At 38.5% G+C, this 140162-nt stretch overlaps 15 protein-coding genes across 24 annotated transcripts; 7 read left to right on the top strand and 8 right to left on the bottom strand.

The window, feature by feature from the left end:
* The first annotated feature begins 3296 nt into the window (after positions 1–3296).
* LOC116253432 (VAN3-binding protein-like) lies at positions 3297–9284 on the top strand. 3 transcript variants are annotated; one of them, XM_031628240.1, is made up of 8 exons: positions 3297–3867; positions 3993–4064; positions 4167–4235; positions 4616–5024; positions 5793–6011; positions 6219–6268; positions 7269–7326; positions 8905–9284. In XM_031628240.1, exons 1-8 carry the CDS (start codon positions 3685–3687, stop codon positions 9093–9095), a joined length of 1251 nt encoding a protein of 416 aa, XP_031484100.1. In that variant the 5' UTR covers positions 3297–3684; the 3' UTR covers positions 9096–9284. The 3 variants fall into 3 exon arrangements, with proteins under 3 accessions (XP_031484100.1, XP_031484099.1, XP_031484098.1); XM_031628239.1 differs by having other exon boundaries at positions 3990–4064; XM_031628238.1 differs by having other exon boundaries at positions 3297–3882.
* A 403-nt stretch (positions 9285–9687) lies between these two features.
* On the bottom strand, positions 9688–13681 carry LOC116252130 (uncharacterized). Its single transcript, XM_031626208.2, has 5 exons — positions 13282–13681; positions 12556–12711; positions 11823–11918; positions 10937–11057; positions 9688–10142 (listed from the first exon to the last, which is right to left on the bottom strand). The coding sequence occupies exons 1-5, from the start codon at positions 13648–13650 to the stop codon at positions 9979–9981; spliced, it is 906 nt and encodes a 301-aa protein (XP_031482068.1). The 5' UTR covers positions 13651–13681; the 3' UTR covers positions 9688–9978.
* Positions 13682–15512: 1831 nt separating this feature from the next.
* On the bottom strand, positions 15513–24133 carry LOC116252928 (probable E3 ubiquitin-protein ligase XBOS32). The gene is made up of 10 exons (XM_031627553.2): positions 23201–24133; positions 23044–23103; positions 22502–22573; positions 22215–22390; positions 21043–21203; positions 18802–18860; positions 18658–18704; positions 18342–18482; positions 16762–16853; positions 15513–16257 (listed from the first exon to the last, which is right to left on the bottom strand). The coding sequence occupies exons 1-10, from the start codon at positions 23393–23395 to the stop codon at positions 15761–15763; spliced, it is 1500 nt and encodes a 499-aa protein (XP_031483413.1). The 5' UTR covers positions 23396–24133; the 3' UTR covers positions 15513–15760.
* Positions 24134–41586: 17453 nt separating this feature from the next.
* Positions 41587–43651, top strand: LOC116252296 (putative RING-H2 finger protein ATL49). The gene has a single exon (XM_031626456.2). It carries the CDS (start codon positions 42042–42044, stop codon positions 43500–43502), a length of 1461 nt encoding a protein of 486 aa, XP_031482316.1. The 5' UTR covers positions 41587–42041; the 3' UTR covers positions 43503–43651.
* Positions 43652–61498: 17847 nt separating this feature from the next.
* Positions 61499–62641, bottom strand: LOC116253515 (EG45-like domain containing protein). Its single transcript, XM_031628352.2, has 3 exons — positions 62464–62641; positions 61828–62098; positions 61499–61715 (listed from the first exon to the last, which is right to left on the bottom strand). Exons 1-3 carry the CDS (start codon positions 62579–62581, stop codon positions 61709–61711), a joined length of 396 nt encoding a protein of 131 aa, XP_031484212.1. The 5' UTR covers positions 62582–62641; the 3' UTR covers positions 61499–61708.
* A 3058-nt stretch (positions 62642–65699) lies between these two features.
* Positions 65700–71494, bottom strand: LOC116253213 (EG45-like domain containing protein). Of its 5 annotated transcripts, XM_050077580.1 has the most exons (5): positions 71244–71494; positions 70901–71171; positions 66755–67154; positions 66042–66312; positions 65700–65820 (listed from the first exon to the last, which is right to left on the bottom strand). In XM_050077580.1, the coding sequence occupies exons 3-5, from the start codon at positions 66873–66875 to the stop codon at positions 65811–65813; spliced, it is 402 nt and encodes a 133-aa protein (XP_049933537.1). In that variant the 5' UTR covers positions 66876–67154; positions 70901–71171; positions 71244–71494; the 3' UTR covers positions 65700–65810. The 5 variants fall into 5 exon arrangements, with proteins under 5 accessions (XP_049933537.1, XP_049933538.1, XP_049933535.1 ...); XM_050077581.1 differs by lacking the exon at positions 66755–67154 and having other exon boundaries at positions 71244–71480; XM_050077578.1 differs by lacking the exons at positions 65700–65820; positions 66042–66312 and having other exon boundaries at positions 67028–67154; positions 71244–71476.
* Positions 71495–76786: 5292 nt separating this feature from the next.
* LOC116252423 (beta-fructofuranosidase, insoluble isoenzyme CWINV1-like) lies at positions 76787–81438 on the bottom strand. Its single transcript, XM_031626671.2, has 8 exons — positions 81347–81438; positions 79984–80172; positions 79858–79866; positions 78906–79768; positions 78401–78559; positions 78036–78277; positions 77509–77599; positions 76787–77118 (listed from the first exon to the last, which is right to left on the bottom strand). Exons 2-8 carry the CDS (start codon positions 80159–80161, stop codon positions 76936–76938), a joined length of 1725 nt encoding a protein of 574 aa, XP_031482531.1. The 5' UTR covers positions 80162–80172; positions 81347–81438; the 3' UTR covers positions 76787–76935.
* Positions 81439–82806: 1368 nt separating this feature from the next.
* On the bottom strand, positions 82807–91529 carry LOC116252422 (cyclic nucleotide-gated ion channel 17-like). Its single transcript, XM_031626668.2, has 7 exons — positions 90887–91529; positions 89984–90503; positions 88287–88499; positions 87875–88170; positions 86858–86969; positions 84717–84953; positions 82807–83804 (listed from the first exon to the last, which is right to left on the bottom strand). Exons 1-7 carry the CDS (start codon positions 90913–90915, stop codon positions 83052–83054), a joined length of 2160 nt encoding a protein of 719 aa, XP_031482528.1. The 5' UTR covers positions 90916–91529; the 3' UTR covers positions 82807–83051.
* An 8558-nt stretch (positions 91530–100087) lies between these two features.
* LOC116252379 (uncharacterized) lies at positions 100088–106870 on the top strand. Of its 3 annotated transcripts, none has more exons than XM_031626589.2 (8): positions 100088–100241; positions 100330–100564; positions 100752–100814; positions 100961–101100; positions 101412–101449; positions 101590–101638; positions 102427–102591; positions 106542–106870. In XM_031626589.2, exons 1-8 carry the CDS (start codon positions 100097–100099, stop codon positions 106715–106717), a joined length of 1011 nt encoding a protein of 336 aa, XP_031482449.1. In that variant the 5' UTR covers positions 100088–100096; the 3' UTR covers positions 106718–106870. The 3 variants fall into 3 exon arrangements, with proteins under 3 accessions (XP_031482449.1, XP_049933216.1, XP_049933217.1); XM_050077259.1 differs by having other exon boundaries at positions 100752–100826; XM_050077260.1 differs by having other exon boundaries at positions 100089–100241; positions 100375–100564; positions 100752–100826.
* A 673-nt stretch (positions 106871–107543) lies between these two features.
* On the top strand, positions 107544–112191 carry LOC116253681 (glutamyl-tRNA reductase-binding protein, chloroplastic). 2 transcript variants are annotated; one of them, XM_031628619.2, is made up of 5 exons: positions 107544–108161; positions 108409–108480; positions 109573–109677; positions 110372–110521; positions 111586–112191. In XM_031628619.2, exons 1-5 carry the CDS (start codon positions 107742–107744, stop codon positions 111814–111816), a joined length of 978 nt encoding a protein of 325 aa, XP_031484479.1. In that variant the 5' UTR covers positions 107544–107741; the 3' UTR covers positions 111817–112191. The 2 variants fall into 2 exon arrangements, with proteins under 2 accessions (XP_031484479.1, XP_031484478.1); XM_031628618.2 differs by having other exon boundaries at positions 107547–108161; positions 108400–108480.
* A 1690-nt stretch (positions 112192–113881) lies between these two features.
* LOC116252966 (light-harvesting complex-like protein OHP2, chloroplastic) lies at positions 113882–115508 on the top strand. Its single transcript, XM_031627628.2, has 2 exons — positions 113882–114531; positions 115167–115508. Exons 1-2 carry the CDS (start codon positions 114098–114100, stop codon positions 115279–115281), a joined length of 549 nt encoding a protein of 182 aa, XP_031483488.1. The 5' UTR covers positions 113882–114097; the 3' UTR covers positions 115282–115508.
* A 2510-nt stretch (positions 115509–118018) lies between these two features.
* Positions 118019–119267, bottom strand: LOC116253467 (uncharacterized). The gene is made up of 2 exons (XM_031628290.2): positions 118400–119267; positions 118019–118298 (listed from the first exon to the last, which is right to left on the bottom strand). Exons 1-2 carry the CDS (start codon positions 119118–119120, stop codon positions 118195–118197), a joined length of 825 nt encoding a protein of 274 aa, XP_031484150.2. The 5' UTR covers positions 119121–119267; the 3' UTR covers positions 118019–118194.
* Positions 119268–125279: 6012 nt separating this feature from the next.
* LOC116253642 (uncharacterized) lies at positions 125280–127739 on the bottom strand. The gene is made up of 2 exons (XM_031628575.2): positions 127387–127739; positions 125280–126762 (listed from the first exon to the last, which is right to left on the bottom strand). Exon 2 carries the CDS (start codon positions 126709–126711, stop codon positions 125764–125766), a length of 948 nt encoding a protein of 315 aa, XP_031484435.1. The 5' UTR covers positions 126712–126762; positions 127387–127739; the 3' UTR covers positions 125280–125763.
* A 2150-nt stretch (positions 127740–129889) lies between these two features.
* LOC116252093 (vacuolar protein sorting-associated protein 22 homolog 1) lies at positions 129890–133789 on the top strand. Its single transcript, XM_031626150.2, has 7 exons — positions 129890–130262; positions 130365–130475; positions 131281–131416; positions 131618–131772; positions 131954–132061; positions 133263–133352; positions 133444–133789. Exons 1-7 carry the CDS (start codon positions 130212–130214, stop codon positions 133555–133557), a joined length of 765 nt encoding a protein of 254 aa, XP_031482010.1. The 5' UTR covers positions 129890–130211; the 3' UTR covers positions 133558–133789.
* A 4481-nt stretch (positions 133790–138270) lies between these two features.
* On the top strand, positions 138271–139181 carry LOC116252355 (RING-H2 finger protein ATL56-like). Its single transcript, XM_031626553.2, has one exon. It carries the CDS (start codon positions 138365–138367, stop codon positions 138848–138850), a length of 486 nt encoding a protein of 161 aa, XP_031482413.1. The 5' UTR covers positions 138271–138364; the 3' UTR covers positions 138851–139181.
* Positions 139182–140162: the final 981 nt, after the last annotated feature.

Below are 140162 nucleotides of genomic sequence, written 5' to 3'. Positions count from 1 at the left end.
GCCCTATCAGATGAATCATCATTTTACCGGAAGATGAAAAAAAAAAAACTTTTGAATTGCTTTAAAAACCATTCATTCATGGGCGCATTAACAATTTTAAGTATAGTTTTCTCTTTATTAGATCGTTGCTAAAAATCATATAAATAGTTGTACCTTATTAAACCTGAAAAGGAAAGGACAATTTATATGATTTTATTGTACCTAATTCATGTGGAAATCAGCTCATGTTTGGCATGTTTTCCATTAGATTGTACCTGATTTCCTCACATCTTAGATGAGAGATAATCTAGCATTTTAGATTCTACTTTTTTTTAATACAATTTAGGCTAAAGGGTTTTGGATTATTAATTTATAACAAATATTTGAAATTTTATGCTTCTGGGCGAGTGAGAAGCTATAAAAGAAAAAGAGGTTTGAAGGCTCTCGACATCAAGACAAAACAATGCACCCTTCAGCTTAGGTATTGTGCCACACTATTAACACTAATAGAATCAAACTACAGGTATACTAAGGGTAGAGCCAAGGGGAAGCCCACATTTGCTCTAGCCCTATCTCAAAAAAAAAAAATTACATGTAAATTTTTGAAAATTTCACTTGTCCTATATAAAAATTTTAAAAAATGATATTTTGGCACTTGTCAAAATTTAGAAACTTTAATTCGGCCCCCTCATGAAAATTTTTTGACTATGCCCCTACCATTGCACACACTCCTAAACCCATCAATGTTATGCCCCTTAAGCATTTGAAACTTTATGTTTGAAAGATGACAAAATTACACCGCATTCGCAGCTTGTATGTTTAAGTAAAGAAATGGATATTCGTGATTTTTTTTTCAAGGATGAGTGGTTCATTCCACCACCCTTAAGAAAGGCCATAGACATGTTCACAAAGCATGCTTGGAGCCCTTTATGGGCTAGAGGTAAAGCGCTTCCTGGAATGAGCAAGTGACGCCCTAAGGACTCGACCCGAGCTCTTAGCGGAGACGGAGCACTTGTCTGCCCAGTGCGCTATCACCCCTCGGAGTATATTCGTGATCTTAAAACTACGATTATTAAAGTTCATAGAACCATAGATTCAAGACGAATTTCTTGTAAAATCAAACCCATCCGAATAATCAAGTGCTTGCTGATTTCATTAAGTCAAATATATAACTTTCTCCTACTTTAATTGCAAGATACAATATGCCTCTTCTTCCATGTTCCAGCAAACGTAATACGGGGACCATTGGGTAGGAATCAAGAACATTGATACCCAGTGGTTAGGTCGAACCTCACGAACATTGAACTTATGGAATCCAGGTTAATTTGTTGGTAAAGGAAAGGCTGATTAATTGATACGTAGGTCAGACTTCCAAGATCCAAGTACTCTTTTGGAGCTGGGCTAACGCGACTTCTTGTATAAAACTCATAGTCTGTATGATCTCATAAGTTGGCCTGTGTCAACTATTAGAAGGCTAAACTATATTGTTCTGCATCGCCTCTTACTTATTTATCATCGTTAAAGTAATTTTTTATTATTCTTGCTTTAAATTTTGTTTTTCTTTTAATCATTAAAAAAATCGGTTGTAATATTGCTCGATGTAACAACCCACTTTTGAGAAATTTAGCCCCATATAGAGAATTATAAGAAACCTTCAAGAATTTATAAAAGATGGTAAATGGTTGGTTGTTTTGGTTGTTAGCCTTTTTAGGACCGAAATTCAAACTGTTAGAGGTAGATTGAGATCTGAGCTTAATGTGAGAGTGGGTCAGGTTGGTATGAGATACATGGTTGGGCTCGTCTTACTTTGGAGTAGTTTTGATTAGAACCAATACCAATTGCATAATAACCCTTTTTATAAGCTCTTGAAATTTTTTTACAATTTTGACTGTGAGACTGAATTTCTCAAAGTAGAGCATCCCACTCAATGTTAGTGTGGCATTTATCAGGTCTATATTCCTTGTCTTTTTCTTCGTTTTAACTTTGGTCATATTAATGAAAAATCGAAAACCACATTATAATAAAAAATTCAAATTGGAAACATATATCGAAATATGTTGATATTTGTTGCTACAATTAATATGAAAATTCCTATTTTATTTGGTTATGCACAAATATATATCTTTCACCTTATACATACATTTTTTCCAAAGAATATAGGAACCGTATCTTTTATTCTGAATCCAATATCCTACTTCAAAAGATATTTTCTATTTTGTGTTATTGCAAGTTCGGTCTACCGTGGTTTAAATTTCTGATTCTGCCACTAGTTCATATAAAAACTATATTCTAATGTCTAAACAGACTTCACGAATGTTTAAATCCGATAGTCTTAACACATATTCACACACATATATAAACATTGCATCCTGATTTCTAACCATTCCAATAACCCCACCAGCAAATTGTACTTCTTTTATTGAATGATAAACAGTAGCACTACATTAAAAATCTGCTAGAGAGAGTTGTTAGATTTGTTTTACACACACACACATATATATATATATAGCAGTTGTCAGGATTTATTTTTAATATATTAAAAACCTATAAATTGATTATGTATTTTCGTATGTTCTCTATTTTTTTCAAAAAAACTAGAACATTTTTTATTTGTTTTCAGCCATTATTTTTTGCATAGCTGAAAAACATTGATTCGGGCCAGGTTTGGTTCTAGCAGTTCAAATGCTACTCTACTAAACCAACCTGTATATACATCTATCAGCAAGAAGATCATAACATAACGAGAAGGTAGGTGATTTAAGATGATAAATAGTATTGAACCTATTATGATTTTATTGAGCACATATAATTAGATTTATTCATCATTAATTATAAGGCTAACGCTACTTGTATGACCTAGCAACAGAGAAAATTGTGGACAACAATAATAAACCAACCAAACCAAGGACGTATAGAGTAAAAGAACAGAGACCTGTGAAACTGATTACTTGCAGGATTCAAACGAATGGAAAAACAGATAGGCTTTATCAGTAGACATAATCTTCAGACCGTGGGCGAGTGGGTCCGTAACATAGCAGCCATGGCCAACCACCATGAATAATCTAAACCTTGCTGAATATATGCCTTTCCTTTTTGGGCACTAAACAAATGCCTATATTGGTCTGCTTCACAGTGAGCCATTATGATCCCCAGCCTCCAATTCACACAAACAATCATTCTGTTCCTCTTTTTCTCTGTGGCTCCAAGAAGAGTTAGTGTTCTCAACAAAACCTCAACTAAAAGTGTTTCACCGGCTCTTATATCAAACATACAGACTGATAGCAGTTTTTTCTCCATTAGTTTTAGCTTCAAAGTAAGGTTAGTGAAAAGCCGGAGGCCGCCTTCCTCAGCACCTTCCTTTAAGATTATATAATGAACATGTCACCTTTTCCTGAATCATGGTCTACATGTGTATAGTTTAGTTTTACCTTGAAAGTTAGTGAAAAGCAGAGAGGCTGATTAACAATTGACGCCTTTACTTGAGATCAATAGTTAGCATCGATTCTATTGATGAGACACCATGATTCCTTCTCATCCTTAAGCAGTTCTTAACCTCACTTTCCAGCTACAAATCCTCCATTAACTAGTGATTTCCATGATCAAGATCAGCTGGCAAATTCCTAGCTACCCACCTGGATTTTTATTTAAGTCTTTCTGCTGCTGTTGTTGCCTGAATGCCAAAGCTTCAACTGGCTGCTTGTTCTCATGGATTCCAGTGCTAGAGTTGATGGGTCGGCGCTTGTTCCTGTCCCCTTCGAGTCAATGGACTTCCTTTCTCGAAATTACGCGATTCAAGTTTTCCGGGAGATGCCGCCGGCAAGTTCTCATGAATTGCAAAAGCCAACGGCGCCGTTCGAAGAAAACATGCTCAAGAAGTTCGGCCTTCAGGTAAGAGCGACATATGTAAGAGCGACATACATATTAAGTAACCTTGTTTGCAGGAAAAATATATGTTTTAACTGCTGACTCCCCTTTATAATACGTAAGAAATTTTAAAATGTGATCAATAGCAGAAAGAGAGAATGGGAAGCGTAGGACAAGTAGACCGCAATTCTGTTCCCCCGTGGAAAGCTGAAGATCTGAAGGTAGCTCTTTCACAGACTTGTTTGCTTCAATCTTGGCGGTTATGATGACAAGACTAAACTTACAGATATTTTCATGTTTCCTTTTTGTTTTGCCATTCAAAGTCATGGATATCGCTACAGCAGATGATCCATCCAGAACTGAACCTCCACCGATGTTTCACCAAGAAATGGGTAATGTAAAGTTTATATTAAATAACTCCTGTCTTTTTTCTGTTTTAGATAACTTGTTTTGCCGTAATTTTCGCCAATTTTTAAGCATAAGAACAAGCAGAAGCATGCTTTACGTTTGAATTCAATAGCAACAAATCTCATCCATCATAAACAAATTATATGTAACGAATTTAAGAGCAGCTAGTTGATATGGCCTGGTTTTGTTAATGGAGCTACAGCTGGAACCATAACAAAGTGGACCCATCAATTTCATGAAACTTCATATGAATAATTGCAATCAAGAGGCTATCAAACTTTTCTGAATCTATTTCTCATGAAATCCAGGCGCCGTTGATACAGTTTAACAATAATTTCCATTTGTGATCTTGCAAATAACACAGAAGCTTCCAAGAATACTTCATGGACAGTCAATAAAGGCGTGGCTGGCAGAGATAAAGAGGAACAAAAAGGAAGAAAGCAGGCTAGAGAAAGCAGAACTGCATGCAGCCATATCAGTTGCAGGCGTCGCAGCTGCTCTTGCAGCCGTGGCAGCAGAAAATGTCAGAAACAAGAGCAACTATGAACCCCAACGAAGGAAATTACATGAAGAGAAAGAAGATGGAGATCAAGATGGAGGCAGGGCCAGGGATGCAGTTATGGCTTCTGCTGCCGCTCTGGTTGCAACTCAATGTGTGGAAGTGGCTCGGTCAATGGGTGCCAATAAAGACCAACTGGGCTCGATGATAGAATCAGCCTTAGCGGTTAAAGATGCTGGAGACCTCATTACCCTGACTGCAGCAGCGGCTACATGTAAGCAAACCCAAAAGCTACTTGCATCATTTTTTGGCAACTGAGATGAAACCAGCTAGACCCAGCTCAAGGTCATGACTTAACAGTAACAGACTGTAATTTTCTCGTTAATCTACCACACAAAATGGGGTAGATTCATGAAACACTTGTTAGAATGTTCCATGAATCTATCCTATAGCTTAGGACATATTCATGAAACAGTATTAATGTATTAGTATTACCAAATGGCCTTCGAGGCATAAACTGACTCGGCCAACACTGCTGAGGCGAAATACACAACATAGCTCTCGAGTAGTGCTGTTCAGCTGGCTCGTCGATCCCCACAATGTAATCGGAATATATTCATATCGCCTGAATTGGTCAGAACTATTACTTCACGTTTACATAAGTTTCTACAGATCATGATTTGAATTTTTAAATTGTTTTTATTATTTTTATATTTTTGGGTGTTTTTTTTATATCCAATCCCTTCTTGAAAGCTGTCACATGTTGATAACTGATCTTCATATTCGCTGTCATGATGTCAAAACTCGCATTTCTTGAATGTTTTAAATGTTTAATTTTCGCTTTGTAAATCTTTTTATTCGCTGTCATTGAATCTTCTTTAACTAAATTAAATAAACAATAAGATTTTGTTGCTACGGTTTGTATGCTCAATTAATCTTGAGCCTTGGGCAACATTTCCTGCCTGCAACTGAATTAATGACGAGATTAATGTCCAGAAAACACATCTAACCCAAGAACAATTGTCTGCGCGTGCATGCTTAGCTTTGAGGGGGGCAGCTACACTGCGAGCAAGAGCAAAGGCAAACACGGCGAGTGGAAAATGTGGTGGAAAGGAGATGATTCAACTTCTTCATCACGGTAATGCTCAAGGAATCAACAGTGATGAAGCAGCAAGGCAGCAAGATATCATAGGCTTTGATTTCCTGAGGGGTAGAGACCTTCTTGCTCGTGGGTCTCTCCTCACTGTCATCACAGAGAAGAGTAAGAATGCTCTCACCTTTTGTGTAGATATGTAATAAGATCAACATATAGTTTCAAGAGTTGCAGAAAAACTTGAAAAATGAGAATATACTGCTAGTCTGTCTATGATCGATAAACTGAATTTGGTTCCTTTTTTCACACAAGTAAATTTTGATATTTCAGGTTTCGATTCTAATTATTGTTCTTATTCTGTCGATGCATGGACAGGAAACTGCAAACTGAGGCTTGTATCAATTATACTGGACAGGGAAACTAAGGTCAGTAAACTAATGTTTCCAGTAGGATTCAAACACTTGTGATAATTGAAATATGATATGTGACATAAATATTGATAAACTTGAACTACGTTTATTTGATTGAAAATCAATGATCATTGGGGTATGAAAGCAAAACGTTCGACTGTAATTTCTAAAGTTTACATGAGTCTGCAGCCTATGTAATCCACAAGCACGAATTAAGCATGCAGTCCGCCTCTTTTGGCAGTTCATCCTGCTTTGATGTTTTGGATGCCATTAGTTGAAGGCTGCAGGGATGAACAAAAACAATGACAAATTATGGGGTGCGTGGCACCAACAAATGGTACATTCAGAGAACCTTTCCTAAGAACAACAAAAGATAAAAGCATTTCATTATAGCCATATAAACTAGAGACAACCTTTTCAAAAGTTCCTTGAAAAACCAAAAGCATAAAGGGGAAGTCAGGCTAGCACTATTTTTTTTCCAAGATCAACAGCTTTTGGTGATGCCAACCCCGCAACCACCATGGTCCATAAAAGTAATACATAAGATAATCATTAGCTAAAAAGAACAGAAACCTATCTAGATATAATTTTCGTCAGAAATTTAATTTGATACGTAAAAAAATAAAAGTATTCAAATGGTACCTGATTCCTTATATTCATATGAACACCTGCATCGGCTACTAGATCTCCTCTTTACGTACTCAGTTTTTGTTTAATTTTTAATTAACCACAGCAGAAAATTTTTATGAGTATACAACCTAAGATTACGTTAGTTAGAAGGAGAGTGTCAGTATACATGTATATGAATTTAGCCTTCTCTAGGTTTGCTTTTGTAAGCTGTAAAAATAATTATGGTTACGTCAATCCGAAATTGTGAGGAATGGAAACTGTTGGGTGCATGAGAGCAACAAGCACACACGAGCAGTAGTGTAGACCATGCACTTCCTTCTTGGTAACATGTAATGTATAACTCCTTTGAGGCCGAACTTGTGCCTTGTGGATTTGTGTCTGACAGGTTTTACTCAGAACTCGAAGGACCAGCAAGCTCAACCCCTTTGCAATCACCAAAGAAAGTAAGCTCGTATTCCTTTCAAATAAGTATCATCGCAAAATATGTATGTGCATTTATATATCTACGTATATAGATGAACTGAAATCCTGTGGCCATCGATCCGTCCATCCGGACACGCAGTCGTGCTGCGTCTGTGAGAGGCTGGAGGCATTCGGATGGCTCGAAAAATCCATGTTTTGCACACACACACACACACACACACACACACATATATATATATATATATAACACATCGTTGTTGTCGTTACAGAGTAAATGGAGAAACGGTTCTAAATTGAGTTGGTAGAATTGTCTCTCGTTAAATCCTCACTGTTGAGTACAGGGAGAAAGTTGTTTCCAATCGAATTGTTAATAAGTAAGACGACGGGATTTTGGTCGGGTACTGACACAGAAAGCTTATTTGGGGGCGGCTCAGAGTTGGATGCTGAAAACTTTACATGCTGTCTTCTTCAATAGAATAAATAAAAGTGTGTGGTGGGTGTGGCTGGAGGAGGGGTGGCGAGGGAGAGATTTTAGGAATCTATTCGATCAATTTTAAAGTATTTTACATTAAAGAAGTCAGAAGAATATTCTCAAAAGGTAATAGCGCACGTCTCATTCGTTTAATTTTTAACTTGGTAGGATTGAGGCTGAAGAAGGGACCTGTTGACTACAGATGTAAAATGGTTCTGATTTTGTTGGATCCAATCTTTTTAGAGAATTCAACTAATCTAGTTTTGCATAACTATATGCCAACTTGGATTGAGACCCCATTTTTGAAAATTAAATTTTAATTCGACTCGCATAGCATCTAAAATATATATGTAACTAGGTCAGAATTTTTACCAGATCTTTAGTTGAATAAATCTAAAATTCAGTCATGAAACAGTTTACCAAATTAGAATACGATTAGTAATAGGATATTGGTTCGTATATGTTTAGTAATAGGTTTCAAGATTTCTTTACTAAACATGGACAAACAAATACAAAATCATATCGATAAGCATATACATTTGTTCCATTTATTGTTACTGTTGCCAAACAGCCCTTAGGTGGATTGATTATTGATCAAATGGCCCCTTAGATCCCTATTTTTGTTAGTAGTGATGTGCCAGGTGCCATTAACACCTAAAAAAGAGATGCCGATGGCCTGGGACGGGTACCAGTAAATCGAGCAGTGGGAAAGAACCTGGTGCCACACCAGATTTGACCCATTTGCATCTCTTGGATCCCACTCATTTGCATCCCATCTCAGAGAGATAGAGAGGGATAGACATTTGTTGTTCACTGATGTAATATTAAAAAGGAAAGGGAGTGAGTGTGATTTGTGAATAGCCCAAAAAACGGATTATGGTGTCTTGTAGATCAGGAAATGGGAAGCCGGAACAGACCCACAATTATTGGTGCCATGAAAATGGTCCCGTTTACATGGTAGTTACTACTTGTGAGTTGTGACTCTTACTGTAAACAAGATAGTAAAAGGTATTCCAAGACTGGCAGTATATTGGGGAGAGTCTGTCAATTATCTGATTTTCATGGCACACTACATTATGAATTTATGCTGTGAAGATTGCTGACTCTGATTTGATGTACTTTTCAGGGATCATAGTTGACTTACATTCCTGGCCGCAGGAAGAATGGGTCAAAGAGGAGGATTCCCCTTCTCTGATAGTCCTCGAAACAGAGGAAGGAATAATCAAGCTTGAAATGAATGATGATGCCAGCTACAAGCTGTGGTCAATGACGATTAATCATATGCTGATGCTTTCCAGTAGCTATGGCGGATATTGAACTTGTTTCCTTATCTCTGCATCACAATGCCAAATAGTATACTTTGTATAGCAAAATTACCCTTCTATTGTCATTTATTTGCTACATGATTAGCAAAAAGCTTATCTCATCTTATGTATGATTGTTCATGGACTCCGTGTGTTCTACAAAAGTCCACCTTCTGGTTTAGAAGATCATGTACAAAAATGTTCACGTCAATTTGCTTTGCAATACTAGTTTCTGATTTTGAAGTGTTCCATTCCAATATAGAAAGAATGTAGCCAAAAGGAAACAATTTTGTTTCATGACCATATCAAGAACCTCCTATTACATACCATGGAGGAGGTTGCTGAGCAAAACATCACAAAGAATTTGGTTATGGACCCACGGTAATGCATTCTGTTTCGTAGGATTTCTGTTACTAGGCAGACATCCACTAGATTAACTCTTGGTTTCCTTCAATTTGAAGGTCTGAAGCCAGTTCTCAGGACAAGCAACTACAAGAATCAGAAGGTTCCAAGCTTTTGGAAGCAGGAAAAGGATCTTTTTGGTGGATAAGGTTTCACTACTCAAAAGGATTTTAATTTTGACCGGCACAGAATGCAATCAGCACTGAATGCAAGATGAATAATATAAATTAATAGCAACCTTGTGCTGTCGACGTACAGTACAGACAATTAGCTAAAAAATGACTTTCTTTTAATAGCCATTTATAGAGAAGAAGGTAGAAGGCCCCCTAAACAACAGAAATGGCTACAAAAAATATGAGAATATAATACAGTGGCTTGAAAACCTACCAGTAGAATATAGTATGGAACACCAATAGACACTCTCAGGTGTAGAGGTGACTTGTGCTTCATCTTTAACATACACAACCATGTTATTTTCCTCGATCAATCGGGAGTCAGGTGTTTGATAGGCCAAACCATAGAAGAATTCGCCGAGGGCGTCCTAGAAATCTTGCTTGCCATGCTGGCTCATCACTTTCATAGACAAAACCACTTTTGCCGTATAACTTCTTTGCTGCTTCATTATCCGCAGCTACATGGACATAAAGATCAGAAATTCCTGAAAAAAAATTCAAAGTTCAGCTTTTAGAGTTTAATAGAAATCTAATGAGTTCAAGACACAGTCTTACTTAGCAAATTTAAAAATTTCAAAGAAAATATCTTCCACGGCTCATGCTTTGACAACATTATTGATCCATTAAGGAGTCATGTTTTGTATATTCCAGGGTCCAATCAGATGTAACACTAGCAGTCAACTAGGGAACTAGAAATAATTCCTTATAAACTGCATGATATACAGTTCTCAGCAATCAATAGAAGGTTGGTTGAACAAAAAGAAAATTATTACACTTGATCAACCTTCATTATTTCTGGACTTGCCTGTGCACGCCCAAGATGACTGGTACTTTGGATGGAAAATGTAAGCAATAATGCACAGAAGCCCTAATCCTACATATGATAATAATTACTTCTCAAGCTCTGAAGTTTATTCGGACATTTCCACTTCCGTGAGCAACTGTGCATTCAGTGTTGAAGATTGCAGTAGCAAAATTAGAAAGAAGCATCTATCATTGATTTCGAATGTGAAGTAAAGCAGAATAAAACCACAACCATGAAGATGGTGTCTTCATCACCCTTTTGGAAGGTTATATAAATACCCTAGATCGTGCCTCATGTAACATTTATTCTCCAGCTCGGTTACTGGAATATGTTCATGTCTGCCTGTTTGCACGTGTCCATTGTATGGTTATTCAGCAAATTAATTGGGCATGAATCAGCGCATAAGGACATAACCATGATGATGATAGTGGTGGTGTTTACAGAAATCTCTGGAAAAGGTACTCGGAGATTTACCCCATTCTCTGGCAATTTTCTTGGACCTGTCCATGAGGGCATAAGCAATACCCTTCCTCTGTAGCTCCTTGGCTACACATACATTGCTCAAGTACGCCCTAGCAAAATCAGCTCCAATTCCCTGCCGCAGAAAAAGTCCCTATTATCTGATTATAGGATGAATAATAAACATATTCCAACCAAGAGAACCTTACAAGGCACAGCTTATACAAAAACTTGAAGCAAAAACAACCAACAACAACCACGCCCTTCTCATATTTAATGTCCAACTAGATGAAGTATTTATCTATAACATCCTTGGGATACTACTTCTGGAAGTAATTGGAACTTCATCAAAAACCTGTTCGAGTAAGTACAAGGTAGAAGTCACTTTTCCAAACAGGATCTTTGGATACCATGCAGCTCCAGGCCACAATTTTTTATAAAAAATTGCCGAAAATAATGTCAGATAGAAAAGAAATCCAGAATTGTGCCAGACAAGTCTGTCTCCAGAGCTTGAAGCTATCCATCATAAGTTGATGCAGGGATTGTTACGTAAAAAAGCAAGCCCCCAACTAGATTGATACTCCATACAAAAAATTTTAGTGCATATTGCAGAAGGTAATTTTGCTTGGCCGTTCCATGAAATTAACTCACTGTTGGAAAGGATTTAGTCATTGCATTGCAAGCATGTGAAAATTGTTTTCATGAACCACATACAAAATTTTTTTATTTCAATGAGATTTCCACATCAATCGTTGTGAACCTCATTTGGCATTGAGAGATGAAAGCACCATGGTTGTGCTAGAAACTAGGCCTGATTTTTGCCTGCAGGGAGGTAGGAGTTGATTGCTGTTTCCTGCCATGTAGGAAATATTCTGGATGCTGTACTGGAGAATGAACATACCTCAGGCCTCCTTCCTACTAACTCATCTGCCAGCCTCATGGTCTGGTTAAGGTCTAGTGTGCCAATAACGACTCGATCTTCTCCACCACTAGAGAACTACAGCAAATAAAAAATTAATGAATAACAACAACTAGACGATACTTCCCTGAACCAGATAAAATAAAGGCAAACTCCAGATTATGCATCTGACAAATTGCTACCACGTAAAAGGCATCAAGTTATTAATATTACTTACACGAGCATTAACCTACTCACATTGTCAATAGCAGTATAGAAGAGTCAAAGACCACAAATTAAAGTCAGACAATCAGCTAGTGGTGATGGAACTATTTAGGGCAAGTGGAACTTTTTTCGTGCATGAAAATGTTCGGGGCATTCCGACAACTAACGAAGGCTCGCATTCTGCCATCGAACTATCATTTTCTCATTTAGCAATGCAGCTGTGTAAAAGTGTTATGGTAAATGCGCGTATGCCTGAATATAGGAACCAAGAAAATTTTCTTTCTTAATTCTGTTTCTCTTCTTCCCATCTTCCCATCCCGCCCTAAGTTTACAATATTAGTGTCCAAACACAAAATATTGGTAACAAAGAAAGAGAAACATTTAGAATTGAGACAAAGGAAGGTCATAAAAACAAGGATTCTTATTTAAGACCACTAGAAAAAATCGTCAAAAGAAATATTTGCCCACATGAGTGGTTGTCTGATTACTTCCTCCTATTGCTTGATATTACCTTGCATTTCGAACGCAAATCATGAAATGACTTTGGAAGCTCTGACAATGGAATAGTTGCATTTATGCATGCAACTCTGTTAGATCCTGCCCTGCTTGCAGCTGCACGTTCTTTGAGCGCTTCAAATTCTCTCTCTGACAAGTACCGTCTTTGATCCTAACATAACTTGACAAATCATAAACATCATCAATCCCCAAGCAAATCACAACGAAATGTCAATGTCTTCAAAGACGGCAGAACTATGTAGTGAGAAAACTTGAGAATGAGTTCTTTGTAAGACAATCTTCGTTACATATATGAGCAATATTGGGTGGAAAGATCAAGATTTCAGAGAGGAAGGTGAATCAACCTATAAGGGTCGCGGAAACGAAGAAAAAGAGTTCGTAAATACTTACCAAGCAGGAGGTGCGAATTTAATAAGACGCAACAAGAAAAAAAAGGAAAAGAACAGTTTCTTTAGAATTGCAGACATTTTCAGAAATTATAAATAATATAAAGTTATTATTCACTGTAACTGAAATGAACTACAATCTATTAAATTTGCACAAAATGTATTATTCGTTATAGAAATTTCAGCTGTGTTAGTAACCAATCTCCTTGGAAGTGTATTCTACATCCAAATCAACAATCGGTAAGCTCCCAAAATTGTCTCAAAAAAGAAATAAGGTGAGACCAGCAACCAAGGCAACTCAGGGTATTAGTAAGGAGCAGATGGGAGATGGTCACCTCCACAGCGAAGACTGTCGGATCGAGGGGGTAGAAGCACTCGACGCGAAGGCGGGCAGTGGCCCACAATTCGGAGTCGGACACGGCATCAGCGATGACGACGGAATCAAAGGCATGGTGGGGAATTTCCTCTTGTTGGAGCTGGGTGGTGGTTCTGCAGGTAGACGAGGAACTACGGGAAAAGGCGGCAAGGACGCAGCGAGAACGATGGGCGTGAGCGTCTGTTACTTCTGCGACATGGCCGAGGGCGTTGGTGGTCTCTGTGAAGAAGGGGTGGCGGGAGAACCTCAGTAGGTGGGAAGGAGGCGAAGGAGATCGAGCGACAGGAGAGGGGAGCAGAGATGGCGGGGAGTAACAGAGAGATGCCATCCACCCACCCAACGTCTCTCTGTTTCTCTCCTCTCGTGCTTTTGGGTTTAGTTTGAATTTTTTTTTATATATTTTTCCAAATGAATTACGGAATGGATAAATCACGTGTGATTGGAAGAAAGGGGCAACTGCACAAAACAACGGCCACAATAATAAAGTTTTGACGAGAAAAAAAAGGAACAGAGAGAAATTGTTATTCGCCTTCAGAACTTGAATTTGCTGACATAAGTCGGCTTTTTCGGTAACTACCAAACAGGCGTCGAAGTGAAGCATGACATTCAAAGAAAGTAGCAGATGTTTCATCAGATCTTTCCTTTCCTATCATCCCTTGCAACTGAAAGTTCACTCGCGGCCATTGTCTCTGTTGACAATCAATTTGACTGGAATTTGAATCTAAAGTAAGTACTAACTATGAAGTTCCTATTTCTCAGTTTCAGCAAGTTTTGTCCACAAATTTAGAATGCAAACATCTTCGGAAGCTTAAAAATATTAGGGGCTAAATGACTTGTTTTTGTTTTCCGTTTCAAGGTGGTTGCTCTATGTAACACGATGATTGACTGTGACTGAACTGAGTACGAATTGATCTCTGTTTTTCTGTTCTCTTACAAGAGGGTCCTTCAAGCTAAGAGTCTTCCACTTAGGTTGTTGCTCGTTGCCATTTATTGGTTCACGTAAAACACCTACCGAATCACCACCTGCATGCACAACTCGTTCTCTTTCACTAGATGAGCGCAGTTAAGGGCTATAATTTGATTTCTGTAAGTACTATATCATGGTGAAGCATACCACCTAAGTTAAATGTTACACTACTGTCATCATGTCGATGCAGCCCACCACCCTGAAGACAGGGCTCCACACAAGCCGAGTCAAGCCCAAGTTTGGCCTGCTCGAACTCAACTCAGCTGAAAAAACTCGTGCTTGAGCTCGGCTCGAACTCAAGTAGAGCTCTTTATGGCAAGCTTGAACTCAACTCAACTACACAAAATCGAGCTCAAACTCGACTTGTTTAACCTATTTAACTCGTTTAGGCGTCAACTCGTGTAAGCGTTAACTCGTGTAACTTGTAAAAATTTGTATTTACCCTAAAAGTTAAAACTGGTGTTTCGGTGAACCAGTTTTGGCAATATTATCTAGACTACCGGTTTGCAAGTCAAGTCGAATTCCTGAAACTCGAACTTAACTCGTTTATCATTTTGAGTAACTTTGTAAGCTTAGGTTCAACTCATTTATGAATGAGTCAAGCACGAGCCGAGTTCTTTCGAGCGAGTTCAAGTCGAGCCCGAGTTGGCTCGGCTCTTGTGCAGTGCTAACTAAAAATAGGGAGAAGGGGGGCCCATTGGGCCTCAATTCTAGATGGTGGATTGTTAACCTTAATGAAAAAGTCACCTAATGACTGGTAGTGTAGTTTAGCTATGTATTGACCCTAAGGCCGGTTGTTTCCTAGTTAGAGCTCTATCGTCGGTTCAGCGGCGAACCGAAGAGTTCCATCATCAGTTTACAAAAGACGCGCGAGGAGGTTAATGAGGGCATATGTGTGGGATCCGGTGCACGTTACATGAAATACCAGGTCACCTCATCTTATATTCGGTACGAGATCCTGATATGTTCATCTCTAAGATCCATACGCCCAATAAAGTTTACGAATTCTCATGTTCACAATTTCCTGAAACCGTGGAAAATTCTCCAAATACTTGTCACGCCATTCGATTTTCAGCTTCTTTCTTTGCTCTGCTTGCTTTCGTATATTTGGTGACGTCTTTTTGTTGATAAATTCCAATTTCACCCGTGGGCTCTCTCTCTCTCTCTCACACACACACACACACGTCTCTGAATGGGAACGCATATGAATGCAAACAACTATCTAAATCTGGAAGTTTCACGACTTTCTAAACAAATATCTCATTAGATGTAAAAACAATCGGACCCACAAATTAAAAGGAAACTTTTCATACAAGACGCTTTGGATACACGGGTAGTTACATCGAGTGGTTTTCTGAATGAGTGCACATGGCCGTATTTACATCGAAAAGACATTGGAGGAACCGAAATCAATAGCACATCCGGCAAGAAAGTACACAAGCAAACTTCAGCGACTGCCACTGGCAACATACTAGTTCAGTGGTAGCCAATCACCTGATCTTCTATTCTCTATGTGGGAAGCAGATCGCTGCAACACTGTACGCAAACCCATTTGGTTCTGTACTCTTCTATCACTGCAAGGAACCAAGGATGGACAAGTTTCCGAACCACCCATGCAAAAGCTGGTATTCAGCTTCATAGACCCAAACCTCTGACCGCTCAGTGAACGGAAAGATGAGGATGAAAATGGTGAAATTCTGGTGCAGGTGAAGTCAGATCTGTATGGTTTTGACTGCAGCGGACCAGGTTCAGCTGGTTCGCCTGAAAACGTTGTGCAGAGAGAGAGTGACAGGCTTGGTCGACCAGCTTCCTTGATTCTATATGTTCCTCGTAGCTTGGTGAATGACACTATTCCTTGCCGGCAAAAAGGGCATGAAATTGAACCTGGGGAGCCAGATGATGCTGTCGGCGTACTGTTTGTACAACAAAGGTACAGGGCACATTGCGTGCATAGTTCATGCCCACAGCCTACAAAGACATTGAATAGGAAGGTCAGAGATTTGGCAAGTAAAGCAGGAATATAATACACAAGCCAACAAAATACTACATTCTAGTACTGCAGTAACACTGCATGTTACGTACAGCAGCAAAGTGAAGCAATTTTAGTTCTTTATAAACAGTTCAAAGAAGAAAACTATGCCATTCTTGGGTTGTTAACAGTCTAAAGTAAACTCTGGAATCTGAAACATGGGTGGGTACCATGATCAGTTCACTTCTTGCTTAATTTAAGATCTCATTCCTCATAGGCCACATTTCCCAGCCAAATTCAACCAAACACTTTCCAGCGAGATACTAAATCCTCACTTTAAACAAATTAACTTTCAATGAGTAGCTCCAGATTCCAACTTATCCATATGACCAGATGGATGGAACTACATGACTGTCAACTTGGAGGAGACCGAAATAATTTGTACTAAGCATCTCACTTTCATTCAAATATCAAGAAATTGAACATGACTCGCCAACTTGTACCTTCTGCTGACACTGAACAATTCCTTTCCAAACAAACAGAGCAAGGATCACCACATGTGGGTAGTGCATCAGAAGTCCTCCATCCACATTCCCTGCAAGATTGAAAATTTTTCAGTCAGGGGAGATTAGCCTTGACAATGTCAGATATTAATTAGTATATAGACAGAAGGCTAACTGAAAATATTTGGAGGACTATGAACAACCATTAGAATTTTTATCAATCAAAATCTGACAGACCAGATGTTAAATACAACAATCCAAAAGAACAGCAGACCAAACATCTCCCAGTTAATTGTTGTCTTTCATGAGTTTCCACAATTCTTGTGGTTCAGTGAATATATAGTTTTATCCATAATTGAAGTCATTGTTATGTGAGACACACTCAGTGCCTTGGATTTTATTGTTGACGAGAAATTGTCAGTTTGTCACTATTGCACTAACCATGATAAACTCCTACCACTCCAGTTGAAATATTGAAATCTTTATGACCAAGTGGATTTCACTTAAGTATGGGTAACAAAAAGAAAAAGATGAGCTAGATGAAAATCTAGCAACGTTTAGCATCACACATATACTCAACCTGGAACAATAGTGTGTCACAATGTTCCCACCTCTTTTGGTCAACATTGAATTTACTAAGATTTATTGGTGCAGGATAAAGCCTAGTGTTTCAATATGAAAAATTAAATGGTCTCATATATCACATTTTCATTGCAGCAACCAGTGATTTGGCTGTGATAACAATGCACTTAACCAAGAAAACCCTTTACAGTTTACACCCAAGAAATGATCTGCAGCGATTTCTCTTTCTATGACCAACTACACTTTTTGCTCCTTAAAATGTAGTTTTTGAGAGTTGAAATCATCCCCTAATTTGAAAAATTGGCAATAAAATGCTGAGGATAAAGTAGCAAAATACGTCAACCTTTTGAACAGGGGGACACAGATATTGTAGAGGAGCAGCTTATTCTACTCAATAAAAAGAAAGAAACGAAAGAGGTACCTAATAGCTGAAGACAGTGCTACAATAGAAAATCAAGATGTAACTTCCAATATAAAAATAACTAAATAAGTTAATAGGTTGCATCCAGGGGCAGAGGCAAGGGTTGGGGGGGGGGGGGGGGGGTGGTGGTCAGGGGCCACAGCCTCCCCTCAGATTTTTAGAAAATAAAATTTTACTTGTATTTTAACCTGAATACAACATTTGAAAAATTATATTTCAGCCCATATTGAAGTTTTGAAACTATACCCCTGAAATCAATTTAAAAACACCTGATTGAGCAGCATTACAGAATGCCATGTTCCATGATGCAGCATTTTGCTCCTCTGTCTATCAAATGAACTCTAACAAAGCCTGCATTGGATGACAACAAGATCTAGAAAAGCAACAAATAAATTTAAGGACACTCAAGAAAGCTTTATTTTATACTTACAAATACCAAGAAGAAAGCACTAATCTAACAAAAATAGTTAAAAGATTATAGTCATGATACTGTAATTCACGTAAGAATTTACAAAATTATAGAATGATGATGCTAATCACGCAAAGAGGAAGTGGGAATGAGAGAATTGAGAGGTACCTAGCAATTTTTATGATGCTCATAAGTGGAATCGATAAATATGGTGAAGGAGTAGTGGACTGCCTACTTTCTGGATGCTTACTTAGAACTCCTTCAAGCCAATGCCTATTCCACAAGCGTGCAACAAGCAATGGTGTCCAGCTTTTGATGTAAAACACAAAAGAAGAAAAGATCAAGCAGCGTAAGGGTTTAATCTCATATCATGTCCTCAAAGGTGAAATTTGAAGTTCATGTAACTTAAAAACTGAAGTGATGAGGATATCATCAAACACTAGCAAACTAAACATTTCTTAGTATGTGAAAATTAAGAACATACCCATTCGCATTCTCAGCAGTCAGGCTGGCACCTCTAGAAACCAATACCTGTGTCCATGTCAGGTGGAGAAATACGAAGATATCAACATAATGCATGAAACAAAGTGCTAACATACTTATCCAAATAAAACCAAAATAAATATACCTGACAACACTGTGCATTTCCTCCACAAGCAGCATAATGAAGAGGTGTGCTTCCAGCGCCTGCCACAAAAAATTGTAAAATATAGAATACATATATAATTGTAAGGAAATAAAAATAATATTATGCAAAAAAAATTCTGGAAACAAAAAATTTAAGTTTACAAATTAGAATGCAATGCAACTTCAAGGTGCAGTACTACTATCTGTTCAACACATGCATAACATATACCAAAGAGAAATTGAGACCGTGCACAAAATTTACTTCCAAAATTCCAACACAAGAAAGGACACTATCCTCCACTGTTATGCATTGTATGACATGGAGGCATATCGTAAGATACATGTCAGATAGGCCAGCAAAACCTATATGACACACCTATGATGCACATTTTTTGTGTCTACCATAGGTGTATCGGATATATTTTACAATAAAATGCAATTTAAAAAAAAAGGGCACGATTCCCCTTTTGACTGGTTTTTTTTTTTAATCTTCCTCTTCCTCTCCATTTCTGGCACTTGTAAGTTCTGCGAGCTCTAGGAAAGAGAATTTTTGCTGGTTTTGGAGAAAATTTGCCAAATAAATCATCCATTTGAGGGAGAAATCACTGGTTTGAAGAGATATTTGCTCATTGGAAACCCATTTGTGTTTAGAAAAAAGAGGGCTTTTGTGCTTCTTCTTCTACAAAAGGTATTCAATCTCTCAATTTCAAGTTTTATATACATTTCTCCTGTTTTCTAAAGTTTATCACAGGTTTCTATTTATTTTATGAAGATATTTGTTTTATTTTTTAATGTGTTGTGAACATATTATGGCTTATAAATGATGAATCATGAATGCTAATTACATGCATGATGAGTTTTTCAGATAGAACACATTTTTCATGATTTTTTAATTTTTTTCTATTTTTCTGATTTTTCTTATTTTTTATGAATTAAGAAAATAATTTTGTGATATGTTTATGATACATTACGTTATGTTACAAGACTGCGTATAGGTCAGCCTGACCGGTAGGCATTATGATTCACCTGTTACAACATTGCGGTCTTCTTTTCTACAAATCAGAAAATGTTAGGAACCTACAGGTCACATTAGATATAAGAAGCACATTTTGTAGGTTGAATTTCCGGAACAACATCATTTATCTACAATTTCCTAAAAGTGCAGGAAATTAATTAGCAAACCATTGGTAGTCTGAAAATTGGAATTGGTACAAAAGAAACTTCTAAATGATCAGATTGGTTACGTAGAAGGACCAAAACTAAAGGAAAAAATATTGATGCACAAGAATTGCTTGACTTGGACATTCTAGTCCAGATTGTGAAGTACAAGGGGTCAAGAGATTCAAGACCCAGAAACCTTGATTCAGCATGTGGACACATAGAGCTGGAAGGAGGTTGAGACAAGTAGCATTTTGCTCATGCCACTGAGACATCTTCCTATTCTGAAGTTGCTTGGAAAATTACATTACGGTAATTAGGGAAATAAAGTGTCGATGTGCACAGAGAGAAAGCTAACTAATGCAGCTAGTGCGTAGTTGAAGATATTCGGGTTTAAGCTGGTTGAATCTGCAACAGCACATTGATGCTCAAAAATGAACTACAAGCGCATCATCAAACTCTATGAATGATTGAAGATGTTTCCTGTTTTTCAAGGAAAATGACAAATTAAAACATGAAAGCTGCCAGATAACTAATCAGAAACCTCACTTTTCCCACCTTATGAAGATATATTTACACCTCGTATCAGAAGATTTTACTAGATAGGACACTTAACACACATTTTTAGCAATACGAAGACAAAGGGCTGAAAGAAAAAGCATAACAAGTTTATGTGCCACCAGACTGCACAACAAAACTGAAAAAATGGAAGAAGATGTAGGATACTTGGAAAGAAAATCAATTACTTATCTGAAAGAAGGTGTAGTACACTATGATTACTGAAGGTTACAACTTATATGATTTAAAAGTCTTATAATATCTGCTATATCAAAGGTATATTGCCAGTTCCTAACCTACCAACACCCACGTAGTAAAAAAGCCAAAAACTGTCAGAATGTTTCGAAATTATTGTTCACCTACAGGCTACAACAAAATACAGAAAATATAACTTCATTCAGTTTAAAGGTTGATCCTTTGAATCGCTTGTTCGTAGGCTTATGTGGACGAACTGAAAACAGAAGGAAGTAGGACAAATAGGAGCTTCATAAAGATCAACAATGCATTTTAAGAATAAGATAGTTACCGATCAAGTCAATTGTTGTCCCATCTTCTACAGTCACCTTAGAAACAGAGGCTCCCAGATCCAAAAGAAACTGCACACACTCAACATGTCCATGTAATGCGGCCATATGAAGTGCAGTTATTCCACCATCTGCGGCTTTATTAATGATTCTGGATAGTTCGCTGATAAGAGTAAATAGAAAAAAGGAAACACCATCAGCCTTTATGCCCACCAAGAGATATTGAAGAGAAATCATTAAGTATATAACCAATGTTTTAAAAAGCATATTGTAAGCCGTGTCTGTCCGGCCAATAGATACGCTGTATCGTAAAGTATCATAATGCATCATATGTGTATCGTAAATTTATTTTTTCAATTCAAAAAATAGAAAAAATTAGAGAAAAATCAGATAAATCAAGAAAATAAAAAATTATGTTTTTTTTAATGAAAAAACATGTTATACATATTGACAGGCTTATTATAGGTATAAAGTTACTTCACAAACATTAATAAGTGGTCATAATATCATATAGTAACACAACATAAATTAAGACATCAAGAAACACAATTTATAAGATGATCCACATAATAACTCATAAGTCATTAAGATCCATAACACATCAAAAACCAATTTTTACGTACACTATACATCACATCACAAGACAAAGTTGTTCAACATTAATGCAAATAACAAATGAAAACAGCTTCATTCATAATCTTTATCATCTCATTCTCATTTTCATCTTTCATAGAAGATATAAACCTCTCTATCTGAACAAGAATCAACCATCTATGCATAAATCTGCTCTCAAATCGTCGACGATTACATGGTGAAACTGATTATTCTTTTCGAAAATTTTCACAATCTCCCCCTCCTTCAACTATTATATATGTTTAGAAATGAAGAGGGAGGCAAGTTTTAAAAATTAGTTTGAAAAAGTGTGGTTTTAACTTTTAACCTCATAATTTTCAAAGTAGACATGTATCGTGCGATACGGGGTGTATTGCCTTGTATCGTACGATACAAGCTGTGTATTGCACGATACATGCATACACATACAATACACCACCTATTTGCGTTACAGGTGGTGTATCGTATCGTAAATTTAAAAAGCAACGGTATGTATTGTATGATATAGCCCCATATCGTACGATACGTACAATGCTAGATATAACAGGTACAACCGATATACCTCTCTTCCAATGCCACATTAGATGCATCTGTTGATGAATTTGTCTTTATAACATCCCAAGTTCCTGCCACACTAGGAATATAGTCGGCAAGGAGGAGCCTGATACAACGGGGATGCCCATTCACTGCAGCAAAATGAAGGGCAGTGAATCCGTTGAGACAATCTGTTTTATGAATCTGCAAAAAGAAACAGGAGTGTGTTCAAAAGAATCTCTGTTCTTCTAAGCAAATCATATACAAGACAGAGTAGAGTCACAAGCAAATTCACATAAAAAGCAGGAACCTTACATTGGCTTTGTAAAGGATGAGGGTCAGAACGACTTTCCAGTGACCATGGTGACACGCCTGCATTAGTGCTGTCTGTTCAAAGAAACCAAGCAGATCAAGGGTCAACCTTCTCTATGTATGACAGTTATTTGTAACTTTCCAACAGTTAATCATTTAATTCCTGAATACTGGGTCTAAACAACGTTACAGATCATAAATAATTGGACTTCTCAATGCAGCGTCTAAAAGACGTTACAGATCATAAAACAGATGTACATATTTATCACTGTTATTGTCACGCTTTCTTATCTGTAACTAATTTACAGACACATAAAGGAATCAATAAGCATGCTCTCTCGCTTCCAGAGAATCATGATCCCCTATATTGATTTGCAACAGGTATGTAAAAAATTCGAATCAAGAATCTAGGAGACAATACTCATAACAATCTATTAGATAACTAATAAAATTAGTGGACCAAAAATACATATCAATTGCTCTTCCTAGGCAGAAAACAACCCCACATTACAAATCAGAACTTCGGTAACAGAAGAATAACTGACCTGCCCACGATAGTTCCTGAGATTTGAGTCCACCCCGGATTCCAGCAAAAGCGAAACAATCTGAGGGGGAAAAAAAGGAGGAAAGATTTCAATAAACTGTGGGAGGAAGAAAACAAGCTGGATATAGATCCACCAAAGGAATAGTCCATCAACTTACCTCATGGTGTCCCTGAGCAGCCGAGTAATGCAGGGGTGAATTGCGAACCCCGAAAGTCGAGTATCTACCAAGTCGGGGATTGCATTCCAGTAAAGCCTTTGCTTCCTGAAAGTCTCCTTCTCTCGCGGCGGAAACCAGACGCTCTCCGGAAGCCGAGCAACCGAAGGAATTGCCCATCATGCTTAGGAACCGCATGATTGATACAATTCCTTTCAATCTTCAATATAGATGCAACAAAAACCAGAAAATGGGTGAAAGAAACCTGGATTCTTTCCACCCAACAATCCAACAACCATAAAAAAAATCCACGTTTCCTGCCTAGAAATAATCACAATCCTCCAAGCCCGTGCGCGACAAACAGAAAATAGATAAGCTCTCTTCGAAACCGGTTCTTCATTAAGCCGCCATCAAGAAAAAAATAATATGAAATGAAGAACCCCACGAACCATTCTTTCGACCCCGCAATTCATGACAATCACCACGACCAATTGCCGAAAATGATAAAACTCAAGAAGCTCTTTCCCTGAGAAGGCAACAAATCATGCTCTAGAAAAGGAAGAAGGGACCAGAATTCCTTCTGTTCAGGACGACAGCCTCAAGAAGGAAAGAAATATTGAGAGGAAACAAGTAAGAGGGGTTGAATCCGAGAAATAAGAATGGAGACCAAGCTTTAAAGCAAGGTAAAAGCACCAAGGTGGTGGGGGTCTTTTGTGTCTTAAATGATGGTGATGAATCAATAGCGGCACCGAGGCATAAAGCATTTACTGCTCTTCACCACCCCCCACCACCAACCAGGCCTGCAGGTAAAGCGCGCCTTTCATCATGGCTGAGAATAACCGAGCCAACCAACTGGTAACCTGTCTCGGGCAAGTGTCGGAGTTGGAGTCTCCGTAGAAGCAATCTGAGTTCTCGGTCCGTCTCTCTGTTTTTCTGTTGTTTCTCCTTCGATTTCTCGTCCTTGATGAGACGGGCCTGGCTTCTTAGCTGCCCGGTTGGAGTCAACATCGATGCTTAAATAATTAATACAGAATTCTAGCTCCCTCGTTTGCTGTTCACTGTTTCGGATATACAGTTTCGGCATGAGTTACAGACCCTGATTGCCACTTTTTAGTTTTAGTGCCAATACTTAAATGAAAACGATTTTTTTTTTTTGGATGCAGAGTAATGGATTCATCATTTATTTTGCAAAATCAATCCTGAAATGCTTGGAGGGCAGCAGTAAATACTCTAGGTACGCACAGGTTAGGTTTGTGATTGCTGCTACCATAGAAAAATTTATTCACAACCACCCTTCAGACAGGCAACAGCTTACCCCCATTAGGCAATCTTTAGACTCTCTCTTGTTGTGCTTTCCTGCATTTACATTTCCCATGTTGCTGTTTGTATTTCTTTGGTAATCACAGAATGCTTGTGCAGATAAGTGATACATTTCCTTAACTTTCTCTTTCATGAACATCATCAATGGGAAGGTGAGCAGCAATAAGCAAGAATTAATATGATAAAGAGTTGTGGGCACCACTCTCCATTTTACAGATATTGGCCAGTGAGATGGATGAGAACTTTTTGGCATGTGATCAAGTCAAAGGAAAAAAGACGATTGTGTATTCCCTAAGAATTCTTGGGAGCAACCAATGTGGTTGACATGGATTCCTTAGTCTCCTGTATTTGATTGTTTCTTGGCAGCTTAGCGAGCTTGCTGAATAAATTAATCTTTTTGATTGGTTTTCTGTGTTTGACATAAAGAACAGATCCAGAGAGTCTCTATGCACTGGGTAAGCCAAAACATTATGGGGTCCATTTCTCTTCCCTTTTAACTTTCTATACTGAAAAAAGGAAAAAAAAAAAAAAAGCACAATGGGCTCCATTGCTGTGGGTCCACGACATGGCAAGTTCATCATGGCTGAATGTGGCAAGGGCTGCCTCTTGGGCTTGAGCCTCTTCGCTGGCTCCACATCCATGTGCTGATTGCTAGACAAGAAGGGTGGTGTGGAGTCCAGTGTTGTGGTATCAATCATAGATCTCTCTCTCTCTCTCTCTCTATATATATATATATATATATAATCGAAGATACTAAAAATAATTATGAAAGTATTTTTCATGCAACCTAACCCTATGGATATGATCTTAAGAATGATTAATGAGGAACCTGTATTAAGTTATATTTTTCTTTTATCTCAATCATGTTTTGAAATAATAAAAAAATTGAATGGCTCTTTTGGTATCAAAATTTTAACAGTGGAAAAATCAAATTTTTTGATAAAAATAATTTCAATTAAAACATGATTCACATTGAATCACTGTGTATAAGACATATTAGGATGCTCGCATTTTGTTTACAATATTTTTCAACACAAAATTAACAAGTCTCTTTTTACATTAATGGTGGTCTGGTATTTACCAATCATGGAACAATTTTAAATAAAATATAAACATCATAATATATTTATAAAAACTATTTTGATATAAAACAAGGATTGATTCAAGTTGTTTTTATGAAAATTGTGAATTTTTTTATTATCAAATGTCGAAGCTATGTGGCCATTCATTTTTTTATAAGTACAAAAACACTATTAAAGTCTAACCAATATATATATACTATTAACTTTTTAAAATAGTTGCTTTTCGTGCATTTTGAACACATGACCACCTGGTCTCCAACCCATGATGCTCATGCGCCTGCAGTTAATCCATTGCAGCGTTGATTTCATAATTATGATTATTTAAATTCTTGGCAGATGTATTTCATGCTCTCTTGAAACAACAAGTTTCTTCGCCAATTTTCAAAAACAAATACACATGAAAGCCTCTTTCTTCACAGAGTTTGTGTTTTAATAAATATTCACAATTTATTATCTAAGTTCAATTGGAATAGTATATACCTGACATTCGACGCAGCCCTTAATCCTGATGACATGGTGGGGGATACCCTGAAGAAGCCACAGCTCCTCTCATTTTTTTCTAGCCTTTCCGATCCTGGCTGCCTAAAGACCTGTGTGAGGAGCAGGACACCCATCAACTAAGCTTCATGCATCCGCTATTTACAGTTTAGAGGAGCAATGCTCATACTAATGACTGACTTATTCATAACTCTGCTACTTCGACCAGCTACACTATGTCTCTCAGGATGAATCCTGATGACAAGGGGAAAGAATGAAATTTAGGCTCAATTTTCACTTCAATAGTCAGATTAGGAATGTTTAACGAGCGAGTCGAGCCCGAGCTGAGCTAGCTCCAACTCGACTCGACTCGTTTAAGCTAGTCGGTGAATAGTGATCCTCATCTCCTTCAAATTATTGAGGGGAAAAAGAAGGCAGCTGCAGTATTGTTCCACAGTTCTTCTCTAAAGCAAAAATTATTTACCAAAAACAGTGTGTGAAGAGTAACAACCTAAACTTCATTGCTTATATAAAAAGTTAATTGTACATTGATTCATACAAGAGAGAGAGGAGGTGGGAAGAAGAAGTAGTACAATATGAGAGAGAGAGAGAGAGAAAAAAAAAACAAGAGAGAGAGAGAGAGGAATGGAGGGAGGAAGAAATAAGAGGGCCAGAGTCAGAAGGCATAGCAGAGGAATGAAAAACAAATGAGCCAAGTCGAGTTTAAACAAGTCGAGCTCGTGTAACTCGAACTCGACTCGTTTATAACTTGAGTTTTAATCCGAGCTCGAACTCAACTCTTCTAATAATCAAGTCGAGCTCGAGCCAAGCTTATACAAGCGAGTTAGACTCGAGCCCTTGTACATTCCTAGGTGAGATATTCATCTCACTTATCCGAATAACAGTACACAACATTCCAGATAAAAATTACTTTCATTTTTGTACACAACTTGTTCAACTTCAGTTCAGATCTAGTCATGTCCAACAGGAACCTAGCCCTTTCACCATCCCATCACTGGCGACGCATGGTCGACCTTCTCTTTGGATGCTTGGCTCGCAATTATCTGGGTACGACCAAAAGTGGGTCCGGCCGGGCCCAGCTAGTAGCAGGTGGGCTCAAAATATAAAACAAAACGGGATCGCCTTGGCTCAGCAACAATAGACAGAAGCTAGGCGCCAGTACCCCTTTCATGGGGCCCGTCTGGGTAAGCCCTGTAGGGTCCATAGCATCTTCACTCCATCAACCAAAGGAATCTCACCTATTTCAGAATTTTTAAGTAACTTACGCAGCAATTGGGCTTTGAGTGGCCCAATCAAATGCAATGTCGTGTTTTCACAAGAAATTTAGATGTGAAAGGCTTCAAGTTCTTTGTGTACATATATTTTGATGCAATTAGGATCGTTCATGTTCACCTTCTTCAGATTGTGCTCACTATTTAAATTGTGTTAGTTCAAAACATATTCGAAAGCACATAAACTATGCTATGATTTGTTAAAATTTGTCCACACACTTGTTCATAGATGCTTGTGAATATCACCAACCTGACAGAAGACAAGTTGGGAACTAATTTACATATAAAAAGTGTTTGTTGCCACAATCCAGAAACTATGTCAAAACCATCAAGATTTTTATCCACGGTTGGTGGAGAGGCGCTTTTCCATTACGCTACTCAAGATAAATAAATAAACAAATAAATAAAAGATCTCCGTCCATCTTCCCAACATTTTGGATTCAAGTCTGGATTTAGTACTCAGCTTGCATCACATATCTGAAATAGTACTCTTGTAGGGTGTTTGCTGGAAACAAATACAAACACATGTTTTTTTTTTCCTTGTTTTTCTCTCGATTGTCTTTCTGAGAAAAAAAATTATTTGAGATTGTTCTTTACCCATCTAGCTAGCATTTAAGTGCCCAATTATATTTGAAGACCATACTTTTCTCTCAATTGTGGTTCTGACAATTATTATTTGTCCATCTAGCATTTAAGTGCCCAATTATATTTGAAGACCGTATTTATCCACCTTAATAAATGTTATAGAGAGCATTAAATGCACTAGTCGTCGAATTATTTTGGAAAAGTCAGCTTGCAATATATATTATGTAATATATATGTATGTGAGTGTATGTATGTCTGCTCATGGCTGTGCATGCATGCAACTTCCTTTCCTGTGTGTGTTTGTCATTGGGTTTCTTTTAGAGAAAAAAGAAGCAAAGAAAAGAAACAATTTGAGTTAGATCCAGTGAAACTGGAAGGCAGAGAATTTTGAGTCTAGCACTTGGATGAGAAAAGGAGAATTCCGATAAGTGACGGAGCCGCATGTAGTCTTGTGTGGCCAATTGCCCACATCAGCCCTACAAAATATCTTTATTTTTTATATTGTTTCTTTCACGTATTTAACTATTTATATATATTGGTGCCCCTTCATGTATGAAAGTTTTAGGTTAGTGCCCCTCCAACCAAAATTTCTGGCTTCGCCGCTACTTCAGACCGTACAGATCCTTCTACGCCTCACCAGCACCATCCTTTTTTATATTCGAAATGGGAAACTCAGTCTCATAGTGTCATGAATTGAAAATGACTTCTTTGAAAAAATGTGGCTGAAGCAGAACCGTTCACCTAAAACGAGTTGAGTTTTTTTTCTGGGGCAAATTATTGGCGGAAGTTTATAGTTACAACCGCGTCTGACCAATGCAAATTGCTCTGTAAATTAAGTGATTCTGGTTAGCATGTCGAAACAATTAATATTTTTCGGTTTTCTTCTAGCGAGAGGAAAGATCAAATCACCAAGCTGCTTCAATAATTGTGTGCAATGGCGTAGAGCATTGATGAACAACTTGTAATTCTTAGTTTTTTTTTTTTTTTTCTCATCCGTGTACCTCTTTACTGCCTAAACTGGGATTGATTGTGCAAGCAGAAAAAGAAAAGAAAAAGAAGTCTACCATTAATAACCAAGATTAAGTGAGAAGGATTCCCACGTACGTCTAGATGATATATTTAATTAGCATTTGTCTGAAAACTCATATTCGCATATTGCTTCTACCAAAGACCAACCACATGTATGAACACATCATGGTCCATTTTAGTTATCGAATCGTTGAAAACAATTGACTGTCGGGGTTTTAATTTTCACACAAGATAGATTGCTGCAACTTTTGAAGACACAAGAAACATGTTTCCGGGTGAGAAAAATACGTTTCAAAAGTCAACAGTAGGAAATAGACGATGATGAATTATTCGTGGTATATGCTGAAATAATCTACTAGATGATGAGCTTTCAAACTTAAGTAAATATGCAAATTACAACCACATACCTGCCTTAGAATCTTAAGGAGCTTTCTTATATATATATGAATCCGCTCAAATGTCATTTCTTAAACCCGAATCTGGTTTCTTAATCAGTTATGATTATTTTTTTTGTCATATCTGACTTTTTAGAAACATTTGGTCTGATATTTGATCTAAATCAGTTATATTAACATCCATAATTTTTATTTGTGGGAAGAGACATATGGTCATCAAATTCCAGGCCTATGACATGCGTTTGATTATAGGTGGGTTAGTCTGTACACGATGATCTGAGCCATTTCTAGGCAGATCTCAGGTAGCTATATTTGCGTACAAAGGGCCAAACGCAGGAGCAGTCCCATAATTGGCGGTGGAACGAACGTACAGGCCAAAGCTGGTCATGGTTTGATTCCTAACTCTTTACAGGAAGTGGTCGCTCTCAAAGAGTCAAGACTCGGACATGCAACGCCCTCAAGTCACTTCAGCATTGCACCAGACAGCGACAACTCTCCGCAGAAGTTAAAAGAAGAAAAACGTAGCCCTCTTTCTCCGCAGAAGTTAAAAGAAGAAGAACGGCCCTCTTCTTGTCAGTAAAAATTTTTTAGAGCCATTCTTCCCCAGACTGTGATGGCCTGCAAATCCATCCTCATAAATTTTGGATGCATCTCAACACTTATCCGTCCCTTGTCCATCATCATCCAAGTAGCCCTAGTAGGTGCCAGATTAACCTGCAGGTTTATTTAAGAGAAAATCTCTCTCTCTCTCTTCTTCAAACTTTCCTATCCAGGAAAAAGTTTCCAGCAAACCTTTTTCCTACCATAGTGGTTGAGTGGAAGGGTCAGAACGGATTTGTTTTTCAAACATTTGAGTTATTGTAGAATGTGTCAAATTTTTCCGAAAAGATTTGAATCAAAGGGTATGGGGGTGCAGCAGCAGTTAAGAATTTCACCCATTCAGTACTATTAGCCTAAGAAATTTTGATCACAACTTAATATTATATTTGTTCCAACTGTTTTTAGAATGGATTGTTTGGCATCAAAGACACTTGTGAGTATTTCATAAATCTGCTACGAAGATTGAGTACATTCATGAAATAATACTAGTAGTGTTTCATAAATATGCTTGATTTTGCAGTAGGTGTGAGTATCTCATAAATATGTCCCAAACATTAGGCCAGATACATGGAACATTAGTTTTAGTGTTTTTGGAATCTAGGAGATACATATGAATATACTTCAATCTTTGAGCAGATACTTAAAGTGTTCTTGTTACCAAACGACCCCAAAGGTCTTTCAGCAAAATGAATTCCTACTTTTAAAAATATGTTACTTCATGCATGCTTATTATAGAGTGAATCGAAGAACCTAATTAATCCAAAGAGACGAACATTTTTGAGGCAGAAATAACGACTCAGGATACATAGAGACCCACATGATTGCCAAAAGGTAGGTGCATCTTCTAGCTCCCCATTTATGACATTTTTAGCTTTCTAGAAGATTTGCGTTGCTTATCTGGAAAGCTAACATTATTTTCTTGAAAAATATCATTTGGACATGCATGAGTCCAGGCACAGCCTTGGGGGTGCTTTCTTCCCCCTCTGACCTGTCCATTCTTCTTATTTCAACAGTAAGAACAAAGGTTCTGGGTCATTCATAAGCTGTGATCACTAGTTCTTTTGAGGATTTAGACTACAACTTCTAAACAAAACTGCATGAGCCTGTGTATATTATGGTTTTGCAGATTCCCGGATGCTGTCCGTGCTTATGATCACGGGTACCTTCACTACTTTGTATAGCTTAGATTTCATCCTCGATAAAGTATCTCCTGATCCCCTCATGACGCCGCAAAATTATAAACCTTGATTAATCAGCTAAACGTTGTTATGTCAAAAAGATATAATTTACTGTTTTCAGTTTTAACAACAATACATAATAGAATTGTTTAATTACGCGCTATCAGTAAAGAATAAGGCTGCTAGAACAGGCAATCTGTCATTGAAAATTTACAGACAAGTTGTTTAGCTTTGAAAGATTATTATCAAGTCATTGTTAAATAATTTATTGGAAAAATTGGTGCCACACTCTCTCACTTTCCCCCTCTCTACATCGTAATGCAAATCACGATCTTGGCAGCGGCGCTCAGACGTCGCAGTGATGTGTGCATAGAACTGTTGTCACCACATCCGCGTTTTTTCTTTTCTTTTTTGCTGCTGATCAATCATGCACCAATTACAGCTATAGTGTCATGATACTCCTCCTGTTTGAAAATCATAGTTCAACAAATTGCAAGAGATACGATACTTGTTCCTTTAATCTAATGACGTTTACGTGAAACTGCGGTCACATCCCCGATGTTGCCGCGATGAGGTATGATAAAATATGAACGATACAAAAAATACAGAGAAAATTAGCATGGCCCTATCTCAACTCTGCAAACGAAAGAGTACCACTGCAATTCATGATGCTCTTTTTTCTTCTAAGAATAGTCATTGGATAAAGATCATGTAATCAGACAAAAACAAATGTATCAGGAGATCTACAATTTTCACAACTAATGGCACTTTGATATACGGCCACCACCTGTCTCCAGTAGGTGCTAAGAAAGGAATCTAGAGGGCAACAAATTGAAGACATGACTTGGTCAGGTTTCAATCCTGCGATCTTTTTCCTTTCTGTTTTTTCTTGGCGAAGCGGCGGACTCGACCATTGATAATGGCGATGTCTCGATGAGACCATGGAAGGATAAAGATGTCGCATTGCTCCAAATTTTTCAGGTCAGTTCGTCGACTGAGACGAGGCCTTCCTAAGCCAACAGAAACTCTGGCCACCTAGCTAGAAGATTATAATCACCAAGCCCTGAAGAAAGTCAAGAATCCGATGTGCTGTTTTGCTGCCACTGTCTGAATGGGGGACATCTGCCTAACTCTGATATTCGCTTAGACTTCCGTTCATTGATAGATTAATTAAATATTCAGGTGTTTATCATCGGCTTACATCTAGGGATTTGCAAATCTCCTGCAAACGACAGATTACATCATATGCTTTCCTTGTTACGAAACTTTACTTCATCTTCTTGAGAGTTGATACCCACAAGGAATCTTGTTACCAGAAGCGTTGCTTCACACGCAGACACACACACACACACACAGGAACTAATATCTCCCCAAAGTACTATCGTCAGAGAGAACATGATATGATCTCACGCCAGAGAACAAAATAGAACCACTTAAAATACATGCTGAATGAGTTTGTGTGTGTATATATATATATATATATATATATTGCTGTTCAATTCTGAAAGCCACACTTACAGCACATACACAGCAGACGAGAACATGCATAATGGCCTACATGCTAATAGTTAATTAAGCTCGCTACGGGTCCAACACAACACCATGGAAAATTTTAAAATAACAACAAAAATATGTGTTTTAATTGTCATCCCAAATTAAATATAATTTGGTCTTATTCGCCCATTTAGATTTCAATTGGGGACCGAACAAGTGGGTTTTCATTCGACATCCTACTCATGAATATTTTACTTAGTTTATTGTTTTCTGCTTATCTAAATTATGTCAATCTTTGGACCATTTTATTTTATTCTTTCCACTTGTCCGAAAAATATTCCAAATATTAAATTCCCTCATCTTGCAGAAACGAGAGTTTCTAGGCCCATTAAGTGGCCTCATTTTTAAAACAATTTTGATACAGAATATAAAAATGAATAAGTGAATCGCTAAGTTCAAAGTCAAGGTTTTCTTAAATATTAATTATGACACCTTAAATACATCTTTCATAAATTTCAAGTCCAATCACATCTTTGCATTTTCCTGATAACTTCTTTTTTTAATAGAAAGCAAACCCTTCAAGCATTACGCCACAGAGTCTAAGGACTTGATCGCTAAGGCCTTAAGTTAACACCCGTTGTATATCACATGGTCTTTGTTAGGTACTAAATCCCGATTTAACAAAGCTTAGAGGAAAATTTTTCTTGTTCCAGGAGAGACGCACTTTCTCTACTTGGAAGATATTTGTCGATGATTTACTGTTCATGTAGATGTAAGCAGATCATATAATCTACCAAATCACATTAAATTATGTTATCATCAACTTGCGATAAAAAATAAAGAGATCAGCAGTCACGATAATCATGGTCACTAAGGATAATGACATCTAAGCCTCTATTTAGGTGAACAAGGCTTTCGTTGGCAATAAGTCTCGTAAGTGGGGATGTCAATATATCTGATTTGAATCGGATATCTGGTCGATCTGATATGAAAACATTGGATATGGAAAAAAATTTAATATCCGATTAAGAAATCGGATCAGATTCAGATTTAATAAATGGCATCCGATCGGATTTGGATACGAATTCAGATCGGATTCATTTTTAGGCAAATATCATATATCTTATGCTATTAAATTTTGAAAATTGGCAAAATCTGGTTCAAATTTTGGATTCGGATTGTAAAATTGGATTTTGGATTTTGGATTTGGATTCAGATATGATTTTTCTTCATTCAAATCCGAATATATGAAGATATATCTGATCCGAATCTTATCCGTTGACATCCCTACTCGTAAGAAGGGTACTTCTTCATGAGTTTGAGAACCAAAAGCGAACTATATAGGGATCCATTCATTTCAGTCCCATTCCTGAGGCGAATGTCTAACACTACCAAAAAAACATGTATTTCCTGACTATGAAAGAATAAGTGTCTGTAAAGATCTCGTCAGTAAAAATTTTACAGCTTTAGTGACGAGTTCTTTCACCATAAAAGGTTAATTTTTACTGACGTATTGTTGAAACATTAGTAGAAGTATCATTGTCAAGACATCGACACTATGTTTACTGACGTTCACGATACAACCTTAGTGAAGCCAATAGTGACATTTTGCTTATTTTTATTGACATTTTTTGCCTGTTAGTAGAAACCACTTTTTGTGTAGTGCAAATAGTCTCACATTATCTTCTGCGGCTAAGAGCAAATGAATTTATGCAAGGTAGGGGATCAGGTAGATAATGTTTATCCAATTCCAAACCAGAATATGAATCCGATCGACTAATATATAAGCCAGTAAAATAGAATTAGATCAACCTGAATGCATATCAAGATACAGATTTCGAGCTGATCAGGCTTTGTTTTCGTTTCAGAAAATCACATTAAAATCTAAATTCAAAGACAACACGATCAGTTTAACTAAGTTAAACAGCATTTTAAAGGTTAACAGTTAATTCAGATATAGTCCATTACTTGGTCCAAATCCAAATTCAAGTAGTCAGATTCAATAAGAAATTTTACATTCTATTGGTGATCAGACGTGGATACGTATATAAGTTTTCCTTACTGATCAATCTAAATAGATGTCAGGCTTCCGTGGAGTTGGAATCCAACTACACGTAAAAATTCAGATATAGTTTTATGAATTCCGATAGTCGATTGTGATAATAGATATATCTGATATGAATCCAGTACCTTAGTAAGTTGCCGAACAAGAAAAGCCTTATATATATGGATGTCAGTATACTCTTGTCAGTATAGTAATCAACATCCAACGTGCATTATCCAATTAAATTTTAATATAAACATGCATTTTGCATGTGCAACATAGGCATGTGTTCATGCATAACAGGACAGTGGCTCTTGCAAGGGGGTGACAAGAAAAAGGATCCTCGCTTTGCATAGGAAAACAATTTGGATTGCATGATTACTAACTTGTTTCAGATTCTCTAGGTGAAAACATAGCCATAAAAAACGCGTTTTTTCGAAAAAAAACACGATTAATTAAATTGTCGTTTAAAACTTTAAACACACTTTTTTTTTAAAGAATAAACAAAAAAACGCATTAAAAAACATGTTTTTTTCACATTTTTTAGTGCCAAACAGTTTTTTTTATTTGTTGCAAATCTACTTTTTTTTTATGTTTGTGTTATTAGTTTATCGCTTATTTTTTTTTTCTCCCATTTTTATTTTTATTTTTTTTAAAAAAATTACTGTATTTTTTTTTGTTTTTTTCAAGCTCGCCGTATTATACATAAGAAAACCTCACCATTTAAAACTTGAAAACTTATTTGTGACAATGGGTAAAAATATCTTTCTTTACTTTAAAAAGGGAACCGAAGATTTGATCAGAAGGCAAGAGGAAATTGAGTACAATTAGCTTTAAACGGGACGCGGACGGACACAATGCAACACAAAGTAAGAAGAGGAGAAATACTGAACGGACACAATGCAACACAAAGTAAGAAGAGGAGAAATACTGAACGGACACAATGCAACATAAAGTAAGAAGAGGAGAAATAATGGCAAGAACGAGCACAATGGTACTGCATTAAAAAGACAAAAGAGTTGGTAAAAAAGAGCAGTTCGAGTGAGCGAGAGAGTATTCCCATCGCTCAAGTAAAGGCCGAAGCCTCTTCCTTTTCCTCATCCCTCGGGATTTAGGGCTCTCTTTATGCTTCAATTTGCATACTAAAAATATTTTTGGTGATTTTCTCAACATGGTTCATGCTTGTGGTGTTGAAAAACGCCTAATTTTCACCTCACTACCTGGGGCTGGGGATAACATTACTAAGTGGACGCATTTAAAGAGAGCAATTCCTTGCACATGGGTAGGTCGGTTCATTTAAAGGCTTCACAGAGTTTTCCTTAGGTTGAACCACGGGGACAGACCTTGATGATGACCGACCAAAATGCTATGCTTTGATATTCAAGCAATAAACAACTAAAACCGGGTTAAATATGCACATCATGAATTTACGGATCCCATATGTTAAAAAAAAAAGAAGAAAGGACATCTAGACCTTGCTTTTGCCTGGCTGAGGAAATTTTATTTATTTTTAAAAATATAGATATTTCCATGAAGAAAACTACTCTGTTGAATAATATCCAAGTAAACCTCACCATTAAAAAAATCCAAAAACGATATAACATAAAACAATACAGACAACCCAGATTCTGCTCATCTTGAGAGTGGACATTAGACTTGATTCGATCTCCAGTTGTTTACCACTCTCCTGATCAGTAATGTGCACGCCTAAAGGATAGTACACTGCCTCCTGCACACTCTTTTTTTTAAAAACCAAAGCACTCCAAAAAAGTTCGAAATCATACTAACAAATTCATCAATCAACAATTTGAATTCACAGAAGTTCATGATGGTGTTTGTTTGAAAGTTATCACACTAACTTCTCTCCTTCCAACTTCAATTTTCCTCTACATTAATATTTACAGAGAAGCTCAGACTTGCCGAGATCCTCCATGAAAGCTAGTGCAGAACATGTACTATATGCTTGATTTTTCTAGTTCCGGACTTCGTCAATCAAGTTTCATGAACTCATGAGCCATATGTATAGCATAGGGAAACTAAGTTATCAACCTTCCTATTTTATAAGGCTCATAAGGTAAGCTAGATACTATGTAGATATGATATGTGAATTCAAGTATATGCAGGAGATGTTGTCGAACGTTCGGACCAAAAAAACTGTTTCGGGTCTTTCTTCATTGGGGTTTTGCGTCGGCATCAACAATGACAGTAGTTATGTGAATCAAACTTGAAATGTAGTGCAGAAACATAACACTTATAGGAATCAAACTAGAGACCTATCTTTTCAAAATGCCTTATCCCCACAAGCTACTGGAATCCCTTTTTAATGTGGGTCCACTTCCCTTGTGTAGCACATTGATGGACCCTGAACATAACTATATCTTTGCACTAGGGACCCAGTTCGCACATGCACACATGACAAGGGAGAAGTTGCAACGAAAGAAAGTTCTAAATCTGCTATGAATGATAAGCCAATATTATTTAGAAAAAAAAAGGAATTACTTTTCATCGGTAGGATCCTATATGTCCTAAAAAAGTGTTTTGGATTTGGATTAAAGTGTTTCAAAACATATCTGGTCGAAGTGATAGGCGTGTTAACAATGCATGGTTAGTTTGGTTCTCGTGGGTGCTACTCCTTTAAACTTTAAGGGGTAGTAAGCATGTCATCATAATTATAAGTCCAACGAAGTTCCGAAGCAGCCTTAAACCATGAGGGCAGGGAGAAGGGGGAGGGCCTTGGCCCTTCTTTCAGGTAGCTTCCACTCTTCTTTCAGGTAGCTTCTACACATCAAAAGACATATTTAAAAGTGTCTTAAAACATAGAAACACCAATGGCTCAAGATACCTAAAAAGCTGAACCACCGATCACACCAAACATACACCACGCTCTCGCATTTGAGCGCTCTTGGAGATCCATTTACATGGGGTTGTGTTTGTTTTATCGTGAATTTGAGATCCACGGTGATCTAATATCCTAAGATCTTAGATTTATGGATTTAAGATCACCCCTCCTCAATCTAACCTTAAATTCATGGTTTTTAACATGTGGCATGAATTGATAATCTATGTCTCTCAATTTATTTAAACGAATGATATTTCAAAACACACCTTTTTATGAGTCTCGGATCATAAGACGAATGATAAGAGTCACGATGATCTCACAGTATCAATAGGCTCTGTTTGAAGTTTGAATCCCCTTCTACCGAGATCCAAGTGGAGCTGGCCAATTTGCAGCCTTTATACCTGAGAGGTCATCGTCACTCATTACCGCCCATTACGTGCTGCTGCTACTCCTGCCGCCGCCACCACCACCACCTCCACCATTGCCGCTGGCTCCAGCCAAAGCTACCACCGCCACCTTCACGCTGTCATCATCTATCACCAATCACCGACACTCGAGAGAGCAGAACCCACCTCCTAATTCCCGACATGCATTCATTACTTACTGGGTCCATCTTCTTCTCAAGTTGGAAGTTTTTGAATGATGAAAAGAGCAAAACCTTTTGTCAATCGACCACAGATATTCTACAGGAATCTGTTTCTTTCTCTTTCTTTTAGGAACAGCTTCTGCTGGTTTGGTTGGAGTTGCTAAGTGATGGAATGCTTTCATGCGTTGATAGCTCATCAAAGTTGCAGGCGGGCGGGAAAACCATCCTCAGTGATGATCACGATGAAGAGGATGTGTTTTGAAAAGAACGTGGGAGACATTCTGCTCTGCTTTTTCATATGTACTTGCACTCACGTTCTGGAATATACACCTTTCTGCAGCATTTGAGCTTAAGTCTACGTCTGAACCACATTTTCTTCCACCATTCAAACAACTTTTAAATGAAATAGATCGACTCAACATAGTTCTTTTACAGCTAAAGTCATGCTTTTTCACCAATGTTACACAAAATTAGTCTTTCAAAAAAAACTTGTTCTATACATTAAAAATGGACCTTGTTGAATCGACCAATATATTTTTCTCCTTTGTTTTTGGAAGTATTTGCTATCATCCGGTCTATACACGTAATAAATTTTAGCAGAAAGAAAAAAAAAATCATGAAGTAGTCCACGTTTCTCTCCTTATCCAAACGCGAACTCGGTCCACTGGTTTAGCTGGCCAACTTTTTTTGGCGCAAGCATCGGCAGCAGACAACCAAGCGCATCTTTCAACCTACGTAGGAAGAAAAAGATGGCAAACTTCATATTTTGTTCACATGCCCAAATATGCGAATCCCCATTTCATTCCATAAAATTTCATTTTATATTTATCTTTCCCAAGCAAGTTTGAAAAATTGGAAGCTTCTCTCTCTCATATATATATATATATATATATATATATATATATATATATATATATATATATATATATATGTCAACCATACTTTGTGAAGATCACTACGGCCCACGGTTGCCCGATAAGGCATTTGAAGGGTGAGAGAGCACCTGACCTGTTTGCCATGTATCAATGGACAGCAATCAAACGCCCTTTGAACGACGACCATTTATACATAAAAATAAATAAAATAAAAATTATAGATGAACCGTGAATTTGCTGCAAAACTTTGAAGCTTCCTACAACCCAAAAACCAGCTTATTCCACGAGAAGCTTATACGTAACAAAATAATTAGTTCACTTATTTAGCGTTTTAAAAAGGAATATAACTGGACATACATAGGCTCATGTATACGCAAAAATAACTAATGCTTTTTTTTTTTTTTTTGGGTTTCAAGTCAATCATCAAAAGGTCAATAAAACCAACTCATTGTCTCAGTCAAACACTTTACACCTACCAAATGTCATCAAGAAATGTCTTTCTTCCAGCGAGAAGGAAGTGAATCAGGAAGCAGGGAACCTACGTTCATTTAATTTAAGGCTTTACTATCACGATATTTTGGCGAGTAAAAGGCCGATACTAGAATTTCACGTCGGGGTTCTTCCAAAATATCGTCACTATTCTTGACACAGCTCTAGGGAGCTATATTTCCATCCAACCCCCATCTAATTCGGCGAACTGACACCAAGGGGCGACTAGGCTTTGACTCTTTTGCTCATTAACTCTGGCAAGGCAAAAGACAAGTTGAGCTTCTCAAGGCAGTTTTGAATTTCAAGGAGGCACTACTTTCCGGAGACCCTTAAGGCTTTGACAATGCAGGGCCCTTTTCGTCCTTGACCGTGAGCTCCCGGGGTTAAGTTTAACGACTCCTTACTTTATTATTTTCTTGTTAATGTCCTTTCTCCTTTTTCAAAATTTTTTCCATTTATGCGAATAAAAAAATAAAATTAATTTGTGAACGTTGACTTTTTTTTTATAAAACCTCAATTGTCTTTTTTCATATGTTTTTGATGTAGAAAATGTATATATATGTGTGTGCATCTAAAATCAAATAAACGATGGGTTTATTTATCCTTGAATAAGATCCAATAATATTTTATTTGGATTCGATTTTCCAAACTCTTGATACTTATTTGTATTCGAGATTTCAAACTGAAGGGGAATCGGATTTTTTAAGCCAAGTTTAGATCCGATTAGCTTGAAATCTGGATTTAACTTGCATTTAAGCCTTAGTTGTGCTGAACTCCTCTTAATTTCCAAACTCGGATTCAGAAGCAAAACCCATATTGAGCTGCGGATCCAGTACTTGCAGTGGATCCAACTGATCGGATCCCATCTCCGTCAGAAGCCTTTTCTTTTTCTTACCTGATCCATTTGAAAATTTGCAAAGTCAAAGGTCAACACCGTCCTTTCCTGGACTTCAGTGCCACGTTCAAAACACTGTTACTTGTGTCAATTTATTGGATCAAAAGCGTTGACCGGAAATCACGCGTAATTTCTTGTAAAATAAAGACGTTAGTATTTATTTAAAACAACAATTCCGAGATTACCCTCACTCGGATCTCAGAACCCCTTTTTCTTTGCCATTATCATTAATTAACTTGAGTTTTGGAAATTAGAAAGATATCAGAAAGATTATCGAAAACACGCTCAATCTCTGAAGATATTAGAAGAACCTCACAAATGTTTGAGTATTTTATATTACCCGCTTGAGTGAGTTAAACATAAAAGATCTGTCAGATGAAAATGTCTTCAAAATTCAGCGGCTCCTCGTTATATTAAAAGAAGAACAGGTGCCTTTTTTTTTTTTTTTTTGGAAGAATAGATTTCTCCTCAAAACTCGCTCTCTGTTTCTCTATGATACAAACGATAGCAAAATGGATCTAAATTTGTTTCAAGTCATATCTTTTTTTATCTTTCCTTTAATATAATCTGCTATTTCACTTGTATGTGTTTTCAATGTTGCAAATATGATCTTTAAAAATTAGTGCTTTGGAAGTCTTCACATAAAACTCTAATAGATTTGACATGAAAATGGATCCAATTTTTCCTCCAAAAAAGGTTACTCAGGATCAGGAACCTGTTCTGACAACTTCGGTGTCCATGACCCAATTTTAGCGGCACGACAAGGGAGAGAGGGAGACCGAAGTGGGCTCGATTGACGCACCACACTAAGCTTTCTTCAACCATTGTCATTGTCTGCCAATACACAGACAGAAGCTCTGTCTCTCTCACTCTCTCTCTCTCTCTATCCAATAAAAGCACAAACTTTTCACTTCTACTTTCTCTAGGCTTCTATCTTATCCTCGCCGTTGTTTTCTTTTTTTTTTTTTTCTCAGTATCCATTTCCTTTGACAGAACAAGGGAGAAGGATAAATATTCCTTGGGGAGTTTTTGTTAATATTTTTTTCACATTCATGGGCCACTTTGGTTCGCATTAATGACGTTAGACCATATGTATGTGCGTTTCCAGATGCAATAACAAACTTGAAAGGAATCTGGCGGGTAGATCAATTTCTCAATAATTAAATGATCATTAAGAAGTTGCTGCAATCTTCAGTGCCCCCTCTTTTGAATCATGGGTAATCTGTATTTCATTTATTTATTTCTGCCTAAGATTTATGCTGAGTTCTTCAGCGTATGTTTATTCCCCTTCCTTTTCTTTTCTACCTGGTGCAATGACAGATTTTCTTCTATGCCCAAGATGGGTTCTTGTTTTACCATCATTGACCTGCAGGTTTCCCTTTCTGCTATAAGTTGGCATGGGAAGGGTGTCTCCCTCATCGTGCCTTTAATGCACACCCTCACTCTCTGTGAGTTGGTGGGATCATCAATGCTTTTCATTTGGGCTCAACAAACAAAATATGGGTTACCCTCTTCTTCTTCTTCTTCTTCTTCTTCTCTGTGGTGGTGATTCTTGTGGAAGACTCAGAGATCCAAGGTGAGAGAAATTCACATTTTCTCAGTTTCAGTTTAGTTTTCTCTTCAGGCCATTTCTTCTGGTAGATGCTTGTTTATCAAAGGAGAAGATGAGCTGGGTGTTGAATGGAAGCAGGAGAAATGAGAGTTCTTATCCTTCCCCATTTATGCAATACTTTCTTGGCCCTCCCCCCCCTTCTCCACCGCCGCGCTATGACCAAAGCTTTGAGAACAAGATCAGTCCTAGCATCTTGCTGATCATAATAATTCTGGCCGTCATATTCTTCATCTCCGGTCTGCTTCACCTTCTTGTTAGATTCCTTATTAGGCCTTCGAGGAGGGACTCCAATGACATGGACAATGTGACCGTCTTACAAGGGCAGCTGCAGCAGCTCTTCCATCTTCATGATGCAGGGGTGGACCAGTCTTACATCGACACCCTCCCTGTGTTCCTCTACAAGTCCATCATCGGAGCTAAGAACCCATTCGATTGTGCCGTCTGCCTCTGCGAATTTGAGCCAGACGACAAGCTTAGGCTGCTGCCCAAGTGCAGCCATGCATTCCATCTAGAGTGTATAGATACATGGTTGCTCTCACATTCAACATGCCCGCTGTGCAGAGGGAGTCTCCTCCCTGACTTTCCGTCAAACACTTGCTCGCCGGTCGTCCTGGTTCTTGAATCCGGCAGCGAAAGCTCCCGGGAGATCGTCGACAGAGACTTCCGGGACTCTCTTTCTGCTGCCCCGACGAATTTGGCATCCGAAGACGGCTTCCCGCCTGCCCTCGTCGAGAATTCGCAGAAACCAGTTGATAATCCGGCGAGGGAGGAGGCGAAAGTGGTGCCGGTGAAGCTGGGTAAGCTGAGGAACACAGATGCCGTTGGTGGTACCGTTGCTGGGGACGTCTCTGCCAGGGGCATAGGCGCAGGGGAGAGCAGCAGCAGCATCAGTAATGTGGACTCCAGGAGATGTTACTCAATGGGTTCTTTTGAGTATGTCTTGGATGAAGCCTCTCTCCTGCAAGTACCCATTGTTCCAGTGAAAAGGAAAAGACCCACAACGACGGCACCTTTGCCTTTGGTGCCGGGCCACAGGCCTACCGTCTCCATGTGTGACTTCTCAAAGAATTCACAGCCTAGAAAGGAAGGATTTCGAATTGCAGACTGCCATGGAGGCAGCTCGGCGGTGATTCGGGAGGACAAAAAGGAAAGCTTTTCGGTTTCAAAGATCTGGCTCCGAACAAAGAAGGACAAGCCGTCTTCCTCCACAGATCCATCCAGAAGGGCGTTCTCCTTCCGGCTGCCGATGCAGAGGGTGGATGATGCGAAGCTGAAGCAGAGCAGCAGCCAGAGGACTACCGTGTCTGAGATTGAGGTTGAAGGATGGATGAACCATGGTGATGCTTGTTCGTTGCCTAGAAGTAGTGTATGTGGTGTGGATGAAGAGAGCTGCAGTTTCTACAGTGTAGAGTCTCAAATCAGCTCAACGCCATCCTTTGCCAAGCGAACACTCAATTGGATTGTTGGGAAGCAGAACAGAGTGATGCATTCAGCTCCAATCCCCCCTGTTTGAGAGCACTTTTTGTCTGTGAAACATTCCTCTCATCCGATTCTTGTCAGCAAAAATCGCAAAAAGAAAAGGGAAACAAAGAACACCCGAATACAGATTTGTTATTTTTTGTATAATTTTTATCTGGTCAATAGAGATTTCTCATTTCTTCTCCTGAAAGTGTTTGATTGATTGTTCGTTTCTTTTTGAAATTTGAATACTGATTGTTTTCTCTTGGGGCAGGGCAGCTTTTATTGAATTATAAATGTTTTTAAAGGCCAGTGTGTCAACAGGCTGTTTGGAGTTATTTCTTCAGCCTCCTCTTTCCAAGTACAGATGGGATATTAGAACGCTTTGTTTTTCATGAAGCATGTTAAAAAGGGGTTGCTCTGTTCTTTTTTATTTATTCCTCTACTTGTTCTCTGAATCTGCTTCTGCCTTTTCATTAAAATCTTTTCTTGGTTGCTTCGGCTCACGAGGGATGCAGTTGGGGACAGTGCGGTGGGTGTGATCTCACCCACTTCCATCTTCTTTGCATTTAAAACTCTTTAAAAAAAAAAGGAAAAGGCGTTCTTAACGATATAACCTTGTGACAAACAAGAAGAAAAGAAAAATGAAAACCTTTGTTTTACTTTTACAGGACATAAAACTTTTGATAGAATAATGATTGCTTGTTGATTCTATGTTTCTGATCCATGTAATCGAGCATGAATCGCTAAAAAGATTATTATAATAATACATGGAATTTTTCTCCCTGTTTTCTTGTGGGGCCTCACGTGCCATTCAAACACGTAACTATTAATCCCCGCCAAAAAAAATTAATCCCCAGGATAATTTTTCCCATTCCAATTTTGGATCTACGTCTTCTCATACACAGAGGAAAGGGATAATCTTGAATTATTTCGTTCCCCTTTAGGCTTCATATTTCCAACACTAGGAACAGATCAAAAGCGCATATTATTACTGTTTCATGAATTTACCCAAAAAAAAAAGGTAGAATCATGTAATGCATGAGTGTTTTATTAATCTACCTCGAGGCAGATTCATGGAACAGTGACATTATGTTATTATTGTTAAACTACTCTATAGGTTGACGGACGACACAAATCTTTTCAAATCGAACCACTTTATATCTTTCCCAATTCCCGGGAAAAATGGTAGTGATTATCACTGTTGATCTCTGGAAGGAAATGCTTAAGAAGATACTAATTGAGCAGTTGGAGGGTGGTTGTGACTGGATTTTAGCTAGTTATTATGGCTGGTGTTGGTTGATGCATAATGTCCCTGAACGCAAGGTAAAGGGACTTGTGTACAAATCCTGATGTAATTGTTGTTACGTTCTAGTGTGCATCTCTTTTAATCCGTAATATGTTTTGAAGTAAGCTATGTGAACTTTGAAGGAGGTGGGTACAGGGGCAGTGGCATTGAACCTCTCACCTTTAAAGGGAAAAAAAGATTTGAATGCAAGGTATGCACTATTAACTTGTTAAATATGAAGCAGGATTCAAATGGATTCCATTTTCAGATTAGTTGTTCTCAAACCACACGATTTAAGTTCTTGTTCGATAAAACATGATATGATTATGGATGTTATTCGTAAATCAAACAGATGACAGTTCTATTACGTTTTCTAAAACAAAATCATGACGGTCTGGAAATATGAATCTTCATGTGTTCCAAGAACATAATATTCTTTTTATCACTGATTGGTTCTGCTCGACGTACAAAAATGTTCATTTGCAAGAGTAAAGTGGGCTTCATTAGCAAATTTAGCTGAGCTCACCCTCATGTTAACGAACCGAGTCGTAAGAAGAGCTGCCAAACTTGCACAGGCTCGTTAAGCGGATTAGCAGCGCAAAGAAATGTTCATAAACAGGTTTTCATCCTTAATTGAGTGAGATTAGATAAAGACTGTCCACCGTTCGTTTGGTAGCCATATTCAATCAAAAGTAGCCTGAGGTCAACTACTATGCGTGTGTCTCATGCAAGTATGGACTTAAGAAGATAAAGTCAACATTTTGTGGGATAAAGAGTCATGAGTGTAGAGACTTTTCTTTGTGGGAGGAAGATGTTGTGTATCCATGTGATATCTCTCAACCACCTTGATGTGAGCTTCTTAAACCTAACTCTACATTTTTTTCCTTTTAGTCAAAAAAGTTCAGAGAATTAGGTTAAACAACGTAGCACATATCTCAGTCTCATGATGCTTTAAATGTTCCTATAGACTCCAATCAGATTTATATCGTAGAACCGACGATTATTCCGGTCCGACTGGATTAAGATCCGGCGATTATGCGTAAATCAACCGGCCGGATTCTTGATCAAATCCACTGTTCAGATCCAACTTTTGTTCTGGAGAACTACTAAATGGACCACTGGTCGATTCAAATTGTGTCGAGATTTTGTGGATCTTGTCCTGACCTGCAAAAACTGGTGCAAGTCCTGCAAGCAGTGGAGGCACTTAAATTTGGCAGTACCAAGATGGCAACATCAAGTCAATGCGACATTCATCTATGATTTTAAACCATTCTATAATCTTCAGCGGGAGTTGGGTGATAATGCCACTGTTCTTTCTCTACACCACTTTATAAGTATGACCCTTAGTGAATGCACGCTTAATGGGGTCTACAGAGGAGTTGGCCCACAAATTGCCTGCACTGCTTTCTGTCACATTTCTGAGATTCATGACACTGTATGGGCCATGTGCGTCGATCATTGAGAATTTTAAATTCTCCCAAGTTTTTCCTTTTTCAAGATGTCCAAACAATAATGCAAAGTTAGGTGCATTAATAAATACCAGTAGTTGTAGTTTGGCAGTTTATATATGTTATTCAGGCCTTCCTGCATGCACGATCTCGGACATGCATGGTCAGTATTTGAAGATGTATTGCTCTTAATTACATGTTTATAACAAGACAATGCAACCCAGATAAAATATAATGTTTTTTCAATATATCACCTGTCTTTATGTGATGAAAGTAGTTTTCTGGGAGTTCTTCTAATAACACTAGTCTTTTTTTTTTTAATTTCTGGGAGTTTTATATCACCAGTGGGCGACAAAGTGCCCCGAGCCAATGCGATTTCTTCAAGTTAAACATAAAAGAAGATCTTAGGGCAGATATTGCACTGTTCATCTCTTTAATTTGAAATTCCTAAGTCCAATATACGTGGAGTCCTTGCATGGGCGCATACTTTTATAAGATTTCCTTGACTGATGCGATGAAATGTGATGGTACTACTAGAACTCAAAAGCCTATGGTCTCTATGCTACATAATGTGGTAGGGTTTCATTTTTTTGTGTTAGGTGCAACTGTAGTTGGATTGGCATGCATTAGAAAGTAGCAAAAAGCTTCTGCCTTCATGAAACTTTATCATTTAATTAATTGGTCTTCTGCGTCGGCATCAGTCACCAAACATTACTTGTTCGGCACCTAAAGAAATCATGCTTCAAGTGCCCCGGAATCTCACAGAAAATTTTGGTTGTGTTCTATCAGTAGCTGCCAAAAACAGGTGCAGATACCGCGGGCCGAATAAATTAAAGTCGGTAAGTTGATGTTCCTAAAGTTTCAAATACTTTTTATTCAAAATAAATGTTGATAGACGTTCTATATTTTAATGCATGTTTCTTTCTGATTTTTCATAGAAAAATGATCATGAGCAAGGCTAGGTGTACTTAATCTCATGAGTTGTTCCCACTGATGAGCTGCTATAAGAGCAGCTAAGACACAGAAAAAGTAGCAAAAAAAAGTTGCCACTCTATTTTGTGCCATTCTTTGAATTTTTTGTAAAAAAAATTGGAAGTATTTTGGAAAAAAATTATTTTTCATTCTGAACAGCTAAAGTTGACCTTATTCATCCAAAGTTCGGCAGCCTAGCTATGTTTATCAGTGTAGAAAACCTTCTCCGCTAGCTACTTTTATTTAAATGCATGAAAGACTACTAAACAATAGAAAAAGTTCACGGAAAATAAAGTTGTACAGAGTGAGGTTGCGTTCGCGGAATATGAGAGCAACCGTGTTCACTGTGAGAGACATAAATGCTGAATTGCTTCAGTCTGGTCACAGCAAAGGTTGAAATGACAACATTTAAGGCATGTATCGGCCAATCTCGTGCATTCATTTACAGACAACCGTGATCGGTTGGTTTCTAAAAGAAAAATATTGAACATTCCGACAGATTTTCAACAATACAAGCACTGGTGTATATGTCGGTCCGTGGCCGGACCTCATATCAGACCCGCCGCTAAAATCCATGAACGGCACCACTGTTTGTTTAAACACAGTGGGTCTCTTGCAGGCAGCATTTGCATTTCAGATCAACATGGGGTCCAAGGCTATTAAACATTACTATGGGGAGCAGTGTTTGATGAGGCTGGAATTGTTTATGTAATTATATAATTAAATTCTCATTTTTGGTTAAATAATAATGTGTTATCAAACAAGGAATTGATTCCGTATTATAAGCTATATATCTTGAATCCAAATTTAGGAATTTTGATTTTATTCTAGGGGGTAGAATTATGATTACAGAATTTCATAATTTATTTCATCTTTCTTTAAGCGCATGTCATGATGGTTTTAATTCATCAGCCCTAAAATTTTAATTCCCTTTTTTATCAAACACGTCATTTTCAATCCTGAAATTAAAATTCTGAACTCTCAAACACAAAAGAAAACTAAAACTGGAATTTTCATTCCAATTCCAGTTTGAGGTAGAATTTTGTTTCTAGAATTTTAATTCTAGAATCAAAATTCAAGACCGTCAAATGCTCCTAGACTGTGCTTTTCAACAAACAAGACTAACACATTATTTCATGAATATATCCTAAAGATTAGAGTAGATTCTATGTCAATCTTTGGGATTGTATTGCACACCATGGCAAATGGCCCCTAAAGTATTTTTGGAAGTAACATCTAAGCTCCTCTATAGCTTGAGTTTGCTTCGCTTTGTGAGTGACAAAGAACTCGCAAACTCCTCTCGTTTTTCTTTCTAGAGAAAACCACTGCCACAAGATTATTAATTTTAACAAAACAATGATTCGAAAAATAAAACAACAGAAATTAAAACTTCCGCTTGTTGAAATTGTAGGTAAAGGCAGCTGCCTCCATTTATTCCGTGCATGAAATGTCGACAATATTCTTTTTCTCCCCCTTGAATGAACCCAAATGCTGATAAGCTCACACCTCAGCTTGATGTAGCTCGTGAATGTTAGGGTTCGCCTGAAAGAACGCATGACCGAAACTTGGTTTCTTCATCAGTAAATTTTTATTATCTCAACATTGTTTAGCATCATTCGCATAGCCCATATGGTATAGTTAACATACGCATATACAACTATACAAATGCATGCTCACATAAACAAATACATTTTTCAACTATATACACATATACCTATTTTTTTTTTTTTTCAAAAAAGTGAGTGTTCTCATTTAGGTCATAAGATGCTTAAGCTTTAGGGATCTTAATTCCACCGTTCAAAATTAAAGAAGAAGCCATACAAGCTTTGTTGAGTTCGTTCACCGGCCATATATACTGACTACAAGCCGAGAAGCAGAAATAAAGAAATCCAGGTAAGTAATGTAACATAAGCTAATTATTTGATTAGTTTACTTTCTTGGGCACGTTTCTTTTCGAGTATCAATTGTACTGAACTTCAAACCATTTCCCCTTTTCTGGCTGTGGTGGGTTGAGAACAACTCAACAACACATGCCTTGCAAATAATTTTGATGACGACCACGAACAAGTAGCCAGACAACCCCACCAACGAAAATGGTTTTGAATAGTAAACAAGTTACAGACTTTCAGTCAGATCTTGGTTTTGTCTGTCAAGGAAGATTTTCTGTCCTAGTGGGTAGGGATGCAAATGGGTCGCATCTGCATGGTATGAAATCTTCTGTCATTTTATTTTTGTTTAGGATCCAGTTCCCCTCTTCTGCACCTCTAATATAATAAGCTATTCCTGGGTGAAGCAATTTGCTTCCGTACTCAAAAGTTGGAATCTATATATAGAGCTGTTTGTAACCACTTGTATAATCTCATGAAAGGTCAAACCAGACATTGAGAATATTATACAGTTGTTCCCTAACTAGTTGCAGTGCTGCACTTGGATGTGTCTGGGGAGACCAACGACTTAACCTTATGGAAGATCTTGCAGAATCCATCTTACTGCATAGTTAATTGACAAGTTCATCAACGACATTAATGGCACTTTGAAATGTATACATATCACTCCACTACAACAAAAAGGACTATTAGCCGTAGTCAAAACCACGGATAATAGACTAAAAAACCGTGGCCGAAACTATTTTCAGCCATGGTCTTGCTCATGGCTGTTAACTATTGAAACTGTGGTAATAGCCACAAAAATTTTTTACAGTGGCTATTACATCCATCAGCCATGGTTTACCTAAACCATTAGCCATTGTTTTGGCAATGGCTGTTACTTGCAATGCCCACAGCTACTTATGCATTAGCCATGAGAAAACCATGGCTATTGTAGCTATTCTACCTTATATATATATATATATATATATATATTATATATATATATATATATATATATATATATATATAAAAAAAAAAAAATATATATATATATATATATATATATATAGAGAGAGAGAGACAGAGAGAGAGAGAGAGAGAACAAAAAAATAAATTGTATTATAAAATATATTGTTTACATATTTGAAAATTTAAATAAAATATAAATACTCATCAGATTCCCCTGCCAACTCAATCGCTTCCAAGAAGTTCAATTTCCTGCCAAGGTCGCTCTCCTGGTGGACGTCCACGGCCTCACCAGACCTTCCTCCATCTTCTCCCACCTGCCTTTCTTTCCATCGGTCCTCCGCTTCCTCTGCAAACGCACACATATGCAGAGAAACACAAACAAAGTAGTCAAACTGACAGGTAGTCGAATCAACGAAGAGAAAAACATACGAGGAAAATGAATAAACATCACTTTAATATCATTAGAAAATCATGGATCCTGAGACAAGGATTTTCAGGATATCATGAATATTTCACTAAGATCAAGAGAAAATATGGCCATTTCTTTACATTACCATCAGTTACTACATTTTTTCTGATAGTCTAATATCTGAGAGCAACTTTTCCGATCATAACAATGCATCCATGTTAAGAAATTAATATGAACATAACAGAGATGAAAAAAAAACCAAGTATAATTTGAAAATTTTACCTGTCTGACATTGCCTCAAAAGTAACGGGTTCATTCTACGTTCAACTGAATAAAAAGTCCAAAGAGTAAACGTATGGGCATTTTCTGATTTGATTAGATAGTTTTAGGTAAACCCCATTGAGCAACTATAGCATGCTTTTGCAAGCTATCTGGTAGAACTTGATGAAAACTTTGTGATTGTTACACCACATTCATAATCAATCACAGCACACAGAAAAATACGTGGTTCGGCATATTAGCCTACATCCACGAGAGAAGAGAGGAGCTCTTGTTTATTCAGAACTGAAACAATCAGAGATACAAGGGAGATATTTATAGCAGCAATTTACAATCGGCTAAAGATGAGAGGGAGAGAAACGTTAGGGATAAACCAGAAAAGCTTGAAAGAGATATCTCCAAAAATCTCTGTCCAGGATCGACGCAATCTCCTCATCTCTTTCCAAGAATGTCGTAATTGATTAACGTGATCTCCTCTTCTCCTTGATAGGAAGATGCAACAATCTCCCCCTCAAGTTGGTGCGCAGATATCAATCTGCCTCAACTTGTTAACAATATATCTATGTCGTTCCTTCCCAAGAGACTTAGTAAAAATATCTGCCAATTGGTATTCGCTCTTCACATGTGGCGTCTGAATTGTTCCATCTTGAATTTTTTCTCTAATGAAGTGACAATCAACTTCAATATGCTTTGTGCGTTCATGATAGACAGGATTTGCTCCAATGTATATAGCTGCCATATTATCGCACATAAGTTTCATTGGCTCTTTTACTTCAATATTCATGTCTTTTAGAATAGCTTTCATCCATACCAATTCACAAGTACATGCCGCCATAGCTCTATACTCTGCTTCGGCACTTGATCGGGCTACAACAGATTGTTTCTTGCTCTTCCATGTAACTAAGTTGCCACCAACAAATGTGCAAAATCCGGAAGTAGACCTTCTATCATTTGGGTCGCCAGCCCAATCAGCATCAGAGTAGCCTACCACATCAATAGGCTGATCACGTTTCATCAGAATACCCTTTCCTGGGGAGCCCTTTAAGTATTTTAGTATTCTATTTGCAGCATCAACATGTGTGGATCTTGGCTTATGCATATACTGGCTTATAGTACTAACAGCATGAGTAATGTCTGGCCTGGTTACTGTCAAATATATAAGTTTGCCAACAAGTTTCTGAAAGCTTTGGATGTTCTTTACTTCTGTTCCTTCGTCCTTTCTTAACTTGCAATTTTGTTTAAGAGGTGTGTCCGCAGTTTTGACACCCAAGTGCTTTGTCTCTTTTAGAAGATCTAAAGCGTACTTTCTTTGACATAGAAACACACCTTTGTCTGAATGAGCAACTTCTATCCCCAAGAAGTACCTCAACTTTCCAAGATCCTTGATCTCAAATTGTTTGTTGAGGTATTTTTTTACATGAATCATAAACTCCTCATTATCACCTGTCATAATGATGTCATCTACATACACAAGTAGAATAGTTATTTTTGAATCTCGAATACATGTAAACATAGTATAATCTGCAACACTTCTCTTAAAACCAATACTAACAAGAGCATCACTTAGTCGAGAAAACCATGCTCTTGGAGATTGTTTCAGACCATAAAGTGCTTTTTTCAATTTGCATACGTACCCTTTTTCATTGGATATTCCCTGCGGTGCTTCCATGTAGACCTCTTCATCAAGTTTTCCATGTAAAAAAGCATTCTTAACATCTAGTTGAGTTAGGTTCCATCTTTTGTTTGAAGCCACAGATATAAGAGTTCTAACTGTGTTCATCTTAGCAACAGGAGCAAACGTTTCATTGTAATCAATCCCTTCAGTTTGAGTAAAACCTTTTGCAACCAAACGAGCCTTATACCGTTCTATGGTGCCATCACTGTGATATTTTATTTTGTAAACCCACTTGCATCCCACAGTTTTCTTCTCCTTCGGCAGAGGAACCAAATCCCAAGTCTGATTTTTATCTAATGCTGAAAGTTCTTCCATCATGGCTTGTTTCCATTGTGGATGTTTGTTAGCCTCTTCATAGGTTTTGGGTTCTTGGTGAGTATAAGTGTTTAAGATATAGGATCGATAAGGTTTAGACATGGTCTCGAATGTTAGGTACTTATCTATAGAATGATCATGGTTGGTTGATAGGTATGTATAAAAATCACTAAGTCTAGATGGAGGTCTAGTAGGACGAGTGGAACGGCGAAGAAGTTGATTTTCTTGGTTAGCTTCACTAGTTTGGATAGGTTCAAGGATAGAATTGGTGGGTGAAGGCTGGTTTTCCATAATAGATTTGGAAGTCGAGGTAAAAACATCCACTAAGGGAAGAACAATGTTATCATTGTATGCCATGATTCCATCTCCATGGGTGTGTGCCTCCCCCTGATTTGCTTTCTCATAGAATGACTCATGTTCAAAGAATTTGACATCTCTGGTCACAAACAATTTTTTCAAAACTGGCTCATAACATTTGTAGCCCTTTTTCTTGCTGGAATACCCAAAAAAAATACACTTCATTGCTCGCTTCTCAAGTTTATTTCGAAATTTTTCCTGAATATGAACGAAGCATTTACACCCAAACACTTTAAGATGTCGTATAGAAATAGGCCTCTGCAGTAGAAGTTCCAAAGGAATTTGATTTTCAACACTTGAGTTTGGTATTCGGTTGGCAAGATAACATGCTGTACCAATAGCATCAGACCAAAAATTTTGGGGAACATGCATATGCATCATGATAGATCTAGCAATATTTAGTAGCTGACGATTTTTTCTCTCTGCAACTCCATTTTGTTGTGGAGTGCCTGCACACGTGTATTGAGGTTGTATACCATTTTTTCTCATGAAATTGCAAAAGGAATCATTCACATATTCCCCCCCATTGTCAGACCTAAGATTTTTAATTTTGGTCCCATACTGAGTCAATACCATATAATAGAACTCTTCAAAAACAGCAAGCACTTCACTCTTATTTCTAAGAAAGAAAATCCATGACATACGAGTTTTATCATCAATAAATAACACATAGTACCTGTAACCATTATACGATTCCATAGGAGCAGGTCCCCATACGTCTGAGTGAACCAACTCGAATATCTTGGTGGACCTTTCAGTGGAGGTATGAAATGGTAGCCTGGTAGACTTAGAGAATTCACATGCGTCACAAGAATGTTCTTCTAGAGTGAGATGAGGGACCAAGGTCTTCAAGCTTTGATTAGCAATATGACCAAGTCTAGCGTGCCATGTGAGGTACTCTTTATTCTTCATGCTTGTACGAGTAAAAAAACTCACTCCAAAGTTCTCCATCACATATAGACCATCTTGCTCTCGACCCCTACCAATCACTTTCTTCGTTTGGAAGTCCTGAAAAATCACATCCTTTGGAGAAAAAATCGCCACACAGTTATAATCATTAGTGATTTTGCTAACAGACATTAAATTGGTAGAGATTCTTGGCACATAGAGAACATTAGATGTCTTATGATTTGTAAAAAAATTGGTTTTTCCAATCCCAGTGACAGCTATAGTGGTACCATCAGCAGTAAACACTGGTTTTTTATTTCCTCTATCAAGATCGACTAACTTAAGAGGATCATTGGTCATATGATCAGTTGCCCCAGAATCGATAACCCATAAAGGAGACTTTGCTTGAGTAAATAAAGCATGGTTATTACCTTCCGTAGATGATCCAACTGGTTGACTTGAGACGAGGTTGGATTTGGAGAAATGCTGAAAAAATTTTTCTAAGTCATCCTTGGTAACAAAGTGTGCAAGATCTGCCTGATTTGAAGAGATTGTTTTCTCCTTGGTGGGCTTGCCGACAAGTTCCCAACACTTCTCACGAGCATGACCAACTTTCTTGCAATACGAACACCGCAACTTGCTGCGATTTCTAGTATTTGTATTTGTCTGGTTTCTATGCTCCACCTTATAAGTGGGTTTTTCAGGTCGAGTGAAGTATGCCATTCCTTCATGTTTACCTTCGTTAGCAAGACACACCATTCGTTCTTGAGTCCCTTCATTAATCTCATCTTTGGACGTGACATTCATAACTTTCCTGCGTGCGTCCTCCCTCTGGATCGCTTGACATACTTCATTAAACTTCAGCAGTGGCTTAGTCATGAGAATCTGACTTCTAAGGCTTTCATAGTCAGTTCCGAGTCTTGCGAGTACTTTAAACACTTTATCTTCCTCAAATCTCTGCTTGTAAACCTCCGGATCAGAAGCGGCTGGTCGATATTGTAGTAGTTCATCATAGAGACAACGCAATTGATTTAAGTAGAGATGAGTTTGTTTTCCTTCTTTCTGCAGATTCGCAATTTCAAGTTGTATTTGATACACCCGAGCTAAATTGTTCTGCTGGCCATACATTTCTTTCAAAGTATCCCATACGCCTTTGGCTGTTTCCTGATATAGAAACAGATTTGCAATTGATGGTTCCATGGAATTTATCATCCATGACATAACCATGTCATTCTCTGATTGCCATTCATCGAATTTGGGATCAGATGGAAGAGGAGCCATGATTTTTCCATTAATATAGCCTATCTTTGAACGTCCGCTCAAGAATAAACAAACTGCTTTTGCCCAACTCAGATAATTTGTTTCATTCAAGAAAACAGTAGTAATCTTTATCGTACCTTGGTCATGGTTCCCACTCTTAAAGCTGTTTGGCGAATCTCCGATAGAGTGAGTTGTCGCCATGGTAGGAAAAACAATTTGAGAAGAAATGTAATGCGTATGATGTGATTCAAGTCTGAACTATCGCTGGCTGCCACAAAATCATATTTTTAATCTGAAGCTTGCCTATACGACGCCTTTCACTGAGGAATTGACTAGTCGATCTGGCGAGCGTCGTGAGGAGCAGGAAGGTCGTCAAGATCCTTCTAATCACCAGGAAAGGAAACTAGAAGATTCAGTCCCTGTGAACAGAGTCACAGGACAGCTTCCTGAAGACCAGCAGAACTTGGATAATCAGACGCTCCTTACAGATAGCTTCTCAACTTCGTGAACAGACGTTGCGCAATAATTCCCACTTTGAACAACGCTGCAGCGGCAGACTCGCGCCGGATCTTCCCCTGTTTTCTGGCAGCAACACAATCGTCCTCAATTTTTGCACGATTATGCTCAGATTCAACTCCAATTGCTCATATGAGCATTACAGGGATGGGTGATTCTGATAAGATCACGTTCGGTCACCGGAAAGAACTCAGGTGGCCAGAATTGTAGGAAATCACCGGAATCCCCTTTTCAGATGAGCTCTGATACCATGATGAAAACTTTGTGATTGTTACACCACATTCATAATCAATCACAGCACACAGAAAAATACGTGGTTCGGCATGTTAGCCTACATCCACGAGAGAAGAGAGGAGCTCTTGTTTATTCAGAACTTGAAACAATCAGAGATACAAGGGAGATATTTATAGCAGCAATTTACAATCGGCTAAAGATGAGAGGGAGAGAAACGTTAGGGATAAACCAGAAAAGCTTGAAAGAGATATCTCCAAAAATCTCTGTCCAGGATCGACGCAATCTCCTCATCTCTTTCCAAGAATGTAGTAATTGATTAACGTGATCTCCTCTTCTCCTTGATAGGAAGATCCAACAGAACTGTGCAGAATTCTGTATCTAAATGCACATTGTTAAACTAAAGCACTTAGGTGCATGCTTTGGTTGGTCTTGTACTTGACAAATATTAAATTAGATGTCTCAAAGGTGTAGCCAGATCATCGTTGCTACTGCTGTTTATGTTCATTATCTTTGTTTTTAGTTGTTCTCATTGTCATCGTCTGTCGTTGTTACGGAGGAACAAGTTGGCAATCTTGTACCAGTGATTCTGAAAGTGGGCTTCCTAATTGGCCATATAAATTTTACAGAATGGAATGACTCTATTGCGTCTAGCTGTTTGGCATTCTCTTCAATCAAAATACTCTGCAACTGTGAAGGCGTTGCTCACATGCAGCGCAAGATTGTAATGCTACTGATAACGTATGACCTACTACTTTTAAGTTGGAAATTCTGCCAGTTAGTTTTGTTTTGTAGGAGATAGTAACATGACAACGTTTTGGCAGGAAGGGACTCTGTTAGATCATCTTTCACAAACTTCACATGTTGCAAGGTATACCTGGCACAAAGCTCCAAATGGAAATTTAAATAAATAATGAGTCAAAAGAATATGATTACAGTAAAAAATATTATAAACCATAACATACTAAGCATAGCGATCACACTTGTGAAAGAAGTAAACAAAGCAAAGATGCTCTAGTCGAAGCAGAATAGAGCTTCTTCAATGCAAAACTGTATCATGCACCCTCACTACCTTTACTCCGCCTGACTCTCACTTCACTCCTGCTAGATATATATATATATATATATATATATATATATATATATATATATATAGAGAGAGAGAGAGAGAGAGAGATAGAGATTTCATTCCACACTACTTGAAAAACTACTTTTGAGAAGAAAAAAAATGAATAGAGTGAGAGGACTCACTTCTATCTTCAATCCCTGGCCGATTGAGATCAACCTTGAATAGATCAAACACATACAAGAGATTGATAAGCTCGTCAACACAGTCGAAATAAGGTTCTTTAGGTGCTGGCCCGTTTCCCCTACAACTAAGCTATGGAATGGAGCCCTCCTTGCAACCACCTCCACCCTCTTCTAAGCATCTCCTAAACCCTAGCCTCCTGACCATTGAAAACTTGGCAGAACTACCGGAAATCTGCCCACTATGACCCTTTAAAAAGTTAAAAACCCTTTGATTTAGCAGCGTTGTGGCTCAAATCAATCGGGTGAGAGCTAGCGTTTTGAAGCTGATCGCCTCAAATCCTAAAGCGATTGATCAGAAAATACCAGATCAATTTTGTCGATCCCTTCTTGATCAGATGATCATTGAATTTCAGCCTGGAAACTGACATATTTCATAAAGAATAACAATCAAATAATTCCAACCCTGCATTCTAAAGAATAACACCCTAAAAACATTGAAAAAACACATATTTAAATGAATGAGACCTTGAGACCTCGAGAAATTGGTGATCCACGAGACATAGCTGCTGAAATATCGATTTGCAAGTGGCTGAGGCGCCCCTTGATCAAGGAGAAAGATGCTCTGAGACTATAAGCTAGTTTGAATTGCTTAGAGTAAGGTTGATGGATTTGTCAATAAGGAAAAGTTTACCGTTGAAAAACAAAAACATGTTCTAACATGGTCTTGGAATCCGCTTCAAAGATGAAGTAGGATCACCATGATGCACTCGAACAGTTCAAAGGCTTCCTTCGATGGGAGAACGCCTCACCAAACTCTGACAGTGTGATCGCAAAAAATAACTCAAGATTGAGCCCTCTCCCCGTCTCCTGTGTGACTAATATTGATCTTAATTGTGTACCTTTTGCAACCGATATTTTATGTTTGTATGATCAGATTATATAGGGGAGCTCAAAGAGACACTCATGGATTTTTGAAACATGGCCTTTGACTGACTTCTAGCAACACCATCCTTGAAATACATGCCACCCTAAAGTTTAGAGATAAAATAAAGACTTTTTAATGTTGATCTGCTCACAAAGATTAAACAAACGCTAGTTGGAAGAGCCAAAATTTTGTATATGTAGGAAAAAATTCATCCTGTCCCAATACACCAGCCATTCTGCGTAATTACTAGCTAGCTGCTTTTCTCCAAGCGACCAAGGAGATACTGTTTCCGCAAATTATGCTAGGAAGCCTACTCCTTGTTGGGATTCGAACCTAGGGAATGCAAGGGGGAGAAGGTTGTTGCTGGAATCCAATTTCGTGCTGGAACTGAGGGTGGATATCTAGGTGTAGGTCTGACAAGGCCTTCATCCAACTCGATGGGAAGTTTTTCACGTAACAACATTTCGATATGTGTTAATTCTTCCTTCCCATATAAGCGAATTGGTCTCTTCAAGTTTTGCACCATCTGTTGGTGAAGTCCTTCATGGCTTATTTTTGTGAATGAGGGAAGGGAAGAAGAAGAATGGTATATTGCTGGATCAACAGAAGGGTTGAGGAAAAAAGATAGAAAGCCCTTTCCCATCCCCTGTGTGACTAGTATTATTCCTGATGGATCGCTCAAGTGTTGAGGAGAAAGAAGATCGAAAGCCTTTTCATTCCCTGCGTCACAAACCTAATGGCATAAATCGACGTTCTTTTATTTTGTCCACCTTGTAAGCGTACGGAAAAGTGATCCCCATAAAGAATCTATATATAAAGCTGTTTAGATCATCTTTTCTAAATTTTAACCCAAAAGGGATTTGATCTCTAGAGTTAAAAAGCCCTCAAATCGGGTTGAGTTTCCCGTACGCGTAAGCAGACTTTTAGTAAAAAATTCCTTCTTTTTAAGATCTTTCGAAGATTCTTAATTAACTATGTTATAAACTGATCCCCAGTAGTAAATTTTGAAGTTCTGAGACATCTTGATCACATTTCAATTACAACAGTTGAGCAGATATTTCAAGCACTTATGGAAATGATCTTCCTGTTGAAAAGTACAATTTGTAATTGGATCTGTAACTTAGGATCCAAATCTAAAAGCGAAGATATTTCAAGGACGGTGGAGTAAAGGGTGGTATTTCGTGCTTCTCAAAAATTTTGAAAATTGTAAAAATGCTTAGTAATGTGGAATCGTAAAGGCCTTCGTTGAGATGATGATATAGTAATTAAGATGCTTAGAAATTCTCTCCATGTATGTCTATATAAAGGCATGAAAACTTGACTAAGGCAAGAGACAAAAAAATGAGAGCAACAAAGATAAAATGCTCTCATTCCTCCCATAGTAGCATGTTCTCTCTCTCGAAAGCCCATTTAATTTTTTGTTATTCCAAGAAGCCTCTTCTTTGTGTTGTCGCATTTCATTCTCGAACGATTTTGCTCTTTTACTCTTCCCCTGCTCCAACACTTTCAATCTTCTTTTATGATTTTTCGAATCATATAACATCAATTTTTTGTCAAGACTAACCCAAGAGGCAATTCGTAGACGTAGCTGATCTCGATGATGTTATTGAAGGGACAAAGGGAAATCCTCTTTTGTCATTGATTTCTATATCGATGATTATGAAAAGGGATTTGACACGAATTGGTATGACGGGTTGTACCGTTGCGATCACACTCACAATAACGTCCAGTGAAGGAAGATGCATGACCAAAAGGAAATGGGCATGCACAGGGCCATTGCCATTAGTGCCGGTCGTTCGACTGCTGAAATGGTAACGTAACGTAGCGTTCTATGAACCCAACACTGTAAGAACATATTTCAATTTCTGGGCATGTTCTTGGAAAGGTATGTTACTGTTTCATTAACTAAACAACCTCGAAGAATGGAAAATAAGATGGTATTGACTTTCAGGTGAGTGAGGGAAACCCATCGCGGAAGCTATCCTTCAATTCCTTACGGTACAAGGCTTATTTTTAGTGTCTTGTGGTGTTACCTCAGCCGCATTTTAACTTGCACATTGGTGGTTCCTCTTTTGTAGTATATAAAGTCAAAAGACCCACTACCTGTCAACTCTGCCTTTCCTTGACAATATGACAATGACTTAGAAGTATATATAATTACGTCAGCTTCCTTTATTTGTCAACGGCCAAAGAAATTTAAGAGAGCAAAGAGGGCTAAATGGGGACCTGCTCACGTTCCTAATTAATTTCATAGAAATCAAGGCATTGACCCAAAACCGTGCGAGTCAATACGACTCACTGTGATAAAAAAATTGTGAACCTCAAAATAACATCAAGAGAGGTCCAAACTTGATGGTAGAGGTGATTATGGTATTAGGAAAGAGGCTCCCTCACACTCTTTTAATGCAGGGAGAAAAGAGAAAACAAAAGAAGAGTTCATACACCTTAAAAATATAAAACAAAATAAGAGAATGAGACACACACAGTTTATGTGGTTAAAAAACAACGTACTCTTTCATCTACGGCTGCCACACAAAGCAGTTTTCACCATCACAAAAGAATTACAGAGTACAAACCAAAACAGTGCCCTTATATACTTAGGGCAAGCCCCGCAAAGCAAAACAATGACATAAACGCCCTTACGACGTATGCTACTATGCTTTCTAGAGTTTAGATTAATTTAAGATCGTTTGTCTTCCCCAGTAATTATTAGCTAGCAATTAACGTATCTTTTACTTTAAAATGTTTTAGAACTTGTCTAATTTATGTATCTTTCAGCCCTCTGTTTCATTACATCGACATTTCTCATTTCTGATATAAATCAAGGTAGTGCCAACTATACAGGCATTGAAAGGAACATTGCTTAACAAAGATTATAGTGCGTATAACTAGAACCAGGCTTAGACAGTAAACTGATATTCATTAATTTAAAGGCGCATCGGAATAAAAAGGGGAAGAGAAGACCCACCACGGGCGCAGATAATATTACAGGATTCATGTGTCCTTTTCCTCACATATATATGGCCCCCATCTACTTTTCCGAATTTGTAATATGGCGGAAGAGAAGGGCTTAAAGATCGTACGCAGGCCGACCTGTAAAATGTAATTCTCACATTTTCTGCTCAGCAAGAAACGGGTAACTTGCCACATGAATGACGGGCGAAGGCAAATAAGATTGCCGCTACCCTGACATGCGTGCGCAGATGGATGGTGAAGTGGAGAGTGCTTGTTTAGGCGGGTCTGATTGTTTGAGATAACGGTGTACAGTGTTGTTGGTCGTATAATTTTTCTTAGATTATGAGCTTCTTTCTAAGCTTCGTTTTGGAGACCGTCATTTGATAATAAAAACTCTGCGGAGGCATGGCCGCTGCAGGTTTTTGCTCCAAGAAGAGAATGAGAGTGAGAGAGAGGAATGCATCTATTACTCCACACCATATATTTGGGATAGCAGATAGCAAGAGTACAACATACAAGTAGTACTGATTCTAGTAGCTAGTACAAGTAGTAGCACTGATTCTGCAGCCACGGTGATGTTAGGAACCAGCGGTGAACAGCGCACAGCAAGCTGTCTTTATTGGTAATATTACTTGATATATACGCGCCGTGCTGATCAGATACTGCACGTATAATACATCAAGAAAATCGTTAGCACAAATCTCAGGAACGAAAGAAGGTATGCATTTCTACACAATTAGTTTGTGTATAACCTAGAAAGAAATCATGTCTCACCGATAGTAGCTGATCCTGACTTTTCCAGCGTCAGGATCGGCGATGGTGGAGAAAGCTTCCCTAGAGAGATCCAAGTGCCCAGGTTCGCAACTTGGACAGAGATCCACGACCGTTACTTCCACACTCCCACCTCTGCATGGATGAGGAGCTCCGTTGGTACCGCCGATGCAAGTCACGGAGTAGCGCCTCCCACAGGCTGCTTGATTTTGGAACGTTGAAGGTGCCACTGCGGCGTACATGGTTCCTGCTTGTTGGTTTTCGCACGCGAACACTGTGGATCATGAAACCAACGTTACTTACATCGGAACAACATTGATGCCTGCCGTGGGGTTCTCCCTGCAGAATTCTATATGGTCTCTCACTCTTGAAATTGTTGACAATTAATTATGAAATTTGCTTAACTATGCTTGACCCCCTGATTTTATATGGATTCATTATTAGGACCTAATTCATCATCCGGATGCACAATATTGCTTCCGATACGCTGAAAACAGTAACACATTATTATTGTTTCAAAAATAAAAATGAAGCAGATTCATGAAACACCATTCCACACAATTGTTGCCAAAGGGAATAAGAAACATGGGCATATATGAAGGGATGACCACGCATGAGGTTAATGGTGGCGACACTTACTGGTATCGTGGTAGAAAGTTGCAACGCCCTCACGAGCAAAGGAAATGGGCAAGAAGCAGAGTGCCATTGCCACAAGGAGGAAAGGCAGGCTTACAGAAGAACGAAAAGAGATGGCCATGATTTTCTTGGAGAAGAATATACGTATGATTGTATTCTCTCTTTGCTATATGTCAAGGGCCAAGGGGAGCTGCCTGCTTTATATAGGAGCAAGTTAAGGCAAGATTTTTTTTGCTTCCGTGAGTGGATGGTGGCTTGGGACCTACCCACATTCATTTCTAATGGAAATTATTGATATGGCACTCACCCAAGTCAGTCAATATGGGGCCGACAGATTGGAAAACCATGTGACCGGAAGAAGGGTTCATATTTATTGGGCTCGGTAAATGTAGTCTCTCTTTTACCATAAATTTCTGACCAAGAGATTGGAAATGAACTATCTTCTTCCCAGGAATCTAAGTTTCTCTTTCTGTTCTGATGGTCTTTGTTCAGCTTGCATTGTCATTCTTATTCTTTTTCAATGGCAAGGGAAGGGAGCCCCTCTCCCAGCAGGTTTACCTCGGGAAAAAAAAAAAAGCGAAAAAATGTCCGTACGTCCATGGGGTAATTACATTTTATGGGTTCACATGTGCTCTTCCTCATCCTCCATGCATGTCTATCTCACCGAGCCACATAAACGATAATATCCAAGATATCTCTTATTGTGAGTTTCTATTGCCTGATTTTGTCGCTAGTTTGGCTTATTCCGACCATCAAATCCGGTATATCTCTCTGGCCCATTCAAGACCAGGGAGAACCCAGGAATGCCAACATGTGCCAAATGAACTGTTCTCAAGGTACCCAACCTGTACTAAATGAAGGGTACCAATATTCTTCTACCTTCATTACTGTCTACCCCTCCTTTCTTTATTTACTTGGTTTATGGTTCGTTTCTTTGCTTCCACCATGACAGAATTCATCCCTCCGCTGTGATTATCTTCCTCGTAATTCTTCATTTTGCAGGCTGTGGTCTGTTTCCTGCTGCTATCTTTACTAATTAACTGCAATTACACGGTTATTAATTTTGAGCATATTCTCTTTGTGCGTAAAATTATTCTCAACTGATTGTTACAGGACTACTGATTTTTTCTCTTGTCTTTAAGTGGGCAAGAAAAAGACGCACAGAGGGAAACGTTTTGTTGCCTTGTATAGGGCAAAAGAGGAGATTACTCGTAGACGTTCCACCATGTTGGTAGGCCTAGCTAGGATTTTCGCTTTCTGCTATTGGTACACGAAATCCGTGTAATCACTCTTCAGGGCTGTCCTTTTAATTAATAATCTTCTCAGAATTTTAACCAGAAAGATTTTATTTGATCTGATCTGATCTGATCTGATCTAGGGTTCAAAACCGTTAGATCTTCTGCCGCGGGTTGAATTTCTGGATGCGAAAATGGGACTTTACAAGAATGAAAAATTTATCGTAAACGCTTATGGCCATGCAAACATACCTCCTGAATAGCAACCCATTCTCATTAATGTCCCGACTAGCCAACAAGGGTCACATACCTTTAGTGGTTGGTTACCAATTCGCAGTATGCTACAAGTCAATTATGGATTCATGAGATGTCTAATAATCTTACACATTGTCTCATAAATGGTCCTTGGCCGGTGGCGTCATATTGACTACGTAATATGGATGACATCAATATATATTGATGGTCTAGAATGTAGGGAAAAAGATGACACACGTTTGGTCCAGAATGTAGGGGAAAAGATTTGGACTCATTGAGGTTGCGCCAATGGCTGAAGGAAAACCAGGTAAATTAGGTTGGGTAAGTATAAGGTCGAGCCATCGCTAGCTCTGTACTCTACGAAAGGTCCATTAATATCCCTTAAAACCTCGCTCATCACCTGGCCAAAAGAGACAATATAAGAATGAAATTTCCTTTTTCATGAAGCAAATTCAATTATCAAATATAATTGTTCCAAAATTGTAATCCTTGATGCTTAGGGAACAAGTTTTATAAACTAGATTCCACAAACCCTCCAATCTTGCTACTAAGAAACTACAGTCGTTTTATTCGGAGAATTACAAACTGAGTTGAGTTTGTAAAACTCAAGTAACCATTCCCTTGCCCCACTGTCGTCGTCCCTCTATCACTCGACGTACCGTTCACAACCACCCATTGACGCTTCAGGTATCCATTTCATGCCCACCAACGTTCTCTCATTGCAGCGCTTCCTTGATGGTTGTCTCACTCTAGCCCTTGACCTTAGAGGTGAAGGGGGAGGGGCTTCAGTCTTTATAGTTCATTTGGATTTGCTTGTTTTTTTTTGTGCTATGAAACAGTTCGGGAACTGGTGTCAGAGGAAGAGTAGCTCAAGCCTCAACTAACTCTTAACAAATTAGAATTTGAAGCAAGGAAACTAAGTGATATGCTCTGGACCTGTATTGTAGCCAGTTAATGCCAATAATTCAGAACCTGCAACATGCATATGTGGTAGCTGTTGTCACTTCGCTGCACTCTCTAAGCCATTATCCTCCAGAGATGCGTCCGTAGTTGACGAAGTGAAGTTCATCTTGCAGAAGAAAACTTCCTCAGAGATATCTTTTATAATTTATTTGTAATCATAGTTGCTTGTAATTTGTTTTTGGTGGAAGTCACATTAACCGTATAATTAATAGATAACATCTTTAGTTTCGCCTTCATCCACTTCTTCTAATATTACTAATCAGTAAAGCATATAACCGAAACACCGACACTGGGATACATAGAGCAACTCTGATGTTGAATCGAAACGTCCGTGCAATTGCGGAGCTTCATCATGAAGAAAAAGTGTCACTAATACATTTACCATCACTGATGTTTGCTCGTTGTTAATAATGCCAAATTTGTCGTTGTGAGAAGCAGCAGCACCACTTTCTTTGCAGCTTCTACTCGAAGACAGCGTCATCATTTCCGAAATATACTGTATGGGAGCACAGTTGCGTAGTCTTTTCTAGATTTGAGCTTGTTTTTGGAGACCGGTTTTTGTATATCGTAATTTCATTAATGCTTATTTTTGCACTTCTTTTTGGCTAGCAAATGCTCCTGGGAGGCTTGGTCACTGCAGGTTTTTTGCTCAGATCTGGATCAGAGAGAGAGAAAACTAACACACCGTTTATTTCAGGAGCGCGATATATTCGCGAATAGCAAATAGCAACAGTACAACTTTAGTAGTGAATCTAGTCGAAGTATCTAGCTACTGACTGCAGGCATGGTGAGGGTAACGTAGTAATCAGCCGTCAACAGCAGCAGCAAGATGCCTTTATTGGCAATATTACTTGATATATATATATATATATATATATGTGTGTGCATGCATCGTGCCTAGTAAACCCTGCAAGAATAATACATCAAGAAATCGTTAGCACAAATCTTATGAGGAACAAAAGAAGGTACACGTTACTACACAACCAATTATTAGTTTATATAATAAAAAAGTCTCGTAGTTGGTTGACTAAGTATGATGGTTAGCACAAAATTTTGGAGTTAATCGGGAAGAGGAGAAAATTAAAACGCCGAGCATGTATCCTTTGATGGGAAGGAATTGTATCTCACCGATGGTATCTGATCCTCACTCTTCCGGCGTCGGGATTGGCAATGGCGGCGAAGGCATCATAAGAGAGATCCAAGTGGCCAGGTTCGCAACCTTCACAACGGTCTACGACCGTGACGGTCATACTCCGACCTGTGCATGGGTGAGGAACTGCGTTGGTACCGCCGATGCAAGTTACGGAGTAACGCCTCCCACATGCTGCTCGATTTTGGAACGTTGACGGGCCAACTGCGGCGTACATGGTTCCTGGTTGTTCGTTCTCGCACGCAAATGCTGTAGAAGAAAACGAATTACATGTTTCTTAAATATTTGATCTCTTTTGTATATATATATATATAGTAAATGAATAATGACCGTATCTATTTAAAGTTATCGAGCTTTGTCACCAGGGCCATGCATCTGAAGCAAGTAGAGAAAAATTTTAAAAATATATATATATAAACTAGTAATAAATGATAAAAATATTCATAGCTTTTTTCTCTTTGTTTTCTTTAACATGGTCCTATTAAATGGTTGGTTAACTTTAAAAGTACAGTAACAATTCAAATTTGGTACATAAACATATAAAAGCAGAAACTGAAGCTAGAGAAATCAGATTGACAGTCATACATGTCAACCCAGAGAAGCCCGTTCTTTTTCATTATGCAGTGAAGGGCAAAAATTTGAAGATTTGGCAATCTAGAATACGTCCATCTAATTTGGTTGCTACACTTACAAGAACCACCAGGGTACCAAGTTGCAACGCCTTCACGAGCAAAGGAGGTTGGCAAGAAGCAGAGTGCCACTGCCACCATGAGGAAGGGCAGCTGAACAGAAGAAGGGAAGAAGATGGCCATGACTTAGAGAAGCATATAGGATAACTGGGTACTGACTTTCTCTATGTCAAGGACCAGGGGATTGCCTGCTTTATATAGGGGCAAAGGCAAGGTCTTTTGCTGCTTCCATACAAGGATCGAGGGGACCTACTCACATTCATTTCGATGTAGGCACTGACCCAAGTCAGTCAATTGTATGGCCCCCACGCGATTGGGAAACCATGCACCTGCTCCACGCAAGTCAGGAAATTGCCTGCTTCACATGAAAGTGAGTTATGTGCGCCGTTAGATGCACGCAACCTGTATGCACCAAATGAAGGGCATTTTAATAATTACTCAAAAAACAATGTCCTTTACTTCATTTTTTTTTTCTTTTCCTTATAAAAAGTTTTGCTTTTCCTTTACGAGAGTCGTTTAAAAAATTCATACAATGTACATAACCAGCTTGGGCCTTTTGCTAACAAGTCACATGCATTATCATGGGAAATTAATCGGGGGCACTGACCAAAAGTCACAGTCAACGTAGGCCACAAAGATTGGACATCGTGTTCCACAAGGTCCAAGCTTAATAATGAAGCTGACGATGATGTCTAGAATTTAGATTTAAAGTGCATAAATCGCCACTTAATTCTCTCAGTGCGTTGAGATCCATTCACAAGCGATGAACCTCTACCCTCACATAGGAATAGGGACGGAGCTAGGATTTTTCATTAGGGAGATGAACTGTAGTTTCAAACTTTTAACAATGGCTGAAATATAATTTTTAATTTTTTTTTTCATTAGGCCTCTTGCTCTGCCCAACATAGGGCTGATGTAAACTAATCTGATTTGAATATAATATACCCTTAATTGTATCCATTATTTTGGATATTTACATATTTAGATTTGAATGCAAATAATGAAAAATCATGTTTGAATCTGAATGTGAGATCCGATTACATAATCCGAACCCAATTTTTACATTCATATCTGAATTTTGAACTGAATCTGACTGATTTTGAAAATGTAAGAACATTAAATGTAAGATAGTTATTTAAACCTAAATCCAATTCATATCTGAATACAAATATGATCAGATGTCATTACTTAAATCCAAATCTGATCTAATTACTTATATCATTTTTTTTCATATCCTAATTTTTTAAGATAGTATGGTTGGATATCTGATCCATATTGGATATATTGGCATCCCTATGGCCTCAGAGTGAAATTGTTCCATGAAACTTTTTTTTATCTTGGAACTTAAGCGCTTGCACGTGCATTTATCTTTCGTGTGTGCATGCACAAAGTGTGTGTGTGTGTGTGTGTGTGAGAGAGAGAGAGAGAGAGAGAGAGATTTTTTAGCACATGATATAGTGAAAGTAAAATGCATAACATAGTAGTGTCTGCTACAAAATTAGCCAAATGTGCTCTATTGTTCATCAAATAATTTTCTTTCATACAAATTGTTTTTGTCCTCTTTGTATCCGGCTATTTCTTGTTGCAGTTGATACACTACTCTATCTAGGTTATCTTTTTCGTAAACTTCATGCAGGAAGTCTCGTATTTCCTTTGCCATGTCCAAGAACCGAAATTCGTCGGCTGTACTGTTAAAATCCACTGAATTAAGTAGCCAATTAAATATGACTAAATAGTCAGTAACTCGAGTCCTTGACCCTCTTCGCAGTAGGGATCATCTAGATTCAATCAGCGTATCTTCTTAGCCATATAACCTTGTTTGGATTAGTCACTTTGAGGAAACGGGTTGCGCCTTTGACCAGCTCGCTCAATGTGTTGACTAATTATAGCAATCTTGCCCTAAGAACACCATGGATCAAGGGTTTCAAGCTTTGTGAGATCATAAAACATCGCACTTAGTCCCTGCTCAATCCCACTAGAATATTATTGGATCTAAGTAGGTTTGTAGCATCAAACGAAGTGCTGATGGATCTCTTTCTTGCTGAAAGCCAGTCTAGGCCGGTCTAGTAGTGGAAGGGTACCTGCAAGAGGCTAAAATAGACTATACAAGACTTTTAGCCCCATGGTTAGAACAACTAACAGTTGGGGTTTTTCTTGTTCTCACCACACAATATAGGTGGCTATTTCATCAACTTGAATTCAACAATGCCTTCTTAAATGGTCTTATTACAAAAGACGTGTATATGCATCAACTAGGGATACCAAGATCCCAATCATCCATCCAGATTATGTATGCAAACTTGATAAAGCTTTTTATGGGCCTAAGAAACCCCCAAGGGCATGGTATCAATGCCTAAGTGAATTTTTAATTGCAAAAGGATTAAAGGACTCACAATCTGACTCCTCCCCTTTTATATTAAATCAAGGAGCCAACATGGTATATCTTATAGTTTATGTCGATGATCTCATAATTACAGGATCATCTCATGAGGCAATCCAACAAGTTATTAACCAACTAAAGAAAGAGTTTTCTATTAAGGATCTTGGACTTCTTTCACACTTTCTTGGGATCGACGTTATTTGCCAAGGCAAAGAGATAATGTTATCTCAAAAATCGTATATTCGCAATGTTCTGAAATGTGCCAAGCTTGAAGCTGTGAAACCTGCCACCACTCCTATGAGTCCAACAAGCACTAATTGATGATATAATGCATTGTTACCAAAAATTTTCGTATCCTGAGTCGTGCTCCTTTACTGCTACCATAGACTTTTCTAAAAAGGAAAAGTGCCATTCGAAAGAGATGCTGTTATATGCGAGGAATGAAGGAAAGACTACTACACGATCAACTGTTCCATTTCTTAAGTGTGGTTTCTCGTTTCCCCGCAGAGCAGTGAAAGAAACGGACATGGACTGGTCGAGATTACAGCTGCCCCTGTCAACCCTTTTTGAGGTTTTGAGTTTCCGTGCTGAGCTTTGTTAATTTCCGGAGTCCAGAACTGATTCTGTTAAGGTTCTGTCCACTGTTTTTTGTGTACTGTAATAAAGCTCTTGGCTTCCCTTTTTGTTAGTAAAAGTTTTAAGGATCTTGGGAATTAAAGCCCTAGCGTCAGTGAAAGTATGGTTGTTAGTTTGATTCTTAATAGGCACTATTCTTTTGGGCTACAAATTAATGGATGTAAAACGCTCAATTGCCACATGTCCTGCTTACTACCCAAATCAAGCAGACCTAGAACCTGGGGGCAGGGTGAAAGACGGAAACATTGACATGACGGAAACATTTTGACCTCGTATCTTCGTATCTTCCCAAGTTGAAGAAGTTTGGAGGGGTGTATATATATATATATATATATAAGAGAGAGAGAGATTATTTCACATTATATATTCCGTGATAGCAAAGAGCACTACATATAAGACAGGCAAGGTGATGCTAGTAACCTGCCTTCAACAGCAGCAGCAGCAAGCTGCTTTTATTGGCAATTTTATTTGTTATATTGTAGGTTGTAACAGACGAAAAAGTCGTTTACGCCTCTGCTTAATAGTATTCCATCACTGCATGAGGTCGCCGATACAATTAGTAATTAATTGAAAAATCGTTAGCACAGGTCTCAGGAAAAAAGGAAGCCATATACATGTATGGATCAGGCTTGTATCGGTGACTTTAAAACCTCTTTTACGTTCATAAAAAAATTCAATATAATATTATTTTATTTGTATATATAAGATACGGGCAAATTTAGTAGCTAGGAAACGTTTTGAATCCCCTTCTGGTTCCATTGTGATAATAATCGCACACCTTGGACTTAGAGGCTTGCCCTCTTCCAAAGAGATTTGCTGCGGAACAGGAGCAGCAGAATCGAAAATTTTAGCCAAAGAATATTGGGTAGTATAAAATTTTAAAGTTTCAAGGAACATCAATATATAAATGAAGAAAAATATCATGAAATTAACATCGATATGAAAATAAGAACTTTTTTGAGTTTGTGATGGCAATTGCTTATACTTAACCCAGACCTGTCTCTTCTCTCTGCCCTGGCCAAGATTTCTCACACCAAAGTAAGGGTCGATAATTTTCTTTGCATGGGGAAGAAAAAGCTCTTCTTGAAGAAACGCGATGAGCATATGAGATTTTGATTGAAAGGAGACTCACGGTTGATAGCTGATCTTGATGACTCCTGCGTCGAGGTCGGCAATGGTGGAGAAAGCTTCCTGTGAGATATCCAAGTGCCCATATTCGCAACTTTCACAAAGATCCACGACCTTGACGATTACACTCCCTCCTCTACATGGATTAGGAGATTCGTTGGTAGCGCCGGTGCAAGACACGGAATACTGCCTCCCGCATATTCCTCCATTATCGTACATGGATTGGCCGACTGCAGCGTAGTTGGTGCCTGGATCTTGGTTCTCGCATGCGAATGCTGTTGAAGAAACGAATGACATGTTAATATATGTTGGATTTCTTTAAACTAAAATGGGTGTCCGGCACTTACTAGTATCAGTATAGAAGGTTGCAATGCCGTCATCAGCAGAGGAAATTGGCAACGAGCATAGTGCCACTGCCACCAGCAGGAAGGGCAGGCTCACCGAAGAACGGAAGAAGATGGGCGCCATGATTACTTGGAGAAGGATATGAGAATGGGTACTGCCTTTCTCTGGGAGTCCCCTTCTTTATATAGGGCAAGGAGCAAACTAAGGCGAGGTCTCAGTCCAGGTCTTGCTTCTCTACAAGGAGGCCACCGGACTTACACTTTCATTACCATTGGAAATCTGAGGCGTTGATCCAAAGTCAGTCAATATATATGGCCCCACAGATTGAAAATATATTAAACCATGAAATTGCCCAGCAAGCCGCCCTCCGGAAGACTGGTCCAAGTAAGGGATCCATATTCAAAGCAGAGGATTAAGATCACGAAGATGATAAGCGATGGGCTCTCAATTTTCATTAATAAAAGGTGCATCGAAAATGAAAAGGAAGAAATAATTTAGTTTACAGGTTTACATGTGTTCTTCCTCATCTGGTCCATGTCTCTTTCGCCAGATCACATGAAGGTTAGTGTTCAAGAGACCCTTGTCCTGAATTTCCATTGCCTGATTTTGTCGCTGTAGATCATTAAGATGATCATTCATCAATATGCAGCATATTTTCTAGCCCATTCAAGATCGGGGACAGCTAAAAGAAGCATTCAGCAATAGGAATACTAACACATTATTCTATGAATTTATCTCCAAGATTGGGACACCTTGGTGATGTTAATAGGAACATCAACACCGTAATTAGAAGGCGTTTGATAGTTCAGAATTTTGATTCTTGAATCAAAATTTTAGAATCAAATTTCCATCTTAACGGGGAATTGGAATGAAACTTCCTGCTCCAATTTTCCTTTGAGTTTGATAGTATGGACTTTTGATAATAGAATTAAAAATAACTTGTTTGACAAAAAGGGAAATAAAATTCGACAATTCATGAATTAAAGTCTTAATGCCTAGTACAATAAAGAGAGATGAATAAAGTCTTAATGCCTTGTACAATAAAGAGAGATGAAAAGATTCCAAAATTGTAGAACAATACACCCCCTATGGTGGAACCATAATTCTAAAATTTTGATTCTAGAATGGGCCTATAATTCTAGGGTCAAAATTCTTTGCTTGATAAAGCAATTCTCATTTTTAAAGAATGAAAATATCGATTCGAAAATTTCATTCATTCCAAGTGAATCTAACGCTCCCTAACGGAATTGGTTCCTCGTCTTGCCTTTCTCCTTATTTCGAGCATGATTGTCTTTCCCATAATTCTTTTCTTCACAGGCTGTGTTTTGTTTACTGCTGCTCTCTTTATTAATTGCAATTACAGTCATTGCAAAGTACACTTGCCTTCCTGATTTCGATCAGATCCTCATTTTGCCCAGACATTATTTTCAACTGCGATTTACAGCTAAAGTCTGGTTGGTGAGGGCCATCGCCCACACCAGATATCTTGAAAAACCTCATTGCAGTGAAGTTAGGCCAGGTTTCAGTCACTTGAGATGCCCACATCGAACCCAAATTGACGACTCAAAGTGCCCCGCAACAAAAAAATCCTGGCTCCAACAATGGAAAAGGCCTCACTTGAGGGAACGTTTTGTTGCTTTGTGAAGGGCAAAGGAGAAAGCAACTAATTCCTAACGTTAGTTCCACCATGCTGATCAGCTTAGAGCTTGTCCTTATAACGGTAGGGGCTACAAAAGGATTCGCTTCTTTCTATTATTGCAGGAAATTTGTCTAATTACATTTCAGGATCGTCTTTTAGTTTATCATGTTTTGAGAATTTTAACCAGAAGAATTTGATCTCTAGGGTTCAAAACCTTTAAATCTTGGTATCAGCTTGGATTAATGTCCTGCATGCATAAATGGGACTAATTTATAAGAATAAAAAAAGAAAGTTGTCTTTCAAATCTTCTCAAAGTTTATACATAGCTTATAAGATCTTAATTAAATAAGCAGACTGATCCAATCCTAGAGTTTGAAATTTTGAAACAGATCAAATCTCTGTGGTAAAAATCGGAGCGACAAAACGTTGACGCGTTCTCAGGGTAATTTCACAAATCAATTATGTGCAATATAAAAACCGTGTTTTCTACACAGCAATATCACCATGGTTAAGGGCCAATAATCACCATGGCTTGACATCACTAAGTTACCTAGGGTTTGTCCTTCTAACTAGGGGTGGAGCCAGGGGGAGCTCGTAGGGGTCCTGAACCCCCTCTCTAAAAAAAATAAATTTACATGTAAATTTTAAAAAATTTCAGTTGTCCTATATAAAAAATTTAAAATGATATTTTGGCCTCAGTCAAAATGTAGAAACTTCAATTGGGTCCCACTCATAAAAAAATTTATGGCTCCACCCCTGCTTATAACTATAACTACAACTATAACGCTAGGGCTTATGGAAGGAGCAAAACAATCAGGAGGAACACAGCTGCTACTTTTGTTGCTTCTGTGGGTTAAGTGGTTCGAGCTGATGTGCGCATTGGTGGACGCTCGCCAGCAGCCAGCTCCTGACTAGTTGCTCCTCCCCTGTTTTTCTTTGCCTCTCTTTACTCGTTTGTATTGCATTTCGCTTTCATTTTCATTTGGTTTGTAGTTTCTTGTGACTTCTTGTCACAACTTTTGCTATTGCATTTTTCCATTTTGTCGGCTAGTCTTGGCAGACCTGTATATTTTGTTTTTCAACTCCAGCTGCCTTAATTATAGATGACTCTTAGTATGATCCTGGCATGTGCTTTTTCCATTTAAAACACATCAGAATCTCTCAGAATGATTTTGGTGCATAGAGTGAAGTCCTCGAATTACCAAACAAGATCAGCTTGTGACAATGTTTTTTCAATGCTAACTACAGTTCAGATTAAGCACACGTTATATGTGATTTATTTTCCAAAATTATTACAAACCATAAGCACTTTGCTGTTTTTTCAAGTACTAGATCTCTCTTCAAGACACATGCCGGCCATTTACCAATATCATGCAATATGAGAGGTGGTTATGTGCACAGGGGTACATAGCGACCCCAGTGCATGACATGAGTTTTCCTGATCTACTTTCAATGATAATTTTCATGCATAGACCTGTGCATATAACCAGTTTCGATGCAAACATTCCTCCTTATCTGAGACCGACTCTGGATGCCCTGACTGACCAACGAGGGACACATATCAATAATGTTTTCTTATCGCCAGCAATTTTACAGATTGGTTCGTGTATGGTCCCCGGCTGGTTGCCTCATATTAAATGCGTAATATAGATGACATCACTATCGGTAGTCCGGATCCACAACATAGGGTGAATAGACTTGATATGAATGATCCTGACCTCATTGCATCTATCAATTGACCTTTGGACTCATCGTCGTAGTATCAATTGCTGAAGGAAAATGTCAGATAAGTTTGGTTGAGGGAACATCAATGAATGAGAACGTAGTCGAGACATCGCTCTCTCACTGTATTGAGATTCAATCACAAACGATCCTTCATGATAATGAATGTGAGGCTAGCAATAATCAATCTAGCTCTTACGGTAGCAAAATCCAATATCATCTCAACCGCACCTTGGAGCTGGTCTTGAGGCATATGAACATGAACCGTCACCTTTATAGTGGATCAGATTCAAACCAGATATACCCTTTAATTATATCGATTGTTTTGGATATTCATATATTTGGATTTAAAGAACAATCAAAAGTTATATCTGAATCTAAATCCGAGATCAGATTTCACAATACGAATCCAATTGGAATCTGATTTTTACATTCATATCTGAATCTGAATTTTGGACGAGTAATTTTCAAAATACAAGAGCATTGGATATAGAATATTTGTTTAAAGATAAATTCATTCAAAATCCAAATCTGATCGGATATTTATGTACATCTAAATCTGAATTTGAATCCAATTGAATGTAGTTTCTTAAATTTGAATTTGATATTAAATTTTTTCTCATATCTGACTTTTTCATTTGGATGGGTACCACGAAACCTTTTTTTTTTCTTTCTTTCTTTTTGCACCATTTAATAAGCATCTAATCCTGGAAGGAATGTGCGGCCATGATTTTAGAGGAATTGGAGGTGCTGACATTTTTTAAAGTCCTTCATATGGATGACAAACGACATATCTAAGGCACCTTGGGCGGGAGTAATCTTCCAAGGATCCCTCCAACCAAGCCTTAACTCATGTATATTCACCATATAATTGTGCCTGTCTTTGCAATTGGTCAACAGAGGCAAGACAATAAAATAATATTCCTTTTCAGGGATAATAATTTTCGATTATTAATAATTGTTCTAAAGTGTAATTCTTGATGCTCAACGATCAAATTTTATAAACTGCATTCAATAATCCCGAATCTTAATTCTACATGTCAATCATTTATCGAAACTGCTACTATTTTATCCTACAAATGTTTGTGATCAATCATAACCATCAGTATTTTCTTCAAGTTTTAAACGGCAAGGTTTTATATGGTGACAGGAAAAAATGGGATTTTTTTTTTTAAAATATGAAAAACAAAAAAACTGGTAATTAAAAACTGCAAAACTGACGAAAAAACACGTTTAAAAAAAAATAAAAAGGGAGTAAAGCAAGCATAAAACGTGCTTTTTCGTTTTTATTTTTTTCAAAAAGAAGCATTTTTTCGTGTTTCATTGGGCTGACCAATTTTTAACTCTTTAAAATAATACGTATTTTCTATGGCTGAGTGCGATGTGTGGTGTAAAACGCTAATAGTGTTCCCGGCCTGCTCTACTATTTGGTCCAATTCAGTAAACACAGTAGTAGTTGCTAGATTCTGTGGTGTAACATCGATTTTAAAACAGCAACGCTCTGGTGTTAGTAACAATTTCTACCAGTTGTCCATTTTATGAGGTTTACTTCTGTACTCTTGTTCTGTTCATTTTTATTTCTTGTATTGTGGTTCTGGTTCCAACTTTCAATTGGGCCTTTTGCAGATTCAGGTTGGCTGAAAACTGGGAGCTTCTTAAGATATATATATGCGCAGCTGGCAGAGCTGTTCCGTTATCATTCTCAGTCCTGAACCTCACAGGGTACTTCTGAATAATCTTATTACTGGAGTTACCTTTTCGTCAAGTTCCTTACTATTAAAAAGTCACTTTCTTTACTGGTGAAACGGAATTAAAAAAGAAAAGAAAAGAAAAGAAAAATCTCTACGTATGCATGTCCCTTACAAAAGGAACTTCAAAACTGTTCAGAAACATAGTTCTGGCATCAAGACAAGTTTTAGAACTTGTTTGGTGCTGCTAAAACCAGCAATTTACATGCTTTCAGCATCACACAAATTGGCCCCCATCTGTTTTATCTTGGAAATTAAGCACTTGACATCCACGAATACGTGCACATGCATTTCTCTTTGTGTGTGCATGTGTGTGTGTGTGGGAGAAACAGAAAGAGAGAGAGAGAAAGAAAGAGGAGAAATTTTGAAATGCATTCGGTTCATCTCCCCATAACTCAACCCATTATTTTGGTAGGCTGCACATAACTATTGCGATTTTATTGAATGATCAACGGATCGATGCAGCACCAGTCCACCATGCACAGGATGGAATGAATACAAGCACTCAAGACAAACTAAATGTTAGAAGAGAGAAAAAAAGAATAAAAAGAAGGATCCTAAGTGGGTTCCTATATGTCCTCCCCATTATCCATTAACGGAAGGTTGCAGCATCGTCCATGCACTCAGTCTGGTGATGCCAACTGCAGAAGAGCCATTGTTGAACACAAAGAGCCGAGCATCGTCTCCCACAGCCGTCTTGGGGTAAACTCTAGCAGTGATGCAAGTCTTCCCTCCAGCACCAAAGCTCTCCACTATAGAGTGATCAATCTACAAACACCAAACCACAATCAACATTGATTCTAATCCTCTTGGCACTTTTTCCAAAGAAAAAATAAGATCAGGGTTCGGCTTTAGGGTGTTAGATCGACGGAAAAGGTTCCACTAGTTGGAACGAACTGGTTTCAAATCAGCCAACATGGGCTTCGAGTAGATGGCAAGATTTTGGGGAGGTCTGTTCTTGGTGCAATGGTGAAGTTATAGCACAGGCTTGAATTCTTGCAGCATGCAGAAGGATGAGTAAGCTATGGCCTGTTATGCACACCAACCAAATGCAACAGCGTTGTAATCATATAATCCTTTTCTTCTCATGGAGGCAAAAAAAGAAAACTCATTCAAGATCATGTAATGCAGTTATTGAGTATTCGAGTCAAAACATACCAAAGAACGTAGGGACAGCTTCCCGTCCTTTAGATCTACATCTACGAAGCCACCATATGTAGTCTTGTCCACATCAGTTGCTAGTGTTGACCTGCATTATGTTCATCGTATATAACTCACCATCATAACCCTTCTCTCAAAAATCTCAATAGACAATAGGTGCGTCTTATAGTTTTTGGTTTCAGCAGGGAGTAACAGATGCTCTCACGATCAAAATGTTCTCAGAATGATTTAAAACTTTACTGATGCTTTCGCTTAGTATTATCTCCTAAAAAATACTGTAAATAGTGATAAAACCAGAATTTCAAGTTAGAGGGCACACCATATGTCGCTTCACCACATTTGTAATATGAACTGTTACTTTTAAGACCGTGCCTGTATTTGTGACTCGTGCTGTAACCTTTTCTTTGGATGTTGGAGCTTAATGCGTGTGTGCGTGTGCCTGCACATGTGGCTTTGTGGTTGTGTGTGCATGTTCATGTGCATTTCAAAACCACTACAAAACATGGATCCAATGATGTTCTTACTTGCTTTGATCGCTGCACATGACTACAACGTTCTTGTTGCCTTGACCCTTAAACACCCTAAAGAAGACAGCAGTCTGCTCCTGCATATCCTTTGAAGCCAAAACCAACACGCCGAATGGTCCAACTCCACCTTTAACAGAGGCACCCTTCATACTGCATATCAGTTGTGGATCCACAAGATTGGTCTCCAACACCTCAGCCTCCTCTAAGCTGTACAGATCAAAGGTAACCTCTACATCTGCCTGAAGAAACAAATTAAGTCTCTGGCTCAATTGAATGGTTTTAAAAGATTGAATCAAAAGGAGGTAGACCATAAGAGACTAACATTAGTTCATGCTACCTCAACACTGGCAGTTTTAGCTTACCTGTGAAGCATTTATCTCTGGAACTTCAACAACTGATCCACTCTCAATCCTTTTATTTTGAATATCATATTGATTGCCACGTAGAGCTTCAATTTCTTCAACTGGCCATTGAACAAGCTGTCTGCCGCTTGGATCAAGCCAAATACGTCGTGGAATTGACTAAAAATGAATAACATAAAAGAAAAAAAAGAAAAGCAGATCTTCGTTAGTCAACCGGCTTGGGTAGTTTTCTTCTATAATGAGGAAAACCACAAAATTTCGTCGGATCCTTCAAAACTTTATGCTCAAGAGGTACTTCCCCGTCCAGTAAGGGGAAGGAGTCATTCTCTGCTTCATTATTTTATAGTACAATCGACATGAAGCATCCTCAATGGGAGAAGATATCTCTCCTACCCAAGAGAATCTTGCCTAAACTGTAACCAACTCCTAAATATATCCACATGCTGAGAAATGCCTTTTCTCTAATTACGTACTTAAATAATTGCAGTGCTATTCACAAACTTACATGGACACCAGCCCAGCCTTTCTGCACATCAGTGGAGACGCTATCTGATTCATTCATCCACCCCAAAAGAATTCTCCTATTCTTTGCGCCATCAAAGAATGTTTTTGAGGCGTAGAACTTCCCATAATCATAACGAAGGCCGGTTGCATCATCAGCAGATGTATTATCTGGAACATAACTGTCTTTCTCGTGCAAGTATGTGCCTACAGTGTAGTACTCGTACTTTTCATCATCCAGGCTTGCTTTCAATACATGTTTCACATTTTCACCATTAACAGAGGTGTCCAATCCCACTGTATCTCTAACAGAAACAGGGTAGAAATCAGGGCACTCCCACATGCCAGTGCCTTCTGCAGAATGAAGGGGGTGTTTAGCCTTAACCCAGTAACTGAAGTCCTTGCTCCTATAGAGCAGCGCCATTCCTCTGTGACCTCTTTTGCTACCAACCAGGACTCTCCATCTTCCATCTGGGCCCTGCCATGCTGTTGTAGGATCCCTAAAAGAGCTAGAATTAATCTGATTGTAGATGGTTGGAGCCATTAGAGGGTTGTAAGAAGGCTTCACCCACTCCCTGAGGAAAGGATCAGACGGGTTCTTGGGAACAGCAATGTTCTGAACCTGTTGGTTTGCTGTGTTAATTCCTGTGTATATGATGACAGGGGTGCCCCCTGGGAGGATGGTAGCAGAGCCAGACCAGCAACCATTTATATCAAATGGCCCAGTTGGGTAAATCGCTGGCTCAAGAGCCAACCAGTTGATTAAGTCTGTTGATACGGAGTGAGCCCAAACGATGTTTCCCCATACAGCACCATATGGGTTGTATTGATAGAACAGGTGGTAGACTCCCTTATAATACAGAGGGCCTGAAATTTGAAGACGGAATGATATTTCAGTGAAATTTCAGTATCTCAATTACCTTTTGTGAACAAAGATTAGAGAAATGGGAGCTCACCATTAGGATCTGGTTGCGCAAATTAGTCATGCATCACAAATTAAGAAACAACAGAAGAGAGTTAGAAGCTGGTTAAAATTAGCAGAAGATCCTTGTCTTAGTAGAAAGAAGGTAATGAAATTATACCATTAATCCAGTGACTTGGTGGTTGGAAATGGTAGCCTGTTCTGTACTGATAGACTTGAGTAGAGTTGGGTGCTACGTTCTTGAGTTCTTCATAGACGTGATGAGTTGCATGAATTTCTTTAACCAAGTATACCGTGAGGACGAGAACAAAGCAAAGTAGCAGCCTATAAACGTCCATCGTACCTCAAGCTATGCTGCAGAAGAAAACCAACATATGAAATCAGAAGAGCAGATTGTTATCTTAATTGATCAGTATTTTGTGAGGGCTTAAGTTATTTATTTAAATGAAGCTGCGAAGTCTTTTGCTATCTATTCTATACAATCATTTATCAATGCAGAAAACATTTCACGAGCATATTCCAGCCCAATTGCTGGAGTTTAATCAGGTTTAAAAAAGACTTTTAAGGTTAGCTTGTCCGAGCACAATCTTGATCTTGCACTTCAAGGTCGCTCATTTTAGTATTCGAGCCAAAATGTAATCAAGCCAAGTAGAAGTAAGCAATATTTCCATAATAGGACAGGCGAAACTGACCAAATGCAATTATTCTAGACAAGGAAGCTCGGTTTTCTACCTTTTTGCTGTCTTCACGAGAACTAACTTGAAAACAAGATCAGAAAAAATAAGGGGAAAAACCATTCTTCATAAACAATGCAACAAAGAAAAACTGTGGAGAAATTTAGAGTTAGAGTCATGTCTGTCAAAATAGGACAACGCATTTAGCTACCCATCTCCAGTCCACTTGGAAATGCGACTCCGAACAGCTCACTGTTTGGCTCAGCTCGGCTTGTGTGATTGTTCAAACTTATAAAGAAAAGGTTTAGAAGACAATTTGAACAATAGATGCTCAGCTTGGCTTGGCTCGAACATGTGATTCCGATGAAACTTCTTGTTTTCATATGACTTGAATGATCGCTTAGACTTATTACTTTTGAGAGTTGTACAATGAGAGTTAAATGTTTAGAACATAAAAATATGAGGCGAAATGATGATTCAAAAGAAAACATTTAACATATATAAATTGATCTTCATTACGGTTATATAATAATTAACTAATTTAATAGACAGAAATTTACAAAAAACGTCCCCTTGTTTAGTCAAATGATAGAAACAAGCTGAAGTTTCAAAAATATGCATCTAGCGAAAATGGCAATGTGAGTCTTGCCAAATACATTTCTACGAATACAGCAGACATGCAGGTTGAAACTCAATATCATATCAGTAACAACAAATGAATTGCAAGTCGAACACATAAATCTTACAAAGAATATTAGAAAAAAACAAAGCCATTTGGGGTCACCACATTCAACTATCAGGTCTATATATCGAATTCCCTTGGGAGTAAGAAATGAGTTCTTCTCCAACCTTCAAGAAAATTCCAACAACCTGCAAATGGGTCTCCCTGGTTCCTGATCTCTTGACTTGGCCTCTCTTCGATGCCTTTGAGCAGAAACAGGCTTTCTCTTGCTTCTGCCCATCGATGTCGCCTGCGTGCTCTTATATAGAGAAGGGCATCGTTGGTGTTCTTTCTCTTAGAGAGAGAGAAAGGGGGAGAGAGAGAGAGATCAGAGGAAACCGTTTAAGATCAGATTTGCTAGGAGATTTTACCCTTATCCATATTCTTGATTCTTTCCTCTACGGTTATACAAAGCCAACCCACGTTATCCCCGTTTTCTCTTTCTAGTTTCTACAACAACAGTCGTCATAATCTTCAACAGTGACCTTCCTTTTCTCACGATTTTCTTCCCACCCGTTGGTTGGCTTTTTCACAGTTGCCTCGCTGTTCATCCACTCTGTTTTGTCCATGACAATGAAAAAACAGTTTTTTCTTAATTTTCTTTATTTGCTGTTGTTTATCCTTGACTTAACTCTCTTCCTATGAAAATTGGCACGGAGAGAAGGTGGAGAGAAAGAGCTCAAAAAAAAAAAAAGTTGGAGAGAGCGAGAGAGGTTACTGTCTTTTATATATATATATATAAATATATATATAGTGTTTGTGTGTATGTGTGCGCTGCCGCCTGGTTATTGAGTCAGTTTTGGGGCTACCTGTGAGTCAGCCATCTATTTTTTTATCACTATTGACCACTGTTGTATGCAAACCATGTAAGTTTCAATCCAAAAAGTAACGATGAAATTTTTAATGTCATTGTATCATAGTATTATTTCTCAATTCGAATCTTTTATGAAATTATTGGTTCTAGAAATATTTTGAGACAAAGTATCTGTTTGATACTTCAAGTTCGAGCCTCAGAAGCCTTTCCAATAAAAACACCTTTTTTGGGGTATCACATGTTTCATTTCCTAAACATGAATCTTTCTTCTTTTTTACATCCGTCCTCAGTTTCCTAAAAAAAAGGTATTTTCAAATTTATTTCGTATATAATAACAAGGAAAATATTTGAAGAAGGATGCTTTTTAAGTATTCGCATGAATTACAAAATAATATTACCATAAAGCAAGTCGATTTGTACTTCGTTTGCGCAGAACAGTCCAAGGTTTTCTTCCGAATGATATTAGGACCATGATGTTCCTTGTACGTAAACTAAAACGAGCGATTTTGGTTGGCATTATTGTCTTCATCCACTAGTCAGAACGCCTGTGGCAGAAAGAAGCACAATGTGCAGGATGGTGGTCATCACGTAATGGGTCACAGCGCAGCGTTGTATGAACAGTTTATTTGTCAAGCTTGTTTGGCATATCACACCACAGAACTTTAGCGTCAACATCAGGCGAACCAACAGAGTGATTCTAGCACCAGAAACAACTATATTCATTCTTAAAATTGTTGTTTAGATTTCCTTCATTCTGGTAGTTTTATGCTTCCATCACAATAAACATGATAACAAATAAATAAAATTTTAGCAAGCAGAGATACATACAAGTAACAGCACCCGTTTCATCTCTCTAACATACACACATAAAATACAGGAAACGAAATATTGAAAATGATCCCTTGTTTCTGTTTGGGGGAGTGAGGGTGGGGGTGGGGGTGTTGGTTTTGAAACTGCAAGTATCCCATTTGAGTCTGTGATCTCCATCTGGCTAGACCTGGAATGGAGTTAGCAGCTTGTTAATCTTCCTCTTCAGGCTCTCTAGAAAAGTCGGGTTCATCAGGCTTCTGTAGTTTGGGCAACTGTCCAGGCAAACTTGGTGCAGCGGCTGACTTGATCTTTTGAGCTCCTTTCCTTGCGTTTGCAGCAAACCTAGAGGCAATCATTCTGAAAGAATCGTTTTGTGTTGTATCAGGCATATCCTCTGGGGCTGTCTCAGTATGCATTTGCATTTCCTCATCTTCCTCTTCTTGTTCTGCCAGTACAAAGTACGACTCTTGCATTATTAGCTTCCTTGCCAATTTTCTCTTCTTGTAGCTGCGCCATGCGGCTTGTATGAAGCAAGCTGCCCATGCCCTCCATTGATGAGAGTAAAAGCGGAATGTGTGCTGTAACTTCCTACTGTGCAACCGCCTAAACTGGTTGGCAACAAACTTCAGGTCTTCTGCACGTAATGCGAAAGCTTCCACTTCACTCAGTGCCCTGACAGTTCTTGTTGAAGATGGAAGATTACCCGTGGATTTAGGAAGTAAAGCCCATGAGAGCAGCTCTTCACCACAGAAATCTCCAGGATTTAAGGCTGTGGAGTTGAAGAAACCAGTTCTTCCTCCATTAGTCGTGGAACTCTCAAGTTGCCCTCGAATAATGAATAGCATCTCTGTGACAGGGTCCCCCTCACGTACGATGTATGTACCTTCTGTGCTTAAGCTGGAGACGAGACGCTCACATATGGCATCCAATAGCTGATCATCCATCTGAGAGAAAAAGGGGACCTGCAAAACCCAGGATATAATAAATATGGGTTTCTTGTTTCTAATAGCTGGAAGAACTATAAAAAACAATAGATTGTCTACAGTGAAGGAAACAATGCGATGCTTCGAATTGTTCCAAACCAGCTGATGTATCAAGATGTAGTGGAGAGGAAGGTAGAGAACAGATGGCACTCATAGGTAGGCAGAGACACACACACGCACAATATGTGTAAACGATATGGGCAAGTCCTGTTGAGAATCTGTACATAAACACATTCAATGTAGCTTATTTGCTTGGAAGAAAACCGTCCGACTTTTTTGAAAAAAAAAATGATTTTACGAGTCACCAAGTTTTTGTGCATTGCGAATCCCAGACTTTTTGAATCGGTTCAAAAAATTTGCTTCCATGTTAGAATCACGTGAAATTAAACTCATTTCCAGGTAAATAAATTATGTAAATAATGTCTGTCTGGTTTAAACTGCAAATAATGAAAAAAAGCCAAAAAAAAAGAAGAGGAAGCTGGATAATTACCCATTGATTATGCACTTTTAAGTTTTATAATACATACATATATATACATACATATATATATATGTATGTATGTGTGTGTGTGTGTGTGTGTGTGTAAAACACCACTGACATCGTATTGCTGTTTGAGACCATAATCAAGTCATATTTCAAAAGAGGCTTCAAACTTTAACATCATTGTGGTGAAAAAAGGTAAGCAACAAGTCGGACAAAACCATAAGGTCCATAACCAGCACTGGACCAACTTTATTCCAAGTACCTGTCCAAAGCAAAGACACATGTCTTCTTCAGTCAGAAGAATTGGAGGTACATGGCTCTAAGCTCTGTAGTACATTAATAACCACTTTGAAGGCATCCATGTGATTTACACATAGCAGTAATGGATAAATAGATGGAAATCTTACACGCCGAACAAGGTCCAAGCATAACTGTCGTTGGATGTCTCGTCGGAGGTCCGTAGGCAAGCCAGATAAGAGGGACTCTTCATCAACACCTTGGGTTACAATCCATTTGTATTGAATAAACCGCCTGACACGATTCTGCAGAGCTGGAGGAAGCTGACGGTGTCTCATCCACTCCTCTGTGTCCTTTCTCTTCAGCCTCCACTCTTCAATCCTCACAGTAAGGGATTGCAGATAAGTCTTCAAAAAAGGAAGAGTAATTAGTCATGATATATCTTTACAATGATTTGAAAATTGAAAGTATCAACTGGGACCATCTAAAAACTTCAAGGCAGCAAATTAAATTACTTGAAAGTTTGGCAAAATCACAAAGGCAGTCAAGATACAAATGAAGATGTGGAGCTAGTCATAGTATCGAAATGCTATTTCTGGAACTCCTAAAGGTCAACAAAAATCCAAAAGCAGATTATTGACACCACAATCTCTCACCAAATATACTCTATTGAACACCGTAACAAGAACTTATGCAAGAAAAACGACAAAAGCAAAAAGAGATACAGAAACTTATACCAAATTGTCAATTGGCCATGGTCACATATAACCATAATAAAATCAAGTAATAACTTGTCAGAAAATGAAAAAGCAGCAAAATACATAAACATAGTATACAGAAAATTAAACATACAGAAAAAAACACAAAGTTCACTTCTACTGTGCCGTGAAGCAAATACAGATCATGCAGCATCCTGCCAAATGGAAGTGGACATCAGACAGTAACAAGATGCATTTACCTCTAAGTTGGTGCAGTGGTACATGCATGATATTCATATGAAAATTAATGAATACATCCCAGCAAAAATCACAGTATTAGTCAGTAAGAAGTGCAAATAGATAATCATACTTAATGGCACCAAAATGAAAAAATGAACTACTATAAATAACATACAACTCAGGAACAATATTTACAAAGATACTAATAACTCGGGAATACCATAATGCACAACTTCACTTAACCTAAAGTCCAAAGAAGCATCTCAAGAACCATATGCAAAAGGATAATCAATGCAACAATGTCTTATAAAGCATTTGAATACCAAAGAACTGAAGTTTAGATGCGGTTCCATGAACCACTAAACAGCGAGACCTAATGGTCAGTAATGTGGATTATGAACCATTAAACAGCCAGACCTGTTCATGCCGATAGAATCTAGGCAAAATAGAAAAGTTGTCAGCATAAAAAGAACATGTTTTACATAGAAAGAATTGACTGCAGATCATCCTCAATCATAGTAAATGGAACTACACTGCTGGTTCTTACACGATGATCTGGTTGGTCATTTCCAACCTAATGATGAAATGGATTTTGTAAACAAGGTTTGAAATATAGAGAACAAAGGTGCAAGATTTCTTAAAATCACATGTGCTCATATTCAAAATAGGAAGGCACAGAAAAAAGCAAAGACAGCACCATAATTCTCATAGTATTTCTATTATAAGCACCTGTAGAATCACCAAGTTGATTAGACCAGAATTGGATGCCCTGAGGCCTTAGATCTTGCAAATTCAGCTTAGCTGTGAAACCCAACCTATAGGTATGACCAATCTACTTTTTAGTGGTCTGCCACAACCATGGCCTCGGTTAAATGAGTACCCCAATCCAGGTGGACCTTGTCAGTATAAGAAAAGGGAACAACAACAGGCCAGGGTTGATAAATGTAAGCAGTAATATATAAGGTCAAAGGGCATATACATAAGATAAAATCTGATGCCACTTAAGCATCTCAAGTTCAAATAAGGAGGGGTGAATTTAAGGAAGATAGGAGAAATGATAAGGGAATTGCAAGGGGAAAGGCAATAACATCAGAGAATCTGAAAAAACAAAAAATGTCATTAACATTTGGTATTAAGTAATCAATTTCCAGCAAGGAGAAACCAGGAACGGACCAAAGCACCAGTGGTACAATGCGATCAATAACGAAATCAAGATTTAGACAGTTGACTAGATGAAGTACAGTAATGAGCAAATAAGTGTTCAGAGCCAGCAAAAATCACGTGAAGCATCAAGCAAGATGTGCACATGAAATAAATAAGTATTATAATTTAAAGAAAAAGTTAAGCTTACTGTTGATAATAGAAATGATTACCTGCATGTTTCCGATCAAATGTGCGAAAAGAACTAGACCCACTATGGAAATAAGAATGCAAAATGCTGTCTCCCCAATAAAGGTGCTTGTCTCCAAATTCTGCCCATAGGAACTGACAGATTCATAAAGCTTAGTCATTATTTTTTCACTTTTTCAAGCCAAGGGAACTTTTCTCAACACAGCATATTCTGCTACAACTTCTATAACAGAAAGACTAACATAAAGCATGTAGGCTAATGTCAAAAGTGTCCTGAATGAACACTTATTTCATCCAAACAACAGTTATTGTCATCATCTGATCATTATATGCACAAGAAAAAGGTTGTTTATTTCTCAAAACAAATGTTTTTCTTATCTACATAAAAATCCAAAATTCTCTACTTATAATCACATGGAAATAGACAGAACTATAATAATAACTGCATTTATTTGTCAGAGACTTTTCATCGGACTGTTGGACATTTTTGAAATATGAAAACATGCACCACTTTCATTGAGCTGTCATCACATCATACAAGATCTCATATGAAAAGACCACATGATCAAACAATGCAAAGAAGAATAGCAATCAGCACATCCTTGAAATTTCACAGAATGATACCAACATCAAGTTGAACCCATGTGGAAAATAATGTGCAATTCATGATCTGCCTGTTTAACTCTTTCGCTGGACCACATCTGTTTTAGATAAAGCACAGAGATACTACATTTGACAAGTTTTACCCATTTGACACGTTTCGTGCTCGTACATCTAAAAGTTTACGTGTCTCTGGTAGTCAAACATGGATAAAATGAAAATCACTGTTATACATGTATATTCAAAAGCACAGATCGGAGAACTGTACAACCAGTCCCTTGGTAAATGTCATGCATTCTTGTTTAACCTACGTGATTCTATTGCAACTTGAAATATCATTAAGTGAGTATGCATCACAACTTAATTCTGCACATAAGAGATAACCGCAAAGTAACTATGGTCTTTCTCTGAAAGTAAAATGGCTCACTTGAAATTTTTACCTTAGTTGCTGCAAACCCCACCATAGGCAATAAAAGTATTTCTCAAGGAACTTTGATGAGACAATATTATCAGTTAAAGCTCTCCCAAAAATGCCATAATTGAATGTGCTGTTATTGGGATTACAGTTAGCAAATACATTTGTCCCATTTTTCCAAGCCTCACGGATGCTATTACCAGATGTCTTGCAGTATAAAAATTTAGGCTCACAAATAGACGAACTATCATTCCTGCATTCTTTCTTCCAACATGTTGCCTGCCGCTCAATAGAAAGAAGATACCAAGATGCTCCCAAAAGCTGCATGGCAGGTAAATAAAAGATACAATATGGTTGATCAGCTTGAATAATTTAAGGAATTAAAATATAAATGAGAAAGCACTACAGAAAACTAAAAATCCCTTCATCATACATACATTGCTTGCAATCATGTAAAGCAGCAGATTATAAGCAGCCCCTGCCCATGCAGTCTTTGTCACAACACCAGTAGCTTTGACAATTTGAGCACTTAATGGGAAAATCAGATACAATCTGGGAAAGTACTGGAACAGAACAATCATAGCTAGTGCATTATTGGCATGATCAGAATTGGAGCCTCTTACTGCAGGTATAACGAACCAAATGACCATCTGCAGTGATTTCGACGGTCAGACTAAGACCTCAATTCATTTAAGTATGAGAATTTCATTAGAAAGACTAAGAGGAAAAGAATATTATTTTAACATGCTCCTTGACAAAGACATCAAGCTTCACTACCCACAATAGGAAACATGGATTCAGATCAGAGACAATACTCAAAGACATCATTGTCATATAACTAGCACCATATGGAGGTTAACCATTAACAAATGCACGGACATGCTTTTGAATGCAGAGAAAATGATAGATGATACTCTGAGATACTACTTCAGTCCACATATATACATATATATATCGTTAGCGTACCTAATGCCTGTCTGAAGACTGTCACCAAAGTAGAAAGAGGTGCAATTTTTCAAAAATAACTCCCCAATTTGGAGAACCATTGTCTTTGTTTCAATCGTAGACACAAGAGAGACATGAATATAGTGATGTTGCCACAAAGATGCTTTCTTAGATGCTTCACAGAAGCAACACCAAACAAAAGGGGTATGGGGAAAGATAAGCGTGAAAACTTTGCTAAGGCAGCATCATCTATTTACCTAAGGAGTCATCTGATAGAGGTCAAAACTTCTTCTTTTGGCAAAAATTTTGCTAAACTATGTGACCTCAACCATTTTTCTTGTACTTAAATCAACATTAAAAACTTTTGCAAGACAAAAGTTTTGCCACCTTCCTTATTATTTTTTTAGGCAAAACCCTTTACCTCTTTTAGGAGGTAAGAAGGCTTGCCCTCATTTTTGGTTTGTGATCGCTTTTACTTGTTTTCTTTGGGATGTAAAACTTCTATTTCTCTAAAAATCAGATGGCAAAATTTTTGAAAATGAAAAAGTTCTGCTACAGCCCAAAGGGAAAACTTTTGAGGTGAATTGAACGGCGCTAAATGTGTTGAAAATTTCTAATTATCAATGGTATTAGAGTTGCACGTAGGTTTCTCTCTCTCAACATGACCATGTTTAAGGTGACCAACAGTTATGATTACCTTGAAATATTATAAAATGATTTGGAGTAAATACAAAGAAGATTTATTGCTTCATGGAGTTAAATTATTTTCTCATGCGATAGATAAGTACTTTTTTCTTCAGTAAGAATGTACTCAAACTCATGCTTATATACAAGAGCGTGTAGTGAAATTACATCAAAATGTTCCATCAAAAGTAACTACAATTGTTAAGTATGACCCCACCAGCAAAGTTACACCAACACCCAGGTTTACAAAGCTGTACGATTTGCCTCACTCTCTTGTAATGTAGGTTTGTGTAAAATCTTGCTTATTGTATATGGTAATATGTGCTGGAGCTCGAATTGATAGTGTTCCAACAGGAGCAATTGACAATTAAGAAACAACAATGCTCAAGCCATATATTCTGATTGACATGGATAATCTCTTATTTCAAAATTCATTTAACAAAAGTCCAAATAACCCTTGTAATATATGAATAATTCTCATCCATGTGAATTTTGGAAGGCATACCTGAGGAAGAGGAAGCGCTGCAACAAGGTCAATACAGAAATCTGATTTCAAGTACCTAACGGCGATCTGTTTAGGATCCATGACGAGCTCACCCCTACCAAACACGCGTGAACTTGGTGCAACATATGCAATTCGAAACTTAATCAGCATATGCAAAAAATAAAAAACATCTGCAATTGTTCTGAAAATGGTAACAACTATTCCCAGATTCAAATCTGTATCCATGCAGGAGGCCGAAATCCTCAAAGATGGAAGGTAAAAATACAGCGGATCAAGCAAAAGTGCTACTAAACATGACATGAGAAAAATGTTGTTCCATAGGAGAATAATTTCGCTTCCAGGATCGAAAATACACTTGCTCCATGGCCTGTCATCCTCGTCAAAGCGCTTTTTCCCGGCAGATGTGAAAATCCCCTGCTTCAGGAAGGGAGCTGATGCATCACGTGCATTCAGTTTTGCTGTGTGGGGTGCGTTATCTTTCTCCCAGGAGAGCATGGAGTTCCCCTCAGAGCGATAAAATCTGAAAATGTCCCCAACAACCCATGATCAGAAAAAATTTCATCAAGAAAAAACTGACAGCACCAAAAAAGTCCAAACCTTTAACCACAACAACAAATTAACCAGGTGGATTTTCACGAAAGTTACAAAGAAATGAACACCACAGCTAATAGTCACACGGGTTTTTTTGTGAAAACTGACGGAAACCAACCAACTTCGATATTCAAAATGGTGGGGGAAACGGCACCAATTCGATCAACAGCCAAACACACGACTGATTCCAACAACCTATTTGATTGAATCCTTCCCATTCTATTTTTCTTCCACAGAATGGGTCAAATTCAACGAAGCCAAACAGGAAGAAGAAATCATAAACCAGAAGACAAAACCCAAAAAAGTTGTTACCTCACGAGTTTCTCCGACTTGAACTCCATTCAGCGAAAAGAGTTGAGCATGAGGCATCACTCGCGTTCGGATTCGTTTCCGACCTCCACAGTAGTCGAATCAGAAGAACACCAACTTGGTTAAAGTATTGGTGCCACCGAATTCAGACGGGTAGGTAATTATACTCCAAAATCGTTTTCATTCGTCTCCTCCCCCTTGAAATCGACCACCAAGAAGATCTTTGATATAACTTGAACTCAATCAACGAAAACCAACCAACGTTACTCTCCAAACAACCAAAAACAAAATTAAGTACTCCAAGTCAATCTACTCCAATTTACACAAACTGATCAACTAAATTCGAGCAATAGCTGGCTTGAACAAGCTCCAAGAAAGCCAAGCATCTCCAACTCTTTTATCTCTCTTTCATCTCAGAATCCGAGCAAAATAATTGAGTGAAAAAATTAAAATGACAAAACAACGTCTATGCCCACCCGATCTCGACTGCAGGGACAGAGACAACGTGAGCGCACGCCCCCTCATCAATACCAGCAGGGATCGCAGGCGATAATTTAGGTGCTCCTTTCACGCCGTTCTTTTCACTTCTCTTTTTTACTTCTCTTTCCATGGTTGACTCACCTTCAAAACAAGTACTTACTGCACGCGTTTTCTGCCACTGGAAATCTATTAGCAGCCCTTTTATTAAAATCTCTTCGCTCTCGTTCTCGGAAATTGTTGGAGCAATTGACTTTCTGCATGCTCCATGTGTTCCCCTGTTGTTTAATTATGACCGCGAGCGCAGTTATTACTAGTTGCTAATTTATTACAGCCGAGGTAACGAAGGCATAAAAAAAAGTTTGCATAAAGATTGATACGTTCAAAGGATATATATATATACATATTTACATCCATCGATTTCAGAAAACGAACATGTTAATTGCGTAAGTACTCAAATCTTAGTTAAACTAACTCAAGAGATAGTAAACCTCTTCTTTCATTATCAAAGCAAACAAGTACTCTTCATTTTTTCAATATAATAAAGTTGCCAAATTTGAAGGAAAAAGTCACAGTCAACAAGGTGGCCAATATTGTGAAGAACCATCTTCATCACTTCAGCTCATGCGTTCATTTCATTGTCAAAGATGACAAAGAAAAAACCAAATGAGTTGAGGATAGAATTCCCAACGAATCAGATATGCTGTCAATGTTTTACATTATTTTGACCGAAGTGAATTGAGAACCGTATGGATCTCCTTTTCCACTGGACTACAGATCCATGATCTTTTGCGTTCACCATGGATCGTAGAACTATAAATTCATAAACAATTGACGGTGGACTTCACAACCACAAGAAGAGTATCAACCCTACTTCACATTTTAGACCCAAAACTATCCAACACAACTTTAATGCCTTTGGATAAGGATGAAAGAAGTCTTAAATGCTGCAAAAAATGGTTTTGATGATAAGAAAGCAGGCTCGCTTTGACAAGTCTTTCGCTACTCGAAATTCTAACTATTTGAATTTATAGTTCGGTAAGCAGGAGTCACCCAAAGAAGGTAAAATCTTTCATATTTCTTCAGGACTGATTGAAATGTTATATATTAATCAACGAAAGTGTTATTGTCTTTATTTACAACTTTCAACTAAAGTGTTACGATATTTATTTACAACTTAAAAATAATAATATTCATGAAAATCAAACTAAAGACTAAACTTTCACGAGCCCATCAACTATATTATGTGGTCGGGGTGAGTTTACAGTTAAAAAGAGAGAGAGAGAGAGAGAGAAAAAAAAAAAAGTTGATGGGATGTTATGCTTGCTGGTAATATGGTTGGAGGTGGACAAGGAAGAGATGCCCATGTGGGGCCCACACCTGTTTGTCTCATATCAAAACGAGGCTGGGGCCCACCTGTGCTGCCAATAGAAGATCAGATTCTTGTGGCTCGTGGGCCCTTCCCCTACGGAAGCAAATTGTGGGACCCACGACTTGCCTGGAAAGCATGTTTTGGCTCTTTTCAGAGAACTAGTTGAAAGGCTTCAGCTGGCCTTGTGGGTATAATCGGGTTGGATCTGGTAGGCAGAGATAAATTTAGATTGTTAATCGGGTTGGATTCTAAGATCAGGATCCTCGTTTTAACATCTAATCAGATATTCACAATGCAGCTTAGTGCTAGATGAAGGGATGTCATGAATTCAAATACATAAGATTGCATTCTTTTAGTTATATATAGTGCACTTAATAATATGTTGTTCGTATCATTAAAAACTATTGGTACTTGACAAGCTAAACATATGCCTGTCCAAGCAACAAGTAATATAAATAGTCAATATCGTAGATCTCCTTCACTATGTGATTTGATCTGCTCATGCCTTTGATCAACATAAACTCGAATAGATACGAATCTTAAGTTCAGATCTATACGAGGGCAGCAGAAGATGAAGACGAGGATGTTGTTGTAGGCAATTGCAAAACTCGAATTTTCGGATCCAGATCTAGAGATCCAACGAACATGAAATTTTGTCCCTCTATGTTCAACAGCTGTTACATGTGACAAAGGATACTGCAATTTCCACTGATGGCTTGACTTTTGGGAAAAAGGCAAAAAAAAAAAAAAGGGATCAGTGATAGCTTCAACTTCAAGTGGTTTTTTTTATTTTTATTTGGAGCCATTTTGTCACATGATCTGTGCTTTGGTCCTTAATGTTATAGAACCATGAGATGCATCCAATTCGCCTTTACTTTTTAATCATTTTTTAAGTTGTGGCATCGAATAAGTCGTTGTGACTTCCTTTACTTTAGTCCTTGTAAGCATAGTTTGTAAAGAGAAATAATTTCTGGTGCCAGCATCGCCAAGGTAGACGAAATCCAACGGCCAGAGTTGCTGATCCAGATCTCTGGCTCATATTCTAAGTTACAGGACTCTTTTATTTTACTACTGCACCTGAGTCCGCATCAAGTCGGGTGCGCACTGAACATGGGTGCGATTTCGACTCACACCCGAACCCAGTTAAAATGTCATATTACTAAATTACTTACATAATATATGTTGTCCTAATATTTTCTTATCCAATACAATTATTCAAGTATGTTATATACATTAATAATTAAATTGTAGTAATAATATATACATGCTTATTCTGTTATATATATAATAAATTAAAAATAATAATAACAATAAAATTCCCTCACCGCACCGCCGCACCTAAATTTTTTGGGATGTGTCATTCCGGCATTGGCACCCGCACCCCGCACTCTGGTGACATAGATGGGTCGTCAGGGGTTTCAATATATGAATATTTACTTGTGTCATTCCGCCTTAGACGAATTTATGAAGATGTTTTCCTTCCCTCTTCAAAGCACTTTTTGACATTCATTTCTTTATTATCTCTTCTTGCCTTGTAGAGTTAGCATAGATGAGACATTTCTTCTATTTGATTCTCATAAGTATCACTTTTTTTTATATAGCATTGGGATTGAGTGGAGGAAGTAAATTCTTTTTTTTTTTCTCTCTCTCTCTCTCTCTATCACTGCTTCTCACTTCATTTTCAATCAATTTTTTATGAAAGAATTTTGATTTCAACACATGGGATGGAATTATGATACTAGAATTTTAGAATCTTTTCATTGATCCGTGAATTCTAGAATTTTATTTTCCTTTTAATCAAACAAGTTAATTTTGATCCTAGAATCAAAATTCCATATTATCAAAACTCAAAGCAAAATATAAACTGGAGTTTTGATTCCAGAATCAAAAGTATATGCCATCAAATGCTTCCTGACAGTTTTTATCCACAGCAGTTTATAGTGTACGACGGATTATGGTGCTTTTTCGTGATTTCAGGAATAATTCTAAAATTTTAGCTCTCTGGTAATTGTCCATCAGCCTGCTGATTTCAATTCGCCTATCTTTCGCATGAATGTTTTAATTGACAAAATTTATACAATCATGGAATACATACTAAGAAGTGCAATAGTCACCAAGTAAAGTTGGCTGAAGACACTATCTACCCACTTACCTAAGGAGGATGAACATATAGGAAGTCAAAACTTCAAGAAATTCAGATCAAGTCACTACTTTATTGAGCGTTTGGACAGGAATATTAATACAGTGTTTCATTAATTTGTCACAAAGATGATGGATGTAGATCTATGTCATAGAGTGCGGGGTGCGGGAGCCGGTGCTGGTGCCGGAGCAGTACATCCCAAAAAGCTTAGGTGCGGCGAAAGTATTTTATTATTATTATTATTTTAATTTATTATACATATAAAAAATAAGCATATATATATTATTATTACAATTTAGTTATTAATGTATATAACATACTTAAATAATTGTATTGCATAAAAAAATATCAAAACAACATATATTATATAAGTAATTTAGTAATATGACATTTTAACTGGCTCAGGTGTGAGTCGGAGCCTCACCCATATCCGGTGCACACCCGACTTGACGCGACTCAGGTGCGACAGTAAAATAGAAGAGTCCTCATTGAAAACTAAGTTCTATTGTTTTATGAATTTACACCAATTTTTTAAATAAATTCATGAATCACTATATTAGTGTTTTCATAACAGCAAGTTAGAGCACGCATGAGAAGTTAGACCACGCGTTTGGTCTGTAGCCATAGTTGGCAGGACAAACTACCAACCATGATAAAGACTGTCGACATACAAGATAGGTGAAACGGGTGTCAGCCTTATTGATATTCATACTAATATTAAGCATTGGATCTAAATTGGCATGGTCTGATTTTGTCTTCTGATGTGACTAATTTATTTAAAAAAGGAAAACGGGAGCTACACATGAGCATTGAAGTAATGAATAGTTATATATTGTGAACCACATTTCTTGATAAACTAGCTATATGTATTAAATATCCAAGCCTCCATAACTAAAACATTGATTTAGTGAGAAAGACGAGCTCTCACAATATCATTACTTTTTGTTGCATGCTTCCTCTTTAGGCCTAAGACCAGGCATCGTCCAACACACAACTAGGTTTGTGCACGAGCCATGTCTACCTCGAGGTTAGTCAGCTCAGCTCAACTCCTATATTGTTCGGCTCAAGCTCAAGCCGAGTTGTACAATGTCAGCTCGAGCTCAACTCAATAGATTGAGTCTTTGCTCGAGCTTGACTCATTCAAGCTCGTTCACCACCTTCCCATTTGACTTGATCTCTTTTGTTAGTTTTAAGTTTGGAAATTACAAGCAGAAATGACAACCTCAATTAAACAAGATTTTTCGAGTTTATGTAACTCAAACTTGAGTCATTCAAAAGCTTGAGTTTTCAGTTAAGCTTGAGCTCGACTTAACTGAGGATGAGTTGAGCTCGAGTCAAGCTTAACTGAGCGAGTTCGAGTGAAGCTTGAGTTGAAAACACAACTTAAAAAATCAACTCCCATCCTCACAACAACCCACATCTAACCCAGCTCATTTGCTTGATTGGCAAGGCTGGGCAGCGTCATGAGCCCATGACGGGCCCAGCTTAAGTTTGAGTGGAAAAAATTTTAGCCCCACGGTGTCAAGCAAATTCACATGTCTATGTTTTTTGCGTTGAACTATAAATTCATATGATCGTATATAAGTTAGGGGTGGGCATCGGGCCTGAAGCCTAGGTCCCGGCCCGCCTGTTTAAAAATAAAAAAATATTTTTTAAAATTATAAAATATTTTTTAATAATATAAAACATATTTTTAATAATAAATACACATTCTTAAATTTTAAAAATAAAAAAAATATTTATTATTATTATTGGGCCAGTCGCGGTCTGGGCCGACCCGGGCTCGGACCCGATCAGATAGGGTATCAGGTACCCGATGGGTACCCAGCCCGTGGCCCAAACCTAATATAAGTTGACTCTAACACAAACCATTTAAATTTAAAACTAAATTGAGCGGATTTTAAACAAATTGTGCGGCCTATGATCCATATATCTTCTCAAGCTTAACTCCAACATTTAAGGAACATAACATAGCTGGTCGAACCAAGACACAGATGGCCGCACTTCTCATGTTTAAACCTAAGTAGAGAAGTGGGTATGAATGACCTTTCCTTCTTTTCCCTCTTCAATCCCTTACAAGCCTATCAAACCAATACGTGTGGAGCACTGGCTGGCCCTCCTTGTCCATCCTTGCTTCTTTGTAAAGTAATGGAAGTTCATAAACTGCGTGACTTAGTATGGCGTGCGTTAATAATTAGGCTGCCAAGGCTCGTTCTACTACGCACCATTCCGGAGAACTAAATACGCCGGATGTAGCTGGGTCAGAACTGAATTGATAAAATAAAAAATCGACAAAACCCTTAACCAGGTCCGCCCATTTGCAATGAGTCTTCATATAGTGTGAAGAAGTTTTGAGTCTTATTAAAGGAATTATGATGCAGTCCCCCCCATAAATTAATTACATATACTTTGGCCTCTCTCTATCTTAGATGCATAACTGAAACAAAGTTCGTTTATTACTTAAAAACTAAAATGGTGTTTGCGACTGTGAAGAATAAACTTCAATAACGTCATAAGCATTCCAAAAAATAAGATCTTATGCTTAGTCCATCACAGTAGACCCCGTAGCTAAGGCCCCATGTTTATGTATGTCCAAAAAGAGAGAACCATCTCTCCCCCTGCACATACGGCATTGATGTGGGAGGCTTGAATTCAATACTATTTCATGCTTCAACGCATTGATATTCAAATCTGCACATTATAGGCCCCAATTAATGGAGAAATATAGCACGCCACGTGCATTGGCTCCCTTTGGTTCATATGGTATTTGCTTGACCTGCCCAAGTTCCACGGCTCTAAATCAGGGATGTTAGTAACTATGAGATACCACGTACTAAATCACATCATGGTGACAGGTAAAGAAAACTTAATCTTCACTAAATAATCAAGATTGATGTAAGAGTGTGGATCAAGTGAAACATTCAATCGAGAGTGACTCAGGAACAGTCATATTTATGGAATTACGCTTATGCTTACCCGAAGCACCTTTGTATTTCTAAATACAAACAAGAATTTCATAGCCAGATCTTACATTTTCAGAATAATTTGGTAGCTGAGGGTTCTTCTTCTGCCCGACTGCAGTTTACCACCAAATAAAGTAATCATCAGTGACTAAATAAATATCCGGACTAAGTGAGGTGGGCGGGCACTACTTGTTGAAAGCATCCGGCCCTATAAGTACCAAGTTTAGACCTACAGAAATACTGGAAATGCAGTTTCTCCGATTGTGCAAGAGGTTTCATCCGCGAACATTCATGGAGTCCCTGAAAACTCTAACCAACGTCTCCTTATTCTCATTCAATCTCCTTTCCTTCCTCTTGATTTCTCTCATGGTCATATTACACACGTCAGGAGCCCCAACGCTCTCCATAACAGTGTTGCCCACATCAACTGACCAATCGATGAAGAAATTCCTCGAATCTGAAGTTGGGCAGGCGCTGTGCAGATTCATTAGCAGGGAAGCGCTCTGCATTTTGGCATTGGGAATCGCTTCCTTGTTCGTCGTAACGGCGTCAGTCTACTTGGTCGTTGCCTTCTGCAACGGGAAGCCCCATCTCAGCATTAAGGACATATCATGGGGAATTGTTGGTACCTCGAAAGGACTGATCATCACATGGGTTTATGTCACTCTCCTGGCCATTTCTTATGCTCTCTCGATGGTATTTGTCATTAGCAATTCTGTCAGAGTTTTTAAAGATATCGTTTTGAATGTCATGGTTCTGCTAATGGTTGCTTTCTTTTCAATGCATTTGATTGTGGCATGGATCATGGGGTCCGTAACGGAAGCACTAGAGGAGAATTGTTGTGAATTCGATGACATCGCAGGGGAAGAGTATCATCCGATGCTAAAAATGGAAGAGGGTCGTGACGAAGGATATGAACAAAGAGAGGATGCGCTTGATAGCTCGAGAAGAATTCAGTTGCTGAAATTCCTGTTGGTTTTGACAGTATGTGGTGTTGTATCATATGGGCTTACAGAATTTGGGATGAGCGAAGAAAATGAGAGGATGAAGATCAAAACTGTCATCACCATTATGAGTACATGCCTGTTTCTCTTCGCAGAACTCTTGATCTTCGTAGTATTCATCTCGTTCTATTGGGGGTTGAAGAAAGCCATGGAAGAAGGGTGGTCGCCAAAGGACAGGGGCTTCTGCACGCTCTGGTTGCCATCAGTGATGGTGCTGCTTTTGCTAGCATTTGATCAGAGACGGATATTCTCTTATTTTGATATCTGTAAAGTGTTGTAACTGTTTGATTGTGAACAACAAAGATCAAGAACTACAATACTCTTTGAGGTTCTCCGAATGGAATTCACGAAATTGATTTGGGTTTTGCTGCAGGAGCCGTTTGTTCTCTGGTCCCAAGGCCGGCGAGTTCGGTATGTCCTTCATCGCAGAGTTTTAGCCGAAGAAAATTTTATGTAGGGCCTAAGGTTTTGATCTTCGTTTCAAGAAGAGGCTTTCTAATTTTTCGTTTTTCGATTCCTTAATATGAGCCTCTCCAGCTTTCTGCCAAGTCGACATCTACTCTTGCAAGGTTAAATTTGAATTACAATATTTGTCGGTCAAATGGCAACTGCATCTTGTATCTTTCTTTTGTAAGCACTTTTCATCTTCAAAGTGTGGCAATGTTAAGCTATAAAAGGTCAGCTTCTTAATATAATTGTTAATTGAATGTCAGTCTCCACATAAGTGATATTTATTTTAAAAATGCAAAAAAGTTTTCGTGTTTTAAACATTGAAGCACAAAGGTGGTTCTCAAGTGTTTTTTAATAGTAAAATGAACCATTTAAGTATTTAGTTGTTTTTAATAATGGCATGAATATAATGGCTCATTAACTGCAACTTCGCCATTCTCAAAAGCAAACTTTGTTGACCAGAGAGAAGAAATTTGATATTGAAAATTATCACTTGAGTTTCAAACTTACTAGGGGGAAAGCCAAAACTTGGGGCTGAGATGAGATTAGTGCAAGATTCCAGGCAACATCGTTCGAGCACCCTGTTCCATAATCTGATACTATATTCTTAGCTTTCCTGGAAAATAGATAGTTCAAAACTTGATTTTTCACATAATGTTTCTAGTTGTTAGTCTTCTGAGTTTGAGGTACTTGTCCAGAAATCCAGAAAAGTTGGCGCTGGTGAGAAATTATAGATAATGTTGTGGTCCTCACGAGATAATTATCCTAAAACCCCCCGTACGTGAGTCCTTGCCGCGTTTCTTTCAAATGTCCCTCACTTTCGCGCTCAACCCTAGTGTCTCTGCGAGGATGCGGATCTCTGCGTGCTCTCCGTGCTCTTCCCATCTTCCGTTCGTGTCTTCGCATGCTGTATTCCGATCTTCCTCTCGAAAGCTGCTAGGTTTTTCCTCAGGTAGGTCCTCTATACCCCCAAGAATACGACTCTTAAGCCAGAATTATCGTTCCCGAACTCGAAATCTAGGGGAATTTCGACCTCGCAGGAGGTACTGTTGGATTGAAGCTATCTGATTCGTCATCCTTTCAAGAATTGAAGTTTCGGAGGAATTCTTACAGCAGTAGCGCGGAAGTCTCGCCGTGGGACGAGAAACCGTACGATCTATCGCGGACGGGGAAGAGGGTATACCTCGATGAGCTTGACGTCGCGACTTTTCTCGACCCGCCGAAGGAGTTGATTCCCTTGGATCCGGCGTCGTATAATCCTGCGGGATACCTTTGGTGAGTTGAATATGTAGCTTTTTTTTGCAATCATGCGATGTTACAGCGTTTACTTGTTGGATGCAGCGGTCTCCCATCGTGATAAAGGAAAAAGTGAAGAATTTCTGAACCAGAGACCCGAGCCCAGGAGTGGGTCGGGTTGTTACAATTTATGTACATTATCATAACATCCGTACTTGTGATTCAGGAAGAAAATCGGGGACATTCCAGAGGATAGAAGACATCGATTACTCTACCTGCTGCGGCCAAGGTTTTTACTTCGGTGCTGTTTACGTTGTACATTTTGGTGGAGAATTTTCCTTTCAATTTAACATCATTTTTTTAATACTTATTGCGTATAAAAGAAAGGTGGCTGTGTTGATGTTTCGTAGATGCATCTGTTGAACTATCATGTAGGCATGTAGCAAGGATGTGGGCAGTGACAGGAACGCGTTATGATGATCCGAAACTGTTGAAAAAAAGTGCATCGGAATTGCTGTGCGAAGGAGAAGACACTGCTGGTCCGCTGGAGTTTTGGAATTGCAAGACAGATGGAGGTACTGGTCATTCATTGGAACTTGTTGCGTAGCTTTCCTTTGTGGTGTGTAAACAATCACCCAAAATTGTTTAAGTGATTTTTCAATCAGCCGGGGTTACTTAAAATTCCTATCTTTTTAGTATCATCTGAACAGCTTGTCGTAGTTTCACATCATGCTGTTATGAAATCTCAACCGATGTTAGGTGAGAAAACCATGGGCTGTCTCCACTGCAATAATATTAATTCCCTGTAGTTTAGAATTCTTAATCCCTTCTGCATATTTGATTCCGTGTATGTGATCTGACGTACTAGTGTTGATTCTCTTGCTAGTTCCCCTGTCGCTTGCTTGGATGAATAGGTTCAATAAGGTGAGTTGTCGTTGACGCTGATCTCAGCCTACTTGATTTTTCTCTTGTATTCTTTGTTATCCTCCTATTTGTTATGGGTACGTTATTCAACTTATTATCTGGCAGTACTCTTAATCCACTAAGAAGCTTTGGTGTAACAGGTCATATTCCATGCCAAGGATGGGAATAAGTATGGAAGAATGTTCCCTAGTAAGTTCCTCTGGCACATATATGTCTTCTCTTTCTTTTCATGTAAATCATTTTCTTGATATCTCATTATTAGGTGAGAAGAAAAATAAGGTCAGGACGGTCACTTCTTTGATAGCCTATCTATGTGCTTTTCTATTACACTGTTACCATCTCATGGCTGTTTTTGAGGTTTTCTTTTGATAGTTTTTCCTGCCAGAAACAGACAGGGATGTCCACTGATTAGCTTCAGACCACATGTAGCTGTTATCATATCTGACTATTCAGATACTGCTTATTTGGACCCAGACCAGGTTTTCTTTCAAATTTAAAAGATACAAAATTATATCCAAATTTTTATAGGATTCAGATTCCCAATGAAATATGATATTTGTTGTATTTGGTTAAGCAGCACTCTATACCATCTCTACATTCAAGTACTATTCTCATGTGATTTTTCATATCCAATTCAACTACTTGCATTTGGATCAGATTATGTCTGAAACATTTACATCCCTGGAATCAGACGGAGCTCCGTATTGCCACTTAGAATTTAGTGGTTTGCCTAGTATTACCATATTGTTACATTTTGAAACATTTTCTGTTCAATATTTGCATATGTAAGTATGTAAATATGCATCACAGGCAGACAGTCACTCGCATTCTGTTACCACTTGCTTCCTGAGCTGTCAATTAATGATGTAATTTTTCAAGATTTATTATGTCTGGTTATTTTATGATGATGCTATGTGTTTAGGCTTTATTCTATCTTGATTTGTTGATTTTTGTGTGCTTAATCTTACCATTTGTAGGTGGAAATATTTTGCAAAGAGTTGCAAACTCGTGGTATCCATGTTATTTTAGAGTTACAGATGTTCGCGACGTAATGTCAACATCACAACCTTGTGATTTAGCTTATGAGTACGGGGATGGACTACTAGAACCAGATATTGTGCTTGAAGGATTTCCTAACCCAGGTACATCAAGCGTCAATGCTTTGAGGATTGGTGTCTAATAGTCATCTCCTAACATTGATTTAATGTTGATTTTGAGCATTGAAAAGCTTTCCTGTGCATTGCACGTGTTTTTTCCCCTTTCTGTTATTTTCCTGCCTGAAGCCCGTGATATTTGTTGCTAGCATTTTGTCTTACTCTGATTCTTGTGCTCAAAGTTCTATGTCAGCAGCATGAGAATCATTTGTCGCTAGCATTTTGTCTTACTCTGATTCTTGTGCTCAAAGTTCTGTGTCAGCAGCATGAGAATCTCATTCTTTCTCTTTTGTTAATAACTTAATCCTTAATACAACGTAAAGATCTTTTGCTTGTAAAGATCCCACAAAGATTGGTCTCTTTCTTAGTTAGATAGTTGGTCTAAATAAGAAGTATGCCTATGTAATGATGTATTGTTAATTCTCTGGCCAGAAGTGGAATATACATTTCAGTCGCCATATGAATGTACATGTGCCTTTGAATGTTATGAACTTTCTTAGAAGGTTATGAAACAAAAGCCAGCATATATAGGTAATAGGAGCTTTGCTCGAATGCAACTTGGCTAGCTTATTCATGCTTTTTGAAGTTTCTCAATCTAAATGCACAGATATTGAGATTGTAGAGTTCCTTTCGACCTGTGTATGCGTATGATATTTCTGTGCTCAGAAAATTATTTAATAAAGTTGATCCTTTTATGTGGATTGATCTATTCAGATGTATGTGATCTTTTGTAGCAAGGTCACCCACAAATTTGGGACTAGTAGAAAAGATTGTGAAAGGCAAGAAAGCGGCTCTTCTAATTCTAGCTGCAGACAAAGATGATATAGACATTAGTATTGAAAAGAAATTGAGTAGGAATTTTAAAGGATTAGTGAAAGGCATTTGGCAAATGCCCAAACAATGAAGACAACCTGTATATCCGTAGGTAGTACTCTTACAAAACTTACTAGCAGGTAGAATTCTGTTAAAACATGATAGATAAGATCTTTTTCTGACTTTTGAAAGAAGAACCTAAAATTCTTCTGAGTTGATTCAATGTGCCTGATATATGAGATTTGACACAGAGTGCCATGCACACTCTTCCTCAAAGCATTCTTCTTAGCAAAGAGCCTTGTCAGGATTAGTTGTTTCATTATCATTAGGCACAACAAGGAATGGTTAGATGTAGCTTTCTCAAGTATGCCCACTCTGACTGATATCCTAACTTAGTTAATGCATGACTAGCCCTGATTTTGGTAGAACTCTTGTTCTGTTTGTATGAAAAAACCCTGATCACTTGGAAAGGAAGATTGACTGAGGTATCAAATGCAATCTTATTTGCATCTGTCATGGGTTTCAGTCTGACAGTTGTTTGTGGAGCCATAACTATTTTGGGCCTGACCATCTGGGTTTTTAGTAAAGCACCTGAACTTGATGACCTCTGTGGGTCTCTAATGACATACCTTGTCTGCATCTAGTTGGATTGAGTTCAAATCCAGTTACTACATTTAAAACATGTTCAGGACCAGGTCTGATGGACATTGTGTCTGTGATGTTATTGCTAATTAGCCTAATTTCACACCCTTTGTGTTATGCATTAAAAAATGTGTTCAAAATAAATGATGAACACTATAGCTATACGATGTAAAGAAAAAGAAGAATTGACACAGACCTTAAAGACCTTACACGCCCGGTCATCTTCAAAATACTTCATATAAGGAAAGTACTCCAGGAAACAGGCGGATATTGAATAGAAGAGTACTGAAAGACACTGAATGAAATGGTTTGTTCTTTATATTTCTCACTCATTTTCTTGTTCAAGTCCAGAGCCTTAAGGTGCATATGTAACACACAGGCATATATATTATATGTGTGAAGATGTGATAATGAGTTATCATAATAGTTGGACTTGTCGAAGGAAATTACTCTCTTGAATACCTCCATTCTGTGATGATGGTTGGGTTCCTGAAGGGAATACACGTCCCCAAGAGAATTATGCAAAACTTCCATTATGTGGTGATGGTTGGTTTCTCTAAAGGCAGCTAATCCTCTTGATAGTATGGTAGTAGCATCTAAATGTGCAAATGCCATGGCAGGAGTAGGATCAGTCAAATCGTCCGCAGGTGTATAAACTGCTTGAATGGAAGTTATAGTTTTTCCCAACACCTCCATGCTATGCATAAACTTCCCTTATATTGCATGGGGGACATAATTCTCTATATAATTGTATCAATCAGATCATGACATTAGAATGCATGGATACTGCCTAAGACTGCTTAAACTTAGCCGTTGCAGAGGTTTGTCATCATATCTGCCACATTGTCCTTAGAAGGAAGTTTAATAAATTGAATGTGGCCTCTTACAATGATTTCTCTAAGCTTGTGATATCAGACATCATTGTGGTTGTTTCTTATGTGATATGTAGGATCTCTTTGCAAGACAGATAGTTCTTTGACTATTGCAATATAAAAAATGCTGTTCTGACAAACTCAAGTTCTTTCACCACTCCTTTCAGCCGTACTGCCTCTTTGGCAACCTCAACACAGTTATGTTTTTTCTTCCTCCTTTTTTGACAATGCTATGGTGTTTTGCTACATCGCCTTCCAACTGATGGAACATCCACCTAGACTATAGATATACCTAGGAGCAGATTTCAACTTGTCAAAGTCACCTTCATGATCAGAATCAATGGGCCCAACAAGACCGCTATTATTTGTGCTCTTTTGGAATAGTAAACTGATGTCTGACATGCTTTTTCAGATAATGTAAAATCGACTTGACTGCATTCGAATGCTCTTTTCTTGGATTTGCCCTATCCATAGCATAAATCAAACACCTCACTGCACTTCATATAGAATCTTCAGCATCTCTGAAAGTCCTGTATTTGACTGAGGACATTGCCATGGACGTAACCTCAAATTCTGACCTAGAGGAGTGTGCACAGACTGGACCTCTTCTATCTTGAATTTAAGCAAGCCATAGCTTTCCATCATGGTGATCTTGTGAAATCTCCATGCCTAGATCTTTATGCCACTTCCTAGGTCTTGCATTTCAAACTCCAACTAAGTTCCTGCTTTAGTTTAAAAATTTGATCCACAGATTTGCAGGCTATCAATGTATCTTCAAAATATTACATTAAATAGTATAATGTATCGAGGATTGAGAAAATAAATGCAACCATTATACCTGTTCTTAGTGTTAACCATAAGAGACCACAAAAGTTTCAAGTCTTTTATACCGCTACCTTGAAGGTCGATCAGCTTAACAAATGTAAGTAGTGCCAAATCTAAGAGTCTATTTTTCTGGGCCCCTGGATTCTAATCCATGTGTCTATACTGGTGATAATGGTTATAGCTAAGTAAAGAAAGTTGCTTTGATAGTGGTGCAAACTGCAAAAACATGCAAAAGTAATGGGAATCATAGGAAGCAAATGTTGCTTCTGAGTTAGAAGTGGGTGGAGATGCAATGATAATTTCCACAATGATGGGAATTGTGGTCGTCTTATCTTTCTTTGGTGATGATGCCACAGTACTGTGGGATCAATCGTATGAGTGAAATGTTGGAGTTGGACAATTGGAAATTACTCAAGAAAATCAAGACTTACAAGTTAAATATTTACAAGTTGAATCAGGAATGCAGTCGTTCAATCTTTTGCAGTGTTCTATTTGGTACTCGTTTATTTTCTGGAGTATTGTCTGGATGTGAACTGGAGATTGAGAAATGTTGGTATAGAGCCTGTCTTCATTGTTCTTTTTCTTCCTCATATAGCAAATTCATTCTGTGCTTTATTCGTAGCTGAAACAACTCGTGTTCACCATTTATTTGGAGCACTTTTTTTTTTTTTTTATTGCAGAGCACTTATGTGTAGCTTTTTAAAGTTTGTCCACTAGTTTCTTTAAAACTGATATTACATTAAAGTCTTTCTGCTGATTGTTGTTTCCCTGTATTTTTATTTGCAGCAAAACACCCTTGGCCATTGAGTGATCTGATAGTTATATATGTCCGGCATGCCGGACCAGGGGTCATGGTGGGTCAGGCATGGCAAGAGGGAAGAATCTTGGAACAAGTTCCCAAGAAGTTCTGTGGGGAGATTTTAATGGTGAAAGATTACTATACTGTTGCTGAGACATTATGAAATGTATCTGCATGCTTCTTTTTCTGGCGAGTGACCACCCCGTTTGTAAAGTATGAAATTTTGATGTTTCCTTCAGAGTTGTTCGCACCGACTGTAAATATGCAGGCTATAGGTCGTTCTGCTTTCAATACAGATGAGTTCATTTTGTGCCAATTTTATGACATGGGCATTATCCGAAATAGGAAGAGCGTGCAAAAATGTATACATGTGGGAAAACTCAAGTGATTTTTTATGACTTCCCTAATTAAATTGAAAGAATCAACCCCATAATCTAAACACATACAGAAACCAGTCCAGTAAGGGCTTGGGTCTGGACTATTAAGCGATAAGAACAAAAAAGCAAGGTTTTGGCAGCCGCTTTGCAGATTATTTTTAGATTGAGTTGAGGCAGAATGCAAGCGATACAAGTAACTAGATGGGTAGCTAAGACACGGCTAGAAGATCTAGAGTTTCATGCATACGTTAGAGGTATGAGAGGGTAAAATATTGTGATAAAAGAATGTTTATCTCATTAAAATCACAAATTCAGAGTTAAGTCTAAACAAATCAAACACATAGGTCCGTATCTGTCTGATCAAATTTTATCAAAATAACCTACAGAAAAAAATGCTTGCCTAAAAGATGCTACTAAATCAGCTCGCGTTATGACCTCTTGCTTGATCCCAAGCATTCTGCCGGGTCCTTTCAAATTGAGATCGGAACCGAAAGATACAAATTCGGCCCTCCTTGTTAGTCCATGCGTGTGTCGCAGCCAACAGTCATGATAAATGTGGACCGTCAATTCTCAGATGAACGGTAGGTAGCTCTACCAATCTAAATCAATGTCAGAAGCCCGGATTCTCATCCAATCACAGTCGCCATCCTCATTCCTTGCGAGCGAAACACAGAGACCGACTCATCCACCTAATTCCCGCACTTACCATTTTTCTCGACGCCACAGACGGTGAGTCCACAGATTTCTCCGTCTGGAGGCTCCTTTTTTCCAAGAGTAGAGTCTCGCATACCCATCGCTGACCCGGGAACGATGCTGCCACACGCCCTCTCGTTCAACCCATCTCTCATCTCTCCTTCACCTTCAAGAGTCCCTTCTCTCTCCGTCCATCCAACGTTCCCACAAAAGAATCTCCTCTTCACTTCTTTCAAGCAATGTCCTCCTCTCAAATCTTCCCTCAGGGTTCCAAAATGCTCAATTGGGGTGGCTGAAGCTCAGCCGAAGGCGTCGGAGGAAAGAGCAACCAGACCATCTTCAGCTGAAGTATCGAGGACCATCATGGAGTTGAGCTCACGGGGGACGCTCTCCGCAATCACTGAAGAAGGCTGGCCTTTGGGAATCGGCGTTCGTTTCGCTGTTGACGGCGATGGGATGCCAATCTTGAGCTTAAAGTCCATGAATCAGGGGGGCCCAACATTCTCCACTAATAATAAATCCAGTCTCCATGTTCAGGTGTGAAATTTTGGTTTTCCTTTTGCCTCGGAAATTTCTCTTCCATGTTGTATTTCTCTGTGAAATTCACTAGTATTCTGTGTTTGAATTCGTGGATGTTGGGGTTAAATGGGATTGTCGCAATTTTAAGGATAGTGGGTCTGTGTGCTGCTTTGCCATTCAGAAAAAAAAATGTGGTTGTTTAGCTACTTATTATTTATTATTTATTTATTGTCTTTTTTTTTTTAATCTGAACCAGTTGGAACAGGATGGCCCTTGCGTTACTCAGTGTACTCTGCAGGGCATCCTTTCTCGCCCAGAAGACAAGGTGCTGCGGAAGGTATGAGACTACTCTGTTTTAGACTTTGTCCTCAAGATTCTTATTGAATATGTTTTGGAGTTGAATGCTGGAATCTTTGCTGTCAAATTCAATTAGCTGCTACTGTTCATTATGATTCACAAGTTAGCATGACAATATAACAATTTCTTTTGTCGCCACTTCCTCTTTTTTCTTTTCTTTTCTCCTATGCGAGTGCTGGTTAGTCCTAAACTATGTCACACAGACTCTTCAAAAAAGGGGCCACACCCGTGTCGACGCAATGCTGGTGCTGGTGCTGGCGCTGGTGCTGATATGGGTGCGGCTCTGACATGCACCCCAACTGCATCCTCTTTTTTATGCAAGTTCAAAATATTTTCTATTCTTTTTTTTCTTCTCTCTGTCCCTTTTTTTTTATGTACAGTAATAAAAGTAAAAAGAAAGTACCGATTAAGCTAAGAAACAAGCTAAAATTATATATATTATGCATATATATATTTATACATATACAACAAATATATTATATATATATACCCTCGCCGCACCCTCGCACCCAAATTTTTTGGGATACGCTGCACCAGCACTTGCACCCTGCACTCATGTGACATAGGTCCTAAATGTCTGAGGGAGGAACAGAGTGATTATCTTTAATTGTAGTGGATGAACCTGTTAAATGCTTAGTAAATGAAAACTATTGCTTTTAAACTTGCTTTCAAATTGATAAGCAGTCTCATGTCTTACTCTTTGACTCTTGGAACCCTAATTTATGATTTCACCCTTAGGATGTTAGTGTTGTATGAGGTTAACGGGCTCTTTTACATGGTTTTATAATTAATCGTTACTCAAAAGATCTAAGGTAATGATAAACTGCCAATCTCTTTGCAACTTGCGGGTGATCCTATGAAAGCTGGTTATTTCTATGGTACATAATTTACTGTTCATTGGGGGTGTTCTGTGTCCTGCAAAAGCTTAAATAATGTTGCATGACTATTATCACCATATGTTGAAGATTTGAGTCCATTCTATGTCTGTGTCTGTGACCTTTTTCCATTTCTCCTCAAAAGATCATCTCTTCGTACTACTGGAAGTTCAAGTCATTCATATTGCTTGCTGCAGAGGCTTCAATCAATATGGAAGAAAAAATTTGAGACAGAAATATGTGAAGACTTTCTCTATGTCATGGCTGTTGAGAGAGTGCTCCACATGGAAGATTTCAAAGAGGTATTGTTACTCTGACTTGGTAACTGTTTACCTCAAAATATGAGCATGTGAAAGTTCAATGCCTTTTCCCTAGCTATCTTAGTTAATGCACAGATAATTTCCTCTCCCAACTCCATTGCTACATATCCTGGTCTATTGTGTACCTATTTGTGAATTCAACTTTTAAAAATAAACCAGCTGGCTAAGTAGCCTACTGTTTTGGCTTTAGGAAAACAAATGAGATCAATTTCATTCTCTTAGGCCTCCAAAGACTAGGAAATCCACAGAACTGTTGGCTTGACCTTACATGAATATGAACGTAATTCTGCTTACTTCCTGCTGGAACTTGTTAAATAATTACTTTACCAAAGTTGCTGTCTTATGAAGCCAAATGTATGTGTAAGTTTGTGGATTTGTGATGTGATCATGTGATTTACTTTTGGTCTTAAGAGAAAAGGGGTTAGTCACAGGCACACGATTTCTTGTACAGAAGTATGCCTCATAGTATGTCATAATTATACATGATCTTACTTGATAAAAATTTGTTTTTTTTTTTAACTGATGTAGGAGAATAAATGGATGGAGAAAAGTAGAGAAGCAAAAGTAACAACAAAATACGTATTTTGGGCACAATTATTCAAACCATAGATTAAATAGTGATTATGCAAACTTTGATCCATTACATTGTTACATTTTGCATTGAACCATATTTCAGGATGGCATATGGGTGACAGATGCAGAATATAGAAATTCATTTCCAGATCCTTTACGAATTTGTGCACAAAAAATTGTGGATGAGATGAACAATGACCATATGGAAGATGTTCATCGGTTTTCCAATATCTTTGTGGACTTGGAATTTCAGGTATGCAGATGTCTTCACTAGTTTATTTATAAATGTTGTTGATGTGGTAGGTTGGTAACTCATGAGGCATTTAGTGGTAGCAACAAGATTTTAGTGTGGGACGAGATAGAACCTTCTCTCTGTCCTTTCTTATTTATTTCAGGACAAAGTAAAAGGACCATAAGGGTGTAGAATGCTTTTTTAGGCTTTTAGCATTACAAACTTCTTTTTCAGTGTGTCATACAAAATTCCTAACTCTTGATAAATTTTCTTCCCTGTTTTGCCACAATTTTCATCCTCTACAAATTTGTAAAATATGTTACTTTTTTGAGAACTGTATTTTAAAAGTCCGATTCTTGTGTTCGTGCCAGAATTTGTTGGCTTTATATGGAAGAAAAAAGTCTTAAATAGTGATCCTCTTTCCATCCATCTACCCATGGTGGACATGCATGACTGGAAAACTAAGATTGATGGTTGTTTTCTTCACACTTTATATTATCTTCTTTTGACATGGCATTTCACAAGACTTATTCTTGTGTTGCACGCCAGAGTTTGTTGACTTTCTAGAAATGGATGGATATGATAACTGTTATAATCCCAAACTTTAAAAGAATCTGGGATTGAAGAAAAAAATCTTAAATAGAATATGATCCTGTATTCACGTCTATCCATAGTAAAGATGCATGAATTGAGAACTAAGATTGATGATTGTTTTCTTTAGACTTTGTATTTAGAGTGTTTTCATTAAAGAAACTTGATCATCTAAGGGCGAGGATATGCATCATCGCTACTTATGGGCAACTTTCTGTGGGTCTTTCTTGAACAAGAACAACAAAATGATAACAATCATTTGCTTTCACAAGATCCACGGAATTGGTATAGACCAATAAAGAGATCGTACATTTTTCCTGAACAAGAAAAAACAAAAGACAATAATCGTTTGCTTTCACAAGATCCACGGAATTGGTATAGGCCAATAAAGATATTCTACATGTGGAGTTTCGGGAACATAATGCTAATGTATGAGTATTAATTATCCCAATTTGTTCAGAGCTGTTAAGACTGTAATGGACTTCCTGTTGCAGGTAGTGGAAGCAAGAATGATGTGGGTTGACAGGTTGGGCTTTGACTTGCATATTCGTTCTTCAGAAGAAGAAATTTTTGCAGCCCGTATTCCTTTTCTTAGAGAAGTAACTGATGAGAAAGCTGCAAAGTCATCAATAACTTACCTGTCCCAACTAGCGTGGGAACTGGAAAAGAATTATACGACTCCAGAGTTTGACAAGGTTAAGTGTTTAAGAAAAGTAGCAAGGTAGTCCGTCTTTTCGTCTCTTTATTCAAGCTAGGGTAGCACCACTGTTCTCATAGCAAGGATGTTGCAATGAGCAAAATTTGAGTCATTGATACAATTTTTTTGCCCATTCTTTTCCTCAAGTGTGGAAATTTCTTAGAAAAAGTTTCAAGTCTTATTTTTGCCGAGAGCGGTCTCAGTCCGTTGAGATAACTTTTCCTATTTATGAAGTCTGTGTGTGTAGTTAAGGGCTCCAGAATCATCCTGGAACATCACTCGTCGTATTTTAGGTCTTGAGATGAGCTTCCTATGTATTCTATTGATGTCTTCAAATTGAAAAATTGCTTCTTCTCCATTATTAATGTGAATAATCACTGGTAGAGAGCCTTTCTGCTTGCTCTGTCTATTTTTTTGATGGTGTAACCAGGACTCTTTCTGTAAACCCCGGTGTTTCTTTTCTGCCATCTTAAGCTGCCTGTGAGTGCATGGTGACAAGTGATATGACATTCCTCAATGGTGATAGTGAAACACATTAAGGATATCAAGATTATCTAGCACCAGGGTACCGATCTTCAGTATCAGTGGCAGCGCTCATTTGGCTCTGATGATTCGCTTCGGAGGTTTTCTAAAATAAGATTCACTTCAAAGGAGGAAACCTTCACAAGCTGGAACAATTTTATCCGATGGAAAGCTTCGCTGCCGACAGACGACGCCAGAGATATGAACCCTCCTACTTCTGCATGCTTGACCAGATAGATTGACGAAGATGTTTGGAGGTCAGCCTAAAATGTTTCACTTGGTGCAAGGCCGAAGTAATATAGAGATCGCTTCAATAGGAATGACAGGAAAGGAAGATGTCACATGTCTGTCATACGAGCGTCTTCTTTGCTAATAAGAAAATTAAGAATTACAGGTTTTCCATGAGAGCAGATAACCCATTTCCAGGGTAGAACTGGGAAACCTGACCATGCTGGATTAACCTGCTTTACTTATTTTCATCTGCTTCCTCGTCAAACTTGGGGAAAAATCCTTTCTATTTTACGTTTTGCCAATTCACACCGACTCAATTCACTGAATCGGCAGTCTACGGCTTTAGCCTATTCGGTTCAATTCCGACTTTAATAACACACTGGTCGAATGTTTAAAACTTCTTTCTGAACAGCCTCCACTGGCCAAGGCCGTCTCCAACTATGCTAATCTCTTGGTTTCAATTATTCTAAATTTTTACGATTAAGCATGGAGTAGCAATTTTGCTTCTTTCCAGAGGCTCTCCTCTTCTCTTTGGTTTTGATTTTAGCCTGTATTGTTAAATACAAGATCATGAAGTAACAACTTTGTTGCTTTGCTGGCACACCCAGGTCTAGGTCTGGGGCTGGCCTGGAGCCTTACTGCAGCCTAAGCCCAGCCTGGCTCAACCCAATTTTAATGAACTAAGTAAATAAAACATTCATATTTAATATATAAATATGGTATGCGTAATAAGAATGCATAAAAATATAATTATATATTATAATGTTACCGGACCAAATCAGGTCAGGCCAAGCCGAAGTCAGCCCAGGCTGGCCCGAGGTCTTATTTTACAGCCCCCTGCCTGACTCAAGCCAGTACCCGAAAGCCCCTCAGGTACTCAGCCCAACGTCCACTCTTACTCTGGGTTTTACTTTTTAGGCTATATCTCTCAAGTAAAAAATTCGACAACCAATGCAGATTGTTGGGAAGCGATTCTGGATTGGAATTTTGAGTATTTGCATGTAAAGAGAATCAGATCTGAAACCCATTTCTTGCGTATTTACTGGATCCCAAAGCAACTGAGTTGGACCAATACTGGCGACGGGGGATGTCGAGGGCCGCAGCTCAACTTCGACTAACAATTCAATTTTAAGCCGTTTTCTTTGAATGTGCGAAGAATGGACCTGCTTCTCATTCTGGTACACCACAAATCAGGCCTCCTCATGAGCTGATTAACGTCCATATTGGCTAGGAGCTTAAATAGTTCGGATCCAATCCGAGAATCTAAGGTACGTTACAAATCCCATACATTTGACTTGCAAATAACTTGTAGTCCTCCTTTTGTGGTTCCTGATTCTTTATTCTTGGAACCATTCCCTCTTTGGACGCGCTAAATGCTCCACATATGGCAGAAAAGGAGAAATTTTGCTCGACTCGAACGCATGGAACTTGGCTCAATCTTATCCACTGATTCTGCGGCTGATCAGTTGCCAGATCCATCTTCCTTCCTCTGAAACTCAAGAGCAGCTACTAGAGGGGGAGAAGGCAGGAAAAGAGCAAGTAAACCAAGGAACGAGATGTCAATGGCATCAACAATCCCTTCTATGAGACTATCATGCTCAGCCACATCATCTTCCTCAACCACAGCATTCAGAAGGGTCATCTCCAAGAAGCCATCATCCACCGTAATCAGGAGTTCCCAAGCCGAAGGCCCCTTAAGAAGACCTGTTGCACCACTGAGAGAACCAACACCACCATTGAAGCCAGTGCCTCCGACTCCTCCTTCTTCTTCTTCTCCAATTCTCTCCCCACCTCCATCTCCATCACCACCAACCAAGCCAGCTACTGCGGGGACGGTGCCTGACTCTCAGGTGCCGGCAACAGTGACAATTGAGTTCCAAAGGAGGATGGCGAAGGAGCTTCAGGAATACTTCCGTGAGAAGAAGGTAGAAGAGGCAAATGAAGGACCCGTCTTTGGATTCCTTGGCAAAAATGAGATTGCTAATGGAAGGTAAATAGCAGGCTTTCTTTATGAAGTTGTTTACTTTTTCTAGCGACTCGACTCTGCCCAATGTTTTTATTCTGCAGCTTATCTGAATTCTGGACAACAGTTTTTTGTTAAAATTTGTTGGATTTGGGTGTAATCCATTGTTATTCTACTGAAAATTGCAAATGGGCCAAAATTTTTCTTTTTCTGTTTTTCTATGTTTCGGAAACCAACGAATTTTCTCGAGGTAATTAGGTGAGTTATTGAAGCAACAAACAAAACTATGTCGACGTTCTGCAAAATCTAGATAACCTAATGTGTGGCTGGCTGTAATTTTTTAAATACTGGATGCAGCCAAAAAAGTTATTGGGGTTTGGATTCAACCGACAGTATCCTGAATTCTATGAAATTTAAGGAATCCGGAAAATTTTCGCTGCACCTAAATATCAGTTTGTCCAGCAAATTTTGTTCCAAAACTTCATTGGATTTGGTTGCAACTGTCAATTGCTCTGTGGGGAACTACTAATCCTATGCATTGCCCGAATAAATCTTTTACGCGATACTGTGAATGTTGGTTTGTACTTTGTATTAGCAAATACGATAATTTTTTCTTCTGCATGAAACATTATGGAGTCTGAGTAGTTATTCTGATGTTACAGATGGGCAATGTTCGGGTTTGCTGTTGGGCTGCTGACCGAGTATGCTACGGGTTCAGATTTTGTGGATCAAGTAAAGATTCTTCTCTCTAATTTTGGTATTGTAGATCTTGAATGATCTATCCCTTCTTATTGTTCTCAACCTTGCACTTTGCCTTGTATCTTTTATCGTTCCAAAGCTTCTCTTCTTTTTCTTTTTCCCCTTTGTATGAAAAAAATCTGGTTCCATTCTCATATGGTGGGTACAGATGTATAGGAAGTAATTGTAGGATTGCCATCAAACATCTCTCTTATTCATCGTGTAATTCCATTCTCATTTCAATTGAATCGTGCCATTATAGTAAATCTGTCACGTTTTCCTGCAACGAGCATATGAGTGAAATTCGATTATTTAAACGCTACGGATGGATGCAAAAGAGGTGTTTTGTTTCCGCTTGGTGTTTGAGAATGCAACCACCCCTCCCCCCTCTCTCTGACACACAGAGGAACACATGCGCATGCAACATGCACTCCCACCCAGACAGGCACATTCACACTCATATCCAAGCATTCGATGTCTTCATGATCAACTGCAGCAAGTTTTGCTAGTCATTATCATCCTGAACATTACTATCCTTAAAGTCAACTACTGAAACAAAAGCTATGGTATTTCAAAATACAAAATATTTATACGGAACTTGTTAAACTTAAGCATCTCCATTACCATTGCTGTTCTTGCCTGCTTTAGTTGCACCAGGGTCACATATATCATCATCTGTGGTTAGTTGAACAGGTAAATTGTACCAAGTTGCGTAAGTTGCCCAATTTTTTAACAGTTATTGGAGAATGAATTACGTAATATCAAGAATGCACGCTGATGAAGGCCATCAAGGGGGTGGTTGATGCCTTGATAGATTCCACCAGGATAAACCAAGGTAGATTCATTCAAGGTGTACGGAGCAAGAAACAAGAAGTTGGACCTCCTGTAGTCTGAGTTTTCTCTGTCTTCCTTTTAACATAAAATGCATATGGAGGATGAAGCTTACCATGGTAAACTTCACCTGTTTTGGATGGCCTCTTTTTAAGCGAAAGAAGCCCCGTCCCCTAAATGTTAAAGTTTCCTTTCCAACAGTGCATTGAAATACCTCAATCAGTATAGACATGTCTGTGTTGTGTTGGTAGGTCAACTTAGGGGTCGTTTGGCAATGGGAACAGTAACAAACTGTTCCATGGGACAGATTCATGAACAGTTTGTTACTGTTCCCATTGTCAAACTGCTTTTGAACATCCTTAAATTAGATCCCTAATTAAAAACAAGCTTGTCTAGCTCATTTCTGAATATCCACCTGAATCGAACAATAATATCAGAACCCGACAATTCTGCCCCCAGTCTGACTTACTAATGGGAATATTTTACCTGTCAAATTCTACCTGCTTGAACTTGTCTAAAGGCGATTCACTGTGGTTCGCTTTTGTGTTATTGACACCGCCATTATCGTGCAATAAGCCCCTCTCTCCTCTTTAGCAGTTCCAGGGCGCAAGTAAAGTGAGGAACTTTGTATTTTGTCAAGTCAATGCAGAATGATTGATTACAGAATGAAGTGAAATGAGGGAATCCTATATTGATTGGGGCCCAATCATTTTCATTAATTTCATCATTTCAAATTCCGTCCTGGACGCAGGAATGGATTTCCTCTGTCTTCAAACTGCCTTTGCCACATTATGTGTCATTTGAGGAATCCAGATGGTACACACTTATGTTCACAGAGGTTGCGCATCTATGCATCTCGCAAGCCTTATATATATAAAAGGAATTCTATAGTTTCTGTTATTGGACAAAAGAGAAGTCAATCTATAACTTTGGTAGTCCCTGATTTCAGACAGGTGACAATTCTTGGGCTAAAGCTAAAGATGCCTGTGTTGCTCCGGGAACAAGCAAGCAAGCAACTATTTCATGCTTGTTCTGCAAATGTAAAGCTCCGCATAGTAACCCATATACAGCTCAAGTAACATGATGTAGGGATATTGGACCGCCTACAACTAGGGCTGGGAAGGAGATGGCCCAAACTCGTTCAAACTTGTAGAATAAGGTTCAGTAAGCCAAACATCAGAAATGTTCATCTTGGACTCAGCGGTATACGCTTGCTTACTAATGCATAAAATGTTATACCATTTTGTCTTGCAGCATGTAGATGTAATTTCCTTTTTTTTATTATTATTAAAAGACTGGCTTGTCCCGAGGGGTACTGCATAGTTGGTCGGACTGACAGAGTGGTAAAAGGTCTACACTATTTCCATAGACACGATGCTTAATTGAAATGTTTATTTTGAGACAAGTAAATATCAGTAAGATGGTGGCCTAATCCTAAATGGTGGCGTCCCTTGCCATATCTATCCCACATTGAACCTGATTCCAAGATGCTAGCCGGTCAGACTCAGTAAAAGGAAATTGAGTTTGATTTAAGAATTTCTAGCCAAGTCCAGATGATATATTATTCGAATGGATCTCCTAATAGAATCACGGACAATTCGGGTTGCAATACTACATTTTGTCACTGGAATTCTTTTCTAATTTCATATATCCAATTGATTACAAGTGCCAATAACGACGTCGAAAAGACCACCTCAATTTGGCCTTTCTTTGCATTCTTTCAAATTTTAAAAATAGTGTCGATCTTTTTGCAGTGCCAAAGTCAACTTTCATGTTACGGCTTGCTACTTGGTGGATGATGGTTGCTTCCAAAACAGTGAAGTCTTACTCTAATTAAGCTACTTGATTCAAGCATTCTACAGGAAAGGTCTAGAGATATCCAATTGAATAAATGTAAGGCTATAGAAATCAATTGGCTTCATTCGTACCTATATCCAAATTCGTTTATTTCATGTATTGCATTCGAAAACAAGCACAACTGCTCAAATGGAACCTTCGCTTCACTTTACAAAATCAAAATAAGAGAAAACCCTTTTCTGATCAAGTGCTAGAAGAGCCAGTAGCATGGCTAATGGCAACCAGAACGTACGCAAACTTCCTCCCCATGTCCAGCTTTCTTCTTCAGCTTTCTTCAAGCCCCAGCACAGCACGACGAACACCATGAAAATCAAGAGCTCCACAGAAAGAAACAAGCAGGTGCTCACAATGATGATCGCAGTCCGAACCTTCATCATAGCGATTTCTTCGTTAACCTCGAATTCCACAAGCCCGTATGAGGCAATACCACATACTGCCAAAACCAACAAGAATTTAAAGCATCGAATACCTCTCGAATCATTAAGCATATCACAATTTTGTTTATCATTATCACAACCCTCTTCCATTTTTAACAGCAAGAACTCTTCTTCGGCAAGTGGACTGTTCGGTTCAGAACAATCTTCTTCTAGTATCTCTATGATGGAGCCCATAATCTGCACCACAATGAAATACATAGAAGAGAAAACGACCAACAGCAGCACCACCATATGCAAGACAATATCTTCGAAAGCAGTTGTAGAGTAACAAATGAATAGCACCATAAAAAGGGCAAAGGAAATGGCTATGAGTGTGATATAAACCCATGTTATGATGAGTTTCATCCAAGTACCAAGAATTCTCCATGACAGGTCGTTTAGTGTGAGATGCTTCTCCTTGGCGCTGGCGGTTATGGCCGAATAGATAGTCACGGTCGCAGAGAACAATGAAGCTGTTCCTAGCGCCAAGATATAGGTCGCTTCCCTAGCTGCAAATCTGCATAAGACCTGGCCAACTTTAGAACCGAAAAATTTCAGTACAGATCGATCCTCTGGTGAGAGCACTACAGAAATAGAGAGCGTTGGGGCATCAAATACGTGTGATACAAACATGAGAGAAAGAAGGAAGAGGGACAGGGATTTGAGTGAGAACAAGAACTTGGTATTGGTTAAGGCTTTTGGGGACTCCATGGTAGTTTCAAGAGTATGGAAAAAGCTGAGTTCTTGAACATATATAGATTGAGGTTGCCGCATGAATGGGTGCCACCTTATACACAGTATCCCCAGCTAGGTTACTGGGTAGGACGCCATTCGAATGAATCAGGATGATGGGCATGGAAGCAACAAATGACACATGCAAAATTGACAGGATAACATCTAATTCTGATGACGACGTCACAAGCCTGGTCATTTTTTCAGCCACTTAAGGAGATGCTATTCGGCTAACATAAGGCGTCCTAGTCATTTTCCGGGAGCTGAAAAAGAGGTTGTCAATGAAAAAAGACCAACATAAAAGGACAATTAAATCTATATATAAAATGACAATTAAATCTATCCATCTCTTCATTTGGCGCACCCCCTCATCAGGTGGTGACGGTTTAGATTTTTTGTTGGATACTCGGCTTTTGAAAATGGCTGGCCTGAGTTACTCTGCAGAGACAGGGACAGAGAAGGGAGAGGAGACAGTAGCAGTAATATGTCGAGTCGTTTTAAAGGAAGATTGCATCTTGAATGGAAATATCGAATCTACTGTAAATTGGTAGGTTTTTTTCCTTTTTCCAATCTATGACGAGGGCGAGCAAACGTTATCAGAAATCATGGTACTGTGATGGCAGAACCCAGTTTTGACTTCATAAACTGAGCATGTCATTGGCTTTTTCTTGCAGCAAACTTGTTCACAGTAAAGGGCACTGCAGTTTAAATGAGTTTAATGAAAGATCTCCCAAATATTAAATGGGAAAACAGGGTTAACTGGGATGGACATGTCTATTCATCTTCCACCCACCTCTGTTAAGAGTGAGAATATTCTTTCCCCTCGTCACTTCAGCAGTGGAAGAGTGCCTCCTACAATGTATTTAGGTCTGCGTCTCTCCCCTTCGTCCTTGCCTATTTTAATTTGGGATGAAATCTTACTGAAAGTGTTGAAAAAACTGAAGATTTGGAATGGCAGAATGTTGTTATTTGCCGGTAGAATGTGTTTAATCAAGACTGTTCTCTATGTTCTGTCTGCTTACTGCTTCATGATTCTGAGATGTCCCCCAGTTATTGCTAAGAAATTGGAGTCCCTTCATAAAATTCTTATGAGCAGAGGTTGATGGTGACGGAAAATTTTATCCCTCCCTATTGAAAAAGGGGGAGTTGGCTTCAGGCAAGTTGAGGAGATGAATGTGGCTTATTTGGAATATTTTGCCCGTGGAGTATTGACCAGTGAAAAACAATAGGCTGCTAGTTGTAGATCTAAATACCTGCGTGTTCACGGTCTTTGGAATTTTCAAGATTCTGAAAAAAAATCCTCTCCTTTATGGCCTGTTCATGTATTATAGGCAAAAAAAATGGTGGTTAAACTCTAAAATTTTCAACCCTATTTGGCTGTCTTTGCCTTCTAATAGGTGGCTGAATGAGATTGGCAACTCAATCATCAAAGGTGCTCGTGTTTGCACTGTAATCCTTTGGTTTAATTTTAGCTTTTGTTCTTGCCAGCACATCTCCTATTGTGCATCATTCTAATAATATTAGATAGAAGAAATGGTCACTGTTGATTAAGTACGATTCGTTGGCAGATTTCCTTGGCTCAGAAGAAGATCGGATGATCTGTTGCTTTGAGCTCTTTTGAGTTGTTTGTTTTCAGTTGTTCCTTTATTCATGTATTCTTTCTGCTAATCAATAAAATGGACGGGGACGTTCCCCTGCCCGCTTGCAGCGAATAAAATACCAGGATTTGCTGTACAAAACTAATGACATGTTTGTTGACGATTCTTTCAAAATTTCGCATTAAACTAACCAATAGTACACGAGATCATGTGCGCTCGAAAGGAATTATTTTGAATTTTCTTGGGTATAAAGAAGCAGCCATCATAAGGCATCAAGAAGGTTCTCTAAGTGCATCACGAAATCCCAACCTCCAATTCATTTGCTAACATCGATTTTAAAATCAGAATTGACTTGGAACAGAAAATCACTGTTATAACTGTACAACTGACAAATAGACATCTATCACAGGAAAAATATTTTACAAGAGGCATGTAAAGATTAACTAACAGACTCATTCTCCTGATCAACGAGTTGACTACTCATACAGACGGCATAGTCACATCAACTCCAACGAATGGTACAAGATCCAAAATGCCATTCAACGCGGCATAGTTCCACATAGACAAATCAATAGCTCCAAAAATTGCAGGAAACAAGATAAGCATGAGAACTAATATTAGAAAGCCAATATAACATTTTCTTTCACTTTGCATCCATTCATACGGGAAGAGAAAATAACTCGAAACGATGGGCGGAAAGGCATAGATGGTGTTTAACAGGTCCATACTCCATAGACATCAAACCATTCAGGTCAACCAGGAAACTTCGCAGGGATGATCCACACGTTTTGCTTAGCAAGCAATCTTTGGCTGCAAGTGAATTTCTTCGCCTCTCAAAAGTCAATGCTCGGATGATGCCAAAATGTTGATGACGAAAAGGAATTTCCCGGCACTTGCAGCATTAGACACTGCACCGCCAATTCCCAAATCATTAGCCTGTTCTCAGGTTGAGTGAGAAGGACTCCATTGACCTGACCCTTGAGCACCACCGCCAAAGCTCGTTATAATCTCTATATATGTTTGGCGCACCCTCCCCTTCGTTCTCTTCATCGGAAAACCAAATCTCTGAAAACAAAATGGAGCTTGTCAGGAAGATCGCAGGGAAGATCAGGCGTAAAAAGGACGACCGCCAAGCAGAAGCAGAAAGAGGAAAGGACAGGGAGGTGATATGCATCAGTTCGGATTTCTTAGAGGCTTTGGAGAACGGGTTGCCAGTCCGGCTGGAGGCGGCCACAGACGACCAGCAGACCCAAGAGGAGGAGGCAGAGGAATTGAACAGAGAGAAATACAAGTACCGGCTGGTCGGTAAGTTCTGCGACACTCATCCCAACATCATAGTGCTCAACGCCAAGGCACGGTGGCTGTGGAGCGTGCCGAAAAGGGCCGAGCCGCTGGTGGTGCCCATCGGAGAGGACACCGGTTATTACCTCATCAACACGGAGACCAAGAAGGAGATGAAACGGGCGCTCAAGCGAAAGCCCTGGTTCTTCAACTTCCAGATGATGAGAGTATTCAGGCCTCGAAATTTCGGGCCCTCCTTCGATCCCCAGCTGGACGAAGCCGGAATCCACCTCTGCTGGATCAATGTGCCCGATATTCCGAGCGACTACACCAAGGAGGAGGTGGTTCTCGCCGTGGGGAAGCAAATAGGAATGCCCCTCAAAATTGAGTTGCTTGATGAGTCGAACGCAAGGCTCTATGTGGCCATAGACGTGAGCTCGCAGCCGGAGATGCAGAAGGAGATAATGCTGCGGAAGATCGGGGACGACGACGACGCCGCCGGGATCGCACAAAGGATCGTTTACGAAGAGGACACGTTCCCTCCGTATTGCTCTTCTTGCAGGACAATGGGGCACGCCGGCGGCGAAGATTGTCCATTTGAGACAAAATGGGAAGATAAGGACCCGTCGATTGAAGAGGAAATGGGCGACGACGGGTTCATCCTGTACAGTCTGCACTACGCCGGAACCACCATGGACGAAGCTTCAATATCCGAAGCGGCGGACACCTTGCTCACCTTGGCAGCGGGCACGCGGGCTGTGCGTGCTCCGTATAACGTGAAGTACGTGTACAAAGATGGGACGTACGTGGGAGAGGCGCAGTTTGAACTGCCCATTGTGGAGGATGAGTTTGGGATCTCCCTTGTTCTTGGCAACGCTCCTCCCAAGAGGTATACCCTGGAGAATTTCCCTGCCTTACAGTGATAACGAAAGCTGGAGAGAAGGACATTGTTCCGATCAAACTCTACTGCAAGAATGGCTCCAGAGTTGCCGATTTTATGTGATTGTTTGTTGTTCTTGTCTGTTAAGTGTATATCTATAGTATATATATTGCATTTGTTTTGTGGATTGAATTTGCATAATAAGATTGAAGATATGTGTGTTCTAGCTGTTGACCTTGGTTGGGAGATTTCTTATGAACTTTTATTATTTGTTTATATGTGTAGTCATAAAATTTTATTCATGAGAACCAGGAGCTTCTTGTGTGTTAATTGAAAGCAAATGGCAACGCATAAAAATGAAAGTCAAAAAGTTGACAGGTATCCAGCTGTTGGTGCTGCAGTACGTATGCAGAAGATCTGGATCTCAACATGGATACAATGGATCTGGATCTCCACATAATAAGTAGTTGGACCTTACAAGGTCAGCTCAACCTCCAATGGATGGATAGTTGGATACATGAACCCTAAGCTGCTTAAGAGCAATTAGGCCCGGACTATCTGATTTCACAATTCAAACCGTCCAAACTTTCAAAATTTTAGAATTCCTCTTCACATATTTATGTTTAAAGATAATAATATATCGTCTTCGGTCATAATTGTGTGAGTAATGAAAAAAAAAACATCTTCAATTTTCCATTTGAGTACAATTTCTTGGTCAACATTTGATCGTAATATAATAAAATTGAGAAGATGGAATCACTTCTTCCTGGATTTTCCGAATCTAGAGGTAACGCCAGGTTGGGACACCCGGGATCTCACGGCTCTAAACCGAAGTAGGTCCAACTTTTCAATGGAAAACATATAAATGCATCTCATCCCCTCAATTGATGTGCACTGAGACAATTTTGGATTTGTGCCCCTCTGTAAAAATATATAATCCCATCTCGACCCTGCATCGGCGCAACTTAATATAGAAAAATATATGCAAACATTGGAGTCAAGGGTGTCACTGGGCTAAGCAGATGATGGAAACCTCTATCCCTGATGACCATTTTGTTTTTGAGAAAAGCCAGAAATGGGAGTGTTAGAATCACGACACTGAAAAGCAAAACAGGAACATTATTATTCGATATGGGCATTCGTGATACATAAAATAATAATAATGAAGATAAAATTAATCGTATTTTATGTACCAATCTTAGCGTGAAATGTAGCAGCAGTTGGTTGGATGTTTATGCTTGTGGAGAACAGATGAAATATAAAAAAGTTAAAAGTTGAGAGGATGAGATGTTTTCAGGCATCCAATCCTCGCAAAGACAAACCAAAAAGTAATAATCAATAGAGGACCTCAAATATGAAAGCAAAGCTGCAGGGGAAAAAAGATTGACCTGCTACAAAGCGAGACGAGAGAAAAAAAGACCTTCCACCGAGACTTTGACAGCTTCAACTTAGCTAAGAAGCCATACTGCAAGTATGCGAGAAAAGAAGAGAAAACAAGAACATCTTTGTTTATTATTTAGAGTCAATTGGAAGGATAGTAACATTCACGGATGGATGGTTAATGGTTTTAGAAAAAGAATATCGTCAGTCTATCAGCAATTTACACATTTCTCTGTTAATAGAAAGGAACCCTTTTAGCCCCTAAGAGGTGTTCGATGAAAAAAACATCGTTCTATGAAGATCAAAGAAGAGCATATGATGAGAGAACTATGATTTGATGTGAGGTCATCTCCTCCACGTTATTAATTCTTTCACCACATACTCTCCACAATGAAGACATCTCAAGCTACCCAACGCTTTTACAATATTACCACCATTCATTACACCACCATCAATTGCTATTAAGAGACGTATTATTGCAAGTAACATACACACAACCTCTTCGATCTTCACTTCAAAAAAATGTAACATTGCACATGACACTGTTTTTAACTTTTTGTCAATGGACTACGTACCATGAAATGCTGCTTTTATTGAACAAAATCACATAAATAAACTTGATATTTTTAGATCATAAGAAAATCACGAACATTTAATGTGTATATTAAATTTTACAAAATGAGTATAACAGTAGCTTTAGATTGGGAGGCACACAAAGTCTACTGCATATCGCGTTTTCATAACTTGAACTGTAAAGATTGATGATACGAACTTATCAGTGAGGTTGATTTCGAAAGAAACATTCTTAAATCACTGAAAAGCTGGATGGTGTGCCCTTCAGCATTATATTAAGGCTCCCTGGCAAGTTGTAGGAAGCAAACAATGGAAAGAAAAGAAGGTAAAATGTGAGTGTGCTTTTGAAATAAAAAGGGAACAGAGTAGGCTGCATGTCGACAGCTCGACAATCTCCCTCCCTCTCCCTGTACACAAAACATACATAAGAAGAACAGTCAAAGTGCCGACGTCGACACAGTTCTCCCTTCCTCACCCAAATGCACAATATACATATAAGTCTGTGTGTACTGTGTATACTCAAATATAATGAGTTTTAGTTAGATATAATATATTTTTAAGTAAAAAAAAAAATGTCTTTTTGACACGGATGAGAATTGTACAGTAAAATCTACTCAGATTTTCATACATCTTTGCAAGGAATACTCTGCTAAAACGTACACAATATACCACCATAACGGACGGTGTTATTAGAAATCAACAGCAATCTATGCGCGTCGCACCGCGTTCTGTGCGCCCCCGAATGAAAAAATAAGTGGCTCACCTCATCCATCTATCTGGAGTGGTAATGGAGTAGCTTCGCTCTCTGTAAAACACAGCCATGTGGTCATCAAGCTTAGCGCGCACCTCGAAAAGAGAGAGTTCCTCTTTCCCCTTTGCCAGATCAGTGTGCGCAGAACGCATTGCGTGTCTTTTCAGCTAAAGCAGGTCCTCAACAAACGACGAGAACTTCGGAGGCGAAGCTCAAAGTCCTTCACTCTCTCTCTTCCCTGTGACCTCCCGACGGCATGCCCTGGCACATCTTGCAGTCGAAGTAATAGATGGTATTGAGAACATCGCTCAGAACCACCATCACCGCACTCAAAAGCCCAACTAAGAGCAATTCAGTACCAGTGCTGCTGCTGCTGGTGCTGCCACAACCGATTCTATCGCCGGACAGGCACCACCACCACCCGGTACCATAACTTAAAGCTGCCTGAAAACCGCCTAAAATCCACCCGGAAAGTCGCCTCTCTTCCACCAGCTCCCATCCGATTCCTACTGCCTCCAGCCCCCACCTACCCTCCAAGACGGAAACCACCATCCCCATGCTCAAAACCACCATAATGTACACCCTCAAAATCAACAAACCACCCCATGCCACCACCACCCCCACCGTCGTCCGCATGAGCCCGCCGAGAGCCATTACACCGGCTACACGTGCGAATTGATCATAGGCCTCCCTGAACACCGTGACATAAAGTGACGTGATGGCGAGCCTCCACCAAGTTTCTCTCACAGCGGCCATTGCCAGACGGAATTTCGGTTTCTGGCACATGTTAGAAGAGGCTGCCAGCTTAATGGTGGTGACGGTAGACATGACGGAGAACACATAAGTTGGCAGCCAATAGACGGCTTTGTATTTGAGGAGGTGGCGGACATTGCCGGCGATCTCGCCTTTTACATGGAGGGCAGTGACACCGCCCGGTAACCACGGCAAAAGAGATTCTTTGTAAGAAATCTCCTTTCGGAGGGAGACGACGGAAAGGGAGAAGAAGAGGAGGAGGAAGATAGGGATAGAAGCGAGAAGGATGGTGGGGAGGAAGGTCGTAAAGTCTGCGAGAATGAGTCTGAAGGAGTCTCTTATGATAATGTGCGCCTTCCTCTTAGTACGGAGATCTTGTATGGTGGTGCACTCGCCTTCACCTTCTGCTCTTTCCATCTCTTCCTTTTCTTTTTCCTGTTTTCCTTATAACTGAACAGCCGCCGGTTCCTGTGGATCGCCGAGAAAAAATAGTGTTTACTGCTTCTTGTTCAGACACGTTACACATGTTGGATTGTGGCCATGAGCCATAACCAACTCATTTTTGACATGTAATATTCTGTTTGCTCGTTTTCTTTCCTCTGCTACCAATTATCATCTCCCTGCTGCCGGACACACCAACCGGCATCGACTAAGCGTCTTAGCCGCCGGAAACATCAATCACCGGCAGACTGGACGGGAGGAAGAAGGACAAATTCAGCCCAGTGGAGCGTGAAGCTGTCAATTGGGACAACTCCCATCGCTGGCAGCTGCTGCAGAGAAAAAAAGGGAAAAGAAAAAGGAAGAACAGAGGAAGAGGACGAAGAAGATTTTTTTTTTCCTTTTTTCTACTTTATTTCATTTGCTCTGTCTTTTTCTTTCTACTGTAAAGCCCGCATCGCTTGAGCTTTCTTTATCGCCTTGTAAGCTCCGCGGGCTTAAGAAACCAAGCGAATCAAACAAAAAAAAAGGGAAATAGGAGGAAGGAAAGGAGAGACTGTCACAGTCACAGCCAGACTGCAAGGGAGCTCGGCCGGCTGTCATCAAAAAAAAAAAAAAAAAAAAAAACAAAAACAAAAAGGGTGACGCCCATACCTGAGGCCGGATCCTTTCTCCGGCCAGAATCCTTTCTCTGTTCGACCAGGAGGCTGGAACCTCCTTCAGAGGCCTGAATCCTTTCCTCTTGTGTCGAGGTCACTGGAACCCTCGTTCAGTGAGAAAAAGTCCTCTTCTATTTCTTCAGCTGCCACTAAAAAATAGCGCAAACCGTGGGTGAGCCCGTTTCGGACAGAGGCCCGCCCCTGCCGCCGGCGTTCCGGCTACTCACTGCAGCCGATCACCGGAAAAACAGCCGTCTCTCCCTCGCTGCAACCCCAAAACCCAAGTGTGAGGAACATTTGGAGAGAGAGAGAGAGTGAGCGAAACTGAACGATGATATTCCGAACTTGCGGTCAGGGCCTTTTGTTTTCACAGCAAAAACTTACAATTTCGCCCCACTAATTTTTATTTATTCACAAAATCAAACCCGCAACATTTTTTAATCACAATTTCCTAAAAGGACAAGCACTTATCAGATGAAAAAACACCCCTTGTTTTGTCAAGGTTAAAAAAAAAAGTCCTTTTTCTTTTAACAAAAAACATTTATTGTCGAGGCTTTGGACTTTAATAACTAAGCACATCCATTGTATTGAATGTTGCTGCGTAAAGCATACTTGTAGTTTTGAAAGCATACTTAGCAAGACAAAGCAAATTTATAGACCATGTTATTATTACGTCGGACAATGATCAACTATAGTTAAAACTCATAAGAATCAAACTAACGACTGGACTTTCACCTACCCGACAGCTCTATCAACTACTTATGCCCCTGAAAAAGAGTGATGCAATTTGGAAGAAAATTGGTCAGCTACGGGGTCCCCGACACCAATGACTAGACATGTAGTTTATTGTAAATGGGACAGGATGTCCAATTTTTATAATTAAAAAACTAATAAGTTTTGGACATAAGTTTGACGGTAGATTCCTTATGCAAAAGTTCATTAAATAATCAAAGTTTTGACAAACAATTATATGTTGATCGTCGAGCCACGAGTTCAACGAAAGGCAACCATAAAAAAAATCAAGAGAAATCATGAGGCACCACCTCCTAACTGAACATTCTAAGGCACTAAGATAAGAGGGCAGCAAAGTCAGGCTTTTATTCCTTCGATTCAAAATTTAATAAAAAAAATTATCTCTCAAATCAGGTATTTATCGATGTTAATTAATTTTTATTTATTTTGTTTAGTGAGTCGCTTCCTTGGTTACAATCTCACGTTTTATTGAGAGAGTTTGAGAAAACCCTGACTTTGAACTCTTTTTAAATTCTTCTTGGCAATAACACGTTTTTTATTTATTTTTTCCAGTCTTTTCTTTTTCCTTTTACTTCTTTTTCCTTAACCAATTGTGGGCTTTGAGGAATTCTTTTCGCAATTGAATGCATATTAATTTTTGAGTTCATTTGATAGTGAAAACACTTTGTAGTGAATTTATCTTAAAAATTAGAACAGATTCATGAAACACTAACACTAGAACTAGAACTCAAATTCATGTCATAATTACAAAGTGTTATTGCTATCAAAAGACCCTTAATATATTATATTTTTATTTGATATGTGTTGTTGGATGCATACGTCTGCTGAAAGATAAATATAAGGGTTTCAGATTTATGACGTTAATCATGCGCTAGCTAGTCTTTACCAATTTTTGACCCAAAATAAATTTGGAATTGAGTTTCGCAAATGGCTACGTTATAGTCCTCATTGTTGTGTCATTGATTATGATATATTTCTACTTACTCTACTTTTGCCATTTGACTTGTTAAATGCGTGTTTTCTCATTCATTTGATGAATAAAACAAATAATGGCAAGCTTTTTTGAATCTCGAAACCTTGTGTTGAAGAGGGCATGAATAATTCTGGGAGATGTTACGATTTTTTCATTGCATAGTTTCAAAATTTTTAACATGATTTAAAATATAATTTTTAATATAAATTAATTAAAATGTTTAAAAAATTACATTTAAAATTTTGATTTTTCAAAAATATGAAGTGGGGATCTTTCTTCGCTTCTCATCTCTCCCTCTGCTTTGATCAGTCTGATTCTTTCAGCATTCTATCAACAAGAAAATGACAACGATCACATCATTTAGAACAAAAGAGCCGCCACGACGACTATCCTTCGACGCCACGGTCGCCGTCAATTTTCGAATCATAAAGTTGTTAAGAGGCACCATACCAGCCAAGTTCACGATTTAGCAGTTCTGAAAACCACCCAAAGCCTAATCGGAAAACCACCAAGAAAGCCCACCTCTCCTCTAAGACTGAAACCACCACCTCCATATTCAAAACCACCAACGAGTACACCCTCAAAACTGCTGATTTGCCACCTACTTAATGTAGTCTGATTTTTTTTTGTTTGACTTGTGATTTTGCCAAACTTTAAATTCATCCTTCAAATTTAAGAATCTATTATTCAAAGGGGAACAGGTTCTAGAACATAGGAACGTAATTCATTACATATTCTTTATTGAAAACCGTGGATTTGAGGGATAGGTTCTTAGATCCCAAAAATAACCTGTGATTTTAGATCAGTTTTATTCAAACCATTCGAATTTGTATTTAGATTATTAATGAATTGCGTCTGAACCTTCGACGTACCTTGAAGGCATTGTCTTAACAATTCTTACCCAAATTTTATCGGTGCAGTCGGGTCTGGACTCACTGAAAGAGAAAGGATCCACAATAAGCTTTCCCTCTGATGCCGGAATCTTACTAGTTTTTACGGTTGACCACATTTTTGCGGTGCCCCGATTTCCGGCGGGGAAACGTCGGGAAACTGCGAGATCGGGGCAATCCCTTTCGTACTCGGGGAAGAAGACGATGAGGAGGCGGCCCGGTATCTCCGGCCTGCAAACTGCCGCCGCTGCCAGGGTGAATCTCCCTCTCTCTCTAATCTAGGGTTTTCGAAATCCCTTGTTTAGTTTGTTTCCTTCATGGGTCTGTTGCCTGAAGTTCCACTATTTTCTTTGTAAGGACCAATATCGATTGCTCGGTGAGAATGTCGCCAAAGTCAGGACGGATCTTATGAAGGAACAGCTTGCTACCTTCCGGTCGCAGTTGGAGGAGTTTGCCCGCAAGCACAAGGTGATCATGACCTCCCCCGTTGCCTGCCTCCTTCCCTTAGCCTGACGTCCTCTCTCTCTTTCTGTTTCTTAGGATCCTCTCACGCACACTTTTTGATTGTGATCTTTGCTCTTTTTTCTGTTAAGCTGAGAAAAACCTTGAATTATAGGGAAGTTAGGAAATGATTACCGAATTCTGGCTCTGGATTGCCTTACGTACGCGAGAAGCGTCGCTGCTGACTAATTGCGGCTTGCGCCTGAATTCATTTGGTAGATCAATCTCCAGCAATTGATTATTGATGTGCTTTGGGGATGGGGAATTTTTACTTGTAATTATTCCTTTTTGAAATTCAGGGGCTTCGAATTGAGAAAGTTCTTGTTTCATTAAATCTATTGAAGTTTTATAGTTTTGACCGCTAGATTGGAATCATGAACTGGTGAAAAATGTTATTTGTGACACAACAAGTCCTGGGGGCCAATTTTGCAACAAAATCCAATGATTCGTCCTGCTTTTTCGAATGAAGTCCTGCTATGTAGCGTAGAGGTAGCCCTTGTATGAGTAGTATGTTTCTTACATCTTGTAAGTTTGTCACAGATATGTCCTTTTGAAACTGAGCTGGTTTAATTCTATCTTGTGTTATCATTGTACCGTATACTACTGTAGAATTCCTGTTGAACACAAAACAATTCATCTGTCTATACTGCAAATTTTAAGCTTTTGAAAATATATTTGTTCTTCCAACCATATCTTGTTCTGCTTTCTGGTTTCTCTTACCCTTCACGTTCTTCTTTTCCTTCTTGGTGGGGTGTTTTCCCTGGCAGCGCAGAATGACATCCGTAAGAATCCCGCATTCAGGTCACAGTTTCATGAAATGTGTGCAAAAGTTGGTGTGGATCCATTGGCATCAAACAAAGGGTTTTGGGCTGAGCTCTTAGGGATTGGTGACTTTTACTATGAACTTGGTCAGTAACTTTTTGCATCACATTATTCAAACAGGTTACATTCTGTTTCGGTTTTTTGAATTTGGTATGATTTATTAACCCAATGCCTACTGAATGTGTAAAAGAGCTGCATTAGAATGCTTAGAATAAAACAGCATTGATTTTGAATATGGAGTTGTTTTCTTCCCCCTGCTAAGTTGATAATAAAATGTGGTGATGCAGGTGTACAAATTGTTGACATATGCTTGGCTACCAGGCCTACCAATGGTGGGTTGATCGATTTGCTGGAGCTCTGTAGCCTTCTTAACCAAAGACGAAGGGCTGCACGTGATACGGTATCTGAGGATGACTGTCTGCGAGCTATAAGTAAACTTAAGGTATCTTTTCCAAAGATTATTTTTTGAAGGTTACTGTACTGAATTGGTAAAAGCTACCCTTTATTATGCAAGGGATCTGCTCCCTCCATCTGATCTTTTCATTATGGTTTATGTCATGGAATCATGTAATTTAAACTTGGCATGTTCAGTCATAGCTGACACTTATTTGTAAATCATGCAGGGTCTTGGCAGTGGCTTTGAGGTTCTTTCTGTTGGGAAAAAAAGGCTAGTTCGGTCAGTTCCAACTGAGTTGAACAAAGACCATAATGAACTTCTGGAGATTGCGCAGGTTTGTTCCACAAATGAAACTTCGTTATTTCTGATATATGCTCATAACTCATCCATATCAACGGAGATAATGTTGTAACGTGCTTTTCTTGAAATCTTGTGAGTAAAATGTGTCCATGGTGATGTCACTGCCGATAACTTTGTTGTGGTTGATGGCATTTTTTCGTAATTGCCCCATAACTTTCTTGATTTTATATGAAAAACATTCTTCTTTGCAGATGCATCTCTCTTGTGGTTTCCTATTTGTATATGCTTTTTGTTATGGTGGTGATAGACCAAACTGACCACCTATATGTTTTCTATCAGAAATGTGGGGGTTTTCCAGCATATGAGGGCAATGAAAGATGAAACCAATTTTCAATTTTTGTTTATGATCTATTGGTTTTCTTCGAGCGGTCAGGTTAAGTGCAGTTACCTCTAGTAAAGTTACAAAGTTTGTAATACAAGAGCTTAAGACAATCACTATATTATTATTTTCTTAATTCAGTGGATATCATATGACAATGGCTCCTGACAGAGGATGGACTATTAAGCATATAAAAAGATATACAGAGCTCTGAATCATAGTCATATGGGTTCATTCTTTACATGGAAAAGTAGTGCCGCAAGAATGCAGACGCAACCTTCATTTTATTGTGTACATAATATACAGTATGCATTGAAATGTAGGAGATAATGGAAATATTAGAACCATATGTCCCTCAACTCGAGATGTTCAGACTGTAGCATTGAGCCAAGGTACATTGTCATTGTCGATAATGCAGTACATGTACATTGTCATTGTCGATAATGCAGTACATGATTCTGATTACATTAACACTCATGTTAGTAAATTACTTAGAGGAAGATAAAGAAAAACTGTTTGTACTTTATCATGAAAAGCATCTTCTCAGTTTAAAAGTTTTTTTTGTGTATTTTTACTTGATTTTGGATATAACTGGCTGAGTTATCAATGATTTTCTCAACCAGGCAACACGTATTCTGTATTTTTTTTTTTGTGGATTTTGGATGCAATTCTAGTTATTTCATGATTTACTAAATCAAGCAACATGTAAATTTTGTTGATTGTTCTGTTAAATTCATGATCTCTCTGGTGGAAGGAAACAACCATCTGCTGGGAAACCACCAGCTAAGTAACCTACATGGTCATACTGTAGTTTAAGTTATGGTGTCTTCTGTTAATCATTTACTTTATTTCCCAGACTCAAGGGTATGTGACCGTAGAGGAGGTAGTGAATAATTTGGGGTGGCCACATGGACGTGTAATTGACGCCCTTGAAACTCTACTAAAGGTAGGTCTGCCTTTTTGTGTGATTTTATTGGCTTAAAGGGGGTTTTGTTCCTGATCAGAGTTTAAATCATCTATGGTGTGTGCACAAGCAGGAAGGTCTGGCTATGATTGATTCTGGTCATCGGGATAGAAAGCGGCGCTATTGGTTCCCTTGTGTAGCTTCCATTTCTTCTTCGGCAACTGGTGGTGATGGTGTGAAAATTTGATATATGGGCAGCAAATTGATCATAGACTTGTTTCTGTATTCCACAACTTGTTTCAAGTTTTGCTGCTCTGATGGGCTCTTTTGATGCGACTAAGACAAGGAAAGAAACACAGAAGTGTAGCAGAAATTTCAAAAGTACAGATCTTGAATTGAAACTTGAAATCATGGTCAAATGATGTAGGCCACCGAGCTCTTACATGATAAATTAATGCATCAAGAGGGAATGCTTTCTCCGTTTTGTGTGTACTTGAACAGCTCGTTCAAAAATATAGTTTTTCTTTCGAGACACCGCAAACTCTCATCCAATTTATATTATGGAGATCCCTTCCCCAAACCCATACGTGTTTCCACGGGTCTTAGTGTAACGGTTTTGTCGGGGAATATACATACCCATATTTTTCCACCACGATGAGCATATGCTGTCATTATGCGTCACCTTGCTTTTTAAAGCTCTACTTGGATGTTCCATCTCTCTCTCTAAGTTGTTTGCTGTACTTGCAGTTCAATTATAAAAAATCAACTTAAGTTTTATTGTGGTGGCTAGTATTTGGCGAAGAACATTTGCTGTTGCTAAAATCAAGAGGATGTCGGTCCTCAATAGATATTTTAGTTTTGTGCTATTATTTTCTTCGTTTTGTATATATTATCAACAAAATTTGAACTCGTCATAGTGTTCAATCAGACACTAGTTGTAGGTGATCTTTGCCATTTTTGCAATTGTTTCCCATGATTTTTTTTCAGCAGCTGTAACAAAGTTGCAAAAGTTGTTCTGTTTTGAGGGTTGTATTACTATGGTCTCAAGTCAATATTAATAAGGAAAAAGTAAAGGTGCCTTTCTCTCAATAGTCAAGCCCCTCCGATCTGAAAAACTGCAGCTCATCTTGCTGCCTGCTTTGATCTGTCAGTGAAAAGGACTTCACATACTGTAACATGTGTAAGTGCCAATCTTTTCAAAGCATCCTGCAAGTAATTATCTTCAAGTCATTTTCAAGCTTAAGAACGCTATAATTTACACTTAGTTAGGAAGCGCATTCTTTTGCACGTTGGACCACAAAGGCATCACATGAAATGACTAATACCAACTTTCATGTTCCAACTTAAAATCTAACTCAAGCTACCTCTTCCGCAGCTGTTAACCTACTTCATAACCTGCATAATTGACCATCTAAAAGGATTACAAACAGGAAGCAAAATGGTAATAAGAAACATCACACTATCTTGGATCTTTCTAAAGTTTTAAATGTAAAATCGACACAACCACAGTCAAGGATGTTGCATATGTGTTTAAGTCATCAAATTTAACCTTTCATGTAAGAATGTAGTTTGCCGGTTTTTATATAGTCACACTTAAACTGCATATCAAAATCACTATGCAACAAATCGATTGAAGTGTTCTGCGAAACATGCTTGTTTGCAAGTCATGCCATATGAAGGATGTTTGCCTTGAAGCCATGCCTGATGGAGGACTCTTGCCCTACAAATCAAGTGCTCTACCATATTCGTCTCAGTTGATTAGCTCCTTGATCAACAGTCATATTTGTTGATAGCTCCTATTTGGTTTCCTGAACCATGTGACAATCTTCCATCTGATTAGCATAGTGAATGGCCTTTTTTATTTCAATAAAGGTTCAATGTCAATCTTTTTATCTTCTTTTCAAGTCAATCGTCTTGCAGAAACTTGCATATACATGTCGCTTGCACTCAACAGACCTTCAACTAATATTTTGTTATAACGACCATCAAATAACCAGTGGCTATGACACACCATTATAACATAAGATTTCTCCAGTGTCCTTGTCCAGCGACCAAGTTTTGAGGAAAGTTTTTCCTTCAAACAAAAAGCAACCAGCTTAAACCAGTCGCTATCTATGGCTTATAAGCAATATGGTCGTCCATCCCATCACGTTGACGGCGAGCATTCGCTTTGTTCAAATTTATATTTCTATACATAATTGTAACATACATTCCTATCATTTCCTTCAGTTGGACCAGACGTAGTTTAGACTTTTACCATATTTCAGTTGGTTTACCACATTAAAGAGGTGAAAGCGAGATAATACTGCTCCCATTCTGACTTTCTTTTTCCCTTCTTTATATATGAAAAGAAAAAGAAAAAAAAAAGACAGATCAAAATACTTTTATCATAAAGTCATGTAGAAGCTGCTGCAAGTGGTGTTGGTGCACCTGCTTGGGTTAGTGGCTGGTAGGCAGCAAGTTGCTGGTTCAAGTGGCATGAACATCCTATTCCCTTTCGCCAGTAGAAAGGAAGCGATGCACTAGTTCACACGAAGTGCACACTTTAACTTAAGTTTTGGCGCAATTTTAGACACTGAGAGTGAGAAGAAAGGAAGGAAGCGATGCACTAGTTCGCATGAAGTGCATGCTTTAACTTAAGTATTGATGCAATCTTAGACCCTGAGAGTGAGAAGAAAGAGGAAAGAAAAAGGAAAGAAAGCATCTGGGCCAATGGGATTTCTTCCCACTTATTATCAAAAGTCATCTAGAGACTGCCTTAGATCATTCCTCCTAAGTTGACCTTTATTTGTTAGTAAGCTGCACAATTATGCAATAGAACTTCAATTCTTCTCAGGTCAATCAAATGTTTCATTAAGATCAAGGACAAAGCTCGGGTTTGAAACGAATCCAGCACAATAGACAAAGACAAACCAAGTCAGGTCCATGTGTAATTCTTACTTTTCTTCTTCAAATTTCACACTCTTTGATTAAAAAACAAAAACTTTGGATACAAGAATCGAATCTCAGTGTCATCTCATCTCATAGCTTCGAAAAAATGCCAAAACGGAGACGACCTCGTCGTTATCTTATCGCTAAAATGATGTCTTCCGTTCCGACGCGTGCAACTAAATATTCAAACCGCGACGAGGAAGGAGGAAGCCAGTGACGCAAGCAACGCCCCACAAACACAAAATTGTTATTTAGATGAAAGCTCTTAAGTAATCACAAAATCAACCTCATGTTCTTTATTTCTTTTAATCACAAAATTCAAGCTCATGTTCTTTAGATGAAAGCTCTTAAGTAATCATAAAATACTGTGTGTTATTATCTTTTTCTTTTAAATTAGTGCCTAAATGATTCGCTCTCTCTTCTTAAAAATCAAAAGTTGTATTGTTGTTCATTTATTTAAACTGAAACTAGAAACTATTGTTTTGGTTCCAGAAATCAAAGGGGGCACAATGATTTGAGTTTTGCCAGTCGAACGAAGAGTTTGATTAGAAATGATGGAAATTCGAGCTGGTTTTTTAGAATGAGGAGCTAGAAGTCGTCACGTTGAAGAGGGAAAAAGTTGAATCAAAATTCTTCCACTATCCTCAGCAATGCCGACGCAATCTTTCCACTCGTCCAGTTATTAAAATAATTTTTATCCATATGTTATTATAATAATGTATACTCAAAAAGTTGTTTGCACGAGAGCCCTTTTGGTGACAAAGACAAGACGCAACAGGATATATATCAGGATATTTTTCAAGTTATATATATATATATATATATATATATATATATAATCACATCACTTAATTTTTCAATCTCTTGGATGACCTTTCATTGGCATCAATGTTGATGTATTTGTAAAATGTAAAAGCTTGCTTGTATGATATCAGATAATCACATCTTTTAAATGTAATTTTACAATCACTTGGATGACCTTTCATTCGCATAAATGTTGATGTATTTGTAAAATGTAAAAGCTTGTTTGTATGATATTAGACACATAAGTTACGTCTTGGAGCTGAAAAAATCGCATTAATTTTTATGAGCAATCTTTGTCAAGAATCACAAACACCATTAATGCGACATTTTGTCAAGCCTACCCTGGTACGGCGACAATTATAGCCGTCCTTTTAAGAAAAAAGGGCCATCTAGTTAATTGTTTTGTGAAATTACTGTTCTTAATTTTTAAAGAGCTGCCTTTCTGGTATTATATATGCACCCGAGTTTTTGTAAATGACATTTATTTTACTAATCTAAGGAGAAATTATCTACAACGTGACAAGTTTTGGTTTGTAAAAGAAATACTGAGGTCATTCGGCCCACTGAGTAGTTCATCTAAACTAATATTTACCTTTTGTTTTCATATGAACCAGTTTAAGTAATTTCTGAAAACAACATGCTAACAAGAGCTATCCTAACTATGATTCTTTAAGATGAAGGACATCAGGATTTTGATGCCATAGTAGGTCTTCTGACACCAAAATGTGAAACCTAATCCCATCTTCACCAATTAAATATAATTAATTGTAGAAGAAAACGTAGTTTAGTTAAGAAATACTTTTATCTACTTTTCAAATAAAAAAATTGATCAAACATCAACGTCGAAGATCAAAGGCCAAGCTAACTTTCTAATGCCTATACCAAATTACTCTACTTAAAATCAACAATAATTGAAAGAATATGATCGTGAATGTTTATTTAGCTGCAATTTAGAAGATAATTCCAGCTTAACAATGAATCACGTTTGGAAGAAGTTAGAACTCGGAAAGACGAAGAACAGGGGCTTACAATATTCTACATAAAATTTGTTCCCTGTCAGATTGAATTACCGTCTTTTTCCGCCAAATATCTAAGAATGATGTCATGAGGCTTCAACTTTTTTCTCGTCGGATTCGTCTGTTTCCATCTCTGTGGGCGGCTGCTTTCTTCCCATCATAAGGGCCCACCGACTCGGTCTTGCTGCCGTTGAATCAGATTCGGATGCTCCTGAGAGGGAGAGTATATCCATACTCGTGTCGTCTCTGTTCCATCCTCGTCCTCATTTCTCTCTCTCTCTCTCTCTCTCTCTCTCTCTCGGGATGTCGGTCTCCCATCTTGCTGCTGCTGCTGCTTCTTCTTCTTTTTCTTCTTCTGCAGATTTCCGAATGGCGAAGCCCAATCGCCTGCTCACCCTCCTCCTCCACGTTCTGATCATGGTGGTCGTCTTCTCCGTCGGGCTTCTCTTCCTCGGCATCGCCATTGTCTTTGTCATCCACGTCTTCCTCATCCGCCGCGCGTTCGAATCCTCACCTGATGAAGACTTCCCTTCTTTCGCCTCTCGTTCTTCTTCGTGGTCTTCTTCTTGTGGGTTGTCGAGGTTCGACCTCCAGCGGCTTCCCTGCTTCGACTACCGAAATGGGTATCCATCCGACTGCGCCGTTTGCTTGGAGACATTCAGATATGGTGAAAGATGCAGATCGCTGCCGTCTTGCAGGCACAACTTCCACGCTCACTGTGTCGACGCGTGGCTAGCCGTAGCGCCCGTCTGCCCCATTTGTCGGACGGCGGTGCGCCCGCCGGATTGATCATGGTTAGACGGATCCGATAAGATTTGCTGAGAGAATGAATCCGTAATGATGTGTAAGATGTAAAGAAACTTCAACTGTAATTTTCTCTGAACCAAGAGCCCCATTCACTTCAGGGTGTAAATCAGCTTAGACCTTCAAGTTCATGGAGGTTAAAAGCTCGAAACTGAGGGTGCGTCTCTTGGAATAATCTAGCAAGCGTCTAGCTAGCCCCAGCTTGTCGATCAAATGAAAAAAAGAAAAGGCAAGATAGAAATGTAAGTCTCTTCCCACTCTTGGGTTTTGGTAATATATGGAGAATGTTAGTTCGTGGTTCTTGAATCACAAGCAAGTTGTTTGTGAAAACTGTGAATATTCAGAACAATTGCTTCAATGGCGAGGTAAAATTTTTGCATTAAAGAAATGAAGGTGGGATGCTAAAATTGGATAGGATTCTGCTCTAAACAGATATGGTTGTGCTTCATCGATCCTTGCATTCGGTGATTGAAGTAAATTTGCTTTGTTGATCATGAAGATTGTTGAGGTTTTGGAAATTAGTGTTCGTAATTAAAAGGGGATGTGCGGTGTTGTTTGAAAACATCGAATGGAATATCTCCATTCTTGGCATTTCAGATTTTTCACATCGTTAGCACGGTTTCCTTAACTACTTTACTTGTATATGCATTTTAAGGGCTTCTGATGTAGACAAGATGCGTCGGTTGTGTTCTCAATCAGGACTATTGTTGATTTATATTCGTGGTCTTCCTCAGTTATTCGTGATTAAATATATTTCCGAGCTCTCGACTGCTGCTGCTGAATAGCAGTAGGAGATGAAAAGGCTTTTTTTTTTTTTTTGCTTTTTTAAGATGTGTTGATCATATTTGTTGCTGTTTCCGATTCCGTCATCAAACGATTCTGCTCAATTTGCATTGGTTCTAACGAATTATTGAATAAATAGAATTATAAATCAATAAATTGGCAGTCAGAATGTGTAATCTTGACTCTATCGAACGACTCTAAAACGCAGAAAGCAAGTTCCTCCCTTTTGGTTTGTTTCTCTTGTTTTCGTGATCACAAGGCAGCCGTATATATTACATAATTCGATGGATACTGAACGATCATACAAATATCGTGCTGCTTATTTTCTCAATCAGCCAAGCATGTTCTCTTTAACTTTTACTTTACTATGTTTTTTCTATTTTACTTTTTTAACTTTATTGATCTACTGGAGGTAAAGTGGTGTACCGGTGGTCACTATCATTGGTCTCCGAAAAAGCTGCACTTCAGTTCTCACTGGATTTTGCAAACTCTCCAGTCAATATTGCAATTTGCT

This window comes from Nymphaea colorata, chromosome 4 (genome assembly GCF_008831285.2).
Source record: "Nymphaea colorata isolate Beijing-Zhang1983 chromosome 4, ASM883128v2, whole genome shotgun sequence".
NCBI classification, from domain to species: Eukaryota; Viridiplantae; Streptophyta; class Magnoliopsida; order Nymphaeales; family Nymphaeaceae; genus Nymphaea; species Nymphaea colorata.
The sequence above is the reverse complement of the archived record's forward strand: the minus strand, read 5'-3'. Positions and strand labels throughout refer to the sequence as shown.

What these genes read in the sequence shown, in the direction of transcription:
- LOC116253432 (XM_031628238.1), top strand. Translation starts at nt 3,685, where the DNA reads ATGGATTCCAGTGCTAGAGTTGATGGGTCGGCGCTTGTTCCTGTCCCC. An exon ending in GACTGCAGCAGCGGCTACAT is followed by an intron (nt 5,025 to 5,792) that starts GTAAGCAAACCC and finishes GTGCATGCTTAG; the next exon opens with CTTTGAGGGGGGCAGCTACA. An exon ending in CACTGTCATCACAGAGAAGA is followed by an intron (nt 6,012 to 6,218) that starts GTAAGAATGCTC and finishes ATGCATGGACAG; the next exon opens with GAAACTGCAAACTGAGGCTT.
- LOC116252130 (XM_031626208.2), bottom strand. Translation starts at nt 13,650, where the DNA reads ATGGCATCTCTCTGTTACTCCCCGCCATCTCTGCTCCCCTCTCCTGTC. An exon ending in CGACAGTCTTCGCTGTGGAG is followed by an intron (nt 12,712 to 13,281) that starts GTGACCATCTCC and finishes AAGTTATGTTAG; the next exon opens with GATCAAAGACGGTACTTGTC. An exon ending in ATTTGCGTTCGAAATGCAAG is followed by an intron (nt 11,919 to 12,555) that starts GTAATATCAAGC and finishes TATTTGCTGTAG; the next exon opens with TTCTCTAGTGGTGGAGAAGA.
- LOC116252928 (XM_031627553.2), bottom strand. Translation starts at nt 23,395, where the DNA reads ATGCGGTTCCTAAGCATGATGGGCAATTCCTTCGGTTGCTCGGCTTCC. An exon ending in CTGCTCAGGGACACCATGAG is followed by an intron (nt 23,104 to 23,200) that starts GTAAGTTGATGG and finishes TTTCCCCCTCAG; the next exon opens with ATTGTTTCGCTTTTGCTGGA. An exon ending in AATGTGGCATTGGAAGAGAG is followed by an intron (nt 21,204 to 22,214) that starts GTATATCGGTTG and finishes TACTCTTATCAG; the next exon opens with CGAACTATCCAGAATCATTA.
- LOC116252296 (XM_031626456.2), top strand. Translation starts at nt 42,042, where the DNA reads ATGAGCTGGGTGTTGAATGGAAGCAGGAGAAATGAGAGTTCTTATCCT.
- LOC116253515 (XM_031628352.2), bottom strand. Translation starts at nt 62,581, where the DNA reads ATGGCCATCTCTTTTCGTTCTTCTGTAAGCCTGCCTTTCCTCCTTGTG. An exon ending in AACTTTCTACCACGATACCA is followed by an intron (nt 62,099 to 62,463) that starts GTAAGTGTCGCC and finishes CATGATCCACAG; the next exon opens with TGTTCGCGTGCGAAAACCAA.
- LOC116253213 (XM_050077578.1), bottom strand. Translation starts at nt 71,364, where the DNA reads ATGGCGCCCATCTTCTTCCGTTCTTCGGTGAGCCTGCCCTTCCTGCTG. An exon ending in AACCTTCTATACTGATACTA is followed by an intron (nt 71,172 to 71,243) that starts GTAAGTGCCGGA and finishes TTTCTTCAACAG; the next exon opens with CATTCGCATGCGAGAACCAA. An exon ending in ATCAAGATCAGCTATCAACC is followed by an intron (nt 67,155 to 70,900) that starts GTGAGTCTCCTT and finishes TGGTGCATACAG; the next exon opens with GTTGCGTGCATCTAACGGCG.
- LOC116252423 (XM_031626671.2), bottom strand. Translation starts at nt 80,161, where the DNA reads ATGGACGTTTATAGGCTGCTACTTTGCTTTGTTCTCGTCCTCACGGTA. An exon ending in ATGTGCAGCGATCAAAGCAA is followed by an intron (nt 77,600 to 78,035) that starts GTAAGAACATCA and finishes AACATAATGCAG; the next exon opens with GTCAACACTAGCAACTGATG. An exon ending in AGCTGTCCCTACGTTCTTTG is followed by an intron (nt 77,119 to 77,508) that starts GTATGTTTTGAC and finishes TGGTGTTTGTAG; the next exon opens with ATTGATCACTCTATAGTGGA.
- LOC116252422 (XM_031626668.2), bottom strand. Translation starts at nt 90,915, where the DNA reads ATGGAGTTCAAGTCGGAGAAACTCGTGAG. An exon ending in ATTTGATCGGAAACATGCAG is followed by an intron (nt 84,954 to 86,857) that starts GTAATCATTTCT and finishes CCTTTTTTGAAG; the next exon opens with ACTTATCTGCAATCCCTTAC. An exon ending in GCTTGGACCTTGTTCGGCGT is followed by an intron (nt 83,805 to 84,716) that starts GTAAGATTTCCA and finishes TGGGTTTTGCAG; the next exon opens with GTCCCCTTTTTCTCTCAGAT.
- LOC116252379 (XM_050077259.1), top strand. Translation starts at nt 100,097, where the DNA reads ATGTCCCTCACTTTCGCGCTCAACCCTAGTGTCTCTGCGAGGATGCGG. An exon ending in CGGCCAAGGTTTTTACTTCG is followed by an intron (nt 100,827 to 100,960) that starts GTGCTGTTTACG and finishes ACTATCATGTAG; the next exon opens with GCATGTAGCAAGGATGTGGG. An exon ending in GTATGGAAGAATGTTCCCTA is followed by an intron (nt 101,639 to 102,426) that starts GTAAGTTCCTCT and finishes TACCATTTGTAG; the next exon opens with GTGGAAATATTTTGCAAAGA.
- LOC116253681 (XM_031628618.2), top strand. Translation starts at nt 107,742, where the DNA reads ATGCTGCCACACGCCCTCTCGTTCAACCCATCTCTCATCTCTCCTTCA. An exon ending in AATCCAGTCTCCATGTTCAG is followed by an intron (nt 108,162 to 108,399) that starts GTGTGAAATTTT and finishes AATCTGAACCAG; the next exon opens with TTGGAACAGGATGGCCCTTG. An exon ending in ACATGGAAGATTTCAAAGAG is followed by an intron (nt 109,678 to 110,371) that starts GTATTGTTACTC and finishes ACCATATTTCAG; the next exon opens with GATGGCATATGGGTGACAGA.
- LOC116252966 (XM_031627628.2), top strand. Translation starts at nt 114,098, where the DNA reads ATGTCAATGGCATCAACAATCCCTTCTATGAGACTATCATGCTCAGCC. An exon ending in AATGAGATTGCTAATGGAAG is followed by an intron (nt 114,532 to 115,166) that starts GTAAATAGCAGG and finishes CTGATGTTACAG; the next exon opens with ATGGGCAATGTTCGGGTTTG.
- LOC116253467 (XM_031628290.2), bottom strand. Translation starts at nt 119,120, where the DNA reads ATGCGGCAACCTCAATCTATATATGTTCAAGAACTCAGCTTTTTCCAT. An exon ending in TATGCTTAATGATTCGAGAG is followed by an intron (nt 118,299 to 118,399) that starts GTATTCGATGCT and finishes GCTATGATGAAG; the next exon opens with GTTCGGACTGCGATCATCAT.
- LOC116253642 (XM_031628575.2), bottom strand. Translation starts at nt 126,711, where the DNA reads ATGGAAAGAGCAGAAGGTGAAGGCGAGTGCACCACCATACAAGATCTC.
- LOC116252093 (XM_031626150.2), top strand. Translation starts at nt 130,212, where the DNA reads ATGAGGAGGCGGCCCGGTATCTCCGGCCTGCAAACTGCCGCCGCTGCC. An exon ending in AAACTGCCGCCGCTGCCAGG is followed by an intron (nt 130,263 to 130,364) that starts GTGAATCTCCCT and finishes TTTCTTTGTAAG; the next exon opens with GACCAATATCGATTGCTCGG. An exon ending in TGACTTTTACTATGAACTTG is followed by an intron (nt 131,417 to 131,617) that starts GTCAGTAACTTT and finishes GTGGTGATGCAG; the next exon opens with GTGTACAAATTGTTGACATA.
- LOC116252355 (XM_031626553.2), top strand. Translation starts at nt 138,365, where the DNA reads ATGTCGGTCTCCCATCTTGCTGCTGCTGCTGCTTCTTCTTCTTTTTCT.